Raw genomic sequence first — 121,896 nt, 5'->3', positions numbered from 1 at the left:
TCAGTGCAGGTGGGGTCTGCCCATTGGGTGGTCCCACAACTTTTAGATAAGAATGAAATCGGATTAAGTAAAGGCCAAAAGCCACCACCCTAAATCAGTTACATGAGGTTGCCAGACAGTAACCAACTTAAGTCCTTGCCTTCCCCCATTAAGAGTTTCCAGAGATAAGGCCATCCTGCCTTCCTCCTGGTGCAGAGGGGGAGGCATGGAGATTTCCTTCGCAAATGAAAATATCTCTCATCAAAGGGCAAGCAAATTCCACTCCTCGGAGCCTGCTTCTCATCTGCAGTTTTAAAATTAACCAGCCGAAAATCCTCATCAAATGACTAGTATGATGTATAATTAATAAACTAATAATGTATAATATTAACCAGTTAACGATGAACTGATTTTTAATTATTTTGAATATTCCTCTAATAAGCAAGTTTCTTAACCTCTCTGAGCCTGAGTTTCCTTATCTCTAAAAGTAAAGGTAATAATGGAACCTATCCTGGAGTTGTAGGAGGATGAAACGGGATAACGCACTATAGCCGGGATAAGAAATCACTCCTTTCGGGTAAACAATTAGTAATTGCTATTATTAACATTTTCTAATACTCATATTCTTTGGCATATACAATGCTCAAAAGAGGGAAAGGAGCAGGGAGCTAGTGTTTATTAATTACTTCTTCTGTACCAGACCCTTTAGTAATATTTAACCCTCCCACGGGGGCCTCAGAGCGCTGGACACACCTCGGACGTGGCCGTTCTGCCAGCCACAGGCCTCGGAGGGTTTCAGGCCGGGGCCTGAGATGGCTCCTGTGCTCTCCAGGCCACGTCAGCCTCGTGGTCATCCCGCCCTGCTCGTTCCTCTCCCCCTCCCTACGGACCTTGGCTCCCGATTGTAGGCAGAGAGACCAGGATCCGGCTAGCGCGTCGCTACCGGAGGCCCACGCAGCCTAACGGCACTCGCCTCCCGCTGCAAGCCCAGCTGCGACGGTGTCGCAAAAGCGTCGCAAAGGCGTCCGTCCTTGGCGGCTCCAGGCCACCTGTGTAAGCGGAGTGTGCTGGACTTTGAAAACTAGCATGCAGGCGGCCGAGGGGTTTCGATATCGTGGGGGCTCCAGGGAGAAGCGGCTCGCCGGCGCCCCGGGCTGCTGAGCTCTCGCCGCCTGCGTTCCCGCGGCGCGGTCACAGGGCCATGCTGGCTTCGCGCGTGGTGCGCGGCTCGTGGGGAGCCCTGCGCGGCGTCACCTGGGAGCCGGGGGCGCGGCCGGGCAAGGGGCGAGCTCGCGGGGCCCTGCTGCCGCCCGTGCCCAGCTGCCTGGCGGGGCGCTGGTGGCTGCGCCCGGCCGCGCTCGGCTTGCGGCTGCCTGGGGTCGGCCCGCGGGGCCACTGCTCGGGCGCGGAGAAGGCGGCCCCCAGGTCCGCGCCCGGAGAGGACGCCGCCGCCGAGGCCCGGGGCGGCCCGGCGAGCGCCGCCAGCCTGGTGGGTAACCGAGGCGGAGGAGGAGGAGGGGCAACCCTGGGCCGGGGTCGTCGGCCCTGCGGGGGCTTGGTCCTGGACGAGAGTAACGCGCTCGGGCCGCTCCGAGTCGGACGCTTCCGTTTGCGAACTTTTAAACCGTTCCCTGGAGAGAAGTTAAGGGCAGGTTATTCGGTCGGGATGAATTTGAGGGGTACTGAGCGGGTCCACCTTCCGTCTCGGCGGTCAAGTTAGAATCCCTCCCACCCGCGCTTCTATTCGCACGCTTTGCTGGACTGGCCTCTTGATATTGCATTGATAAAAATGCCTCACTTGTTTTGTTAAAAGCCTATTTTTAATTTTCTGAAGCGAGTCCCCAGTATTTAGGGCAAGTCTGTGGGTAACTTCAGAAAGGTGTACAGGCCTCTCTGTTTGCTTGTGCAGGTTTGGTTCACTATCGTTTGTCCTTTGGTAACCTTATATGTTGTAGGATGAAGGATAATCAAATAATTTAAATCGTAATTCAAAGATTCTTTAACCTCTAATTATAGAAAAAGATCAAAACTCTCTTCTTGAGGTAACGGAGGGAAGTATTTGTCCACTTACCTGTTGAAATACTGCCCCAGCAGAAGACACCAGAGCACGAGTGTGGGAGAGCTTTTGATGTCATGTTAGCAAGACTCATGCAATTATTACATCTTCAATTGTTATGTCTTCAGCGGGCCCCTGTGCTGCTTTCATCAGTTGTCCAGCATGGGTTGAGGTGGCCACATCCTGGCAGGGGTCTCAGCTCCTAATAGCTAAAGCATGTCGAGGTTTGAATGCTGGATGCTTTGAGGTTGCCGTATCCTGGCTGAAGTCCTTCCCAGAACGGCAGGAGTTGGTCGAGTATGCCACAGGTTATCTGGTTGGATAATCAGAGATTAGCTCTCTTTAATTTTAACTTAGAAACTTTTACAAATTTAATGATTAGAAATTAATGAGGTATTTTATTTTAACTGAAATGTTTAAGTGGAGCTAAAAAGAACCCCCTTTCACTGTTCCAACAACATTCATTCCTGTTTATTCACCAAATGAAATGATCTCACTGTTTGCAAATCCTATGAATATCTCAGATTAATTTTGGGACTCTTTCCTCTGACCTTTTGCTTTGTTATTCTTTTTTCTCAATCATGAGCTGTCTCTTTTTCCCCCGTCTCTGAGTTGCTGTAATGTTGGATCAGTATTTGACTTATTCTGTACCACAGTGTGGTCAACAGACTTATCTTTTTTCTCTGGAGTCTGAAATACTCTGACCTCTGAACTTGAATTTGGAATCTGTTCCAAAAATGTTCCCATTTAATTATATAATGTGGTCTACTTTCAGTGAAAGGTCCTTGAGTAGAGGTTTGTGTTGCGTCCCGTTTGATGATCGTTTCCTGGAGAATTTGAAGTTTTTCTGTAGCTTTCAATGACTGTATTCTGCCACCTGACCCTAATAACCCCATTAACCCTCACAGCTAAGGTGAACTTTTCTTGCCGGGTTCTCTTTATCAATACAGACTTAGTATCTTTAGAGAACTGCCTTTTCTTACAGGATGGCTCAATGAATTTTGAACGATGTCTTTAGAAATGGAAACTGTCACTTTTTTAAAAAATCAAAATTAAGGTTGAGGCAAATTGGTTACTGATTAAGAAAGTAGGGTTGGACTTGTGAGGAGATAGTCTGGTGGGGTAGAATTGGCAGCCTTAACTCTGGAGAAAAATCCAGGCTTTAGGGAAAGACATTTTCTTGGTATTATTTCTGTACCCTGTTGTGCAGGGTTATCTTAGCTCTGCTAGGCTGAGGCTTTTTAAAGTTGAAATAGTCGCTCATGAAACAGATTTTGTTTGGCAAAGAAGGAATATTCTTCAGAGCAGCTGCCAAGGAGTCCTTTTGTTAGTACCAACTTCAGACTGCTTGGCTCCAAATGAAGTTTCAAGGAATTATAAAGCTTCCCACATGGGAGCTGTGAAAGCCCTAAGCTTCTAGTTGGGAATTTTAACATTTCCATGGCTATTTTGAAGAGATTTATGGAATTTGTCCTTATTTCCTAAGGATCGCAATCCCTGTTCCCAGCTCCATTGTCTTCCATCTATTTTCCAATTTAGTGATGAGTTTATGTAATTAATTTTTTTTCCTCTCTTTGTATCTCTTACGCTGTGTATAGCATTTAGCATTCTTTTGATAGGTATGTGTAGAGAAGTGAGGAACATTATTTGCAATAAATGTTTTAAGCGAAAATGCCTAGGGTTGTTAATTTGACTTTTTTCTGGCACTTTCTAGACTGTTTGTCTACTTGAAGTATAAGATGTTCCTGAAGTTCCACTTTTAAAAGCAGTGTTGTAAGTTTTTACTTGTAATGGTGAAGTCATATATTAGAGGCTTCACTTATATGGTAGATAACACATGTTTGTTCCTTCTTTCTTTAGGAAGAAAACCTGCTCTGTGTATAGCAGACACTGTAGTCTGTGTTTGGGTACATGACGTATCTTCATCTTCTATATTCTTGACAGGTTTAGAGCTATATCTGTAAGAAAACACAATGGATTTAAAAACTCAATTTAAAGTACTAAATTTAAAGTTTATGTAGCTTTTGATCCTTAAGTTGATGGAAGCATAGTTTTCTAATATATATAGTTATTTAAAGTATGAATTTACAGTATTTAATTTAAATTTTGTTGTGTTTGTATTTCAGTATGAAAACCCATGGACAATCCCAAATATGTTGTCAATGACGAGAATTGGCTTGGCCCCAGTTTTGGGCTATTTGATTATTGAAGAGGATTTTAATATTGCTCTAGGAGTTTTTGCTTTAGCTGGGCTAACTGATTTGGTAAGTTGTAAATGCACTCCTCCTGTTTTACTCCCCTTCCAAATCCCAGGGTCTCTACTATACTGAAATAGCACGGCCTGAGTCTCCTTTCCCATGGAAGGAAATCCTCAAGATAAATCTGACCTAGTACTTTGTGTAAGGACTTGTCTTTAGCATCTGTGTGGGTTTCTATTATTTTTTATATGATCTAAGGAAGGAAGAGAAGGTTGTAGGGAGGCAGAGAAAAGGGAGCTTTTTACTCTTGGTTTTTAACTTCTTTGTAAAAGAAAAACCCTTAGAAATTCCCCAAGGGCCAAGTATTTGCTTTAGGGATAGAAATAAAGGAGAGAAGCTGTGAGATTATTTTTCTATTTAATGTGGTAGAAATACTCTGATCTACAACAACAGTTGGTTTTACTGGTGGAGAGGGAAACAGTGGGCCGGTGTTGTGACCAGGGAACTTGTAGAGGCTGGAGCTCTGCTCAGGTTTATGCCGGCAAGAGGCCATAGGCACCCCACAGATTTGGTTCGTGGTCCCTGCTCCACACCCCTCTGACCACCCAGCAGAAGACCTTGCCCTGGGCCAGGCATTAGGCATCTTCCTTCTACTCCCCCAGCAGATGGACAAATGAGAAAAGAGCTCCTCGATACCACTCTGTCAGTTTTGGGAGAGGGAAGGATTTGTTTGGGTTATCTCAAATTAGAACTTGGAAAATGAGTTTATAATAGAAGGCTGCATATGTGTTAAATAGGCTTTTTGTTGACTGAGCAGCCATCATCATGTATGACATTATTTGTTTTTATTACCCACCTTATCTCATAAGAGATTTGAAATGGCTTATAAAAATACATGTCCTACAAAAACACAGTTGAGGGAAGTGAGGAAAAGGTAGAGGAAAAAAATTTAAATCAGGGCAAAGTCAGCATGTAGAAATAGATACCATATATTCTTGTACTGGGCTGGTCTGAGATCCATGTGAGTACCCAGACGGGCAATAATGATTTGGTGCCTCGTCAAAATGATTTACGTTTGAAAAGCATTGCTTGATATTTATTTAGTAGGGATAAAGAGAAACTAATTTTCTATTAATAAAAGTTGTATAGCATCTTTCTTTGTAACGTCAGCTATTCCATTTGAGGTTCACAGAAAAAAAATTCCACCTGCCCAGTAGCATTGGTGAGCAATAGAGAATTACTGAAGATTCTTCAGGATAAACAAAGGACGGCATTTGCATTGCTATGTGGCATTTCCAAGTATACATCAAAAATATTCTCTCAAAATGGTTTCCATCTCCTTTTCAAGAGTTTAGCTCCTATTTGTCACCACTTCTCCCCATTCTCACAATCTCTCTCTTTGTCTTTTGTCTCTCCTTTTACCTCTGAAGGCTGAAGGCCTCCACTCATTATTAATATGGTGTCCAACTCTGTCAAAGGCCACTGTACTGATAAAGGAAAGGTTTTTTCTAACGTAACAGACAAGATCTTTCTCAGTGACTGGATTCGCTCTTTTTTGTTTTTTTAGAGTTTTTTTAGCTGCCACATGAGATTGCAGTATTCACTGAATGGGAAAGGGCGTATTTACATTTTTCTAAAACTATGTATTTATAAGACAGTGTGTGTGGACACCTGAGTTATCTGGCACCATTTTTCACGTTTACACCGTGGAGGTTTTGATGCCTCTAGATTGGATGCAGGGCAGACGACTGGACTCATGGGCGGTTTAGGCGGGGGCGTGACAAGGCCTGATTTATGTTGTCTATGGGAGAGAGGTTATAGGAAGGCAAGAATGGAAGCAGAGAGGCTGGTTAGGAGGCTTATAGATAGTTAGGGGAATGGTGATGATAGCTTAGACTGGGGTGGGAATTTGGAGTTGAGAAGTGAATGGGTTTGGGATATGTTTTGAAGATAGGGTTGTTATGTTGGTGGATTGCATGTGTGTGGTGAGAGAAAGAGGGGTTAAATATGTCTGGCAGGCTGTTACTTTTTTTTTTCTTTTCAACAACCAGGCACATGAAGGTAACACCTTCTGTGATGAGCAACACTCAGAGTAGGACAGGGTTTGTGGAAAAATACCAAGAGTTGCTATGCCTGTCCAGAGAGAGGTATCAATTGAATAGTTGAATATGGTAGTTTGGAGTTGGAGGAAGTCATGGTTAGAGATAGATTTGAGAATTGTCAGCTTGTAGATGGTCAAGTCTAGATGAAATCATCAAGGCTGTGGTAGGAGAAGGGGTCAGAGAAATGAGCAATAAGTGGAGCAATCTAGAAGGAGCCAGTGAAGGACACTGAGAAGGAATAGCTGGTGAGAAAGGAAGAAAATTAGGCAATAAGGTGTCCCTGAGGTTAAGTGAAGAAATTGCTTCAATTGTGTTGAGGTCAAGTAAGCTAAAAATAGAATTCATTGGTGACCTTTATGAGCCCCATCTCTAGAGGAGTGGGGACAGTAAGAGTGGGTTGGTAAGCAAACATGAGGCAGTCATAACAATCGACGTTGCTTTGAGTGAGTTTTGCTTTGTAGAGGAATAGGCAAATGGCGTCAAGGAAGGGTAGTTTTAGAAGCTATGTATACTGGCAAGTTTTTGTTGTTAATTAACTGATTAATTAAATGACCAGATAGAATGGGAGAGAGAGATGGGGGAGGAGAGGCAAATCACAGAAGGTGAGAGGGCCTGGGATCAGGGATCAGGGAAGGCGGAGAGGATGTGAATGGACGCAGGTAGGTGGTGCATTTGGAGGTGGGAGCATGAGGGAGTCTGACAATCTGTTTCTGTTTTTCAGCGAAAATATAGACATGATCATGAGCTAGAGTGAGAGGCTTTGGGAGGGATGGAGTAGGTTTGAGGTGAGAGAAGACAATGTGAAAAGAGAAGGTAAAACAGGCAGGCGTGGGATTGCCAGGCAGTATTTTTTTTTTTTTAAAGATTGGCACCTGGGCTAACATCTGTTGCCAATCTTCTTTTCTTTTTTTTTTTTTCTTCTCCCCAAAGCTCCCCAAGTACATAGTTGTATATTCTAGTTGTTGGTCCTTCTGGTTGTGCTGTGTGGGACACTGCCTCAGCATGGCCTGATGAGCAGTGCTATGTCCGCGCCCAGGATCCAAACCAGGGAGAACCCAGGCCGTTGAAGCTAAGCATGCAAACGTAACCCTTCAGTCACGGGGCTGGCCCCTGCCAGGCAGAATTGAGTGCCCTTGGGAGATTTGTGGTCATGCATTTGAAGTGAGACCAGGCAGCGCATTTAGGTGTTTTTCTTGAGTGATGTTCAGCTGCTTGGGTGCAGGCCTCGAGTACATGGATAGTTGTCTGTGAGCGGGTTGAGGGAGAGTGAGGTAAGAGCATTATAGGTGTTTGCAAAGGAGTAGTGGTGTTGATGTCCTTGGAATCTAACGTGCGCAGAGGGACAGTGAGGACCAGAAGGTGATGGCAGAGAAAAACTGGGAGGTTAAATTCCCTGCGATCAGATACTGAACTGAAACCTGAATCTTCCAAGGCCCCAGCTCCCAGTTCCAGGCACTTTCTGTTAGACATTGTTACCTCTAGTATACTTAGGAAGAAAATAGATTCTTTCAGTTGCAATAGTAATAGCTAGGAATTGCTTTTTTTGAGGATTTAGTGAGTGCTGAGTGCTGAACAAGTATTAATCACATTATGTGCTGCAGACAAACAACCCTTTGAGGTAGGTCATGTTATCTGTTTTACAGATGAGGAAGCTGGGGGTTAGAGAGGCCGAATATCTTGCCCAAGGTCACACAGTTACTAAGTGGCTGACACAGGACTTCACCTAGTTATGTTCCGCTGCAAAGAGCAAGTTCCCCCACATTGTCCTGTACTGTTGCTGTCTCTCTAACTCACTGGAGTACTTGAGATGTGGAGGACTTATTTTTCCTTTAAAATGTTCCATGTTAAATAGCATCTAAATGAATTTGTCTTTTTCTTTGGAAATAGGACTAGGAAATTCAAACATTTCTTGCAGCTTGAAGTTAAATAAAATGAGTAAAAGCCAGGTAAAGATTTGGAAAACCAGGTAACATCTGCTTTGTGTAATAGGGATAGACAGTACTTGGTTTTGATCCATTTTGTGGCCCCAGGGTGGTCAGATCTTTTCTTTTCTCAAGTGAGGCTAGAGATCTGGAATTTTGTGGTAAGACTTTGAATATTTAAATGTTGGCAACTAATTTATATTTTTAAAAGCTCTGGGATGGTCACACAAATCAGTGGCAGGCCTCATTTGGCGCGCTGGCAACCAGCCATGACCTCTGCTTTAAAATACAGTTGGTTTCCAAGAATAGTGAAGAAGTAATTTGCATAACAAAAATTTTAAGTTGGCCAAGTACAGAAGGTGGAATGTTTTCTTCAAATAACATGTCATGCAAATACAGTCAGACGTGGAACTAACAGTGGCACTAAACAAAACTGAACAAAAAAGAAAAATAATAACAGTTAAAATTTAGAAAGTTGGATCATATTGTAGAAAAGTAGGTAGGAGTGAAGTTAGAAGAGTTTCGCAGTTAAAGGCTGGTCCTTGCAAGTAAAGGCAGCTGTTTCAGCCATAGTGAAATAGCCCAGGGCTCAAAAGACGGGGCTCCTGGTCCATGCTCTGTCAGTCATGCTTTCCATGAGTTTTATTTGGGTTCTTTACATCTCTAAATTTGTGTCTGGGTTCATCCTCCAAAGGGCATTGTGAAAACAATGAGAAATACCAGAAGGCCTTGAGAAAGAAAAGTACCGTAGAAAAGTTATTTTCAGACCAGTTGGTAATTGAAAGCTAAACGTATACCAGTGAAAGAAAGAGAAGGTTTGGGGGTAAGAAACAGAAGAGGTTTTATTACCATTTTATGAAAGTATAGTTGTTGTTTAGTATCTCTTAACCTTCAAGATATCTACTCTGTACCTATTATGACTTTATTAAAAAAAACTTCTATTTTCAGTTGGATGGATTTATTGCTCGAAACTGGGCCAGTCAAAAATCAGCTTTGGGAAGTGCTCTTGATCCACTTGCTGATAAAATACTTATCAGTGTCTTATATGTTAGCTTGACCTATGCAGATCTTATTCCAGGTAAGAACGCCGTCATGCGTGCTTTTAAGTAGCATAGGGAAGAATGACATTAGTCAGCTTAGGATTTCTCTTGTTTGAGACACAAATAATTTTTGTTCCAAAAATATATTTTTCAACTTTAAACTGTTTCCCTAATTTTAAACTATTGAACTATTTTGCTTATCAAGCTATTTGTTTTACTTTAGAGTTTGTGTCCTTGTTATACTAGTAGAAGCTGTTGTTTTTTTAGTAAGATTATTTAAAGTTAAAATTAAACAAATATTATTTCACAGTGCCACTTCATTTTAGTCTAGACTCTTTTGAAACTGTATTATATATTCTTAGTTCCTTTAAAGCAATTTAAAGTTTTCCTAAGTGCGTTATTTTTTTAAGTACAATTTAATCATAACAAATGAGAGCTTTGAAATCCTGAAGATGTCTATAAAATTTCACATTGTTAGATGCTATTATGCAATTTCAAATCATACATGTAGTCTCTATATTATCTGAATACTCTTTCTGACAAAATTTTATGATCTCTTGCTTTGTATTTTGCATATACTTTTCTGCTTGTTCATTTTCTACTTAGCTGTATTTCTCACTTTTTCTCCCTCAGTTTAGGTTAAACTTTTTGTTTCCTAGAGTTAGAAATAGAGTCTGGGAAGAAAGAAGCTGTCACTGGTCTTTCAGTAGCATGTTATTGACATTTGATGGGAAGAAGTGTAGTGGTGTTTCAGTCTGGTATAGTGTCCTCAATCTGGAGATTCTTTTTCTCCTCTACCTTTAGGCTTTTAAATTCCCGTACCAAATTAAAAAATGAATTGGATTAATGTTTATATTTATGTGTTTGAAAGTCAGAATTGTGATATGTATTTATGGTTGAGTTGTTGAGGGGCAAGGGTATTCTCATTCTAATTAATGTAATTTGTAGGAAAAAAGAACCTACAGAGCATTCTGTTGACATTATTTAAAAATCAAATGATTGTGTGTGTGTGTGAGTGTGCATAGTTTCATGCCTCCAATTTTTCAGGGTTACTTTGTATGATGTTGGATTTTATAAGTGTTGACCAGGTATTTCCCCATTGAACATAGAAATTGTTTCCAGGTTTTGGTGTTAGGGATTATGTTGCTGTGAACTTTACCTAAATAATTGGTATAGGTTGCTTTCTGAGCCCATACTTACTTTCATTATCATTCTGGGAATTTCCATTTTCCCTCTCACGTGTTGGGTCTGTTTTCCAGGCTGCCACAGCTTCCTTGTGAAGGTCTTCCTTTTGGTGGAGAGCAGGCTCCAGTTGTTTCCTGTGTAAGGACACAGCATAACAGCCAAAATTTTAGAGGTTTACAATGTCTTTATTTTGCAGACATCTAAAATGTCTTTCTTCTGCCCTCCATACTTAACTGACGTTTGAACTGGGCGTAATTTTCAGTTGCAGGTTATTTCCACTCAGAATTTTGAACACTGTTCTCCAGACTTCCAGCTTCTGTCTTGCTGTTGAGAAGTCTCATGCCATTCTCATACCTTTGCCTTTATATGTGATTATGTTTTGTATTGAAAAGCTTTTAAGATTTTTTTTAGGTTATTCCTAGTTGATGTTTTAAAAAAATTCTCTCTCTTAAAAATTAATTTTCTAAAAGCTTCTATGGATACCCAATTATCCCAGTACTTTTTATTGGAAGATCTGAACTTTCCAGACTCACTGCAGTGTCCATGTATACATGTGTCTATTTCTGAGTTATCTGATTTTTCCCCATTGATGTGTCTATCTTTGCACCAGGACTGTTCTTTTTTTTTTTTTTTTTTTTTTTTGAGGAAGATCAGCCCTGAGCTAACATCTGCTGCCAATCTTCCTCTTTTTGCTGAAGAAGACTGGCACTGAGCTAACATCCGTGCTCATCTTCCTCTACTTTATACGTAGGATGCCTACCACAGCATGGCTTGCCAAGCGGTGCCATGTCTGCACCTGGGATCCAAACCAGCAAACCCCAACCCACTGAAGTGGAATGTTCGAACTTAACCGCTGTGCCACTGGGCGGCCCCAGGACCATTCTTAATTATTATAGCTTTGCTAAAAGTCTTGGTATCTGGTAGAGCAAGTCCTTCCACTTTGATATTCTTACACTTTTCCATTTATGTGTAAATTTTAGAATCAGCTTTTCAAGTTACCCAGAAAACCTGTTAGGATTTTAATTGGGATTGCATTCAGTTTATAGATTTATTTGAAAGAATTGATATCTTTACAATATTGAGTCTTCCACTTGACAAATATGATATATCTACTCTATTTAGGTCTTTCTAAAATGTCAGAATGTTAGTTTTTTCCAGAGGTAATAAATGACTTTTTATCAGATTTATTACCAGGTACTTGGTAGTTCTTGGTGCTTTTATAAATGGTAACTTTTTTGCATCATTTTGTAGTAAGTGTTGATAGGAGGAAAGTCAATTCTATTTCTAATGTTGATTTTTGTGTCTAGCAAACTTGGTAAAGTCTTATTCTAATAATATAAATGTAAATTCTCTGGCATTTTCTACGTCCTCAATTATGTATTATCTGTAATTAATGGCAGCGTATTTCTTCTTTTCGAGTCCTTTTACCTTTTCTTTTGCTTGTCTTACTTTGTCACAGTACAGTATTGAATAGAAGTGGTGCCTGTTGTTTTATTCCCGATCTCAAATGGAAAGCTTTCTTTCAACATTTCACATTAATTACGATATTTCCTGTACTGTTATGTAGATACCCTTTTTTCACTTTATGGAAGTTCACTTCTTTTAGGAGTTTGCTAACAGTTTTTATTACAATTGGATATTGAATTTTATCAGATTCTTTTTCTTCATATGTTATGATAGTCATATTTTTTCCCTTTAAGCTATTAATGTGTGCATTACATTATTGATTTTCTAATGTTAAACAAACCTGAAATTCCTGATATAAATTGAGCTTGTTCATGATATGAAGGTATTGCTGGATTTGGTTTGCTAATGTTTTGTTGAAGATTTCATATCTACATTCACAAGATTGGCCTGGAATTTTTTTCTCTAAATATCCTTGTTAGGTTTTAGTACCAAGTTTATGCTAATCTCATAAAAGGAGTTAGGGAGTCTACTCCCCCCGCCCCCATTTTTGGGAGACGTTTTTTTTTCCCTTGAATTGTCTTGCCAGAGGCTTGTCAGTTTTATGAATCTTTTCAAAGAGCAACTTTGGCCTTTGTCAAACTTCTCCAACTTTCTTTGGGTTTTCTTTGTTCTTTTTCTAAATTCTTTAGATCAGTTTTGTCTAGTAGAAATATAATGGGAGTCATAGATGAAATTTAAAATTTTCTAATAGCTATATTAAAGAAACAGGTAAGAATAACTTTAATAACATTTTATTTAACCCATTAGATCGAAAATGTTATCATTTCAATATGTAATCAATAAAAAATTATTGAGATTTTTTTCATACTGTGCTTTCAAAAGCCAGTGTGTAGTTTGCACTTAGTCAGCACCTCTCAATTCAGACCAGCCATATTTCAAGTGCTTTTTCTTCTCATGGCGCTAGTGGCTGTTGTATTGAACAGCACAACTATAGATGGATCCTATTTAACTCATTTCTTTTCAGTTTTTTGAAAGTTGTGTTTAAGGCTATACATTTTCCTTGAAGTATCCCTTTCACTGCATCTCATATGTTGATATTAGTATTTTTGTCATTATTGAGTTCAAAATATCCTAGTTCCATTATGATTTTTTTCTTTGACCTAGGAGGATAACAAAAACGTATTTCTTAATTTGTGGGGATTTCTAGGTATCGTTTTGTTACTGCTTTCAAGTGTTACTACTTTGTATTCAAAGAACATCCTCTGATTTTTAGCCCTTCAGCCCAGTATACAGTCAAATTTTATTAACATTTTATGCATGCTTCAAATGATTGTGTGTTCTGTAGTCATTGGGTGTGATATTCCCTACGTATCCATTTGGTCAGTTTTTAATCCTGATGTTTAAATCTATTTCTTTACTGACTTCTTTTTCCATTTGGTCTGCTTGTTCTATGTTATGGAGAGAGCGTGTTAACATTTCCCTCTCTGTCTAGGATTCCGTTACTGTTCTTTGTAGTTCTGATTTGTGCTTATGTCTTTTGAAGTCATGCTATGAAGTGTATATAAATCAGAATTATGTCTTTTTGGTGAATTGAATGTTTTATTATGAAGTGATCTCTATATCTCTAGTAATAATTTTTAAAGTCTCTTTTGTTGACTGTTACACTAGCTACACTAGCATACTTTTGGTGAGTGTTCACATGACAGAGAAATCTTTTACTTTCAACTTGTCCAAATCTTTATCTCTTGTAAATAACATATAGATGGATAGATTTTCTTTATTTTATGTAGGCTAAAAATATTTTATATTTCAATTGAAACATTTAATCCATTAGCATTTACTGTGATTACTAATATTTGTGTAGCAGTCTTCCATTTTATTTTATATGTTTTATTTGGCCCATATGTTCTATCCTACTTTTGTGTGTGTTTTTTATCATTATATTTGTTTTTCCTGTACCAGTTTGAAAGTTTTGTCCTCTGTTTCCATTTAGTTATTCTCAAAATTATAACATTCATCTTTATCTTATCAAAGTTTAATGTTAACAACTCTGTACTCATTCTGGGCACTGGAAGGCCCTTAGAATACTTTAACTCCATTAATACCTTTCTCAATTTAGGTTATTGTGATACTTTAATTTTGTGTATTTCTTAAACCTGCATGATATTATTGTTTAGAAAGTCAGTGTTCATTTAAATTTATCTTCATATTTACTTTTTTCTGGTTTATATTGTTTGATATATTTCAGACCTTCCATCTGGAATCATTTTCATTTTATCTAAAGTATATCTTCAGAAATTCTTTTAATCAGGTATACTGTGGCACATTCTTGTCTTTGTTTTTCTGAATATATTTTTATTTTGCCTTTTTTTTAAGTGAAAACATTTAAGTTCCACTCTTAGCAAATTTCAATTATGCAATACAGTGTTAGCAACTATATAGTCACTATGCTTTACATTAGATCCTCAGACCTTATTCATCTTAAAATTGAATGTTTTTACTCTTTTACCATCATCTCCCTATTTCCCCTACCCTCCAGCCTCAAGCAAACACTGTTTTTTTGTGGCTTTTTTGTGAGAAAGATTGGCCCTGAGCTAACATCTGTGGCCACTCTTCCTCTATTTTTTATGTGGGACGCCACCACAGTGTGGCTTGACGAGTGGTGCTAGGTCCATGCCTGGAATCCAAACCCACAAACCCTGGGCTGCCAAAGCGGAGTGCACGAACTTAACCACTGTACCACTGGGCCAGTCCCTAGCAAACACTTTTTTACTCTAGTTCTGTGAGTTTGACTTGTGTTTTAGATTTCACATATAAGTGATACCATGTAGTATTTGTTTTTTTCTGTCTTCTTTTGCCTTTATTCTTGAAGGATATTTCTGTTGAGTATAGAATTCTGGGTTGGTAGTTATTTTCTTTCAGCACAGTTACAGTATCATTTAATTGTTCATTTCCATTGTTGGTAATAAGAAATCAACTGTTAATCTATTTCTTTTTTGAAGGTAATCTTTTTACTTTTGCTGCTTTTAATATTTCTTCTGTCTTTGGTTTTCCGCAGCTTCACAATAATATTTCTTGGTATGACCTTCTTTTTTATTCATCCCACTTGGGATTTGTTTGGCTTTAATCTGTGGATTGATTTCTTTAATCAGTTCTGATTAAAATTCTGAGTTACAATTGTCAGATGTTGCTGTTGCCTATTTTTCTCCTCCTTTTAGGCCTGCAGCATACCTATGTTAGACTTTCTCACTGTATCCTTTGAGTACCTCAGCCTTTCTTCTGTATGTTACCTCATCTTTTCTTTCTGGGCTCCATTCTGGGTGATTACTAATGAGTTACTGTTTCATTTCAATAATTCTCTCTACAGCTGTGCCAAATTCTTATAATTCTTAACTTCTATTGTATTTTTCAGTTACAGCATTTCTATTTTATTCTTCAAACTTACTAAATCATCTTTTATAGTTTTCAATTTCCCACTGAAATTTTCAATCTTAGTTTTTATATCCCTTTGAACATAGTGAGCTTAGTTGTTTAATAGACTGATTATTCCAAAATCTTATGTGTTGTAAGGGTCTCTTTCATTTGTCTGTTGTTTCTATTCGTTCTTATTCATGGTATCCTGTGTCATGGGTTATTTTTGACTGTTTAGACACTGCATTAATATTTGAAAAATAATTTGGAGGAATATTTTGATGCCTAGGAGGATGGCTTCACTCTCCAGAGAAAATTTTTTGTTCAGTTCTACCAGGTGTCTAAGAATGCTTACAGTCTGGGACCACCTGCACTGCCAGATGGTGGGACTTTCTTGTAAGGCCTGGTTTTCTTTGGGCCATCTCCTCTCCCAACCCTATGGTTCAGATCCCAGTTCAAAGCTAGGAGGTGGTTAGGGCTCTGGGCTTTGACTACTATCCCTTCAACCCCATGAGGCTGCCAAAAACCCCATTCAGCTTTGTGGCTACTTTTTAGGATCAGGGATAGTGGCATTGAGTGTCTATGCTTGTTTTTCTGAGTTATCACTCTTTAATAGGTATTAGCCTGACAGTTTCTTAAAACCTTGTAAGCTTTTTGATTTCAAGATTTTTTTTAATGTTTCTCTTTAGTTATTTTAGTGGGAAGGTTGTTCAGAATTACTAGTCAGATATTAATGGAAGCTGAACCCCAGGATCTTTTCATTATCCTTGTAGTTCTGAAATTTTACAATGGTATATGTTCTAGATCCTTCTAGAATTTGTAGTGAGGCTTTCTTTCATTGTGCTGTGTACTAAGTAGGCCCCTTCCGTTTGAAAATTCATGCTTCAATTCTGAAAATTGTATTATGTCTTTGATAATTTTCTACCCTCTGTTTTCTTCATTCTCTTCTTTCTAAAATTCTTTAATTCTAATCTAGTTCTAAATTCTAAAATTCTGATCAGAATTGAGCTTCATGGATTGATTCTCTTCTTTTCTCTCTTATTTCATTTTGTTAACTCTGTCTTTTTGTTCTCTTCCTGGGAGATTTCCCCAACTTTGTCATTTACCCATTCCACTGACATTTTAATTGCTATCATTTTTAATTTCCAAGAGCTCTTGTACTGGTGTTCTTTTTAGAAAATGTGCCTTTTTCTTATTTCATAGGTAAGTATCATCATTCAGGATATCTTCTATCTGTGTATATATATTTTTTAAAGGGTTTTTTTTTTTTTTTTTACCTCTCTGTTACATCTTTTTCTTTTGAATTCCATTTTTTCCTATGTATTTTGCTGTCTCCTTCATGATGGAGACCTTACTAAAATCTCTGGTGATCCTTGGCTGCTCACTTCCATTTTAGTGAGGCATAAAATGTTAATTGGGTGCTCTCTGGGCGTTGGTGGAATTTGTTGGGGTTTTGTGCTTCCCTCGAGGGCGAACAGGCAGGGACTAGGCGTGGCCCTGAATTCTCAGTACCTTTAGGCTTATTCTGTAGATAAGGGCTCTCCATGTGTTCCTTACGGATTGCAGAGGCCTTGCCACCTGTGTTTTGGGAGCTAAGCTGTGGGAGAAGGCTGGGGGTTCTCGTGTTTAGTATGTCGACCTTCACTTGACCCCATTCAACCCCGGTGAGCCCTAGCTTTAGAGGTTTACATGTAGAACAAGGGTTGGCAAACTTTTCTATAAAGGGCCAGATAGTAAATATTTCAGACTTTGTGGGCCACATGGTCTTTGTTGCAGTTACTCAACTCTGCTATTGTAGTGTGAAAACAGCCATAGAAAAAACGTAAGTGAAAGTGGTTATGTTCCAATAAAACTTTGCTTTTGGGCACTAGAAATTGAATTTTATATAATTTTCATGTATCATGAAATAGTACTCTTTTGATTTCTTTTTTCCCCCCCAACCATTTAAAAACGTGAAAATAACTCTTAGCTGCAGGGAGCCACAGCATTGGTGTAGAGACCCAGCAGAATGGTGTTAGGGAGGGCTCTGGGGACACAGATCTAACTGCTGTTTCTGTGGACTTCCTGGATTTCTCTGGTGCGAGTTGGCCTGCTGCTTTTGAGCATCCCTTTCTGAAGGACTTGGGTATCGGCTTTCCCCACTGTTGAGGTAGTTATTACTAATAAACTTAGTTAAAACTTTAAAATTTGTCTCCTTTACCCATAGTCTTTTGTCTTTGTGTCTTTTCATTCCTTTACTGTCATTTTAGAAGGGTTTGGGAGAGAGATGTATATACGCAGTCTTGCATCATCTTGTTTTTATACTGCATTTTTTTAAAAGTTCCATCCACCTTGATTTGAATAGCCTGGTTTCTTCAAGAGTAGAAATTTGCTTTCTTCCTCAGCTGGAATAATAAATAATTCTGCTTTTCTTCTTGCTCTTCCTATGGGAGGGAAGAGAAGGGTGAAAACAAATTCTTTGATTTGTTAACAACAGTGGATGTGAATCTAAGTTAATTTCTACTTGCTTAGGTGCATTTGTTCTGCCACATTTACCAAATAATGATTCCTTTCCATATCATTGTGTTATTGGTTTAGTATATAGCAAATACTTACTGTTGGTTTAAATCAAGTTCTAGAATAATTATTCTGTTAAATTTATTTTCAATGCAATATAGATAATGACCACTTTTAATAAGTAAAAGTGACTTGATTTTATTATTTCCCTTTAACACTAATAAAGTTTGCCTATGATGTACCTCCTTCTTGTAGACATTAACTATATTTCAGACAGAGTTAGCAAGTAGGGAGGAATACTTTGGAGCAATCCCTGACACTTTTATACCCTCTGGCCCCCACTAACACACTATCATACTCTGATAGGCAAAATGAAAGCTGCTTTAGCCCTGGAAGAAAGGGAAGGGAAGGCCGAGAGAGAAAGCAGGAGCAGTTAGAAGATTCGAAAGCCAGGGAACTGGATAAAATTGCCCAAGAACCAAAGTAAGAGCCTGTATTTATTGCTGTCAGTTGGCAGAGGCCTTAGTGGCACATGGTGCAGCAGGGTCCCAGCCTGGTTGTGCATGTGAATCCCTGAGGGAGCTTTCATCTGTGCTTTTATCACAAGACTGGTACAGATGGTAAACTGAGTCCAGAGTTGCTGATTGCTAGTCACACTGCTGGGTTGGAGCCTAATGCACTGCCCCAAGCATAGGTTGTGAATTCCATAGACCTAGGTTCCATTCCTGGCTGTACAGTCATGTGCCACATAATGATGTTTTGGTCAGTGACAGACCGCATGTACAACAGTGGTCCCATAAGATTAGTAGCATATAGCCTAGATGTGTAGTAGTCTATACCATCTAGGTTTGTCTAAGTACACTCTGTGATGTTCACATGACGGTGAAGTTACCTAACGACACATTTCTCGGGATGTATCCCCGTTGTTAAGTGATGCATGACCGTACTACTTACTAACTGGTGACCTTGGCCTGGTTATATAATCTGCCTGAGGCTTGTTTTCCATATTTGTAAAATGGGGATAGTGATAGTCCATATTTCATGGAGCTGGTATGTAGATTAAATGACATAATATGTATGAAATGCTTAAAACAATGCCAGATGCTCGGTAATTTTGGTACTTAATTGAACTAGAACTCACGTCTTTGCTATGTATTGAATTGCCTCATCTCTTCCTCTGCAGAAAGTTCTTGTTTAGGATTAAATTGTATTCTTTTTCCCTTTGGTGATGAAATACAATAGCAGATGTTTATTTTTATCTAAAGTCGTGTTTAAGAGTTTTACTATATGTAATTTGCATGTTTGCTTCATTTTAAAATCTGATTCTTATTAGATTTTGACAGCTAATGATTATTATAGAAAAGCTTGTTTTCCAGGCCCAAAAATCCTCCTGAAAATCATGGCTGACTTGTTTTGTACTTGGCTCATGTGGCTATGCCTTCTGCGTGCTCCAAACACCATGACTTTCTTGGATAAGAATTTTCTCTTTGGAATAGTCTTGTCATCAAAATCTAGGCCAAGGATCAACACTTAGATCACAGCCTTGACCAGCAAAGATTTAAATTTTAAATATGTAATTAATTAGTGAAGTTGTTCTTAAGTTGCAGAACCAATAGCATGTCAAAATTGCAGAGGACCATAAGTGTAACCTCAAAAGTAATTCATAAAAGAGCTGTTTGAAAGTATTACGGAAAGGATGTACATGATCCTTTTATTTTAGTAGTTTAAACCAATGTGAACTGTGTGTTCAGGAGTTTTTTCTTTTTTAAAAAAGTTGGGTTTTTTTTTCTTACGAAAAATATATATTCATGGTTAAAACTTCCTACAGTACAGAAAGATGTTTAGTGAAATAAGACCTCTGCACTCCTATACTCATTCCACAAGAGAGTAGGGGTTCCTTGGGTATCCATCTGAAATATCCTTCTGCTAGCTCTGAGGCCGTGCTGTAGAATCTTAGGAGTAATGAGAAAACTATCAAAAAGTTTAATTCATGTTTAATTAGAATTCCTTGAATAAATGGGGCATGAGAAAAAATAGCAATTGCCTGGGTAAGAACTGGCCAGACTAGAGTGAAAATATTTTGTTTCTCCACAAGCGCTACATAGAGCAAATGTTACTGTTCATAAAATAGTCTAGAATCCAGAAACAACCAATCAAAGCTCCTGAGACACCAGACTGATGTCAGGACTTTGAGTCCCAGCATCCTTTCCAAGCTCTTTATCATCTCATTCCATGTCGTTATAGTGAGCATGGTGATCTTTTTTCCAAAGACACAAAGCTGAGAAGTACCAAAGGAGATAGTGGGAGCTAAGTAGAGCTGACACTGATGACTGCAGCTTAAAAACATACCCAATGAAAAGAAATAAGAAAAAGAGGCAAGAGGATCAACATTCGGAAAGGCACACATAGACTTTAAAAGCCATAGTCTGTCCTTTGCTTTGTTTTGAGGGCAGGTTAAAGAAGAATATAAAAATCAGTGGTTCACTATAAGGACCCTAAACCATTAAGTGTTTATTATAAAATTTTTACTTGTGTGAAACACCAGTTTATGGTAAGGCTGACTGAAGCTTCATTGTATGCATAATGTCTTAGTAATTTTTGAAATCCCAATCAAAATTATTTTATATTTGATTTTCAGTTCCACTTACTTATATGATAATTTCAAGAGATGTAATGTTGATTGCTGCTGTTTTTTATGTCAGATATCGAACTCTTCCAACACCGGTGAGTTTGTTTCAAAAAAATATATTTTTACTATTACTTATAACTTAAGGCAAAAAAAAAAAATCACCCTATCGTATACCGAGTTTCACTTTATGGGAATAATTTATGGCATTTTTTTTTTGATCCATTAACCAAGAGTGGAAAAAAAACACAGCAGACATAACTATCATCTTGCTGTTTGAAGTACCCATGGAGGTAGTTGTTCAGTGAACATATGAATATCAGAAATCAGTTTTAAAAAGCCATGTTTTTGTTTTAAGTCAAAATCTTTTCCGTTGATACCACATAAAATTTAGACAGCTCACCCCGTCCCTAGCAGCACTTAGGAGTGTTGTGCGTAACCTGGCCCCCTTTCCTCTCTAACTTGGTCTCTGCTGTGGCTTACATAGAATTGGGTTTGTCTGCTTGTTTGTTTATTGGTTCTGCAAATATTTGAGCACATAAGCATAGCATATACCCATCTTTTGGTTCATAATCCAGTGAAAATAGGAGTATTTTATTCATTTTGTTTTTTAATCTATAAAAGAAAACAAGGGTGATTTATTGAGTTCATTTAGTAAAAAGGAGTTGTCATGCAGACTTTATGATAGTTATTGTGTTAGAATTTTATAGGAATGGAGAAATAAATCCATTTAAGTTTTTTTTTTTTAAAGATTTTATTTTTTTCCTTTTTCTCCCCAAAGCCCTCCAGTACATAGTTGTATATTCTTCGTTGTGGGTCCTTCTAGTTGTGGCATGTGGGACGCTGTCTCAGCGTGGTTTGATGAGCAGTGCCATGTCCGCGCTCAGGATTCAAACCAACGAAACACCGGGCCGCCTGCAGCGGAGCACGTGAACTTAACCACTCGGCCACGGGGCCAGCCCCCCATTTAAGTTTTAAAGCTCTATTTTCAGTAGCCTGTGTATGATGTATAAAGAATATAGATACGCTCATTCAGGATAATGAAAGAGGATGCAGATAAAGGGTTCATCTAGCACAGAGCCAGGCGTGTGGTAAACACTCCATAACTGTTACATCGAATAACAAAATGTTTATTTTGAACTTGAAGGATAAATTGAATAAACTTTATCTTTTTTGTCCTCTGCCAGCGAACACTTTCTAAGTATTTCAATCCTTGCTATGCCACTGCTAGGTTAAAACCAACCTTCATCAGCAAGGTAAGAGACACACAACATCCTTTTAAGTTAGTCCCTTGTGGATATTTATTATAGTGAATGTAAACCTCAGTCTGGAGCAGCTGAAAATGAGATGAATTTAAATGCATTGACTACAGAGGTAGAGAGTGGGGTCCTTAAGTCTCTGAATGAGGTATATAAGGGCCACCATTTAGGGAAGGTAGAGGGAATGGAAATGTAATTGCATCTTGATTGAGACACAAAGAGATTATGAACATCCTTTCTGGGTTCACTACTCCTTTCCCTGTGGTTGGAAACACCATGTAATAAGGTCCTTTTGTTTTTAAGATCGATTGTTACATGGAAGGGGATAGGAGACAATTTTATTCACTGATAAACAACTGCTACTGTGTCATCCATCCTATTTTCCTGAGCCCTCTTCACACAGAAGATGTATGCCAATCTTTGCACACCCAGAGGACACTATTAATGCCTCTCAAGGCACGTTTGTTTTTTTAGTGGCCTTGATAGGTTTGCTCCAATCATTGTTTTGCCCCATCCCTTGTGACAGAGGTTTAAGAGGTTAGGGATACCAGTCATCTTTAGGGCAGAGGCTGATTACTTTCATACCAGAGACTTCCTGGGGTTCACTTTTACCTACATAGATGGTTTTTTTAATTCAAGTGACTTATATTTGTATCAAGTACAGTGATTTGAGTGTAGCACTACATAGAAAGTGGCTTAAAGAGGTGCAGGCACAAATGCCTCAAATCCTTGGTCTTGCAAGAAGTTCTCCAGACCATTTTTATTATGTTTTTAAAACGAGGCAGAATCCTTGTAATTTGGTTGCAGAATGGATGATGGAACATAGGTGTTTCTCTAGGCACAGCACCCACTGATTGCTCCTTCACCCAGTCTCCCCCAGAACACTCCTCACGATGAGTAGAGGGGTCTCCGGTGTCTTTCTGGTTCTGTTTTCTTCCTTTTCTCCTCCATGCTATCTTTTAGGGTAGGGAAACCTACTCATTTCCTCCAGAGAGCCTCTCTCAGGGAGATGAGTGCATTTCAGTTTTCTAACCTTACAGGTTGGACAGGTAGGCAGGTAAAGGGAACACTGAATGAAGTGTTGGGAAATCTGAGCTTTGGGTTTGGATCTGTAACCCGCTGTGACAGCAGGCAAGTCGCTTAACTCATTGCCTTTTCATCTGTGAAGACGTGGCTTAATTATTTCCATATTCACAGGGCTATTTTAATGGGCAACTGAAAAAAGGCACAGAACTTTGCAATATTATTGAATTTCTCTGGAAATTCAAGATAGTGGTATTTTCTTACAGTTGCCCTTCCCCTCACCATAAAAGGCAGCTGTGCAGACAGATGGGCCAGTTAGTGAAGTTCTGTCTTTTTTGTGTCTGTCTGCTGCTTTGGCAAGGATATTACAACATGAAGCATGCTGAGGGTATGTTGTGTTACACTGTGGGTTATGCCTTTGTCTCATAATCTTGAAACAGAATCTGGTTGGCACTGTTCATTTATGGCTTTTTTTTTTTTAGGTAAACACAGCAGTCCAGTTAATCTTGGTGGCAGCTTCTTTGGCAGCTCCGGTTTTTAATTATGCTGACAGCATTTATCTTCAGATACTGTGGTAAGCTAAATTTAGAATCACTTTCTGAGAATGTCAACAGAATGGCTTATTGTGACAATTCTAGAATTACTTTGTTCTTTCGTGTTTATTGAGCACTGGCGGTGTAAAGCTGAGGGCTATATTTTATGGTTGATACCATTCTTTTTTTTTTTTTTTTTTTTTAAAGATTTTATTTTTTCCTTTTTCTCCCCAAAGCCCCCCGGTACATAGTTGTGTATTCTTCGTTGTGGGCTCCTCTAGTTGTGGCATGTGGGACGCTGCCTCAGCGTGGTCTGACGAGCAGTGCCATGTCCGCGCCCAGGATTCGAACCGACGAAACACTGGGCCGCCTGCAGCGGAGCGCGCGAACTTAACCACTCGGCCACGGGGCCAGCCCCTGGTTGATACCATTCTTAAGAAGCTTACTATCAAGTATGGAATGTGGAAGTTATATTACAGGAGCTTTCCTGCAAGTTAAAAGAGCTGAGAGGTACAGATAATGCGTTGGGGTTTCAGAGGAGGGAAAGATAGTTCCAGGTAGGAAGAAGAGGGAAGGCTTCAGGGAGGAAGTGGCATTTGAGCCATGAGGTCTAGGTGGATTTTATACAGGGAGAGATTGACGGGAGACCGTTCAGCTGAAGGACAGACCCTGAGTGAAGTCAGAGGGGTGAGAGTGGATAAGGAAAGCTGCATCCGGCCTAGAGAAAGGGGCATAGTGGGAGAGAAACTTGGAGAAAGGAGTTTGAATTTTATCTTATTATGCTTACTTATAGCCTTGAAAATGTGTCCAGTTCAAACTTTGAGTCCAAATGTGCCACACTGATTTTGAAGCACTGTATTGTGTAGTACACTTTTCACTCTATAATTAAAACCTTCTTGTTTGATGTAGTCTGAGCTAGAAAATGGTTGATTAACCAAAGTCAGTTAAGCTAAAGAAGCTTTAAAAATGATACACATGCTAAACATTTCATTTTCTAAATTATATAAACGTAGGACCAAGGATTTTTCTTTTTTTTAAAAGACTTTTTTTTAAAATATTTTATTTTTCCTTTTTCTTCCCAAAGCTCCCCAGTACATAATTGTGTAGTTTTAGTTATGGGTCCTTCTAGTTGTGGCACATGAGACGCCGCCTCAGCATGACCTGATGAGCAGTTCCATGTCTATGCCCAGGATTCGAACTGCCAAAACCCTGGGCCGCCAAAGCAGAGCACGTGAACTTAACCACTCGGCCACAGGGCTGGTCCCCAATGATTTTTCTTTGAGTATAGTACCATCAGTGGGAGTTTTTTCTTTCTTAGATAAACTACATCCTGTCCGTAATACAACCTCTCTGATTTTCATTTTATGCTTCTTTAAAGTGATATAAGAATTTAAGAGATTTACAAAGCAATCTGAGTACAGAAACTTTATAGATTTTTACCCTTTTCTCTAGTATTTAACAATCATTTTGCCTACTTACTTTGGCACTATTTTTTAGCAACTCACTTGTTGTCAAGTCTTTCCAAAGTATCCAGCTTAGTTCTCAGAAATAGCAACTCTTTCTACACGTGTGTTTCATTGGTTTATATGTGGATTTAGAATATGAAACGGGCATACACAGGTTTGGGATCACAAAAACAGAGTCTTGGTGATCCTACACCTCACCTGGTGGAAGCAGATGGGCATGGGTGCCTAAAAAGATACCTGTTTGCTGCGAGCATTCGGCAAGCCATGAGCATCACTTGTGTAATTTGAAAGAGTTAATTCTGGTTAATCTGGCAGTTCACTTAAGGAAAAATCAGTAAAGCAAGCTGAAATTTATTTAAAATGACTCAGATATTAGAATTCTCAAAATCTGCAGGAAATCTTCTAATCCTTTAAGCAGCATGGAGCAGTGGAGAGAGCACGTGGGCTCTAGAGTTCAAACCGGGCCAGGCTCCAACACAGTTCTGTGCCCTGAGCCAGTCCTCTGGGGCTCTGGTTCCTCCTCTGCAAGATGAGGTTGTTGTGAAAATACAGGGAGAACATTAGACACCTAGAGTGATGTCTGGGTACAAATGACAGTTGCTGCTATTATTATTTTTTCAGGCTCATTAACTAGATTAATTTTGTTTGACATTACTAATTTAGATGGTCTTCAAGAAAAGCAGTGTCTTTAGATTCTTGTGGTTAAAATTTACACCTCATAGCCTTTTTTACTTTTTAAATAACTCTCCTGTTTTTTAGACTAAATTTTCTTTCTTTGCTTCCATAAAAGGTGTTTTACAGCTTTTACCACAGCTGCATCAGCTTACAGTTATTATCATTATGGTCGGAAAACTGTTCAGGTGATAAAAGGCAAATGAAAGTCATCCATCATTGTTAGCAAGGAAGCAATACACGTCATCGGCAGCAGGGCCAGTGGAAATCTACAGGAGTTTCCCCATTTTCGTGTTCAGCTTGAAAAAGGACTTGTCAGAACAAACCATGTCATCTAAATTTAAGTAATATGCATTGAAAATAAGCTTGATCATGGGCAAATGCAGACTTTCCAATGTATTTTTAAATACAAATAAAACTATAATTTAGAATTTTTTTATCTTAGGTTTCTTAATTTATAAGGTACCAATTATTCCAAGTATTGTCTGTCATTTTTTAATGTTTTTTAAAAAAATAGTCCAGCGCACGGAAACTGAAGAGTTGCTACTTCTCTTTGATAGAAATTAGATTGCTCACAAAGCACTAGGGAATTTCCTGAGTTTAAATATTTATCCTATACAACTTGGCTTCACAATTTTGTTTGATTTTAGATCTGCATACACATTAAGAGTTCATGTGGTTAATATTTGATCATTTAGGGTAATGACAATAAAGATGGCTTAGTTGTGGATGAAGTAAAAACTTGTAAAGAGATTTAAAATACAGTAAGTTTTAGAAATAATAAATAAGATCAAAATGGAAGGTACTGAAGTTCGTGTTCAGTAGGCTTCCAACCTCTCAGCTGCCTAACAGTTTACGTATCAGGATAACAAGTAGCAAAGGTAGGTGGAACATGAAAACATGTCCGTTAGCCAATGCCATCCAAGAGACAGTGAGTCATCTCATGCCTTCCCACTGTATTTCTAACATAGCAATGTTTGTATGATGTTGGATGTTATGTAAATAATATGGAACTGTATATTTTTCAAAGGTTTTTTTAAACTTTGGGACATCTTCTTTTGTTAAGGTGTTAAAGGAATAAAAGAGCTGGAAAAAAAAAACGTACCTTCAACTTGGGTTGTCTGTATAGCATACCGTGGCCTTCTGCTGTTGTGTAAATTTTCTGATTCATAAAGTCCATTCAGATACATCACTTGCACTTACATTGTAAAAATAATTGGTTTGGGACCATCTGACCTTAAAAGCCCTTATTCTCACTAAATCATCATGTTTAGGAGAGTGGAGGATGCAGGGAGAGGGAAGAGGAAGACAAGGGCCTGTGCTGGTTGCTTCCTCTTAACAGTGAAGGCCTGGTGCCGCCCACTGTCCTAGGTTTCATCCTAAGTGTAATATGGAATCACGCAGTGAGATAATCCAAACATAGCCTGTTGAGCTGTGTTAAATTAAAATGGGAAGTTATAAGCAAAATTTATGCCTCTTGGCAGTGGCATCTTTGGGTCAGTGTGCCCCTTTGTTGCCTGCTAGTCCTGGCTCCCTTGTTGCCAGACTAGCTTGAGCTGCCCTTGGCTTAGAACGTACTGAAGCCTGCAGCCGGGGACACTGCCACTGAATTGGATGGAGCGTGGTATGAGCAAAGAGGAGGGTGGCGTAGGGTAGCCATTCTCCCTTCTAGAACCTCTTGTATGATCTCAGCCTGGGAGGTGGTGAGGCTGGAGGTGGAAGTCCCACTAGACCACTCAAAAGGACCACTCAAAGGCATATTGAACATGTCTCAGCAGTAAAGTATGAGCACACAAAAATTATGTTTAAGAAAGGGAGAACTTGAAATAGTTATGGGAAAAAATAGAATTTTGCATTTCCTTGTGCTTATTTGTGGTTCAGTGTTGATGCTGTTTGGAGTGACATGAGTTGGACTCATAATCTCTTTAGTATTAAGATCTTTTTTTGAGGAAGATTAGCCCTGAGCTAACATCTGCCGCCAATCCTCCTCTTTTTTTTGCTGAGGAAGGCTGGCCCTGAGCTAACATCTGTGCCCATCTTCCTCCACTTTATACATGGGATGCTTACCACAGCATGGCTTGCCAAGCAGTGCCATGTCCACACCCAGGATCCGAAGTGGCAAACCCTGGGCTGCCAAGAAGCGGAACATGCGAACTTAACCGCTGCGCCACCTGGCCGGCCCTCGTATTAAGATCTTAATCTGGCTCTGGTTAATATATTTTTTTCCACCTCAACTCTTAGAAAAGTGGTCCGAGTCTCCTCAGGGTTTTGGGCATTGTGCTGTTGTAAAACATGTAAATTCTGCTAGTTTACAAAACATTGGAATCGTATTAGGCATGTTTGAGTGGATATTCATGCATACCGACTCAAAGCATGACAAATACATTTTGGTGCCTCCACATAACAGACTCAATCTTGATAGCAGGCTAAAAAGAGCATGGGATATTTTAATTACATGTCTGAGGACTTTATGCTTTAATTAGTTAAATTTTTGGCATTTGCTTTGCAATTTTTAATCAGGAACTGGTAGCTTTTAAATCACTTAGTCCAATTCTCTTGGTTACATATGTGATGAAACTAGGGCTCTACCTTAGGCTTTTGAGAGGCTGTTTCAAAAGTTCAAACCCCTAGAGATATATAATACGGTTCTGTTATTCAGGTCAAACTTGGATATATGCTGAGTTTCTGCAGCAGGGTTTCTGTGCTGCAGCACATTTTGAAAACAAAAGATACATGGGAATCAAACTTGATTTTTTTTTCTTACAGTAGAAATAAATGCTGTCATGGGTTGAATTGTGTCTCAAAAAGATGGGTTCAAGTTCTAACCCCCAGTAGCTGTGAACGTGACCTTATTTGGAAATAGGGTCTTTGCAGATGTAATCAAGTTAGGATGAGGTCATACTGGATTTGATGGGCCTCAATCCAATGCCTAGTGTCCTTATAAGAAGAGGAAAATTTGACTTCTGGGTATATATCTGAAGGAAATGAAATCACTCTCGAAGAAATATCTGCACTCCCATGTTCACTGCAGCATTATTTATAATAGCCAAGACATGGCAACAACCCAACTGTCGATGTATGAACGGATAAAGAAAATGTGAGATTTTATATGTGTAATGGAACATTATTCAGCCATAAAAAAAGAAAATCCTGCTATTTGTGACAACATGGATGGACCTTGAGGGCATTACACTTAGTGAAATAAGTCAGACAGAAAAAGACAAATTCTGTATGATCTCACTTATGTGGAATCTAAGAAAAACAAGTCATAAAAACAGAGTAGATTGGTTCCCGGGGGTGGGGGTGGGGGGTGATGGGTGAAGGTGGTCAAAAGTACAAACTTCCAGTTCTAATGATCCCCAGAAACCAGCATGCTGAACTATAGTTAACAATACTGTGTGGGATACTTGAAAGTGGCTAAGAGAGTAGATCTTAAAAAGTTTTCACCACACACAAAAAGTAATCATGTGAGGTGATGGATGTGTTCACTAACCTTATGGTAATCATTTCGCAATATATACATGTATCAAATCATCTCGTACAGCTTAAACTTGTACAATGTTACATGTTAATTATGTCTCAAATCTGGGGGAAAACAATTTTTAAAAATGGGAAATTTGGGCACAGAGACGCAAACAGAGAATGCCATGAGACAACAGAGGCATAGACTGGAGTGATGTATCTGCAAGTCAAGGAACCCCAAGGACTGCCAGCCTCCACCAGAAGCTCGGAGAGGGGCCTGGGAAACTCTCCCTCAGAGTCTCCAGAAGGAACCAACCCTGCTGACACTTGACTGGGGGTTTCTGGTCTGAACTGTAAGAGAATAAATTTCTGCTGTTGTAAGCCATCCAGTTTGTGGTAATTTGGTACAGTAGCCACAGGAAACTCACATAAAGGCTAATGTGGAAAATTGAAATCTAGAAATATGACTGCCATTATAATTTCATAAAATCACTTTTTCCCCTAAGTTGGTATAAACGTGAAAAAGGATGTGGTAAGACATCCCCCACACAGATACAGATCAGAAAGGCATTGTCTGATGCCATTGGGAGCAGAGGAATGCTGTGGCCTGTGACTAGAGTCTTGAGGTTCTCTTTTGCTCATTCTTTCTAAGAAAAAACTTCCTGAAGCTCATGGTTCCTTTGTCCACTTAGTGTTGGATGAAATGCAGTAAACACTGACTTTAAACAGGACAGCTTTTTCCTGTGTTTCACAAATGTTCAAAGACTGGTTTTAAGTATAAAGCTAGAAGCACATTTTATGCCATACCCTGAAATGCAACTAATAAACCCGGACGGCCTCAGGCAACATAACCAGCAGTTCTCCCTCAACCCCAGTTTGCAGACTGACACCACCAGAGTTGATTCCTTGAGTAACACGTGCCTTGGCCAGACCTTGACCATGAGGGGACTTCCTCAAATGACTTGAGGCCGTCGCTTCCAATATGGCAAAAGATTTGTTTTATCCCTTCCTACTTCCACACACAATTCTATTCTGGCCGCTGAGGGGCACTGATTGCTGAAAACCCAAATAAAACAGCACACAAGAATGCCAGGTGGCAGTGGGAGTGGTCTGGTGTGGACCAACCATCAGTTTCTGGAAACAGACTGAAGTAGAAGGAAGGCAAGGCATTGTTCCTTGGGCTGAGAAACAGCGTGGCAAGTTTCGTGTGTGCCCAACGAGTGCTGGCTTCAAGGGAACTGGAGGCGTTGAGAGCTGACGGGGCCGTTGGGACCCTCTGTATCTTCCTCTCTGCACGGAGGCCGCCGCTTCTCAGCTCAAGTTCGATTGCAGGAAGGTTTGGAGCTTCAGCGGGTAGTCAAAGGCTGGGTTTTGGTAGGCCACCAGGTGCGTGTCGTAGCGCTGCCGGCGTGGCGTCCGGCCCCGCCTGCAGAGACATGCGGCCAGCAGCAGGGTGCTGAGGAGCAGCAGGCCACCAGCGGCGCACAGCCCCGCGAAGAGCAGCACGAAGCTGGGCTTGGTGGTGAAGGCGGCGCACGGCCCCCTCCAGCCCGAGGCCCGCGGGAGGCTCAGGCCCGCCCTGTTGGCCGCCAGGACGCACACGCGGTACGTGGTGCCCGGCGAGAGTCCGTACAGAGGGTGCTGCCGGGCCGTGACATAGATGTCCCCCACCACCGACTGGTTCCCCGACGAGCCCTCGGGAGAATAGTGGATCTGGTACCAGCGCACCACCGAGTTGGGAGCGCACCAGCGGACGAGAGCGGACGTGTCGGTGGTCTCCGACACCGCCTGCAGCCTGGGAGGGTCCGGGATGGTGTCTTCCCCGCTGAGCCCGGGGCACCGGCACCGCGAGCGCCTCTGCAGCTCTGCGCACGGGGTCTGCAGGTGCTTGCAGGGCTGGTAATCACAGGGGACATCCTGGGGAGGCGCCCTGACCTCCTCCTTCTCCCTCTCCTCCTCACTGGAGTCATCCAACAGCAAGACTGGAATGCTGTCGTCGGAAGGACTGGCGTGGGGAGCCTGCAGGGTGGCCTGTGTCCTCCGGTCCGTCTGGGGTGTGCTCAATGAGTTCCCGGAGGTGGGGAAGAGACCGAAGCGTTTGCTAGCTGATGCGGTGGAGGCAGCTGAGATACTGGGCTCAGGGACAAGCCAGGCAGCATGTTCTTGGTGCTCTGTCCCAGCTGTGCTTGGGGCCCTGGGGGGAACTCTGGAGTTGCTGAAACCTACTGTAGAGAGGGCAGTGGAGGAGGTGGTCCCCTCCCTGACACTGCTGTGCAGCCATGCAGCTCCAGTGGGGGAATCCACAGGGAGAGAGGGGGGCTTGGTGACACTCTGTTGGCCTCCTGCAGGTTGAGTGGAGGGGGTTGTGCTCCTTGGGGTGGAGGGACCCTGTGTAGCTGGTGCGTGGGTGGAGAGGACAGAGGAGGGTCGGTTGGAATCAAGGAGCGTGGTGCTTTGGTCTGAATGGCACACACTGGGCAGCTGGGAGAGCAAAAGAGGGGCTGAGAAGATGCCGCCGGATCCTGCAGCTGGTGTGCACACCGTGTCTGCTGCCCTAGAGGGAGGCCAACTGGTTAGAAGGTATTTGGCTCAGAGTTGCTTCTGTGCTGGGCTTTGAGTCCTCAGTGCAGACAGCCCTTCTTGCCAAGACTTGTCGACATGTCTGCCAGGTACACATGGTACACACTCTACAAGCACTGTGAAGGGCAGTCCTGATTGTCTAAGCGTAGTCTGCCATTTTATTCTCACTTGTCTGCTTCCTGAACGTGAGTACTAGTAACAGCACTCATCCTAGCTAACATTTACTGAGTGCTTGCCACATGCTAGGGACAGTTGTTAGCACTTTACTGTATCAACTAATTTAATCTTCACTACCTTATGAGGTAGGCACTATTATCCACCCCCAATTTACAGATGAGAAGGTAGAGGCACAGAGAGGTTAAATAACACTGCCAAAATCAACAGTAGCAAGTGGTGTGAAGAGCCTGCCCTGGGGCTGGCCCCATGGCCGAGTGGTTAAGTTTGCACACTCTGCCCCAGCGGCCCAGGGTTTCGCCGGTTCGGATCCTGGGCACGGACAGGGCACTGCTCATCAAGCCACATTGAGGCGGCATCCCACATGCCACAACTAGAAGGACCCACAACTAAAAATACACAACTATGTATCGGGGGGCTTTGGGGAGAAACAGGAAAAATAAAATCTTTAAAAAAAAAAAAAAGAGGCTGCCCTCTCGACCTCTGTATTAATACCAGAGTGAGACCCTTCACTGCAGAGGGTCTGGGTGCTTGCCTTTGGAGGCATCATGAAGGGAGAAGGGGGCAGACTGAGCCCCCCTTCACAGCCAGGCTTGAGTGGGAGGTGAGAAAAGAACCCCCACAGGTTGGGGCCTGTCTCCCTAAGTGTGCTGCAAGGAGGCCAGGTTAGCTGGTGGAGCTGGTTTGAGGGTTTTCAAGACCCAAGGTGTCTCCAGGCCTCATCCTCTCCTGATGGCCAGCCTGGGCGTGGCTCCCCACTGCAAAAACAGCTCTTGCAGCCAACAGCCAATGGGAAGTCTTCATAGGACTTCTCCTGTCCCACAAGAGTTCTGCAAGCCCACTGGTCTTGGACTGAATGACCCAGGAGGCCAGGCTCCGTCATGGGGACTCCCTGGGGCCCAGTGGTTAATTAAGAGCATAGTTTCGGAGAAAGAGAGATCCTGCTTCCTCCACCCAGAGGCTCCTGATTCTAAGCAAGTACCTCTCCTCTTTGGGCCCCAATCTGCTCATCTGTCAAATGGAGCAATGATAACACCGCTTTGGCAGAGACAAGCTAGCTGTTCACTTAAATCATTTCCTTTTCCTACTGGGCACACAGCTAGACTACATTTCCCAGCTTCCCTTGCAGGTAGGCATGGCCTCCTAACTGATGTCTGGCCAATGAAATGTGAGTGGAAGTGATGAGCATTTCCTCCTGCCTGGCCCATTAAGACCACCCATGTCTGCTCCTCCATGCTCTCTGCCCCTCTGGCTGGTTGACATGGAGGCAGAGCCTCCTTCGCCGGGGTCCCCGAGTGTGACTACAAGGAGGAGGAGCCACCCGACTCAACACTGCCAACCTGCCCAGCATGGTTACATGGGCAAGAGAGAAGCTGCGAGAACTTCAGCTCACCCCTCAATCATCTGTTTTGTGAATGTGTTACCTGCTTAAGACAGTCCTCTTTGCATCCATGAGGAGCCAGGACAACTCACAGCTGCAAGTCAGGGGGTTGCCAAAGAGGCTGATGGAGAGGACCTGGGAGGAATGCAGGTTCCAAGGAGGGAAGGAACTCAAGTTGCAGCTGAAATACACAAAAATCAATTAAGTCAGGCTTTTACAATCAGGTCAAAACTCTTCCCAGAGAGTCATGGTGGTGTCATGGGAAAACCATGCCATTGGGGGTTTGATGATATTACTTTGGGCAAACCCTTCATGACCTTGGACTTCATTTTTTTCATCTGTAAAGTGGAGATACCAACCCAAGCCAGTCAATATCATCCCTTGTATCAAATGGGGACAATACTCCCCTGCCTGCTGGTTGTATCAAAAAGAGTCTGTGACGATGAGAGTGTTTATAAATGTAAATCTCTAGACAAAGTGAGATATTATTACACACCAGTCACAAGAAATGGGAGAAATTCTTAATTAATGAGAACACTCTTCAATATACACTATTGCAGTTGAAGGGTAGCTGATGGCACTCAACACCAGTCCTTTGGAAGCTGCCTCACTGAAGTGTATTAGTTAGCTCTTGCTAAGTTTCCCCAAAAGTTAATAGTTTAAAACAACGAATATTTGTTCTTTCTCATGATTCTGTGGATTGGCCCAGTGGTTGTGGGGCCAGCTCAGCTGGGGCCAGATCTAGAATGGCCTCATCTATCTGGAACCTCAACTGTGTTTCCTGGGCCCTCTCTCCATGTGTCTCTGATCACCCAGGAGGCTACCCCAGGCTTGTACACCAGCAAAGGAGGGAAAATTCCGATCCTCAACTGCTTTCAAGTCTCTGCTTATATCACATTTGCTAATGTCCTACTGGCCGAAGCAAGTCACATGGCCAAGCCCAGCTTCAAGGGGTAGAGAATAGACTCCAACTCTTGATGGGAGGAGGTGCAAAGTCACATTGCAAGGGGGTGTGTCTACAGGGATGTGAGGAATTACTGGGGCCATTTTGTGCAGACAGTCTACCACCCCTAGCGATGGCAGGTCCTCTCTTGACTCTCTGCTCTTTCTTCCCTAGAGTGTCACAGAGCATTTGGCCTCGATTCCCTGAGTCTCCCGGCCTCTTTTACACATACTCAGTTAGAATTCAACATGAGCAACAGGAGCTGCTCTTCACCTGCAGGTCTCTCCCGTCCAAAGGCTGGCTTTCCTCCACCTGCCTGGGAACCATCTGCCTTCTCCTACTGTTCTGGGGGAGATGCTCACATGATGGGTGAGGAAGGACCCACCACCCAGATCTGCTCCACCCTTCCTGGCTGGTGGAGACCTGACATTTGTCCCCTCTGGAACACCAGATATATGTGTGTGCCATCTATATTGAAATTTAAGCCATGCCCACATATATGAGTATATATGTGTGCATGTTTGTTTTTAGCAAAGTTCACAGAGCTAGAGTGGAAATCTTAGAATGGGAGTTTACTTACCACATCATGGTGCAAAGGAAATATTTTTCTCATTGCCTGAAAAGAACTCCCATATTTTTGAGCAGGTAACATTGCTGAGCACTTTACATATATTATCTCATTGATATCATTATGACAACTCATATAATATTTTGAGGTAGGTAATATTTTACTCATTCTTCCAGGTAAGGAAAATGAATCCTTTCCTTATCTGGCAACCCTTTCTGCCACCAATGCAACCTTCACGTGATAAAGACAAGCTGTGTTACCATCCACGTGCTGGGGAACAGAGAGGCTGGCTCACATCCTCCTGTGGGTCCACATTTAGGTGTTCTCTGCGTCTGAACTGACAGAGCCCTAGCATGGAAGAAGTTTCCATTTGCTCTCCTCAATACACTCTTTTCTCTTCTTTGTTGGAGTGCAGTCGGAGGGGACTGTGGAGGCGTTTGGCCATGCTGGGTTGGCAGAGCCGTCAGGAAGGCTCCCACCCCTTCTCCTGTGGGTGCTGGCTATGCCAGGGCACCCGAATGTCACCCAGTGTTTATCACAGATAGCCTCCCAGGGGAGGTTGTGGGGGAGCTAAGGAGAGCAAGGGACAGGTTAGGCTGAGGAGGGGGAAAAAGGGTCTAGCAGGGCAGGTGGCATTTAATGAGCTTTGGAGGTCTGAGAGCACCAAGAAAGCAAGTGGCTCCTACTCCGCAGCGGGAGCACGGGTGGGGCGGCGGGGGCCTGGATGAGCCAGCTAAGGAACTAACCCTTCCCCATCAGGCCATGGAAGGCACCAAAAGGTTTTCATTTCGCAGGAGACTCAGACCGCAATTTAGACAGATCTCTTGGCTGAATGTCGTGACTGGATTACCAGGATTCTTAACCTGGCATCCGTGAAGACAGGGCCCGTGAAACTGGATGGAGGGTATTACTTCTTTACTTTCACAAACTTGTAACTGAAATTTACTATTGGCTTCAATAATGAATGAAAGCAACAAACCACAGGTGAATCACCAATAGGAATCACAGATATTTCCATATCACTTTTCAGTAATTTCCTGTCATTTATAATTACTAAAATTATGGAAGTTATTGGTCCTGCTACTGGGTTTTGTTATGTAAGGTGTTAAATAAAGAAGGACAGTACACAGATATACATTCCTAAAACACATATTTAAAAATATGTTGATAACTATAATTGGATTCTTTGTAATCCTATGTACTTTATTTTATGCATATAAGAATATTCTTCTGAATGGACAGCTAATCTTCGACAAAGAAGCAGAGGGCCTACAATGGAGAAAAGAAAGTCTCTTCAACAAATGGTGCTGGGAAAACTGGACAGCCACAGGCAAAAGATTGAAAATTGACCATTCTTTTTCACCACACACCAAAATAAACTCAAAATGGATCAAAGACCTAAAGATTAGGCCTGAAACAATAAGTCTTCTGGAAGAGAATATAGGCAGTACACTCTTTGACATCAGTTTCAAAAGAATCTTTTCGGACACTATAACTCCTCAGTTGAGGGAAACAATAGAAAGAATAAACAAATGGGACTTCATCAGACTAAAGAGCTTCTTTAAGGCAAGGGAAAACAGGATTGAAACAAGAAAACAGCTCACTAATTGGGAAAAAATATTTACAAGCCACTTATCCGACAAAGGGTTAATCTCCATAATATACAAAGAACTCACACGGCTTAACAACAAAAAAACAAACAACCCAATCAAAAAATGGGCAGAGGACATGAACAGACATTTCTCAAAAGAAGATATGAATATGGCCAATAGACACATGAAAAGATGTTCATCATCGCTAATCATCAGGGAAATGCAAATCAAAACTACACTAAGATATCACCTTACACCCGTTAGACTGGCAAAAACATCCAAAACCAAGAGCAACAAATGTTGGAGAGGTTGTGGAGAAAAAGGAACCCTCATACACTGTTGATGGGAATGCAAACTGGTACAGCCACTATGGAAAACAGTATGGAGATTTCTCAAAAAGCTAAAAATAGAAATACCCTGTGACCCAGCCATCCCATTACTGGGTATCTATCCTAAGAACCTGAAATCAGAAATCCCAAGAGTCCCTTGCACCCCTATGTTCATCACAGCATTATTTACAATAGCCAAGACGTGGAACCAACCTACATGCCCAGAAACTGATGATTGGATAAAGAAGATATGGTATATATACACAATGGAATACTACTCAGCCATAAAAAAAGACAAAATTGGCCCATTCACAGCAACGTGGATGGACCTCGAGGGTATTATGTTAAGCGAAATAAGCCAGTCAGACAAAGACGATCTCTATATGACTCCACTCATAGGTGGAAGTTAATATATTGACAAGGAGATCTGATCGGTGGTTACCAGGGAAAAGGGGGGGTGGGGGGAGGGCACAAAGGGGGAAGTGGTGTACCCACAACATGACTAACAAAAATGTACAACTGAAATCTCACAAGGTTGTAATCTATCATAACATTAATAAAAAAAAAAAAAGAATATTCTTCTGAGAAACATCTGTAAGCTTCATCAGACTGCCACAGAAGTCCACGGCACAGAAGAGTTTAAGACCCCCTGTACTAAAGGGTGGGCCCCTGAAGGCAGAGTCGCTGGTTAGAAGGCCCTTGGTAAGTGGGGTAGGAGATGACGAGAACTTGACCTAAAGCTGCCCTGAAGGGTGGATAGGAAAGGGCTGGCATAGGAGCTGTTGAGGATGAAGACCAGGCAGGACCTGGTGACTGGGGAGCCAAACTTAAGAGTCATCTACACCTGCAGCGACTCTTCAATCTGCTCCCATCTGACTCCATTGAGAATGAATGTCACCGACCCCACATTATGCTAAATCTTATGGTTACTCCTCTGTCCTCAGCTGACTGGCCCTCCCAATGGCATTCAGTTCTGCCAACCACTCCCTCCTTCCTGAAACACTTTCTTCTCTTGGCCTCCAGGGCATCTCATCCTCCTGGGTTTTCTCCTATCTCACCCGTCGTACCTTGTTCCTCTCTTTTCCTGGTTCTTCCTCTTCCTGATTTTAAAGGCTGGGGTTCTTTAAGGCTCATTCCTGGGCCCTCTTTTCTCTAAATCCTTCCCTGGTGATCTCATTAACTTGTATGACTTCAAATTTCATATTTCTACTTCCAAATTTATATCTCTGGCTCAGACTCCTCATTAGAGCTTAGACTGATGCAGTATTGTTTAAGGTTATCAGATGTGGAACCAAACTACCTGGGCTCAAGTCTTGATTCCACCACTTTATATTTATGTGAGTTGGGGCAAGTTACTTAATGCCTCTGTGACTCAGTTTCCTCATCTGTGAAATGGGGGTAATGACCAAATCCTCCCCCACCAGGTTCGTATTATTGTTATTACTGGGCATTTGCACTAGATGTCTCACAGGCCTTTCAGCATCCAGCAGACAGTTAGATACATGAGCCTGGAGCTCATCGGAAGGCCTGGGCTGGAGATACCTGACTGAGCATCTTCAGTGCAGAAATGGTGGAGGAAGCGTCAGACATGGCTGTGAGGACAGTGCTGGAGTAAGCAGTTAGGGTGAGAAATGACATGCAAAAAAGTTAGAAGTGGAAATAGTCAAGGACCTTAAGAAGGCCTATCCAGGAAGGCTGGAGAAGCCCCATGGCAGCAACCTGAGGCCAGGGGACAGAGAGGGTGAATAACGAGGGAAGAATCAACAGGGGGCTCAATGGACAGAGAAGCATCCACTGGACTTAGCAGCTGAAGTGCCACTGGTTCCATTCGATCATGGAGCTGAAGCAGGTGGTCAGATTGCAGTGAACAAGAAGTGCAGGGGTGAGAGGAAGTGGTCACCACTATGAGCCAGGGATGTCTGCTTTTCTCAGGGTCTGGGTTGCCTTTCTCTGCTGGCATTCACCTGGTGAGTCTGAAGATATGGATCAACTATATTCTTCTTCCAGTCTGATCATTAACCCCACGTGTCTTATAACACAGTACGTGGTGTGTGCCTCTGTCACTGATCACAATGTATTGTGATGACTGGTGGATGTCTGCTGCCTACACTGAACTGTGAGCTCCCTGAAAGCAGGGGCCATGCTGTTATCACCACCACTGCCATCATCACCATCAACATCATTGTTGTTACTAGTATCTCTACCACTATCCCCATCAGCATCATCACTGTCATCACCTGATGCTTCCTCCACCATCTCTGTGCTGAGGATGCTAAGTTAGGTATCCCCAGCCCAGGCCTTCCGATGAGCTCCAGGCTCAGGTATCTATCTGTCTGCTGGATGCTGAGAGACCTATGATACATCTAGTGCAAATGCCCAGTAATAACAATAATACGAACCTCTTGTTTTGTGCCAGGCATTGTTCTAGGCACATATCCAAGCATTTCCTCTCACAACAATCCAGTGGGGGATGATTTGGTCATTATCTCCATTTCACAGATGAGGAGACTGAGTCACAGAGGTGTCAAGTAACTTACCCCAACTCACACAGCTAGTAAGTGGTGGAGTCAGGACTTGAGCCCAGGCAGTTTGGCTCCACATCGGATAGCTTATACACAACGCTGCATCAGTCTGAAGCTCCAAGGAGGAGTCTGAGCCGGAGATGATATCACTCTCATCAACATCATCACCATCACCATCATCATCACCATCACCTCATCACAACCACCATTATCTTCACTAATGTTACAGAACACACATCACGTGCCAGGCACCACGTGCCACAGCTATGTGCTCTGCATGTTCTGTCTTCTTTTTCTTCATGACAAGTCCCAAAGTGAAGTCCTCTGGTTGTGTGGAGCCAGCAGATCAAAGAGAGAAGTGGCTACGTTGACAGTGATGGTGGGGCAAAGGTGCCTGCTTCCCAGGGCCCAGAGGTGGGCCCCCAGGAAAGGAGGTGTCCTGGGATCATCTTCAAAGGGACATTGCCTTTCCAGTTGAAGTCAGGATAGTGGTCGCTCTTGGGAAGGAGAGGGGGTGTAGTGACACTCTGGACATTCACTGGGCCAGAAGGCACCAACCCCGGATCCCAACTGCAAGCAGGACCCTTATACCCATCCACCTTTCCTCCTAGAGCCGCTCAAACCCTGGAAGGGACCGACTCGCATAAACACCTGGGGAAGCAGGTGAATCCAGAAATCGAGAAGAACCTGATGCCTCATCCCCTCTTTCCACTGCAGGTTTCCCAGCTTGGACTTAAAGGAAACTTCACATGCATGAGAGTTTGGAATTTTAATATTACTCCAGACTGGACTGAACTGCATGGTTTTAGGCTTGGTGGACTATCTGGGACCTGCCTAAGATATTACCCAAAGGATGAAGAAGCATAAAACCCCAGAAAGGATTTGAAGGAGCAGTAGGAGGAGAATTAAGGTCTGGTTTGTTCTACAAAATGGTTATACCCACTCAACAAACAGTGTAACGGGCGAAAGTCAGCCATGTGATTCAGAAACACTTACTTCTGGAGTAGAAGGACCTGTAGGTGAGGAGTATCTTGAAAGATGTGTGTATGGACAGAGGTAAGAGCTGGGGAATCTTGACAATCCAGCTGCTGCAGGTCCGGGGTCATCTTGAAAATGTCTCCCTCCAGGCTCGTCAGCTGGGGCATCTTCCTCAGGTAAAGTGACGTGAGCTTCGGCAGGTCTCGGATCCACCCTGAGTGCACTGAAACACAGAGGGGAAACTGCCCACTACCCAGGAAGGCACAAACCCAGCAGGCTGGCACGGCATTGAGGAAACAAAGAGAGTGACCAGGTGAGTCGTGAAGGTCATTGCTGAGCTTGGGCACAGTTGGCAGCTTTGGGAATCTCAGAAGCATGGGCCATTTCCGCCAGAAGGGCCCTCGGGGATGACCAGTCCTTCCTTCCTTCCTTCTAGCTGGAGATGGCTGAGGCCAGAGAGGAGAATGATTGGCCATTGGCCTAAGGCCACACAGCTGGGAAAGGTCAGAGACAGGACTTGAACGCAGGACTGTCTCCAGGTCTCCTGCTGCCCCAATCTCTTGTTTAGCTTCACACAGAAATGCCCTAGACTTCAGTCAGAGGGCTACCGGGAGTGGGGAAATTTTTGAGAAAGGTCAGTAAGGAGAAGAGGAGCAGGGCTGGAGAAGGCCCAGAAACTTAGTTCTGTGGCTCTCCTGATAAATGGAGGACATGCCCCTTGCCCTCTGTTTCCTCTTCTGGCTCTACATTCTCTTTGTGGTGGAACAGGTGATTCCAGACACGCGAAGTGTTTTTGAAAAATAATAAAACCAGCCTTGTGAATCAGAGTCAGAACACGCCAAGCACAGGAAGACTGGTATTCTCACCTCCCTCCTGTGTCTTGAACGATTCAACATTCACAGAAACAATTTTAGCCAACCGAGTAGAAAAATCACTGAATTCCTCCTCAGATGAGGCCCTCGCATCAATTGCTTCATGTTAACTGCATGTTTACTGCTAAATTCATCCATTAACTAGCCCCAGAGCGATTCTTCCCCATTCTACAAGCCTTTCCCAGCTCTGCTGGGTAGCCGTCGAACAGAGGAGCTGAAGATTTGGGCTCTGGACCCAGAAAGCCTGGCTTTGGATTTGGAGGCACCACTTCATGAGCTCTGAGACCTAGGCCAGACATTCACCTTTCCGGGCCTTGGTTCCCTTATACGCAAAACGGAGATGATCATTCCTACCCCTTAGGACGCAAGGAGTTAATCCCTGCCTGGCGCTTCCAACAGGGTCGGCTTGGCTCAGGAAATCCAGGTGGGGTTACCTTGGAGCGGTACAGTCCCTCGAGGAAGTTCACAGCCCTGCCCCGGGAGCGCATGCCCACCCGGCTCTGAAGCCCCGGGACGCCCGGACTCACCCCGCGGCAGGAACGTGCCGCTGAGGTCCAGGACCTCGAGCGCGGCCAGGGGCGCGCCGCCCGCTCCGGCGAAGGCGGCGTCGGTGATGCCCGCCTGGGGGCCGCGGCCCAGCGCGGTGCAGGAGAGGTTGAGGAGGCGCAGCGCGGGGAAGCAGGAGAAGGCCCCGGGCTGCAGCGCCTGCAGGGGGTTGCCGGCGAGCGCCAGCGCGCGGAGGCTGGGCAGCGCGGGCCCGCCGCACGGCGGCAGAGCGGCCAGCCGGTTGTAGCTGAGGTCCAGTGTGCGCAACCCCGCCGGCCAGCCGGGGCCCCAGCGCAGCGCGGCGATGCGGTTGTGGCGCAGCGTCAGCTCCTCCAGCTGCGGCAGGTGGCCGAGCTCCGGAGCGCTCAGGGCGCCCAGCAGGTTGTGGCTGCCATCGAGGCGGCGCAGCGCGCGCGGCAGGCAGCCGGGGAGGCGCTCCAGGCTGCGGTTCACGAGGGTCAAAGTTGTGGCCCCTGCGAGGGGGAGCCCCTCGCAGGGCGAGGCCGTGCCGTTGCTGGCCCCGCTCTCCCAGGGACCCTGCTGTGTGAGTCGGAAAAGAGGGGTCCTTTCTTGGGGAGGCCCTGCTGGGCTCAGGCACAGCACCGTGGGCAGCAGCAGCAGCAGGGCCCACATGGCGCGTGGCTGGGGAGAGAACAGCGGGACAGCCCATTAAATCCAGCGGAAACCCCAAGGAAGGAGCCGATGGACCCCCCTACTCCCGGGCTCTGAGGAGGCGCACAGGCCCTGAACGTTTCCTGAATGGCGGGGGACATTCCCCAGTGTCATTGGGTGTGCAGTGACTTTGCCTCTGCCTGCTTTCCCCTACGTACATCATCTCCCCCACGTACACTGTGGCTCACCTTGCCTTTCCTTCTCCCAGCGATGCCCTTCTCTCTAATTCTGTGGATGCTAACCCACAGGTGACCTCTTGCGGAAGACCTCCCTCGTCTGTTCCGTGGGGGCCTGAGCCGTCCAGTAACTCCCTCTGTCTACTTGTCCCCATCCCATGAGCGTCTGGAGGTAAGGGAATGTACCCTTCATCGCTGTGAACTCTCCCCAGGCGCGCAGACGCTGCTGCATAGACGTCTGTTAATAATGAGCCGCTGAGGGACCTCAGTCTGGAAGAGGCTCTGCTGGGATATAAACATGGGACCTCAGGAAGATTTTGTCCATCCCAATAAAACTCAGTTTCCCCGGTTTTTCCCCTTAGAACTGCCCAGCCGCAGTTGAGTCGGGTTGGCATGTGACCTGGTTTGCAGGTCACATTTGAAAATAAGTTCTGGAGTCTCTTTCTTGGGAGGACACTCAGGGTTGCCTTCTGGAAGAAAGGAGTCCCCAGACAGCTGTGAGGCTTGGGAACTTGGAGTCAAGCATTTCCTGGTCCCAAGAAAAGCTAGGGCTCCTGAGGTCAGCCCTGCCCAGAAGGGATGGCTGAGGGCTTCTGGGTGTGGAGATTCTGGAGTACCCAGGATTGCACAGGGCAACTGGGAGATCAGGTTGGGGTAGATCAAGCAGCTCTGGGCTGGTTTGGGACCAACAAAACTATTTTTGACCAGGTCTGGCCTTGAGGTCACTGCTTGACATCCCCCCCATTTCTGCAGCTGTGTATTCTTGCCCTGGCTGTCTCTGCTGACCATTAGGTCTCTGAACAATCACCCAGCTTCCCTGGGAAGGACCTCCCTCTTGATGGTTGGGGGTCAAAGCAGTGAGAGAGATTCTGGAAACTAAGGCCCGGAGTCCGTTTGTCCTGCAGTATCTCATACTCACCCGGAAGATGTCCTTTTGGAGCGTGGCACCCCTGGATGACCCTTTGCAGTCTCCAATCTTGTCTTATAGATTCCAGGAGCCAGTGACTTAGACAGCAACTCAACTCTGAATTCCAGAGGGAATTCTGTTTCCCAGATGCCGCTGCCCTGGCCTGGCCGAGCCCCCACCCACTGAGAGAGCCTGAGATCCCCCAGCCTCTGGGGCCCCTCCTTGCCTACTGAGCCGTGTGGTCTTTAACGGGCACCCTCACTGCCTGGCTTCTCCTCCCACTCTGGGCCTGCGCCTGCCCCTTTCTGGGCCTGGCCCCTCCTCCCAGCCCTCCCGCAGCTTCACTGGCCTTTCACCACCTTTCCAGGCCTGAGGAATGGAGGGAGTCAGCTCTCCAGGGCCCAGGTGAGTGCTGAGGGCGAGTGGGCAATGTGAAGCAGAGGTGGCACCAGCCCTTCCCAGGAATCTGATCCTCCTGCCGGTGGCTCCCATTTCCTGGGACAGTTAGAGGCTGACTGGTGAACGAGCATGAGGAGGAAGGTGCCCCAGTTCGTAGGAAGGCATACATCAAAAAGTGGCAGGAGAGAGGATCCTCAGAGGAGTCTAGGGTTGGGGGCAGGCTCAAACCGGATCCAGGAGTCCCCAGGAAGAGTTGGTTTGGTTTCTCTTGGACCCAGTTTGGTGACAGCGTGGATGTTTGTCTCTCATAAGGAGTGGGAATAAATAAAGAGGGCAAATATACAGAAAGAACATTCCTGCCCCATGGCTGGGGTGATTGATCCCCATTACTGAGAGCCCCAGGTCTGCCTGAAGCCAAGGGGATGCTGACTGTGCTTTGTTTAGAGCACACATCACCTTTCTCCCCCAGAGTTCCAAGACTGGTCATGGCAGTCTGAGGGCCTTTGATCTCTACACAAACACCCCCCCCCCCCCCCACTCCACCCAGGCCAGGGGTTAACCATTCCTAGTGTTGTGTACACAGACCCTGAGACCAGAACCTCATGGATCCTTCCTCCTGTCAGTCCTTATCTGAGCAGCCCTGAGGAACTCCAGGACCCCTCAGAACTAACATGTTGGGTTAATTAGATAATTGCAAGTCCCTGGGGATCTCATTTGAGGCCTCCTCTGCTCAAAGCCTCAAAAATATCCTTCCAGCCTAAGTGCCAGCCCAGGGCCTTGCTGCACAAAAGCGTCCCTTCATGGGCTCCAGGTAGGGGCAGAGGTCTCATCTGGGCAGCCCTGTCTGGGGCAGTGCAGTCACTACCCAGGGATCCTGAGGCCCAGGCCCCAGAGGTAGAAACACTGTACTGTGGACAACACGGGAAGCTAAGGGGGAGGGAGAAGTCGGGGGAAAGGTAAGGAGGTGAGAGGACCAGCATGAGGGCCAGTGGGTGGCCTCAGGTTAGGCCCTTACCTCTGCCTTGGCTTGGTTCACCGGGCACAGATTGTGTATCAGCTCCTCTCAGAGTAAACCAGCCGGTACACCCTAGAGGCGATGGACCACCCGAGGCCAGCAGGGCTTTGGGGAGTTCAGGCAGGGCTGCCCAGATGAGAGGGAACCACATCCACTTTTGAACAGAGGCCCTGGGGAGGAAGGAAGTTGGCCCCCATGGAAGTCTATAGAAGAGGACCCTAGGGAGCCATATTGGGGTGCTCATCTGTACACCAGTGGGGCAAGAAGTCTGGAGAGGCCCTGGCTGAGGAGCCCCCCTGAGGCCATCTCCCTGCACTTTCCCAGAGCCTCAGGCCCTCTGAGTCAACTGCTTGTCCCTGCTGCTTGCTGCCTAGCTCATCAGTGGAGGCCAGAGCCTGGCCTGGGCAGGCTGCCCCGAGGTCTGAGCTCCGCCCTCTGCTCTGTTGCTCTGGTCATACTGAACCCAAGCAGACACACCCTTGGCGGGCTGCCCAGTGGGGCTTTTGAGCTGGGGAGTCTGGTGGCAGCCCCTACATGGCAGAGTTTGCTGACTGGTCTCCCCTAGATGGCAGGTTTGCGTTGCCCCAGTGGGTGCAAACTGCTTGTCCCCTGCTTTTTTTTTTTTTTTTAAGGGAGTTTAATCTTTTTTATTTGTCTGAATTGATTTTTTTTATTGAGTTATTGATAGGTTACAATCTTGTGAAATTTCAATTTTACATTAATGTTTGTCAGTCATGTTGTAGGTGCACCACTTCACCCTTTGTGCCCACCCCCTACCCCACCTTTCCCCTGGTATCCACTAAACTGTTCTTAGTCCCCTGCTTTTTTAAGGTGAGCAATTATAATCAGCGTCTAATGCCGTATTCATTATCACATTGAATGCTCACCAGGTACTATTATTCCCATGCTGTAGATAAGGAAACTGTGGCTCACAGAGGCTGACTAGGGCCTGGAGCACACAGCTAGTTTTAGTCTATCTGGCTTAACCACTGCATCAAATTGCCTTCCATGAGCCTCAGCATTTGACACTGTAATATTCCCTGTAAGCCAAGAGAACCTTTTCTAAATGTTTAGACAGACCCAAATCGTGTGAGAAGCCTGGGAAATTTCCTTTCGTAGTTGAGCAGCTCATTCTCCAAAGAAACAGAGCCGACTTCTTAGGCCCCTGTGGGCCCAGGACTGAGGCAGACACCTGGGCAGGGCCACCAGGCACCTCTCAAATGGCCCTGGCCATCTTCTCCAGCCCCTTCTCCTCTTCCAGCACCTCTGGGAGATCAAGAAAAGATGACTAAAGTATTTGTTCCCTCCAGACAAGGATGCTAAGGTCCCACAGCAAAGTCCTGGAGCCAACAAGTATGTGTCCTTCAAATGGCACAGCATGCCAAATGCCGTGCCGTGTCCTGCCCTCCATCACTTTATCCAGCAGGCTCCCCCTGCCTGGGTGCTCTCCCCTTGACTACTTTCTCTTTTTTTCAGCTCACTCTTCCCTACCTACTGTAGGTTCCCTCAAAAATGTCCCCTGAAATAAGGACTTGGACACAGGTAGTTTATTTGGGAGGTGATCTCAAGCAACACAGAGAGGGAGTAAGGAAGTGAGGCAGAAAAGGGAAGGCTCTGCAGGGATGTTCATGAGCAGGTCACTCAATCCTGCTGAGACCCTCTGAGAGACCGTGCAGAGCGTGCCTCAGGATCGCTTCATCAGGTGGCGAGGAAGTGGGGGTATTGACCCACCACCTACTGCTTCTTGTTGGCTCAAGGGTTTTCCCTGTGGCTTTAACTCCCTGGAATGTCTGGCTTGCCCTGAGCACAGATTGAGCAACTCCAGGGAGAGCTAAGGGGATGTGGGTGGGCACTGACAGCATCTGCTATAGCACCCTTCAAGATTTCACCCAAGTGGGTCCTCCCTTGGTGTTCTCTTTCAGAATTGATGTGACTTCTCCCTACCTCATGACTAGGCTTCCTGAGAACTGGGCCACGTAGTTCTTCTTGGTAGCCCAGGTGCCCAGCATGGAGTCTGAGACTCAGGAGAAATGTTCACCAAATGAATGGGAAGAGTATGTGGTGAGTCACGATGTCCTTCATAGTGCCTGGGAGTGGATGGGGCAGGACTCACTCAAAACAGTAAACGTTAAATTCAAGTGCCTGAGATTTGCAGTCTAGGTCTGCCAACATGCCAGCCTTGAGAAGAGCTCAGGTGAGGGTTGAGATAGGGCATGGTGGGTGGAGGTGAGGGTGGAAGGAAAGAATTGAGTCACAAAGAAGTTTCCAATCCAGATTCCCAACACAGTCCTGGATCCTTGGGGGAAAGGTCTCTTGGAGAAGATCACATTGTCGAGTGTTACTAAACTCATAGCCTATGGGAGGAAAAAAAGTCAGTAGTTATACACTTGGCCACACTTCCTTTTTGGATTTAGGTCAAAATCGGTGTCATGGATCCTTGGCCTTAGAAATAACTTTAGAACTTGTCTGGTTCCACACCTCCCTTTCCATTTTAGAGGGAGAAAACTGAGCCCCAGGGAGGGAAATTGGCTTGTCTGAGGTCACATAGGTGAGTCGCAACATTCCAGGGAGAAGGAAGGGCGATGTAATTCTTACTATTCTATTCTGGGCTCTGGGCTCATTTGCACAGTCGACCAGATTCCACTTGCCGTGACATTAGCAATGTGAGCCTTTTCCCACAGGTATGGCTAAGGAAACACACTTGGTGAGTGTCAACTCACTGAGAAGTTTCTAGGGGTTCTGACCACCTGCTCTCTCCATCCCATCCTCAGAACTCTTACAGGTTGCCCCAGAGACCCAGAGTTGTTGTTTTCCAAGAGGGTCATCCTGTCCAGCTCTGTTCACAGCTCCGGAAGCCTGGGGTGGGGTGAGGTGTGGGGGCGGGAGTGGGCATAGAGGACAGGTGACTGCTCAGCCCTGCCCTCCAGACACCAGCTGGCTCTGCTGCGTGTTCTTCCCCCGAATGCTGGAGTCGGAATGTACAAGCTTAAAGGCTGCATTCTTCTCTGACACCAGAGATAAGCTGGAGGGATGGGAGGGTGATTGCGGGGGAGACGGTACCAGCTTGTCAAGTCTCCGGGCAGCCAGCTCTCACAGAATGGTATGCAGAAAAGAGGCTTTCCAGTGCTGAGGACCAAGATATCTTAGTGGGCTCCACTGACGTGGTCGACCTGCCTATGAGGAAATGGTCTTGAGGAGGGAATAAAATAGCAATGGGTTGAGACTTGTGTTTATTTCCTATTGAGGCATCACTCAATAGCAGTAAGATTTCAGCATGAGGATTTGTAGAATGCTTAGAATTTTAAAAAATACTGTTTGAGGTCCTATTAAAATCTGTAATGGAAGAGAAAAAGATTCAAACTGCAATGAGAGGTCAGACTCTAATCTGTCGCTTTATTTTGCACGTAGGTATAGGAAGTGGGACAAGATAGTATATAGGCTGTTTTTATAAACTACATGCTGGAATTTACCACAGCCAGAGGCAGCACATGAAATAAAAAGGCCCGAAACCGGGACACAGGATACTGGGTTCCTGTCCTAACACTGCTGCTATTTTGTTGGGTACAATGTCTATGTTCTTAAGCTTCTGTATGTTTCATATTTTCCGTCTGTAAAGTCAATGAATTGGTTCAGGCTTAGCAATTCAGCACACATATCCTGAGAACATGCCAGCACGTGCCCCAGGTGCTCAGCATATAAAATGGGGACCTGGAGATGAACAAGGCCTGGACGCTGCCCTCAAGTAGTTCCCAGTCTGGAAAAGGGGAAAGGCAGACAACGATCACGAACAGTGTGAAGGCACTATCACGTCACCAAGGCCTGACCTGTGAGCTCTGGGAGCCCAGGGAATGTATCCAGCTTGTTCACCGCCCTGTATCCCAGTGTCGGGCAGTACCGGCATACGGTATGTGCTTACGAAATATTTGCTGAATGAATGAGTGCTCATTAACTGTAGCCTCCTTTTTTGTTTCTGATTAGTTGTATTTCCTTATTTGGGATCTTCCACAGAAAAGCAGTCAGGGTTTGCCTGTATATTTATTTAGGTTTTTAATATGTTAAAGAAACTCTTCCAAAAGCAAAAGTGTTGGAGTTGCATAAACAAGGCAATGCTTTGGAATCTCATAGAGCTTGAATGTTATTTAGTCCCCATTGCTACAGCAACTTGCGCACACAATGTGGATATTCAAAAAAATTTTGTTAGGTAAAGAAATGCATACTATCCAACAAGCATATGAGCATATGCTTAACATCATTGCTCACATGAAAATGCAGATTTAAACCACAAGGACATGCTACTAACCATCCACCAGAATGGCCAAAATTAGAAAGACTGACAGTACCAACTTTGGGAAGGATGTTGAGCATCTAGAACTCTCATACACTGTTGCCTGGGAATGTCCAGTGGTACAACTACCTTGGAAAACAGACAATATTGATGAATGCTAAGCATACATCTACCTAATGACTTAGCAATTGCACTCCTGGGTTTATACTCAAGAGAAATGAGTACATGTATCCACCAAAAGAATGTTTAATAGCAACTTTATTTATAAAAGCGCCAAACTGGAAACAACCCATAAATTATAAATAGGAAAATGGATACATAAGTCATGGTATAATTATACAATAGGCTACTACACAGCCACGGAAAAGAATGAACTATGACCCACTCAATAACACAGATGAATCTCACAGGTGTTATGTTGAACAACAGAAACTAAGCACAAGTGTACATACTGTATGGTTCCATTTCTATGAAGTTCAAGCACAGGCAAAACTAATCAGTGGTCAGAATACTGGTTACCTCTGAAGAGCATCCCAGGTAGAGGGCCCAGTATGTGCAAAGGAATGGAGGTATAACAAGGCATGGTGTGTTGAGGGAATGGGCAGCTCAGAACGGCAGGATAACAGGGGCCATAGAGGAAGAGTGTAAGGAGAAGAGATTGGAAATGTTATGTGGGTCATTTTGTGAAAGGCCCTGTGGTAGTCATTAGTGATATCTGCCACATATTTCAGGTTCTCTCCTTTCTGGCCACTTGGCAAGATTGTTCTTCCTGGTCCTTTGCAGTTGAGTAGGGCCATGTTTCTATGTTTTGTTCTGGCTGATGAGTTGTAACAGGAAGTGATGTGTGTCACTTCCAGACAATGCATTTAATTGCTAGTGTGAGACCCTCCACTGCTCTTTCTTCTCCTCTGGCAATTGACACTGTTTGGGATGGTGGCTACTCCATCATCCTGGGTCCCTAGGAAGACCAGAGCTCCCCTGAGGCTGAACACATGGATATACAGTGTGAGAAATAAATCTTGTGGTTTTAGGTTGCTTGTTACTGCAGCATAGCCTTATCTATTTGTATTGATACAGGTCTTGATTATGGTGTGAAGTTCATTTGTTCATTCACTCATTCACACATTCATTTATTCATTCAACACATTGAAAGTCTGCTTTGTATTGCTTCTGTGCTAAATGTTGGAGCAGATACAGTCCCTCCTCTCAAAGAGCTTTCATTCTGTTGAGGAATACAGACAATAAGCAGATAAATGAATATAATTAGAGATTGCATTAAGAGTTTTAAAGGAAATAAACAGGTTGATGTAACAGAAAGGAATTGGAGAGGAGAGTGGACGTGGTCATGGAGAAGGGTTGCTTTATTCGAACTGAGACCTGAGGATGAGATGGCGCTGTCATGCAAAGGGCCAAGGGAATCATGTTCCAGAGAACAGCATGTGCAATGATTTGGAGGAAGGCAAGAGCCTGCTGTGTTTGAGTCACAGAAAGCAGATCTTTGTGGCTGGAGGATACTGGATGAGGAGAGAGGTAGGCAGCGACGCTATCATGTGAGTAAGTTGTACATGCCCTGCTTTACGTGTTAAAAGGTCACTTTTGTTGCTATGTCAATTGTTGCTATGTCAAGCAAAGCTAGAGGGTTACATCAGGAGGGTGTTGAAAGTGTCCAAGGGGAAGATGATGATGTTGGCTTCAGAGTGATGACAATGTAAGTGGAGACAAGTATACACATTCGAAATATGTTTTGAAAATAGAATCCACAGGATTTGTTAATGGGTTGGAGGTATGGTAGGCTGAATAATGGCCCCCAAAGATATCCATGGCTTAATCCCTGAAACCTGTAAATGTTACTTTACATAGCAAAAGAAATTTTGCATATGTGATTAAGGTAAAGATCTTGAGATGGGGAGATTATCCTGGATTATCCTGACGGGCCCTGAATGTAATCACAAGTATCTTGTAAAATGGAGGCAGAGGGAGATTTCACTAGAGAGAAGAAGGCAGTGTGGAGACTCCTGGGTTAAAGACAGAGGAAGGGGCCACGGAATGCAAGGAATGCAGTTTTAGGAGCTGGAAAAGGCAAGGAAGTGGACTGTCCCCTAAACCCTCTGGAGGGAGTGTGGCCCTGCTGACACTTTGACTTTGGCTCAGTGAGACTGGTCTCAGAATCCTCACCTCAGGAACTCTAAGAGAATAAATGTGTATGTTATTGTTGTATTTTTATTGTGGTAAAACATCCATAACATAATATTTATCATTTTAACCATTTGTTAAGTGTACTATTCAGTGGCATTAAATACATTCACAATGTTGTGTAACAGTCACCACTATCTATGCCTAAAACATTGTCATCATCTGCAACACAAGCTCTGTACCCATTCAGTAATCACCCCCTCCTTACTCCCCCGACTCCTGGTAACTTCTCTTCTCCTTTCTGTCTCTGAATTTGTCTCTTCTAGGTGCTTCCTATCAGTGGAATCACACAAGATTTATCCTTCTGTGTCTGGCTTATTTCACGAAGCATAATGCTTTCAAGGTCCATCATGTTGTAGTACATTTCAAAATTTCCTTCTTGGGGCCGGCCTGGTGGCACAGCGGTTAAGTGCACACGTTCTACTTCGGCGGCCCAGGGTTCGCCAGCTGGGATCCTGGGTGCAGACATGGCACCACTTGGCACGCCATGCTGTGGTAGGCATCCCACATACAAAGTAGAGGAAGATGGGCATGGATGTTAGCTCAAGGCCAGTCTTCCTCAGTGAAAAGAGGAGGATTGGCAGCAGTTAGCTCAGGGCTAATCTTCCTCAAAAAGAAAAAAAAAGGAAAAGAAAATTTCATTCCTTTTTAGGGCTGAATAATAGTGTGTGTTGTCTTAAGCCACCAGTGTGTGGTAATTTGCTACAGTAGCGCGGGAAATAATGCATAAGAGATGAGGAAGAAAAAAGTATCAGGCATGATCCCTAGGCTTTTGGGCCAGAGGACTGGATGGATTGAGATGCCATTGACTAAGGTAGAGAAGTCAAGAGAACAACAGATTTGGGGCAGGAAAAATCACAGGCTCTCTTTTGGCCATATTAAGTTTGAGATGTCTGTTAGACCTCCAAAGGAGATGTTGAGGAGATAATTGGACATCCCTTTGGAATTCTGGGAAGAGGTCAGAGCTGAAGAGTTACATTTGGGGGGCATCACCATACAGATGATGCTTAAAGCCAATAGACTGGTTGAGGCCACCTAGGGAAAGTGTGTAGAGAGAGAAGAGAAGGAGACTGAGCCAAAATTAGAAGGTGGAGCAGAGGAGGAGGAATCAGCCTGGCCAGCTGAGAAGGAGTAGCCAGGAGATGGGAGAAAACTTGGGAAAGTTTGGCAGCTTGAAAGTTTAGACCTGTTTTTTATTGAGGAGGCCAAGCAAGTTTCGAGAGACTGAGTAAGGGAGGACATTTATGACCTGGACAAGAGCAGAGTTTAGTGGTGGGTAGGGACAGAAACCAGAGAGGAGCGAGTTAAGGACATGAAAAAGTATTCACCTTCTTAATTCTTTGGAGAAGTTTTGCTGTGAGAAGGAGCAGAAAAATGGGTACTGTAGAGTTTAAAACCTTTTTTTTTAAGGAAGATTAGCCCTAAGCTAACATCTGCCACCAGTTCTCCTCTTTTTGCTGAGGCAGATTGACCATGAGCTAACGTCCATGCCCATCTTTCTCTGCTTTATATCTGGGACGCCTGCCACAGCGTGGGTTGGCAAGCGGTACCTAGGTCAGCACCTGGGACCCGAACCAGGAAACCTGGGGCTACCAAAGCAGAATGCGTGAACTTAACCACTACGCCACTGGGCTGGGCCCTCAAAACATTTTTAAGGTGGGAGTGTTGTTGTAGTTATCTATGGCTGTCTAATAAGAACCCAAAAACTTAGTGGCTTAAAGCAACAGTCATTATATTCTATTCCATGACTTTGTGGGTCAGAATTTTGTCAGAGCTCGGCTAGATGATTATTTTGCTCCACACAGCATTGACTGGGGTCATTGGTAGTATTCAGCTGTTGAATGGGCGGGTTTTGAGGGTTCAAGCTGGCTTCACTCATAGGTCTGGCATCTTGGTGGGGATGACTAGAAGTCTGGGCACTGCTGGGACTGTCAACTGGAGTGCCTAGTTGGGACCTCTCTAACATGGTGGCCTCAGGGTAATTGAAGTTCTAGTATGATAGCCTCAGGGCTCCAAGAAAGGGTGTCCCATGAACAGGACAGAAGCTGCTTGGCCTTTCATCACCTGCGTTTAAGAAGTCACATAGTCTCTGTTCTGCTATACTCCATTGGTCAATCCAGCCACAAGCCCACCCAGGTTTAAGGGTATGGGACAGAGACCCCACCTCTTGATGGGAACAGTCAAAGAATTTGCAGCCGTGTTTTAAAACCCCTATAGATAGAGAACATGTTTGCAAACTGGACGGGAATGCACCAGGAGATGTGAAAGATGCAGAAGAGAGAAGAGGAAACTGCAGGAATAAAGTCTTTCGGAGGTCACAAGGGGGACAATACTCAGAAGGCTGGAGATTGGGCACTTTTCTCACTGGGGCAGAAAGGAAGAAAGACAACGTGAGGACAGATGCAGAGAGAAAAGAGGAGGCTGTTCCCATCTGATGAGGTCACTCTGCTCCACAGCGTACAGGTGAGCTCATCAGCTGAGGGCGGGTGTCGGGGAGGGTGGAGAGGAAACGAAGGTCCAAAATAGTAATTTCAGAGAGTTCAAACAGTAGGTAGTTTTTTAGAAGCAGATTTTAACAGTGATGGCTTTCTGTCATTACTGAAAATAATATAGGTTGTAAGTACATGACTGTTTATCCTCAATAATATGTTAACAAAATCACTTGATTACTGATTATTAATTATGCCAAGTATTTATGGAACCTATGAGAGATATTCCAAATTCTAGGAAGTTGCCAGCCAATTCTTGTTCATGATGCTCCTTTTAGACGGGAGGCATGGACTATTATTTCCATTTATTGCTGGAAGAACTAGGATTAATTTCGTAAGTCAGTCTGAGAAAGAACCTAAGATTAGAACTCTGAGATCATTCCTCTTTTTGGGAGTACTGAGAACATGGAAAATATCTGCTTGATTTACTTGACAGGGTATTTGGGTACCAACTCCTGAGAGTGATCAAAAAACATTATCTGGCAAGAGTTGGTCTTGAGCAATGTTTCTTATAGGTGATGTCCTTTTGCAAATGATGCTTCCTGTGTTGAAATATATCTGTAATTCTTGTTCTGGAATTGCTTTCAGAAGGAGTTTATGATTCATACACACATCCCCCCAATCACCAGGGTTACTTTTACGTATTAAATCATTCACCAAAATATTTCACAATGTCAATCTTATCACGATCTCAAAACTCACCTTATTTAGTCTCGGGTATTTCAAAAACTTGAATCCCCATGAAAGTAATGAAGATTCATCAACAGTAAGGATATCCCAAATAAGTGAATCAGGCTTTGCTGAGAATTTCCAAAGGGGAGTTCTCAGGATGCCTTGAGCAGCACCATTGCAAAGGTCCACACATACTTCACAGAATGACCTCATGTCAGGAGTGACTGAGATCTTAGAGTTACCCAAATCAAACTTATTGTCTATGCCCACTGACCTCCCCTCCGGCTGGTATCTTTTATATTTATTTACCAATTGGGTTTCTACTCACATAACTAGCCAAACTAGAAATTGTAAGTCAAGCTTGACCCTCTGCTCCATTACTGTACAAATTCACTTGTTTACTGTTCATAGTCAGTTAGGAATATATTTAGCTGCAAGTTACAGAAAACCCACCTAATAGTGGCTTAAACACATTTATTGATTTTTGAACATAACAAAAAGTCCAGAATTAGGCAGCTATTTGTGTCCCTTCAGCTGCTCCATAATAACACAGACTTCTTCTGTTTTTAGGCTCTACCATCTGTAGTGTATTCCCTTTATTCTCATGCTTATTACCTTTTGATTGCAAGATGGTTGCTGTACCTCCAGTCATCACATCCACATTCAAGGCAGGAAGAATAGGGAAGAGTGAAGCTGAAGCCAACTGCATCATCTTTTTATCAGGATAGAAAAAGCTTTCCCAGAAATCTCCCAGCATACTTTTCCTTAGGCCTCATTGGTCACAATGGGCCACATGACCATGCCTACCTGCAAAGAAAACTAGGAAGCTGGGGAAAGGATAATCATGATTGGTATAAACCAATAAATATCATCACTGGGGTTGGACACATTGACTCAGCCCAAAGCAAGTTCTGTTAGCAAGGAAGAAGGGAAAATGGTTTTGGCAGGTAAATAATAGTGTTGGCCACAATCTCAAAGTCTGCTGATTTTAGTTCTGAGACAGCTCTCAACTCTCCCTACCTCTCTTTCCACTGGCTCAGCTCCAGTCCTCGGTGTCTTTTAACTCAACTGTCACAGCAGCCTCTGATCTGACCCTCCAACTTCCCGTGTGGCCCCCCTCCATCCATCTTCCATCAGCTGCCAGACTTATGTTTCTAAAATGCAAGTCTGATCATGGCACCTCATGGATAAGAACATTCACTGGCTGTCTCCCTACTAATGGCCCCTCTGCCAAGCTTGACCTAATTCCTGTCCTTCTCCCCACTTGGCAAACTCTTACTCATCCTTCAAGGCCAAGTCTAAATGTCCTCTCCTCTGGGAAATCCTTCCTACTTTGCTCCTGATTTTAACAAAACTAATTACTCCTTGCTTTTTGTTCTCATTTGTCTCTTTAACATGTCAGGAATAATACCTGTTATACAGCGTTACAGAGTTATTTGCCCAGATGTCTGTCTCTTGCTAGATTATGAACTCTGTTCATTGTATTATCCTTAGAAGCTAGCATTAGTGCCTAGCACATAGCAGGTGCTTATGGCAGAGGAAGCTACTTGTTTCCTACTATCTATTCTCACCTTTATCAAAAAAAGAACCCTGCTTTTTGAGTTCATATTTACTCTGAATAAAGACCAAATATTTCAACCTCCCTTGTAGCTAATTGAAGCCATGTGACATAATACCTGGAGCCAAAGCAGGTATTAGACCATGACATGACTATGTGAGTAGAAGCTGTGTGTGGCAGAGTGAAAGATGAAAGGATGTGAGTCCCTGACCTGCCATATAAGGCTTTATCGGCCTAGGCGTGCCTTGGGAGTTGTAGGCGAAAGAGAGAAAAACATCTCTCTTGTTTGAGGCACTGCTATTTTGGATTTTCTGTCACTAGTAGCTAAACAATTCTAACTGATAGAAATATATACAAATTGTGTGTGTGTGTGTGTGCGCGTGTGTGTATGCATATATATAAGTGAATTGGTTGAATTACAATTGGCTGGACCCAAGCATAGCTTGACAACTGTTGGCCCATAGGCTGCATTAAGTTCTCAGATATATTGCTATACATTCACATATTTTTCAGCCATGTGAATGCTAGGCAGGGCATGCCTCACAAATCTATGTGGTCTCATATCTGCCCGACTGTGCCCATGCACGTTACATACCCCTGAATGCATTTGCACTGGTGGCCCCTTATCCTGGAGTGAACTGTACTTAGGTCATAAGCAATGGATTATTCAGCAGCGTCTTGCCAAGTGTTTGCGCATTTACTCTCCTGATGTCTACCTGATTCACAGAACCATTTATAAAGGGAGGAAAAGGTCAGAATAAGAACATTTCACTCAGCCTCTAAAACCAGAGCTCAGTCCCTGAGGAAAAGTCACCTCTCTCTGGTGGAATCGGCATTAATCATTTATATGAAATGGCAGGAGCTGGGCCAACCAGTCGTGGGGATGGGGGTGGACGGGGTTGTCTCAGGTCATAGTTTGGTGTTTGCTCTGTTGGGAAGAAGACAGAACCCTTCCCTCCCGTCCTAAACCCCACCTCTGACCGAGATTTGCAATAAAATGTATCGGACAAGTGGCCCAGCAAGTCCACAAGACCAGTTGAGATCTGAAGATTTTTTAGTAGAAATTTTCACTATTTTGCTATTTGAAATCTACTATAAAGTAATTGGAGGAAAAGAGTGTCTATGGTGTTTTGGTAGTCCTTACCCAAATATGTTCTGGGAAAAATCATCCCAGGGGTATTATCACAAATAACGACAATCTAGGGCTCTTTGCTCAAGAAGTCTTGCCATTCACCGGGGAATATCAAGCGTACTGCTAAAGAACACAGCTCAAGTCAGAAGGCCTGAGTTCAAATCCTCGCTTCCCATCTTCTAGCTAAATGACCTTGACAAGTTGCTTGACCTCTCTGTACATAGTTCCAGTGTGTGCTTGAGCTGGCTTGTCCCTTCCCAATTCTGTGTTCAGTGATGTCATGTTGGCTGCAGTTGGAGCCTTTATACCAGGGAAATTGGTAAATCATGGCTCCTTCCCACCTACAGGTTTATTAAGCATTCATCAGCACACAATAGCACATTTCCTAATGTGTACAATGGGCTGATAATACTTGCCTCACCCAGAGGATGAACTGAGAGAATCCATGGGAAGCACAAGTGATAGCCCTTAGTACATGTTAGCATTCTAATTCTTTTAGCCACACACTATTAGCTGTGTTATTGTTGAGACTACTCTTTGGGGAGGTGGAAGCCTGATTTCACTGGCTCCAACATCAGTTGGCATAGCCTTTTACCCTCTTAGTATCCCTTTTGCCCCTGGGGCTATGTGACTGCCATGGCAGTCTGTCAACCCACCCTGAAATTCGAGTTATGTGACTATATGGCCTGACATTGATAATGGGGTCGTATTGGCAGAATGATGCCAGAATTTCAGAAGAAAAGCACAGGCTTGGTACCAAGGCCCCGGATTACTACATCAGAGTCGGGCAGGTACCTTGACCTGATTGTGGGGGAAATGGACCATAATCAGAGAATGCTCGAGTACAAAGGGCTACAGGAAATCACCCACTTCAAAACCCTCCTTTTACAGATGAGGGGACAGACACTGTCAGCCTGAGGCTTGATTTCCCTCTACTATTGTTTTCCAGTTTCCTTTTTCACCAGGCCAAGGCTTTTAGGTTTTGGTTATGATGAAAACATGATCAAATTCAGAAACTGTAAGAGAATTTATTGGATGGGATCAGAAAAGCAAGCAAGAAAATATCTTAAAATGGGAATGTAAATTGGTGCAGCCAGTAGAGAAAATAGTATGGAGGTTCCTCAAAAATGAAAATTAGGGGCCGGCCTGCTGGTGCAGCAGGTAAGTGCGCACGTTCCGCTTTGGCGGCCCGGGGTTTGCCAGTTCGGATCCTGGGTGCAGACATGGCACTGGTTAGCACACCATGCTGTGGTAGGCGTCCCACATATAAAGTAGAGGAAGATGGGCACAGATGTTGGCTCAGGGCCAGTCTTCCTCAGCGAAAAGAGGAGGATTGGCAGCAGTTAGCTCAGGGCTAATCTTCCTCAAAAAGAAAAAAAATTTAAATTAGAGCTACCATATGATCCAGTGATTCCACTTCTGGGTATATATCTGAAAGAATTGGAATCACTAACTTGAAAAGATATATGCACCCCCATGTTCATTGCAGCGTTATTTACAATAGCCAAGACCTGGAAACAACCTAAGTGTCCATTAATGGATGAATGGCTAAAGAAAATGTAGTATTTGTATACACACACACACACACACACAATGGAATATTATTCAGCCATAAAAAAGAAGAAAATGCTGCCATTTGCGACAACATGTATGGGCCTTGAGGGCATTATGTTAAGTGAAATAAGTCAGACAAAGACAAATACTGTAAGATGTCACCTACATGTGGAACCTTAAAAAACCAAACTCGTAGAAACCGAGAATAGATTGATGGTTGCCAGAGGTGGTGGGTAGTGGGGAAAAAAAAGGAAAGAAAATGTCTTAAAAGATGAAGCATCACATTTCACATTAGAAGTTTTCAGCTGCTTTAGGGCGGAACCACGCTTTGAACAGCAAGGCCTCGAGTTGCAGTCTATGTGGGCTTAATACTCAATATCCGACCCTCAATAGCAATGAGCGTGCTTTCCATTTTGAAGCTGGGTGTGTGGGCTTTGTAACTTCTAGAAAAGAAACACTGGTTCTGCTATAATTTTTTAGATAACAGTGGGTCATGTGGGCTGGCCTGGCTGCCAATATTGGTTCTTTGGGAACAGTTTAAGAAGTAAATTGGTAGCTCAGAGATCCAGGGTGTCTTTGTAAGCACCATATCAGACCTCCGTCCCAAACCCTCCTCGGTTCCTGGAAGCCCCCACTATTACAGCACTGGCTCCCCAACCTTCCATAATTTGCCTGCAAGAGTGTCCTTGCTCTCTAATAGACATAGTGGGCACAAGTGGGGATTTCCTTTATCAGCCGGGTACTGGGCAAACCAGCCACTGTGTCACCAACACTTGTGCCTTTGTGTTGAGCCCTGGCCCGGGGCCCTGTCACAATCCCCTCGTCTTGTCTCAAAGCTATATATATGTAAATTTTTTCCTTCTGGAACCTCATTTGCCTTCCATCATGGGCCCTGTTTGGGGCTGCCAAGGCCTCTGACAACACATCTCTTGAATCAGAGGGGACAGGCTTGGGGCTTGGGACCCTCCTCTCCCCCAAGGCTCTGGGCTCCTCTTACAAAAGGCTCTGCCTTCTCCCCAGGGCACATTCTTGCATCCCAGGGATCTCAGAGAGCAGCCAAAGGCTTCCCCTCCCAACCTCCACTGGCCCAAGAAGACAAACAGCATCCAAAGTTCCCAGGGAGCATTTGCCAGTTGGGGCTCTCCTGAGGAGCAGTGACTGCAGGATTTTCCCTCGTAAAAGTTAGGAAACTGAAGCACGCAGGGGAATTACAGTTCTTCAAGGTCACACAGTGAGGCAGAGAAAGGAAGCAAATCCATTTAGTTGAAAGAATCTTTTCCAGTTGTTAGTGATTCTAAAGAGAAATCTCTTCTCACTTTATGTGTTTTTTACATGGGCTCTTCTCAGGTAACCGAGTCTTGACACAACATGGGATGTGTGGGCAAATGTGGGCAGACTCCCAGAGGCTTTTTCTAAATCATCTAACCTGTTGTTTTTCAGTGTCTTTCATGACACTCTGGGCTCAAGGGTGGCTTAAGTTACTAGAATCTCACCTTTCATTTAGCAAGCGTTCTGCTTTAAAGAAGTCGAGAACTTGGCATCCCAAGGACAGCGGGAGTTCAGGGCCAGCACAGGCATTTGTGAGGACAGAGAACCAGAACAGGCTGACTTTTTTCTCTTTTGCTAGCACTCGGTATTTCCACACCGCTTCAGTGACGTACAAGGTGTTGAGAAAGGGGATGGGGAAACTTGAACACAAGAAACGGCTAAGTGCTGACCTTCAGCTTTTCTATCCACCATTTCTAGGACTCAATGGCTCTTTGGAGGAAGGGGGCATGAAAGGGAAAAAGGGGTGAAATACAAGAAAAAGACGCTCCCTCCACCCCTCAGCCTCGAAAGATTCTAGGGTGACAGCCAGGGGGACGGGGAGGAGGCAGGAGAATCACGTGTCTGTGGGAAAATAATGAAAACAAATAGAGATGCTGGATGTACTGAAGCAAAAAAGAAATCTTTACTTGTAAGTGAATTTTTTAAACATTTTTTTTTTTTAGCGATTTCAGAAACTATTGCAAGATGTCTTGGCTTCTAGTGCCTACAACTCAAAGATAAGTTTTCAAATGAAAGCCTCATTTGGCTACTTTTTTGACCTTGAGACTGAAAATGAAACTTTTCCAGAATTAAAAATAAAACACTCACTAGACAACTCGTTTCTCGGGCTCTCAGACGTTTTTGACCCACCCCACCTCCCCCAGCTAATTCTGGGGCCGCCAATCCCCTACCTCACCTCACCTTCTCCTACAAGTGTGAGTGACATGGGGACACTGAGCTCAGGGGACGTCTGCACTGGGGTCAGGGGTGAGGGCAGGCCTTTCAAGGCTGAGCAGGGCTGGAAAAGAAAAGGTTTGCTGGGTTTAGTTTAGTGATCTCCGGAGGTAAGACTAACTTGGCTTTGAATCCGGGTTCCACGGCTTACTGGTGGTGTGACCTTGGGCAAATTACTTCACCTTCTGAGCCTGTTTTCGCCTTTGTGAGATGAGAAAGCAAGCCATTCCTGCCCCCTATAGGTTGCTGTGAGAATTGCATGAAGGGATACCTGTAAACTGGAGGCGTTACGGACCTTTTGGGAAAAGAACCAGAGTAAAGAAATATCCAGACGTGCCCTTGACATTCAGCCATCAAACTGGAGGCCCTCTGCTGCTCCTCTGCCTCTGGATAGTTCTTTACTCTGGTGCTTTTCCCAAAAGGTAGAAACCAACAGTGAAGTGAGGTTTCTAAGCTGATTTCTGATGTTTCTGAGGCCCGACGTGATCAGCCACTTTGCGCACCAGTGGGGAGAATGAGCTGGAATCTGGGAATCTTGAGAAGCACATGTTAACCCTGAAAGTTGCACTTCTTTTTCACAATGAAAAAAATCTTTGGGGCTGGCCTGGCGGCATAGCAGTTAAGTTTGCACCCTCCACTTTGGCGGCCCAGGGTTCATGGGTTCAGATCCTGGGCACGGACCTACGCACCACTGATCAAGCCATGCTGTGGCGGGTGTCCCACATATAGAGGAAGATGGGCACGGATGTTAGCTCAGGGCCAGTCTTCCTCAGCAAAAAGAGGAGGACTGGCGGCGGATGTCAGCTCAGGTCTAATCTTCCTCAAAAAAAGAAAAGAAAGAAAATATGCACCTTCTTAGACTTCTTAGACACAGCAACTGGAGAAGACACAAGTAGACAGTACTTAAATGCATATAAACCTTTTAATTAAAAAAGTCATATAAAATTACAAACACAGATTTACAATCTAGTGTAATAAGAAAGCAAACGAGGCTGAAAGGCACATATTAATTTAAAATTCCATCACAGGAAGTAGAAGACTTTTTGTATGCAATGTAAAAAAAAAAGTCCTTAAGTTGCTCTTTGGAATAGCAGCATTTCAGGTCTTCTTGTCCCACTTTACTCCTTTGGGATGCAGCTGTGTAGTCATGGGAGAAATGTTCCCCTGAAAGTTTGGTTAAAACGAGTTGACTCCTTTGAGTGTTTTCACGGAAATGTCAGACAGCCCTGAAAAGCTGAGGCAGAGGGTGAACTGAAGGTCTAGCTTTGGTCAACCATGCAGAGCTGCACGGGGCAGCAGGCAGGGAAAATGTGACATCAAGGAGCGTTATTTTAATGTAGGACCTAAGGTAATCTTAAAGACCTGACTAGGTTCTAAAATAACAGAGCCCAGGACTATGGCAGAATGACCAACACCAAGTTTAACATGGTACGCTCTGCCCTAGTTTCTATACAACACATTTCAAATTAAGCTCTTTATGACATAGACTAGATTTTCTGAGTGCCTAAGCGACCTCCGAGCTTTAAGCTAGGCCTCGGAAGTTCAGCTAGTGCCTGGGGAGTCTTCATCAACATTCACCTCTAAGGAGAGGCTGAAAGAGGAATTTCCAGCGACAACTTCTGGCTCAGGGTCCGGGGCTCCCTAGCCAAGGCTGTCTCCATGTGGCTCCCGGAATTGTGGAGATCTCTCTTCTCAGATGGCTTTGTTGGAAAATAAAGCAACAGCTAATGTTTTTGGGCATCTGGCCTCTGGCCAGGCCCCCTGAGGTTTTCATCCTTAAAGAACTTCAAAATGGAAATGGAGCCCCTTGTGTGACAGAAGAGCATTTATAAAACATAATAAAATGCTTTGAGATTTCCCTCTACCCCTGCTATTGCTTTTTACCTTTTCAAAACTGCTCCTCTGATGCTGATAAACCAAAACAGAAAACAATGGAGGCAGCTGCCAATTGGCCCACACTCATGTCTCAAAGCAGAGGGGAAAAAAAGTCTATTATGGGCTTTTGATTTACAAAATCGAAAGGCTTTTGCCCTAAAGGAGTTATATAAACAGACACCAAATCCAAAACACTGACGAATGATAAGGGCAAGGCTTCCCCAGCCCCTGACCGGCCAAAGGCCCCATAGACAGGAGCCAGTGGGGAAGCCATAGGACTTTGAACATGGTGGTTTTTGAGAATGGGTCTGCCCTCCTCTCCCTGACCAGCTGGGATGGAGACCTCACTGGAAGCCTCAATACTGGCTTCCTGAGCCCAAAGCCAGAGTAGAAGCAGTGGAGACATGGAAGTGAGTTGAGGAATGGGTTTCCCTGTACCCCTGTGTCACCCATGTCATCAAGAAGGACTTAAATGTGGCTGAGAGATCCCCAGGAATGGAATAAGACTTGGAGGTGGCAGCAGTAACCTGAGGGGACCAATGTCTAAGATCACATTGGTCAATGGTCACCTCAGTAGATGTCATTGTGGACTAATGACATTAAGGGCCAATGCTCTGACCCCTTGCCACCAACTGGTACCACCCCTAGACCGTGACCTCCAGGGAAAAAAGTGTATGTGTGGACTCCCTCTGCCATTTTCACAAGATAAGAACTAAAAGCAGTTCTGTTAAGGAAAGACACATTTCTTTTCATACCTGAGTTTGTGGCCTAAGATGTGTCCTTGCTACATGTGCCTTTAATCTTTCAGTCTTCCCCGCTGACTTAGCTACAAAGCAGAAAAGCACATGGACAACTTCTAGCCATACCCTGCGCAGGTTCTATAAGAACTGGAGCTACGTGCTGGGCCTGAGAGCAATCTGAGAGCCCTGTGCTCTCTCCCACCCAGCCACTTTACAGAGAAGGCAATGGAGGCCCCTTCCACGGCTGATCGCACAGAGCAAAGTAAGGAAAGGGATGTGTTAGGCAGTGTTTGAAATGAGGCGAGGATCGGGGTGACCGGTGGTGAATACACATTGTGTGTCAGTCTGGAATCTACACACTGTGCAAGCCGTGGACCCCGTGGACCAAGCAGGGAGGACCACCTCTGCCTCGCCCTTCGTGTGCAGGCCCAGCAGGCCTGCTTTGCTTCATTCCTGACCGCCAGTCAACTTGTGGAACAGGTCCTCATCGAGCGTTTCATTCTGGTCCTTGGAACGGGTGGACAAGAAAATGTAGCCACCGATGTACTCGTGCACGATCTTGCAATCCGCACTCAGGCAGGTGAACGCAATGGAGACGTTCTGGTCAAACTCGATGGCTACCTGGGAGAGGAAGGCACAAGTAAGCTTAAACTCTGACAAGGAAAGATGAGAAAGAAGTTGCTTTGCTGGCGATGGCCCCAGAGCTGAGGACTGTTGAGGTGGCTTACAGATGGATTTCCCAAAAAAATCCACAAAAAACCACCACTTCCATGAAACACTTACAGAAAACATCTTTGCTCTCTTTGCGCCCTCTTGTGGTGTCAATACATCCTAACTCCAAACACACAGCTATTTTCTGTCTCTTATTTAACTGTCAGAACTTTCTAAGCACTCTCTGTGTCACGGGGCAGGGTGCTTTGCAGATTTTTTAAATGCAGAATAAAAGGCCCACCTGAATTTTCCTTCACCCACTGCCTCGCACCCCTTCCCAGATGAAAGTCATCAACGCTAAGCACTAGGAGAAACTGAGACTTCACTGGTTCTCAACCTTGGCTGCCCACTGGAATCACCAGCGGACCTTTAAAAATTACTGATGACCAGCTCCCACTCTGAGATTTGGATTTAACTGGTGTTGGGTGTGGCCTGGGCAGTGGCATTTTAAAGCTCCCCAGGTGGTCCTAATATGCAACAAGAGTTTAGAGCCACTGTCTTAGAAGTCATCTAATCTCAGACGTTCACTCTAGAAATGAGTGCCCAGATGGTTAACAGGCCAATGAGAGGAATCTCTGGTTCTTAAAAAAAAAAAGTGTGAGTCTTACCATCCCTCTGTGTTGAGGGCCTTCTACTGGAAAAACGAGAATGCCAAAGGAAGGAGGGAAGAGAGATTCTATATCAGCAACAGCAGAATGTTTTAAATCATCCGGATGCTAAGCTGCCTCTAACTTCATCTAGAATTTTCCATGATGTAGGCTCGGCCTGAACCTAGTTCCTAGGGTAGAGACAATGGGAGGCCGAGGGCTCGAGGGCTCCTAAACTCAAGCAGCTAAGCTTTTCTCATCTTCCCTGTGCACCTCACTTGCTTCTCTAGAAGTTTCCTCCTTTTGGGACTGGAATGCTCTCTAGGTGGGCAACCGAGCCTCCGAGTCCGCAACCAGTTAGCTCTTTTGGCAGCCATTCAGTTGAGGCCTCTTTTGTATTTACTTTGTATGACAGCTACATCTCAGGTAGTTTCTGCTAAGTAATTATCAGCCTACAGCTTATATAATGCTGTGCTGACTCGGAGGAAATTAATCGAACGGCTCAGCAATTTTAGAGTCTGTCTGTGCGGAAAGTCTGCCCGGAGACCCAGCCCTGCAGACTAAGCACTTGGCCTGCACTGGTTAGGAAACCGCCCGGAACTGCGTGTGATTATTTTAGCAGACAATTACCATGAGCTTGTGGTTTCTGAGTTCTAAATGTAAGAACACCTTTTTAAAATCAGAACCACCTGCAATTCTAAGGGAACACATGTTTACGGGCTCAACCCTGAATATATCGAAAACTTGCACTTTACCTGCCGGATTTCCCAGTTTACGTTCCACTGTTTCATATTTGTGAATCTCCATGTTGTAATTGGAATCCCAGTGGCTGCATCGATTTTAATCAACCTATTGTATGAAACTCCCAGAATGTCATCTTTCTTGCTTCCTTTAAATCTGAAATAAAAAAAAAAATAGTTAAAAGCAACTGCTTCACATACAGCCTCTTCAAGATAATACCAACATTTCTAAATCACTTCTGAAGAATGGACAATGAGGGTGTAGCTTTCTACAGAAGAGCATTTTTATTGTGTTATACAGAATAGGAAGAATGGGGAGAATTAAGGCTGTCAGGCAGACATTCTTTTTTTTTTATGGTGAGGAAGATCTACCCTGGGCTAACATCTGTTGCCAATCTTCCTCTTTTTTCGCTTGAGGAAGATTAGCCCTGAGCTAACACCTGTGCCAGTCTTCCTCCAATTTTTGTATGTGGGATGCCTCCAGAGCATGTCTGATGAGTGGAGTAGGTCTGCGCCAGGATCCGAACCTGCAAAGCCAGGCCGCTGAGGCACCATGGGGCCAGCCCCTAGACATTAAGTGAAACTGACATCAGAGAAAAGCAAAGTAAGAGAAGCTTATGTCAGTTCAAAATTAGCACCGACAGCGTATGCCAGGCACCCTTTTAGGTGCTGGGAACACAGTAGAGACCTAAATAGATAGAAAATTCCTGACTGCATGGAGCCTGTGTTCTAGTGAGGGGAGAGGGTCACAAATAAGTGAAATATATATGCCAGATAAGATCAAGAAGGAAAATAAAACACAAAAGTCAGACAGGGAATACTGGCAACGAGGTGGTTAGGATTTTAAACAGGGAGTCAAGGAAGTTCTCAGCGAGAAGAGACATTTGATCAAAGAACTGACGTGCAGGAGGGAGCAAGCCATGTGGGTATCCAGGCAAAGAGGACTGCAGGCAGAGGGCACAGCCAGTGCAAAGGCCGGGGCATTTTTGTTTTTGGTTTCTGCATGCTCAAGGACCTGCCAGGAGGCCAGTGTGGCTGGGCACTGTGAAGGAGGCAAGAGGATGTCAAATTGCAGAGGTGAGGTCTTGTAGGGCCATTGTAAGAATCTAGCTTTTACTCTGAGCCAGACAGAATGCCTTCTGATGGTTTTGAGCAGAGTCCTGACACGGTTTGATGTAGATCTTAAAAGGATTCCTCTGCCTGCTAAGCTGAAAACTCAGGGGGATGAAGGGAGAGGCAGCCATACCTGGCACTCTGAACAGAAGGGACGGAAGATGGTTATGAGAGCAGCCAGAAGGGCTTGGGCCATTTGTGAAAGGACAGCATTCTAAAATAAAGAGTTCTACGTTCTAGACGAAGTGAGAATAAACTGGCCTCCAGGAAAGGCCCTTATAATCGAACAGAAAGTGAGAGAAGCAAGTGAACACTGTGATCACCTGACAAGGTAGTAGGTGAGGCCGAATTCAGGGAGAGACTGCCACGCCTGGATGAATCGCAGCTTGGCTTCGACCAGGGGCATCTGGGCCACGTTCTGGTGGGCTTCCAGAATCCGGGCTGCCAGCTAAGCAGAAGCGGGAGACATCAAACTCTCCTTAGCATGTGCTTACTACTGTATAACCGTCCCACTAGCTCAGATTCCCAAGGAGAAAAATAAATGCAAGGCCCAACTGCAGCTCTACAAAGACCATTCATTCACTCCTTCATTCGCTGCCCCTCTCTTTTTCTACAAGACACGTAAATCCCTGGGGAGAAGAAGGAACAAGACCAGCGAACACACCAGCTTCTAAGGTTCATGCAGATGGAGAGTTCTGGGTCCCTCTTCCTGGGGTCTGTGGAGTGTCCACAGACAATGGTTGTACTTGAATCAGTTCATCTGTGTAACTTAATCCACACTTATGGGAGCATAATTAAAAATCTCAATTTGTGGGAATGAAAACTTTTTGTTTGTTTTTAAAAATTGGCACCTGAGCTAACATCGGTTGCCAATCATCATCTTCTTTTTTTTTCCCTTCTTCTCCCCAAAGCCCCCCAGTACATAGTTGCATATTCTAGCTGTAGGTTCTTCTGGTTATGCTATAAGGGACGCCACCTCAGCATGGTCTGATGAGCGATGCCGTGTCCACGCCCAGGATCTGAACCAGCAAAACCCCGGGCATGAACTTAACCACTCGGCCATGGGGCGGCCCCTAAAATATTTTATTTTTAATTAAATTAAATATGGGAAATTGTCACGTTCAGTCAGCAGGACAGTCACCCCTAACAAAATTAACAATAATCTCTTAATATCATCTAATACCCTGTCCACAGTCAAATTTCCCCGTCAGCTGACTTTTCATGATGATGGCCTTGATCATTTTAACTCCTCATTTTATTTCAGAAAATAAAGAATTCACTGTGAACAATCTTGCCCCAACAAGATCAGCAGTACCTGTTTCGACTTGTGTTTTTTTGCACACCGAGGTGACACAAAACATTCCGGGTTCACGTCCATGTTTTCCAGGTTGGAAGCCACAGGAGATGCCAAGTTCCGGTTCTTCATCCTCAGAAATGAAAGGATATTGAGGACCTCCGGCTGGTAAGAGCTGTCTGCCATGGTTTTGCCCTTTGACGCCAAGATGCAAGCAGCCATCCATTGGGCGTACTGATTCTCCTGCAGCAAATGTCAGAGGGCTGAGAAACAGTTCAAGTGCAAAGACACCCGAGGGAACACAGCTGGCCTCGGGCTTTCATCTCCATAACACAAAACCGTCACCTCCCAAGCAAAGAAGGATGTGAAGTGGCACACATTCTGATGGCTGTCAATCACCTAATTTAACACCCAACAAAAGATTCTGAGTCCTGTGTTGAGTTTCTAGATGCCAAGGGGCCAGAGAATAGGAATGTCAGCTTTGATAAATTCCATGGAGGGAACTTTGCGTTTAAAGATCAACCAGGGACACAAAGGAGCGCCATGGAGCACAGACAGGTGAAAACCCAACCACTCAACAGCTTTCCTTGATATATATTTCCATTTTCATATCATGTCTTATCTCTCTGACAGAAGAAAATGAGAGAAAATCATTAACTGATTTCTCACATTATTTCCACCGTGGCCTATCCTTAGGAAAGATTCTAATCCCACAGTAGGACTCAGGTCCACTGATGGGATCTGAATCAGTAAATGGTGGCTTCCATTGTGCTTTAATGTCTGTGCTCATTTTCTACCTCAGGGAGCAAAGAGTGGCCCCAGAAGCGGAGGGGATGCAGTTAAAGGATGGCATTCTTCACAGCAGGAGTAGGTGAGGTACACTGAATTACCGGCCTTGATCTTTACCCTCCTGCTATCCATACCTTTTGCTATGTAATTTTATAGTTCCTCCCACCAGAGCCAGAGTGTAATTTCCCACCTCTTGACTTTGGGCGCAGCCTTGGACTTGCTTTGGCCAACAGAATGTGGGTGGAAATGACAGCGTACCAACCGTGAGCCTAAGCTTTAGGAGGTCTCACGTGTTTCCAGTTCCCCTCCTCCTGCCATCACTAGGAAAAGAGTCTCTCCAGGCAGCCTGGGACTCAGAATACACAGAATGAGCTCAGCCTGCAGCACGGAGCCAAGCCTGGCCAGACCTCTGGCTTGAAGCGGATCTGCCCAGCTGACACTGGGCTGGATCATCCAACCCCCAGCCTACCTGCAGATGTTTCAGAAACAAATGCTTATTGGCATATGTCACTGTGATTTTGTGTTTGTTTGTTACCAAGCCATAGCTGACTGATGAGTGCTCTGATTTGAGAAAACACCTCAGATGGTTTGTCCTTAGGCTTAACAGAGATGAAGTGACTTAACATTTTCTTGGTTTTACTTACATGGTCACATCTCAGATACACTTCATTCATACCATCAGCAACAGGGATTAGTAACTTGATTCCAAATTTTCTCCCTGCTACATTTACATCTGGCACCACTTCACAGCCTGAATGAGAAAAGGCAGGGACAAAACTGAGTTCTGAGAAATCTCTTTTATAAATATCAGTTGTGTATCTAAAATGCGTATCTAAAAGACTTTGAACATAAGCCCCTCAGATTGGGTTCTCTTCTGGAAAATTGAGGAGCAAGCTGATAACATCAATTAAAGGATAACTAAGTGAGACTTACCAGCGATTACCCTGGATAAATAAAAATATTTTCTTTTATGATTTTCTTAAATATATCATCAATTGAATTTATTTTTCAGATTGGCTTGGCTAGTGTGACTCATAGGAATGATTATGAATATGAAGTTTTAAATAAATCAGAGCAGAGGGAATTCTCTGATTGTCACAATGATAAGGGAATTAAGTGCACTGGTTAATTAAATATTTGTTAATGGAGTCACCAGTATACTCACAGCCACTTTCAGAAATTAGAATAGGCACTAAAGTGATACTGAATTAAGCACAACTGTTCTGGAATTCAGAAAGCTTTTCAGGATCCTACAATGTGTCATGTACTATGCTTATGACACCAATTACCATCACTTCATAGACTTAGAGACACTAAGAAGGGACAGTAGAATGCAAATAACCACATTTACTAGATCACATTTCAGGTCCATGCTCCACGGGGAAGAGGAGCTGCAGGCAGGCTGCCATTTTGAAACCAGCGACATACGGGTTCCTCTGGAAGTAAACCTTGCTGCCTTGGGTAGGAGTCTTGACTGCCATCTGCTTGCTGGGTGACGACAAGCCATACCAAGGTGTAGGACCCTCTTACCTCTAAGATTTAGTTTTTCCACTGGTTCTCCTTGTTCAAGTTCCTTATTTTTAAAGTAGGCTATAGACGTGTCTTTAAAGACGAACCAATATTGTTTGAAAGCTTTCAATACTAGCTTCTTGGGCCTGCAAATTAAAGTACAGTAAGTGTTTATACAATCATCCAGAAATGTAGGACACCAAAAATTTCAAGTGGATCAAGAAGCTCTAGAGACCCTTTCAAACAACATATTCTTTATTTTTAAAAATAATTTTCAAATTGCTACCTCATTTCTAAAAACTAAAAATGGGGTTTTGATATGAGATGTTGAAGTTAATGCGAAATCTCAGGAGTCAGACCCACCCAGGGCCACGCTGTGCCTCTGCTACTGCCTACGTGTGTGACCCTGGGAAAAACATTTCATCTGCCTGGGCCACGTGTGCTGTCTCTGTATGATGGGGAGAGTATCAGCCTCCAATTCACAGGGCTTTATGAGGAAGAGGCAATCTCCATAAAAGTGTCATCACTCTGCCTGGCAGAACTGAAGTATTCCAACAACTTATATTATGTATGTGAGAGACATCCACAAATCTGGTGACATCTGAAATTTCCATATACTTCTTGGATTTGAAAAAGCTGTCCTCCATATGGACAGCACAACCGTCAAGTTATCTGACAAAAAATCAGACATAAAAATAAGCAACCTTTTCTTGATCCTTAAGAGAAACCACTAGAGAATTCCCAGTGAGCCAAGGAAATCATCAAAATCTACAAAATCTATGTAGATTCTACTGTCATTCAAAAATATTTGGGGGGGAAGATCTCCAACAGTGATATCTGTTGGGGCCAGAAAACTTTGTACTCTGGGCTAGACAAGGTTGTTGGTGCCAAAGGCGGGATTCAGTTGGGTCACTGAAAATAGAAAATGTGAGAGAGAGCTGGAGGGTAGGAAGGGGGTACAGATGGGCAGAGAGAAGATAATAGGAGTGGTATGTGGTTCAGTGGAACAATCCTGGCCTTGGGGGTGGATCAGGGTATTTCACGCCAGGTGAGTGGATTTCTGCATTCAAGTTGGGGAGAAGAGAAGAAGCTTGGTGTTAACACCACTCATGTGTAATTTTGAACAAGTTTTTTAACATGTTAGTACTAGTCTTTCCTTAGCTAAAAACGCGTTATCCTTAACATACGGATAAGGGAGAAGATGTTCACTAAAACAGCAGTGTATTACAGGAGCATATTACTAAAAAATTATAAAATAAAATTGAAAAACATTATATGGAGTTCACATTTCCAGGATTTAGAAAACCACTGCATTAAAATAGTATTTATCATGGTGATAGTTGTAGTTAATATAATTCTAAGAAACATATTTAAAAGATTATTTCTCTAAGAATCATATTATCCAAAATGAACAGTATTTTCAAAACAGAATCTAAAGACAGCCTGTAACTAAAAGACAGCAAGGTCTCAGTTTAGTCCTAGGCATCTAAATTTCTATTCAGAATTAAGAATGAAATCCTGCTTCTCCATTTTAACTGGACTTTAAGATCTCATATTCCCTCTACTATCTTTTTCCAGTTTGGTTCATCTTCCAGGTTGCTTCCATACATTCCCAAAGCTAAGGATTACTGCTCCTATTCTATGTTCCAGAGGCTGGGGGGCAAGGTAGGAGGAGAGAGGAGTGGAGACGGTGGCTGGGTGGGGAGTGACGTACAGAAGAATGAGACAGTCTCTCTAGTCCTCAAGGAGCCACAGTTTAAAGAGAGGAATGCACACAATAAATAAATACAATAAAATGGCATGTCATACAACAAGGATGTGGTGAGTGCTGAGTTACAGAGGAAACAGCATTTAAACAGAATGAAGGATGAATAAGAATTTGATTGGAGGAACAGGAAAAAGAAATTTAGAAGGTGGCAACTGCACATGCAACATGCAGAGGTGAGTCAGAGCTGGGCACCATGTTGACAAGAGTTGGGTCAAACAGTTCCTGAACACCTACCTCACGCTGGCACTGTGCTGAGCAATGCAAATGGGGGAGGGGGTAGTTTCCGTGGCTTCAGCATTTCCATGTGTGGGGGGTGACGGAGACAAGAAAAGTTAGGCAGGTTGGGGCCAGGGTGGGACTTTGAATGTCCTGCTAACGAACTGATTTTATTTTCTAGAAGAATAGTTCTCAAACTCTAGTATGCATCAGAATTAGAAAGGAGCTTGTTAGAGATACCCAGGCATTGCCCCAGTCCCAAAGATTCAGATTCAGCAGGTGCAAATTAGGGCCCAGGCATAAGCATTTGAAATAAGCTTCCTGAGGTGGTTCCCAGAGTCTGAGAAACACTAGTCTAGACCAGTAATCTCCAAACTAAAACTAGGCATAGTCATCTTTAAAATATTTTAAGCACGTAGTCCCTAACATATTTACAATTGTTTATTTGTAATATTTGTCTATTTGTAATATGTTGTAATATATACACTATAAACTTACACAAACATATAAATTAGAAGTGAATGAATATGAAAGGTTCAGCTTGTTTTAAGGGAAGTTAGCACTCAGTTCCATAAACCCTAGTTGAGCAAGTACACTGTTGGCTGTGCTTACTAAATCACAAGGTTCATAGTTTAATGCCATCTACCTATCTGTGAAGGTTTTTGTTGAAACAAAGGTACTAGTTTCCATCTTCCCTGATGTCACTCTCTTATGCAAAGTAATCAGAATATGTTGCATTTTTATATTTTTAATACATGGGTTTAAAACACACTATAACTCTTAATCTTGATGATGTTTAACACAGAAAAATTCTGTTTGCAAGTGTGAAAGGTGTAAAACAATATTGTTTTAATAGGCAGTATCATTATTATTATATGATTATTATATCATTATTATTGTGACAATGGAAACATTTCCAAATAACTGTTTTTTCCAAATGCTCTCTTTAAGATTATGTGCACTTATTATCTTGAAAGCATCTGGAGGCCTATTATTGAAGGTCATAAATTTGGAACACTTTTTGAAAAAACAAAAATGTATAACTCTATGTTAGGTACTTTTCCACATGATAATCAGTGAGACCAAAGACTTTCATGGCCACTCTCCATCTCTTTATATTGTAAAGATTCCACTATATTTTAAGAATCTTGTATTTACGAAATGAATCTCACTGATAATTTCCTGTGGCACATTGTGTACGTCTGAACGAAACTTCTTTACTATAGTAACTTGCCTACCGGCCTAATGATGCAATAAATGAATTTTATGTGTGGCCTCTCTCTAAAACACCCTGTTGTGGAGCCACTTTATTTATTCCAAAGCAGTTTTTCCAACAGTGGTTACACCTTATAGTTTGGGCATAAATCATTGCTTTTATTAAATTTGTAATTTACTAGTAGGATTGTATCTTGTCTGGTTTATATTCAGGGGTGTGCAATAAGTAGAATCTTGAAAGATTGGTTGGGCATAAAATTGTAGGTTATTGTCTTCTCTTAGCACTTTCAAGATATTTTCCAGCCAACGAGAAGTCTTCTGCCCACCTAATTATTTTCCTTTGTAGGAAATCTGTCTTTTCCCTCTGATTTTAAAGACTCTTTTATCAATGGCTGGTTGTATCAAGATGTACATTTATACTGATTTATTTTGTTGGGATTTGTGAGTCCTGAATTTAAGGATTTTTGTCTTCAACAATTATGGAAAATTCCCAAGCCTTCTCTTTTGTTTTTTTTTTTCCTTCTTCTCCCCAAAACCTCCCAGTACATAATTGTATATTCAAGTTGTGAGTGCCTCTGGTTGTGCTACGTGGGATGCTGCCTCAGCGGGGCTTGATGGGCAGTGCTATGTCCACGTCCAGGATCCAAACTGGCGAAACCCTGGGCCACCAAAGTAGAGCGCCCCAACTTAACCACTCGGCCACGGGGCCGGCCCCATCAAGCCTTCTCTTTTGAATGCCTGCTTCTCCCCCATACTTTCTTTTGCAACTCCTAGTAGACGTATGCTGAACTTTCTCATTGTATCTATATCATATTTTCCATTTCTACCTGTCTGAGTTGTCCCAACTATTTTTAAACAATGTTTAATGCACCTATTCAATTTTAAATTTCTATGACTATATTTTTCATTTCTAAAATTTCTATTTGGTTCCTTTTCAATATAGCCTGTTTTCTTTCATTATAATATTTACCTTTTAATTTACTTAATGATTCTAAACATACTCATTTTATGGTTTCTTCAGATTGTTCTATTACCTAAAATTACTGAAACTGCTAATCCTTGTTTGTTGGGTCTGCTGTTTTTCCTTTATGATGGTTCACTAATTCACAGGGTTAGTAATTTTTATTGGGAAGTTTTTTTTCAAGGGGGTTGTTGTTTTCTGTAGAAGGGCCACGCATGCTAAATGGTGGCTATTTCCCTCCCAGTGTTTTTGTAGTTACATTTGCTGGGCCTTCACAGATTTTGTGGTCCTGCACCAGTTTCTATCTTATTTCTTCAGGATTCTCTTATCATATAAGACATGTAAATTTAGATCTACGTCTGCGTGTGGCACAGACCTTGGCTCTGACTTCTTGAGAGAGTTCTCCTTTCCTCACATAGAACCCCATGCAAGGATGAACTTCCTTACTGCTTGCTTTGGTTGACTGGTAGTTTTCCAACTCCCTGTTGAACAGAGAATGGAGCCCTTGCAAGTTTCCACCTTCAGGCAGGGGCTTTGGTCCTGGTTCACTGCCTTCCATGAAGCACACCCCAGCTTAAAGCTTCGCCTCCCATCCCTGCACAGGGATTAAAATTCCAGCTCCAAGCCATGAGAATCCACGTCCATGGCCCAAATCCCTCGGTGCAGCTGAGGCTTCATTTGTAGAACTAGTTTCCCTCTTTATTTCCTGCAACTTGGGATTTTCTAGTCTCACTTCAAGATCAACCTTGTATTTACAACCCCTTTATTTTCATTTTATCCGGCACTCATATGTATTTATAGCAAGATTGGAATTTGCATTAGATCAGACACAATGTTGCTGGAAATGGAAGTCCACTATTTATATAGCGGGTTCAATAGATTTTGTTTAGGCAAAAAAAAGAGCTTCACTGTTAAAGAAAAAAAACATAAAAAATCAAAGGGCTAGTTCAATGCTCTTCTACTCATTAAAAAAAAGGAGGCCCAGGGAAGTGAAGGGCCTTTAGGGTTACACACCCACTAAGAACAGAGCTCTATTCTCCAATCTCCTTCCTCCCTTCCCTTCTCCTTTTTTCTTTGCTTTTTCCTTCCTCTCCTCCTTCCTGTATTTCTTTCTTCAATGAACTATATTATATATTAAGTTCAATGTCTTGAGAACTTTGGTAGATAAAGTGGCCACTGGCCAAATATGACGACAATTTTGTGAGTTTTAGCATAACAGTCACACCAAAGTGATGTGGACGTGGGGCTTAACTCTAGAATATCATTTCCTTCATCAAAAACATCTATTGGAAGGGAAGTGTCATCATTTGGTTTGTGAAGAGCTCAATTTGCTCTATACAGAGAATACGGCAACCTAATTTCTTTTAGGACAATTATTAATAATTTAGAAAATGTTTTGTGGATTCAAATTATTACTTTTTTCTGTAGCTCTGACTATAACAACGTGTGCTTGCAAGTATTTATGCCACAGAAGTTAAATTAATGACTCAATTGTTTGAGACCACATCCTATGATCACATTAGAAAAAGAAAAACCAGTAGAAACTCAGTGACAAATATTGTTACCTTTGGATGCTGGTTTCTCATTTATACCTGATTCATTGTTCATTCTTTCTAAGTCTTTCTTTGCGTATTAACAAAGCAACTAATGTTTCTTTTCAAGGCAACTGACCCTTTGAAGTGCTTGTTAAGAAAAGTCAACAAACCATAAAGTGACATAAGTGATAGAACTTCAAAGGGACCTTATTGCTTTCATCCTAACACACCTTGGCACCATCACAAACGTAGCAGTCCTTTCTTTCCATGAAATAAAAAAACTCTGCCTTTTTAACAGTTTCAGATTGACCTGAGGTGACTGGGGAGTTTATCAGAAATACTCGAACAGGCAAAGGAAGATAACTAAGGTGACTACACTACATAAGCCCAGAATCAAAGTTCTAGAGACAATTAATGTTTCAGCTGTGAAAGTGATGTTAGAGTCCTCAGCCTCCCAGATGGACCCGAACAGAAACTCCAGTCTGGCATGTATGTTCATTCCTGTTGACATCAGCCATGCTGACCCCACCACTTATTGAGGATATACTATGAGTCAGGCACCATGCTCAATGCTCCATAGGCATTATTTAATCCTCCCAACAAACCCAAGAGGAGATATATCCCCATTTTACAGATCAGGAAACTGAGGCTCAGAGACATAAGGAAAATGCCCGAGGTCACCTGGCCAGTACGTGCTATGGAGCTAGGATTCAACGCACTGTCTGTCTGATGCCAAAGCTCATGTTCTTACCTTTGAACCATGAACTTGCCCAATGGATGTACAATTTAAACTCCCAGACTCTTTACCTGCAAGGCTTTGTTATGAGTAATTCCCTTTCTTTTTAAGGGTGACTTACCTAAATAATTTAAGATTATCTGCAAGTTTGGGAATATCAGTAATGTCCTCCTAAGGAAAAACAGATAACATTTCATGAGCAATAATTAGGCAGGAGGCACAGCACTGTCCAATACTGTGGCCACTTCCCACATGTAGCTATTTAAATTGAAATTAATTAAAATTAAATAAAATGAAAAACTCAGTTCCTCAGTCACACTAGCCATATGTCCAGTAGTTGCCTTGTGGGGAGGGTTGGGTGTGGGATGGGGCACATTCAGGAGCTTCTGGGGGGGCTGGCAAAGTTCTGTTTCTTGATTTCAGTCATGACTTGGGTGATAATTTATTACTAATTTGTTAAGCTGTACATTTTCATGTTTTTCACTTTTCTTTATGTGTCATATATCACACGAATGAAAAAAGAGATTAAAAAATTGACCAAGCATGACCATTCAAGTTCAAAATTTGAGTTAGAGACTACTACTTTTAAGTACAAACAAAATATTTTGCAGTTTTTATATCACAGTAACTCTAGCTACATCTAGTTCACTGATTAAACTCTCAAAAGGAATATGGTTCAAGGTTCATTCTGCAGTGTAGGTTGGTGCCTATTTTCAAACTGAAAAGCCTATTGCTTGGCACCACATAATACTGAGGGAGGAAGGAGGAAATTTTTCATTTAGTCTAAGAAGGATAACTTTTCTACTTGGTGGAAGAAGTAGACAAAAGGGCACATCAATTTCATGGGGCTTGTATCTCCTATAAATGTGAGACAGGCCCCTGAATTGCTACAGAGTCTTGGCGTTTAGTTTGTATGATATATTTACTTTTGTGTGATATCAATTTCCTACTTTAAGGAATTTAATCATAAGAGAACATACATTAAATACATAAGAATGTAGTGACTCATTTTTATCTATTACTATTTATATCCAGTTACAATAGATCTACCGCTCTGATTCACTGTGATTAAATTAATAACTGCTCCCGTGATTGAAGAGTTAAACAAAAAGAAGGCACCCAACGAATGAATTCAACAGGAAGGGCATTCCAATGATAAAGCTGACAGTCAGCCGCCTTTCATGGATAAGGAGCAAGATATGATACAACAGTTTTCTTTCTTTATGTTTTACTGGAGGGTTTTTGCTGATTAATTTCCTAAAGTCAAAAGGGTTCAGGAAGGGGCTGGCCCCGTGGCCGAGTGGTTAAGTTTGTGCGCTCCGCTGCAGGCGGCCCAGTGTTTCGTTGGTTCGAATCCTGGGCGCAGACATGGCACTGCTCATCAAACCACGCTGAGGCAGCGTCCCACATGCCACAACTAGAAGAATCCACAACAAAGAATATACAACTATGTACCGGGGGGCTTTGGGGAGAAAAAGGAAAAAATAAAATCTTAAAAAAAAAAAAAGGGTTCAGGAACTTTCTACAATGTTCCAGCAAAAGGCCCTCACTTCTGTCAACCTTGCCCAGTTAAATGTATGACTAGGTAAATAGATAATAAGGCTTTGGATCTGTAAAGCATTTTCTCTGTTCTCAGAGCTCCCCCATGCAGTAGACTGGAGGGTTCTTTCCAGACTTAAGGGACCAATTCCACGCTCTACGCTAGTGAAATGGAGCCCTCAGCAGTCTTTCTCTCATAGAATGCCAACTTATCCCTAAGAAGAAATATGTTACAAAGTATTGTCCTTAGTAGTAACAAAAATATCCTATAGTCCCTTACAGAGCTGACCTGAGAAAAGCTAGTCAGTTCTTATAGGTTTAAGCTTCTCAGATGGCAACACATTTTCTTTTTTCAAAATCAGACAGAATATCCTCTTATTTCTAATTTTAAAAGTTCATTTACATTTGTCCATCAGTCAGAACAAAACCACAATTCTGAGTTATCAGAAAAGTTCATACCAAAGCACTGTCCACTTTTCCACCTTCTAGGGTCACTTCCAGATTAGAAAGTGCTGCTTCCACTTCATCGACCTCAGACTCATTTGTAAAATCCTGTATTTCAGCTGATAATGACAGTTTGCTAATGTGATACTACAAGGAAACAGAGGTTTTAGAGACGTTATAAACACAAACGAATCCATTAGCCATTTCTTCATCTTTGAAGACAATCCCCTGTAACACCAAACTCGTCCTGGAAGGAGGACTCTGTCCTAAGAAGGGAAGACAAGAGATGGCTCTGAATCATTCTGAGATTTATGGTTAGTTGTGTTCAAACTCAGGTCTTCTCCATCACTGGTTGAGCGTGCGGTGGGGAAGAGAGAAGGCCTGCAAGGCTAAGGCCTCCCCTAAGATTTGCACATGTGTGGGTTAGGAGGAGCATTTTACATTTAAATTTACTCCTCTCATTTTCAGCTCTTTTTTCCCATGAAAAAAAACAGTAGAAAGAAAAATGAACCTTTAACAAAACAAACTTGCTTTGTTTCCTTCCAGAGAGTAGGTCGTGAAGTTCCCATACCTGCAGTGCTGCAAAGATCAGCATTTCTTCCTCTGTGCAGTCAATTTCTTCCAAGAGGATGGCCCACCTGGCTTGTTCGTAGAGTTGGTTTATCCGAACAGCATCATACTAGAGAAAGAAATAGGTGTGTGTGTGTGTGACGGGGCATAGGTACATTCCACAATACAGGGGTTCTGGGACAACTGAGGCCATTCCTTGTTAATCAGGTGCAATAAACTTTAGCTCAGCTAACTGAAAGACACAGCTGTCTTCCCACTGCCCCAGCTCATTTTACTTCTGAATTTAGAAATTTCTTTCTCAAAATATTCTCCAGAGCAGCTTCAATGGGCCAAACTCGCCCATTTTAGATTCTATTAGTTTCCTTTTCTTTTATCACACTTCTATTAGCAGGAAAAACAGGTCATGGAAAATGGGTTATGTGACAAGAAGTATAAAGGAGAGGGGACCCCCAACCTGCTCTGCAAACTCCGTGCAATCCTAACCAGAATTTGAGAGGGATTTTTTTCACGGGACTTTATACAAGCTGATTCTCAAGCTGAGCTGGAAGAGAAGATGTTCAAATTGAAAAAGAACAATGGGGGCCGGCCCCATGGCTGAGTGGTTAAGTTCTTGCACTCCACTTCAGCCACCCTGGGTTTCGCTGGTTTGGATCCTGGGCGCGGACATGACACCACTCATCAGGCCACGTTGAGGCGGCGTCCCACATGCCACAACTAGAAGAACCCACAACTAAAATATACAACTATGTACTGGGGGGATTCGGGGAGAAACAAAAGCAGAAAAAAAAAAAAGATTGGCAATGGTTGTTAGCTTAGGCGCCAATCTTTAAAAAAAAAGAACAACAATGTTGGGGAGACACTTGTTCTTTCAGACGTTAAAATATATTATAAAGCTGTGTAATTAAAATAGTGTGGTGGTGTTATAGTGGTAAACAAATGTCAGTAAAGCAATATCTAGAAATAAGTGTGTGTATGCATATAAACTTAATATAAAATAAAAATGGCATTTTATATCAGTAGAGGAAGAAAGAACTCAGCACTATAAAGACTGTTAAAAATGCCTAGCCATTTGGAAAACAAAAATCTAAAATCAAAAAACAATCTTATACCATCCAAAAAATATAAATTACTGATAGATTAGAGAATCTAAACATACACAATAAAGTGCCATCAAGGAGATACCACTTCATACCCAGGAGGATGGCTCTGATCTAAAAGGCAGGTGATAACAAAGGTTGACAAGGATGTGGGGAAATTGGAACCCTTGCTGGTGGGAATGTAAAATGGTACAGCTACTGTGGGAGACAGTTTGGCAGTTCTTCAAAAAGCTAAACATAGACTATGATCCAGCAATCCCACTTGTAAGTCTGCACTACACTCAACTGAAAAGAGGGGCTCAAACAGATATCTGTACACCGATGCTCACGGCAGCATTCTTCACAATAGCTAAAAGGTAGAAACCACCCAAATGTCCATCAACAGATGAATGAACAAAATAAATGTGGTAGATACATACAATGGTATATTATTCAGCCTTAAAAAGGAATGAAATTCTGATACATGCTACAATATATATGAGCCTTGAAGACATTATGCTAAGTGAAATAGGTCAGACACAAAAGGACAAATATTGTATGATTCCCCTTATATGAAGCACCTAGAATAGACAAATTTACCACAGAGACAGGAAGTAGAATGGTGGCTATTAGGGGTTAGGACTGGGGGAGTGGGCTGAGGGTTTTTGTTTAATGGGTACAGAGTTACTATATGGGATGCTGAAAAAGTTCTCAAAATGGACAGTGGTGACAGTTGCACAACACTGTGAATGTACTTAATGCCACTGAATTGTAGACCTACAAATGGTTAAAGTGGTAAATGTTATGTATATTTTACTACACACAAAAAAGTTAAAGGAAAAAACCCCCCAAATTTGTACATGAATGTTCGCAGCAGCATTAGTCACAACAGCCAAAAAGTGGAAACAACCCAAATGGCCATCAACTGACGAACAGGTTAAAAAAAAGAGGTATATACATATAATGGAATATTATTTGGCAATAAAAAGAGACGAAGTACTGATACACGCTACAGTATGGATGAACCCTGAAAACATTATGCTAAGTGAAAGAAACTAGTTACAAAGTACCACATGTTATATAACTCCATTTATATGAAATGTCCAAAATAGGCTAATCCATAAACAGAAAGCAGACTGATGGCTGCCTAAGGCTGGGAGTTTTGGAGGAAATGGGTACTGGGTTTCTTGTTGGGGTGATGAAAATGTGAAATTAGATAGTGGTGATGGTTGTACAATTCTGTGAATCTACTAAAAGCCATTGAGATGTACATATTAAATGGGCGAAATGTACAGTATGTGAATTATATCTCAAAAAGCTGTTATAAAAAGTCTAAACAACCAAAACGATTAGAAGGAAATGAGAGAAAACTTTTTGTAATCTTTGAATGAGGAAGGCTTTTCTAAGCAAGACAGGAAGGCTAAAAGTTACGACGCACGAGACTGACTTGATAATCTAAAATTAAACATGCTTAATGGTGAAAAATACCCTGAAGATTATACATTTATAAGACAATATACAGACTGAAAGAAAATACGTGCAATAAATATAAAAGATAATATCTATTATGTTTTATAAAAGCACTCATAAATCAATATGAAAAATGTAAGTAATTCAATAGAAAATGGGACAAATATATAAACAGGCAATTCACAGAGGAAACCAAAATGGGCATACAAATATTGGAAAAGAGGCTCAATCTCACTAATAATCAGAGTTCAAATTTAAACAAGATGGCAATTTCTATTTCCCTACCAGACTTGCCCAGATTATAAGTATTACTAATGTCTGGTGTTGGAGAGGACGTGGTGAAACTGGCAGTTTTCTTGTATGAAGTTTGCAGGAAGGCAATTTGCTGGTATGGTTTAGTATCTTTTTGCCTCTTTATAAGCACGTCTATGGTTACTATTCTAAAAAAAACACAAGCACTCATCAAAGATACTTGTACAAGAATGCTCACCACGTTTTTTGAAAGAGCAAAAATTGCAAGCAACTCATGGGTCCCGATAAACTATGGTTTAACCTTTCCTTTGATAATTTTGTAGTGGCTAAAAAAAGTGAATCAGACATATATATACTGATGTGAAAAGATGGCCATGATTTATAATGAAGTAAAAAGAAGCAAGCTACAGAGCAAATAAATGATTCCATTTATGCTGGGGAAAAAGATCTGAAAGTTTGTTCAAAAATATGTTTAGGGGCCTGCCTGGTGGTGCAGTGGTTAAGTTCGCATGTTCTCCTTCTCGGTGGCCTGGGGTTCGCCAGTTCGGATCCCAGGTGCGGACATGGCACTGCTTGGCAAAAGCCATGCTGTGGTAGGTGTCCCACATAATGTAGAGGAGGATGGGCATGGACGCTAGCTCAGGGCCAGTCTTCCTCAGCAAAAAGAGGAGGATTGGCAGTAGTTAGCTCAAGGCTAATCTTCCTCAAAAAAAAAAACCAAACAAAAAAACCAAACCAAGACAAAACAAAATGTATGCGAAAAAATTCACAAGAATGGTTAGTCATCAAAGTGTTAACTATGGCTGCCTCTTGGGAGAAAGGCATGACAAAGGACTATTTTCCATCTTTACTCTTAATTCTTTTTTATGTTTGATTTTTTTTTTCAAGATTTTTAAATTTTTCCTTTTTTTCCCCAAAGCCCCCCAGTACACAGTTGTGTATTTTTACTTGAGGGTCCTTCCAGCTGTGGCATGTGGGACACCGCCCCAGCATGGCCTGATGAGTGGTGCCACGTCTGCGCCCAGGACCCGAACCGGCGAAACTCTGGGCCACTGAAGTGGAGTGCACCAACCCAACCACTCAGCCACAGGGCCCCTGATTTTTAAAAATTATTTTTAATTGTGGTAAAACACACATAACATAAAATTTACCACTTTTTTTTGTGAGGAAGATTGTTGCTGACCTAATGTCTGTGCCAATCTTCCTCTATTTTTTCATGTGGGATGCCGCCACAGTGTGGCTTGACAAGTGGTGCTAGATCCACACCAGGGATCCAAACCTGTTAACCCCTGGCTGCTGAAGCAGAGCACACAAACTTAACGACTATGCCACTGGGATGGCCCCCCAAAATTTACCATCTTAACCATTTTTAAGTGTATAGTTCAGTGGCATTAAGAACATTTACACTGCTGTGCAACCATCACCACCACGCATCTCCAGAACTCTTCATCTTGCAAAACTGAAACTCTGTACCCATTAAACAATACCCCCTTTTGTGATTTGTTTTTACAGTACGTATGCATTTTACACTATTCTTAAAAAAATAAAAATATTAAAGAAAACACGGAGGAGGAATAGAAAGATAGGGTACCTAAGCAAACTTATCAATGGCTGATTAGTGTTAGTTTATTTTTCCTTTTGCATTAACCTTATGCATACAAAGAAAAAAAGTGATAGGGAATGTAAAAATCTGAGGGAAGCCAAACCCAGCAAATGGCATGGCTATCAGCTAAGTGGGAAATGTGCCCCACTGCCCAGGCATGCTCCTCGGCATCTCTAAAGCTGCTGGGAAGGGGAGACAAGTGCAAATCCAAGTGCCTGGTATTCAGGAGGCTGCAATAATAAGAATCTTCAGAAAGTCTGTCTGTTTTGCAGCCTTTGCCAGGTATCATGGAACTCCAGGAGTGAGCCCCAGAATCCTCCAAAAGCAAATCAAAACGCAACGCACACGAGAATATTCCCAGCAACATTATTCACAAGAGCCCCAAACTGGAAACAACCACATGTCCCTCAAGTGATGGGTGGATAAAATGTGTCCATCTACGCAATGGGACACTACTCAGCAGTAAAAATGAACACACGACTGGGGCTGGCCCCGTGGTCGAGTGGTTAAGTTCGCGCGCTCCGCTGCAGGCGGCCCAATGTTTCGTTGGTTCGAGTCCTGGGCGCGGACATGGCACTGCTCGTCAGACCACGCTGAGGCAGCGTCCCACATGCCACAACTAGAAGAACCCACAACGAAGAATACACAACTATGTACCGGGGGGCTTTGGGGAGAAAAATGAAAAAATAAAATCTTAAAAAAAAAAAAAAAATGAACACATGACTGACACGTGCAACACCACAGATAAACCCCAAATACATCATGCCCAGGGAGAGAGTCCAGGCACACAAGAGGACATACTATAGGACTCCATCTATATGAAATTTCCAGGAAAGGCAAAACTCCAGACAGAAAGCACATTAGTGGTGGAGCTGAGGGCAGGGACTGACCACAAATGAGGAAACTTTTTTGGGTGATGCAAATGTTTTAAAACTGGATCATGGCGATGGTTACACAACTATATAAATTTACTAAAAATCACATTGTACACTTGCAGTGGGTGAATTTCACGGCATGTAGATTACACAGCATTCAAAAGACAAGACAACTGAAAAAACCACCACATGCGCATCAGAAAAACAAGAAACCCGCCCCCCTCCAAAGACCCTGCTTGAATTCATGGTTGAAAGGCAAAATCTAAATAGTATGTGCAGCCACTGAAGTTTGAATTAGACTAACAAACTCTCACATCTATCTAGCGACTGATCTGTCAATCTATCTGTTTGGCTGTCTGTCTACATGTCTGCCAGTCACTCAGTGTCTACAATCCTAATGCTGTAGGAGTTTCAGTGAGAGTAAGTTGTCACCCAGCAAGGCTTTTCTCTCCAATGCAGTCAGTAAAGATTTTAAAAATGTAATAAAAGCTTCCACACCTCAACACACTTAACTCCGCCCAAGCCAAATAAAACAATTCTTTGAAAGAATATTGGGTAAACAAAAGTGACCTACATTTACACACGGACATTAGAAGAACAGGACCTGGAATAAGATGGCATGAGGACAGGATGAGGAACACAGGCTTTCTCTGTTGTCCCCGGAGAGCTCTGGCTATTCCTCTTGGAGGCTTTTCACACTCCCATTGACGATCTGGGACATCACAAGGTCCCAGGTCTTTCATCAACAGGCATCCAGTAGGTCTTCTCTCTGAGAACTCTTTCAGTGGCGTCAGCAACTTAGAAACAAACTTTTCCCTTGGCCCTTGAGTTCCTTGGTCTCATAGTTTATTGAAAATAGAACCCCTAGGCTGGAAGCACACGGGGCCACCTCCACTGCTTGAATCCGTCTCTCCCCATCCAGACAATTCCGTAAACGCCTCTCTCCTCCCACCAACCAACAATACAAACAAATAACAAAACCCACCTCCTGGAGTTTTCACGCTCTCAAGAAGGGGTTACAATTTGGACATAATCACTGAAGACTCCTTACTAGCTGGGAAGCAGCTTTCAGTATCCTCCCGGCCTCTTATTAAAGCTGATGTGCCTTTTTCTACTGAACAGTTACAAAAGTGCTATGAACTGTTGGAGTTAGAAAAGCTTTTGTTAGGGGGCCGGCCCCGTGGCCGAGTTTAAGTTCCCACGCTCTGCTTTGGCAGCCCAGGGTTTCATTGGTTCGGATCCTGGGTGCGGACATGGCACCGAGCATCAGGCCACGCTGAGGCAGCGTCCCACACAGCACAACCAGAGGCACTCACAACTAGAATCTACAACTATGTACTGGGGGGCTTTGGGGAAAAGAAGAGGAGGAAGAAGAAAAACAGAAAATTTTTTTTAAATTTACACATTTTGAATGCATTTAAATGGGGCAAAAGAATATATAATGAAGGAATTCATTTTGAATAAACTCTAAAGGGACAAAAGGCTATACAATAAAAACTTAGTCTCCCTCCCTTCCTCGTTCCCTACTCAGGGAGTTTTCCTATGAACTGTTTTGTACCTTGCTCTTTTCATTCAACAATAGACCCTGAATATGTTCCACATCACAAGAAAGCTGACTCATCCTTCTTAACAACATGTTATATGGATGTACCATAATGTATTTAACTAGTTCTCTGTGGATGGATGTTTAGGTGGTTCCCCAACTTTTCCTAAAACAAACAATGTATAATAGCTGTTCTTGTGTACAGACATATCAATTCACACATGTGAGTATAACTATGGTATAAACACCAAGGGGTGGATTTGCTGGGTCAAAGTTATGTAAAATTGTAATTCTGACAGATATTGCCAAATTGCCTTCCACAGAGGCTAGATTAATTTGTACTTTGACCTATAAGCAGTGCATGAGAAAGCCTGTTTCCCCGCATTCTTGCTAAGATAGCATATGAAACTTTTTGATCTTTGCCACTACAAGGCTAAGAGCCACTGTAGTTTCTTTTCTTTTCTTTTTTTTTGAGGAAGATTAGCCCTGAGCTAACATCTGCTGCCAATCCTCCTCTTTTTGCTGAGGAAGACTGGCCCTGAGCTAACATCTGTGCCCATCTTCCTCTGCTTTATATGTGGGACGCCTACCACAGCATGGCTTGCCAAGTGGTGCCATGTCTGCACCTGGGATCTGAACCGGTGAACCCCGGGCTGCCAAAGCGGAACGTGCGCACTTAACCGCTGCGCCATGAGGCCGGCCCTATCTGAGGTTTTGATCAGCTTCTTTACCTTGGTCCTACAGCCTGCCTGCATCTCGCTCTGAAAGCCAGAGAAGAGAAGCTCTCTTGTCTGACTACACAACTTAGCTCCATTTTTTTTGGAATTGAGATATAATTGACAGATAACATCATACTTTAGCTCCCAGTTGTAGGGTGCCTTGTATGTTTGCAATGGTTTCACGGGTGCTATCTTTGCTCTTCTTCATTTAATTGTAGATTCTGTGAAAACATCAGCTACCTCTTGAGCTTCTGTATCCCTCTGTCTACTCAGCACATCATAGGAGACTTAAAACATGGTTTTATTTATAGCACTCCATACTTTAGGAGGGGAGAGAGGGGCCAATGCCACAATCCTAACGTGACTGGGGATCACTGTGCCTGTACCCCAAAGTCATGTCCTGCTAGCCTGAGTCTTCCTGTCCCCTTTGGGTTGACAGCTCTTTGGCTGTTAGATTTGAGTTGGTTTTGTTCCTGGGCTATGTAGAGAGAACTCCTTACCAACTAAGCAAGCAGAAGCTGGAGGCCAAAGAGCCTGACGACAGCCCTAGTGACCCCCACCTTCAGTGTCCTTGCCCCCTTCTGGGAGGATGATTCCTTCTGTTTCTTCCACTTTTTAGGCAAACGTATATTTAACACTGCCCTTCTATGTTTGACATTTATGCCAATGATCTGCCATATGTGAATTCTTTGCGAAGTCGCTGACATGTTCCTGACAATTTTTTCAGGGGTAGACTGAGTTTCTTTATTCTTAGCATTAGGCTCAACTGCCAAAGCAAGGGATTTAATGGGGAATCTCTTGGGCAGGAAAGTGACAGGAGGGTCCCCAAGGGCCAGCTGATCCCATCATGGAGCAGGTGACTAGGCAAGTTTAGCTCTCTCAGCATCCTTGCAGCATATGGGGGTGGGTGGCAAAGGAAATATCAGAGGTGGTCCCTATCTCCAAGGAATTTGCAGTTTATCCGTAGAGAAAAATCCGTGAATGTGGTACAATTAGAGGTGTGGGTCCTGAAACTATTCTCAATTGTGGTTCAGAGAAGGGAAAGACCCATGTGACCAAGAGTAGAGAAAAACTCTTTTCTGGAAGGGATAAGACTTGGATGCGGTCTCAGGGCAGGGGTTCTTAGATTTTGGGGTCTGAATCAGGTGGTCCATGAGGTTGAATGAGGAAAAACTACATCTCCATTTATACCAACTTCTAATGGAAATTTAGCATTTCCTTCCATGACGAATGCAGGCAACAAAACCAGTATATTTCAGTGTACTTGTGACTTTGTAACCACCAGAAACACAGATTTTTCCTATTGTATCACAGTTGCTGTTTTCCAATAATGCTCACACACATCATCACCACTTTGAAATTATGCTGGTTATGAGACCTGCCACTAGATCCTATTATTTACTCAATTAATTAAACTTAGCATATATTAACATACCCATTTTGAAAAGCATTTTGGTTACTACTCAATATAATTGTTTCATTTTGTAATCTTATGTATTTTGTTTCAGTAATTTGAAAACCTTATTCTCAGGTCCAGCAGTTTCGGGTTCTTAGCTGCTAGCTTAGTTCTTGGCACACAGTTGCTGCCCAACAAATAAACGTATAAGTAAACAAAAGAGGCACAAGTTTGAATAGATAAGATGGGGCCAAATTACTGACTTAGCAACTAGAAAATGCATGAATACGTTTTATTTATGAATTATCTAGGTTCGGAAAAATGTAACGCAGTTTATTAGGATAGATAGCATAAAACAAGATGGCTTACATTAACTAGGAATTAAGCAAGGCAAGAGTAAAGTCGAGTCAAGAGTGAAGCTTAAAAATAAAACAGCAAGAAATGTACAGATTTGATTCTAACAGACAATGCAAAAAAGAAAACCTGGACAGTTGTATAATTCAGTGTCCTTAAAAAAAAGGCCAAAACGATTGTTTAGAAGGAGCAATTTCTCCTGAAGATTTTATCAAAGAAGAGCTGAAATTTGCTGTTCTGCCACGATTCACTGGAAGCTACGCCCTCCAGACATAACCTAGGTCCATGGACATTAAGTTGGATCTAAACCAAGGACTGAATAGGAACTCCACAGAAATGACCAGGAATGGGCTTCTTCTGAAGAAGATGCCAGTTAGGGAAGCAAGAGGAGCTGAGATGGGCCTTTGAAGACCACACTTAAAACCAGGACCAAGGAGAAGACAGTGCCACGAGAGGCAGACACAGCTGTGGATGACAAAAGGGTCTACACGGAAAGGTGGCCTGAGGCAGGCTCCTCAAACAACTGCCCAGCAGGAAATGGAGAAGAGCAACAAGCACAAAACTGGATGGAAACGATGTGATGAAATCACCCTGTGCACTCAGAGGACCAGTGACCCAGTTCACATTTTCTATATCTGGCCAATGAAGTGCTGACTCACAACACTAAAGGGCGAATTAGGCACAAGGAAGGGGCAGGATTTCAGGGGACTTTATGTCACCAGTTATCCTAGGAACCTTCAGGTTGGAGATGCGCACTTAAGATGAGAGTTGGTGAAGCAAGAGAAAGATAATCTGTGTATGACTCCACTCATATGAGGAATTTAAAACTATGGACCAAGAACAGTTTAGTGGATACCAGGGGAAAGGTGGGGTGGGGGGTGGGCACAAAGGGTGAAGTGGTGCACCTACAACATGACTGACAAACATTAATGTACAATTGAAATTTCACAAGATTGTAACCTATCAATAACTCAATAAAAAAAAAAAAAGAAAAAAAGATGAGAGTTGGTGACCAGCTGGTGTCTTTATTTATATAGACGAGCCCTCTTTCTCATCACCAAAGGCTCATTTGGCACTGCAGTGGGGAGTCTGGTGTGCGCCATCGTGGGGTCCTGGCTGCTCACCAGCACCTGCTCTTAACCTGGGCCATGACAAATCCTTCTGTCCTAAGCATTGAGGACTCCAGCTCTGTGAGCCGCTCTCTTCTTGCTCCTTCATTCCTGTGAATGGAGAGGGGCAGTGCACACCATGCTGGGTGCGAAGACCCCTAGGGACTCCAGCTAACTCACGGGCAGCTGACCACGCTCGCCAGAAACTAAAAGATGAAAATTCAGAGACCAGTGTACATTTATTGGTCTCACCCTGCAGTGCTAAACAGAAGATTACACAAATTAATTCTAATTTTGATAACTAAATGATTCAATTTTACACTTCCACGCATTCACATTAAAAAAAAGAGAATAGAGAAAAAGTATCTTACTTTGGGATTCAAGTCAAAGAAAGTGTAGTATTTAAACCGTAACAGCAGCTGCTCATCCTCCTGGATGCCTTGTTCCATTAGAGAACGCGAGGAGTCTAGCCAACTAGAAAACAATAGGATGAGTTTTAAAAGTCAATCAATTTTACACATATATATTATAGTATTATACAATATGTCTATATATACATATACACGTAAATGTATACATGTGTATATATATAGACATATGTATGTCTATATACAGACATACATATATATCACACAGACACATATACCCCCTTGAACAAAGTCCAAGTAAGTAATATAACCAAAAACCAGTAAGCAAGAGGACTTGACAAAAGCTTATAGCTGCATTTTTCCTCACAGCTTTTACAGCTTTCCAAGTGCGTTTTGTATATGTATTTTTTCTCAGCGACACTTTAAAGTAACTCAGTGAAGGAGCCAGGGCACTTCTTATTTTTCTTATTTTTCTTGATTTTATGGATGAGGAAACTGAGTCTCAGTGACATTAAGTGATATGTTCAAGGTCACATGTCTTGCGGTGGAACCAGAATGAGAACCTGTACTTGCTGACTACCCACACGGCCTCTCCTCTACACCAGCTGATCCAACCTAAAGCTAGCTCTATCCTTTTGTCTAGAACTTGCTGTAACGATGGAAATATTCTATATTGGCCTGTCCAACAGAGTAGCATCTAGCCACATGTGGCTACCGAAGATTTAAATGTGGCTAGGGTCATGTTTTAATTTTAATTAAATTCAAATTTAAATGTAAATATCCTTATGTGGCTAGTGGCTCCTGTACTGGAAAGTACATTTCTAGAGTGGAAACATAAATACTGGGTAATAGGGAGGGGTGGAGATTACAAGTAACAACAAAACGAGGCGGGGATGAGCGTCATCCAACACCACTGATTGAAAATGGCTTCAACATCTATTACATTAGGCCCTGTGGAGAACAAGGATAAGGGAGATGCAATCCCCATCCTAAAGGAATTGACAGTCCAGTGGGGGAGACCAAGCCTCATAACAAAGGAACACAGTGACAGTGGAGGCAGCAAGGTGTTTGTTAGAACAGAACTCAGAGAAGTGACTGATCTTGAGTTGTGACATCTGGGAAGGAGACACTATGTGGCTGGGCCTTAAAGAGGCAAGGACTGGCCAGCAGAGCAGGAGAAAAGGAGAAGAATCCTGGAGCAGAGCAAAACGTAGTGGCGAGGTAGCAACAGAAAGCGAGTGTGCCCCATGGTGGCACGGGGTACAGGAGAGCACAGTAGGATAGGGAGCTATCAGCTGGGCCAGACCTCAGAGGGAGGAGAATGTTGTTAACAAATTTGACTTTATTTGGTGAACAAGAGGGAGTGAACAGTTCGAGTGTATTTTCTGAGACCACTTCAGACAAAGCTGAAGGACTCACTCCTTAGAATGCCTAAAGACAGATGTGGTGTTCTATAAGACAGAGTGGGCCAGGTGGGCCACCTGGGGTCTCCCCCACTGACCCATGGGGGCCAACTCACTTATAAACTGCTCTACATCCCATAAAACACACTTTGCACACCTGTAGGGGCAAAGAATTAGCAGTTACACATGGTAAACCACTGAGTTACCTGAACACATAAATGCTATCACCCTTTAAAAGTGCTGAAATGACCACAGGCCACATTTTTCCCTTTTGTTGTTAAAATCAGTACTGAGTTTTGCTCACAGTATATAACTCCCAGGCGTGCTAACTTCAAAACTAAACAAACCCTCTCCCCTATCTCTATAGCATCTTACTATATCAACATCGGTTCACAGAGAAGCAAAATGGAGCCACATCCTTACCCGGCGTTAAGCTTGGCTTTATCAACCAGAGACCGAGGCTGGTACATATCAGCAAGCGCTTCTGGTGACTGGGGGGGTTGGCTGAAGGCGAGGATGCTACAGTTTTGTTCGGTCAAAGGGCTGTCACTGAACCAAGTCATGGTGGACGAAGCGGGCGTTCCGTTGACGGGGTCATACGTGGGAGTCATGGTTTTACTGTACAAGCCAGGACTTACTGCAGGGCAGAGGGGAGCACGCACTATGATATGAGATTCTTTGGAAAAATAAGTACTAATATTGCCTATACTGAAATGGATTTTGAATTTAAATGTCTGTACCATTTAAAATAATTAGATGAGACATGATTGATGGGGAGAGAAGTTATACACAGGTAAAGCTCTTGCCTGAATATTTAGCTCATGAAAGCTTGGGCATTTATAGGCTGTCAAAGTTTCCAAAATCAACCCAGACAAATGTTGGGGACTATTTCTTTCTCAATAATTCAAAATTCTCCTACTTCAGCAGTGAGCTTTGGCACGAATAGAGAACCAGAGATCTCACAGAATGCATGTACATACTATATTTTGGGGCAGATCCCTTAAAAAATAGCAGTACTTGTCAATTTTAAGAACCCTGCTAATTGATGGTTTATAAATCATCTGACTCTAATTTGCATAAGGAAAGCGTAAATAATCCCTCTTATCCTTTGCATTGGGATATACTATGCAAGAAAATACTCAATGTTGCAAGCAAGTTAGAGCTTTTATTTATTCATTTTTTATTTATTTTATTTTATTTTTTTTGAGCAAGATCCGCCCTGAGCTAACATCTGCTGCCAATCCTCCTTTTTTGCTGAGGAAGACTGGCCCTGAGCTAACATCCATGCCCATCTTCCTCTACTTTATATGTGGGACTCTTGCCACAGCATGGCGCACCAAGCGGTGCCATGTCCACACCCGGGATCTGAACCGGTGAACCCCAGGCCGCCAAAGCGGAACGTTCGAACTTAACTGCTGCGCCATTGGGCCGGCCATTAGAGATTTATTTTTATGTAAAAAGAAAAGGATGATGCTTTTCCAGAATTTTACCTGCCCTCCTGTTACATGACCAATGCAAAATTTAAAGTGAATTCAGGAAAGAGTCACATGAAGACAGCATCAGGAAAAGACAAGTATATTTGAGTGACCCAAACAATCTCCTTTCCCCCTAAAGGCAAGGCCAGTTCTACTAAAGTTTTGAATTCATCAGCAACATAATACATACAATTAAAATAATGAGCTGTAACACATACCTTGTTAAAAAAAATGGTCAGTTCTAAAATTAATTAGACATCCTTTCTCATCACAGGAATCCTGCAATTTTGTTTGAGGGAGAGGGGGCGGGGGGAAGAGGAAAGGCAGAGCAGAGGGGAGGAGAGTTCTTGGGATCTAAGAATTTAAGAAATTCTTGGATTTAAGAATGAACTAGGGCCAGCCCCGGTGGCCTTAGTGGTTAAGTTCCATGTGCTCCGCTTCAGCAGCCCAGGTTTGGTTCCCGGGCATGGACCTACAACACTCATCTGTTAGCGGCCATGCTGTGGTGGCAGCTCACATGAAGAAAAAAAGGAAAAAAAGAGGAAGATTGGCAATGGATGTTAGCTCAGAGCGAAGCTTCCTGCGCAAACAAAAAAAAGAGTGAACATTTTACACTTGTCACAAATCTTACCTGGTGAACCTGAAATGGTTGGTGAACACTCCAGGTTTAAAATATCTTCAATGATGGGCTCCTTATTATTTTTATCTTTTTTTTTCTTCTTTTTAAAATAGTCACTAGAAGGCTTTAACAAGGAAAGTTCTTCTGATCTTCTAATATCTAATAAATAAATATATATAAAAAAGAAAGAAGAAAATCAAAAAGTAAAGAGAAAACTCCTTCTAAGACTCAGTCATGGTGGGCATCCGAAACCATTTCTCAGGAAATTCCTGAGAAGTAAATGGACCCAAACTGAATTCCTTTTGATGAAATGGAAGGGGAACAGAGACGCTCCAAAATGGGTGTGTGTGTGGGAGTCAAACAGTGGAGGGAGATTCAGTCTAGTAAAATTTCTAGTTTATTTTTTCATTTACTGTGAAAATATTTTAAACACACTCAACACAAAGGGACTAGTATAATTGTCCCCTTCACGTGCTCATCACCCAGCTCAGTCACCACCAGCATTTTGCTATTCTTGTGTCATCTGTTTACTACCAATTCTTCTCTCACTCTCTCCCTCCAACCTTCTTTCCTCCTCCCTCCCTCCCTTTCTTTTGTTTTTTAAACAACAACCAAGGACTCTGGCTTTTTTCTTTATGGACCAACATCCTGAGAACCTTTCTCTTACACAACACCCAAGAGCTAATTACATCTATGTGGTGGGCATCATTGGTGCCCTACCCATCTCTTCTTGGCCCTCACCATTTCAGTGCACTCTGACTTGACTTCCAGTGGTGGCTAGGACACGTATCTCTCTGCCCAAGGGCTTGCTCTGGATGCCAGTGTCTGCACTGCTCAGATACAGATGCCAAGAGTCCATACAAGTTTGGAGCATTAACGCACCCAAGAGCAGCCCTCAATGACTGGCGAGAATGGTGTATTAACACTCCAGCTCCCTCACCCCTTGGATGGGATAGCTCTGAGGCATGTCTACACTGTCTCCCAGAGGTCCCCAGTTGCCCACAGTGACATGATTGGTGACGCTCACCTATTGGTGGCCTTCTCTTCCCACTCCCACTTCCCCATCCCCAACCCGTGTTTCCTTGCATCACCTCCCAAATAAATATTTGTACTTGAATCCTAATCTCAGGGTCTGCTTCTGAATAACTCAAACTAAGAAGATCATGCCCATTTTCCTCCATTAATCAAACACATCTCTAATTGTCATTGCCATTCAGAAGTGATAACTATGCATCACACGGAGCTGCTATGATCCCAGGTAAAAGTCAAGGAATGCGGATGTCAGTCCGAGTCTCTGGGTAGCTCTCCTGGAGGCAAATGCACTGAGTCTGCAGGTCCTCCCACTTTTGGGTTCACACACTGCTTAGTGCTGAGACTGAGGTGAGCAGTTCAGCTTGATTCTCTCCCTAGTAACCAAGGGTGCCTGATTGTCAGGTTGCAACATGCACCTGTGACCATTCTGAATGCATAATTTACACACAAAACCTGGAGACGAAGCAAAATTTCCAGTGGAAGCATTAGAAACAAATCAAAACAAAAAGCCCCTATAGCTTCTACGTCCAAGATCTGTGTCTTTTCTTCGAGGGAAAAACCATCATACTGCTAAATTTGCTTTAGGTTCAATGGATCAGATATAAAACATGATTATTAGGAATGCCAAGCTATGCTCTAAAACTACCATGAAGATACAATCTGGGAAAGAGAAGAACATATGACTGCTTTATTTCAAAACCTCAAGTTCTTGGCTCCAGCGACAACGTGTGCTTCCAGTCCACTGTGATGGGTGGAATGTACGACTTTATTTAATCATTTACTTTGTTTTCTAATCTTCATCAGAATCTTACTGAAAACAAGGTGCCCTGGTGCTTGCCATTTGCTCACCACACCTCAGGGACACTACCAGAGCTTATGTTCTAAATGGAAGGCTTCACTCATTTGTTCACTCAACAGTTACTGAGCAGCTAGTGTGATGGGCATCATGCTATGTGTTAGGAACACAGATGTGTCAAGAAACAGTTTCTGTCTTCACCCTATTTAAGACCATCCCAGCCTCCAGTGCCCCACACTGGCACCCCCAATCCTATATGTATTACCGTACCTTTTCCTTTTTTTCTCTACCTATCTCCTTTTAATCTTATTTTTCACATTTATTATTTATTTTGTCTCTGTATGCTAGAATTAAGCTCAAAGAGGGAAGAGATCTTTGGCTATTTTTTTGCTAACATATCCCTACCGTTCACCACAATACCTGCCTAATCCATTCATATTTGTTGAAGGAGGAATGAGCCGTTTATAGTTTCATGGGGAAGATACAGCACTCACTCATATATTGTATACACTGTATTCAAATCCCGGACCTTAGCCTTGGAACCGAAGAATCTATCTACCCACTTTCAAAAATATAAAATAACAATAGCTTCATGATGCAGGGTTTGCTCTCATTATGAAAGTCCCACAAAGAAATGGTTTGGGCAGTACTGTCCCTAATGACTGTTAAACTCATGGGACACTAACCCCTAAAAATTAGATTTCAATCCATAAATAAGTATACCTTTCTGCTTAAAATCAACTCCACAAATGATTTTTGTGGACAGAGCTATTTACTGGAGCCAACTGTCAGTGAAGCAATTAAGATAATGCAACACCATTATCTCAAAAACAATAAAGACACCTTGGCTCTATGGTGATAATGATTTAATGGAACTCTTTTTGTTTGTCTTAGATACAACGATGAGTTTCATCCGGCTTGGAGAAATGAATTTTGCAGGGGGAAATCTTAATGGGTTTGTCTCTTCTGCTTACAAATCTCTTTTGAAACAGTTTTAAGCATTGAGGAAATGAGTCTGAGTTATTTCAATAATGTTCCATTTGGTTTAACTCCATTTAAATGGCTAAAGTCCCCAGAACTGGGCTTGAAAAGTGTGTTTCCTAATAAGGAAGGCAACTTCTTGTAGACAGAAAGCACACACAATTCTCCTGCCCTCTTTTGCTAAGGGTCCAAAGGGCATGGGGGCCCCCGGGGTACTCACTCAGGGCTCTGCAGATGTCACTCACAGCCTTAAAAACCACAGCCGAGAAGCTGACTCGCAATCTCACCGTCTTCACATTCGGCAGGCGGAGGCGAAGCATTTTATGCTGAGGGGTGAAGAGAAGCTTTGCATCTGCCTGGACTCCGTATTTGTCCAGAGTCCAGTGCGTTTTCAGAAGCCAGCAACGTTTCTGTTCCCACCAAAGGGCAAAGTCTGACCAGTCTTGGGATATGTCTGCAAAATGGAAAATACAATGAAATAAAATGAGTGCGTGCTCTAGAGTCAATTTCATTATGCATAAAAACTGAAACAAACAAGTGATGTTCAGCTTCCCGTGTCCTTTTACCACTCAAGGCCCAACAATTCTTGGCTTCTCTTCAAAGTCCATAAGGTGGGGCAGGTAGAAAACAGACACTGAACCTTACCACTGTTACATTTAAACACTGTGGAAGGAACAGAAACGTACAAATTTTGTTGATGATGAAATGCTGAAGTTCTTTCCTAAAATTCTTTAGTGCCGTGGCCGTGCCTGGGAAGGCCAGAGCTGTTGGTTTTGTTTAATCAAGATTCTCTCTCTAATAGAAATGCATCCTTACACCACTGGATTCCATGGGAATATAAACAGCTCCCAATCTAAGCCCACACTGAAGCTCTGTAAAGCTGGTATTTCCCTCTTGGTAATGTCCACCTCCTTTATCAGTACCACCATAATCCCAGTTTCCAAAGTGTCTACATTGAAATCAGAGGTGAAGATTTTCTCTCTCTCAATGTCAGTGTCAACACTGAATCTTTCCCCTCCTTCAGCGTGGGCATCAGAGTTGGATCTTGTCCCTTCGTCAATGTGGGAGTCAATATTCAATCTTTTATTTTGCTAATTAAGAGCCACCACTATTTTTTTTTTTTTGGTGAGGAAGATTGGCACTGAACTAACATCTGTTGCCAATCTTCCTCCATTTTAAAAAAATGGTTTCTTGGGGCTGGCCTGGTGGCGTAGTGGTTAAGTTCACACACTCTGCTTGGGGGGGCCCAGGGTTCGTGGGTTCAGATCCTGGGCGCGGACCTACACACTGCTCACCAAGCCATGCTGTGGTGGCATCCCACAAACAAAGTGGTGGAAGATTGGCACAGGTGGTAGCTCAGCAACAATCTTCTTCAAGTAAAAAGAGGAAAACTGCCAACAGATTTTAGCTCAAGGCCAATCTCCACCCACCCCCCACAAAGAAAGGTTTCTCTCTTTCTCTTTTTAAATTAGCAAACCTTTCTCTCAATGTTGTTACTAGAAGTATAAACTGCTATAATTATTTTAGAAAATCCTAGTATTCAGCAATTCCTCTCTGAACTATATACCCAACAAAAACGCCTATATATCGTCACCAAAAGACATGTACCAAAGTAGCCTTGTCCATTAGAACCTGAAAATGGAAACAACCCAAATGCATATCAAAAGGTAAATGGATAAATGTGGCATCATCATACAGTGGAATATTATACAGCAATGAGAATAAATGGACCCAAACTATATGCAAGAATATGGATAAATTACACAGACATAAAGTTGAGTGAAAGAAAGCAGATGTGTAAGCATATATCCTGTATAATTCCACTTTCATATTGTTCAAAAACAAGTAAAATTATTCCTATGGTGTTAGAATTCAGGATAATGGTCACCCTTGTCGGGGCAGTGACTGGGAGGGGGCAGGTGCAGGACTTGGGCAGGGGAACAGGAAATGTTCTATTTCTTGATCTGGGTGGCGTATTTCTACATGACTGTGAAAATTCATTGAACTGTATACTTATGATAAGTGCACTTTTCTGTATGTACATTATACTTCAACAAAGACTTATTTTAAAAAGAAACTGTATCTCACTTGGTAAATGAAAAGCCAACATCCATGGCCTTAGATAGGAGATAAAAATAACTAGAAAGAAAACAGAACCTTCTTAAATTCTAGGTCAATCTGTTGACTTTTGTCGTGAAGACTCTGACCCTGGACACTTTGTTTGTGTAAATAGGGAGAGGAGCAAACGATGGATGAGTGTTAAAGACACACTAGCACCAGGCTGCCGCTACCACTGAGCAATCCAGCACTAACAGAGCATTGAGGCAGCAGTTCATTGCCATGCTACCTAAAGTCACCCTAGACGTCACAGTGGAATGAGCCCTGTCCTTGTGGAAATAGGGCTTTAAACCTACGGGGAGCTTTTGTTTGTCACCAAAGACTCAAGTTCTTACAAGGGTGGTCAGGGGTTCAGTTTGTGGCTCTTGCAGGTTCCCTATTTATTTTCTTCCTTGGGGGAAAAGGCCTGTTCTTTGTGCCATCGCAAGATGGATCATCAGAAAAATAGACCATCAGACAACCTAGATCAGCCATTTAGTGGTGATGCAACAGACAAGGTTATCAACATAGAGAAACCATAAAGAGATAGTAACTTACTGATCTGTTCTACCAACTTGAGCATCACTCCCCCGACATGCAGATCTCCGGACACTCTCAATGTGATGTCTTTCTGCTCCTCTTCATTAGGATGGTCAACTCGGACCACGAGCTCCCAAGAAGCAGACGCAAAGTCACTGGACGAGAGCATCGTGGCAAATGCGGGTGTCTGAAGCATAAAAGGGCAGACATAGATCAGAACATGAGAAGGAAAATGGAGCCTGCCAGGAGATCCTGCAGAGCAAAACGGGGTTTTTTTTTTTCATTTTAGTGTTCTCTTAAAAAAACTGTGCAGGGTTCCCAGGGTCCGAGATTAAATTCAGCATTTTAATTTTAAAGACAAAAAGTCTTATAGAAATGGTCTCAAGCCTTCTAAATTTATGTTCTTTATCTTTCCATGCCCCCCAGACCACATGGTTATTTATTTTCTGTGCCTGCCCAACGCACCCATCTTCATTTTCCCGCTCTACTGACTTTTCTTGATCTTCTCTGAACTATTCCAGCAATAGGAAACAAATCATGGCAAACCTCGATGATAGCTTTTTTAAAAATCAACTTTATTGAAGTATAATTTGCATACAATAAAACAGATTTTAAATGCACAGTTCCACGTGTTTTGTTGTATGTAAATTATATCTCAATAAAGCTGATTTTAAAAAGGATGCCATTAAAATCTTTCTCTGCCTCCAATGTACATTCATATGTATTATGACACTCCTTCTAAAATATTGATGACCTCTTCTGGTCAGAAAAGTCAAAAAATAAAAATATAGCAAAATAGTTTCTATTTCAGTCACATAATATGTAGTTTTACCTTAAATGCAGATAAAGATATAGGTCACTAATAATTACTGTCACGTATTTGATTTACTTGAGTTACTGTTTTATATCACATAAAAGGTGATAATTAAGTGCATCAATTAAGTTTTGGGACAAACCTTGGGCAAAATATTTAAAACAGGAGTGACAGACATACAAAGCCCACTTTTCAAAGTACAGACAGGGGTGAGAACTTCAACCCACAGTGTTCCTCTCATTGGAGGGACCAGAATGAAAGAAGCTAAGAAGGATCAAAACTGAAATGTTTCAGGGGGTAATAGGAACACTGGAATCCCAAACTGGCAGAACCTAAAATGCCATCTCTCTTAAACAGAAAGCAAAGGCTATTACCTCTCCTGGCTATTTTAAGATTTAAAAGAAAAATCAGTCATTCAAGTGATAACAAATCTTTTTCACCTTAGTAGGTAAAGACAGCTTATGAGAAGTCCATGTTTTCATTAGGCCTATTTTTGAGAAACATCAGAGCACCCAAACACCTAAGAAAGGTTTTCTCTAGCTGAAAGTGCACATGAATGCCCAGAGGATCTTCCCAACACGCAGATTCCATTCGGCAGGCAGGTCTCTGGGGCGGATGAGAGACTGCATTCACAACAAGCTCCATGCGATGCTGGTCTGGGGCTCACAGTTTTGAGGGTAAAACGACCAAGTGAAAAATCGGCTCCAGGGCTCAGTTCCTCCCTTCAACCTACTCAAATCAACATTAAGGGAAAGACTATGGTGATATCTGAGAAACACTATTTTTAATAATAAGCAATAATTAAACCACCAGTGTCATACTAGTTTTGTGTTCTTTTGAAACTGTTTACATTTGTAAATGTATGAGAACCTCAAAATACACAAAATAGGTAAACACTGCAAATCTGAACAGGCTTGGGACAGATTTTACTTGTTCAAATCAAATTCAAGAGTTCAGAAATAGCTCCTTATGTCTTTATGACCAGAAGGATCCCAGTGATGTAAGGCTTGTCCCTCCCAAGGCAGAGGCATACATGGAGATGTCATGCATAGGCGGTGTCACACATGATCATATTGGGCTAACCACCCATCTCCCCGTCATGTTCAGCCTCAGGGCCTTTTATTATGTAGTACGTGCTGGGTGATGTACTCTGTATTTAATTACTGTTCTTGTGTTATCTCCTTCATTCTCTCAGCAACCCCATTTAGAAATGAGGACAAAAGGCTCAGAGACCTTAGGCAACTTGTTGGAAGTCACAGAGCAAGTTAGATAGTTGAGACTAGATGGAAATCCAAGTGTTTCTAACTTCTAAATCTTAAACACCACGCTGGGACACCTCCTTGACAATGTTGCAATGCCAATATGAAACAAAACTCTTAAAACCACAGGGTGAAACCCTCAGCTGCCTTCACTAAGCATTTCTACTAACATAATCTTTCCCAGTGAGGGGATAATAAAGACGTCTCCTTCATAGTCAAATTCATAACCTGGCATTGAACTGTCTGACTTTAAGATCCGTACAATTTCTAAAATACTGATTTGAGGCTTATTTAAAAATGTTTTGTACATAAAGGAAATACCTTTGTTTTAAGGTGACTTTTTACTGCTTGTTTCATGAGCAATCAGACATAAAGTCTTTTCCTAACAGGGGCCATCGAAACACTTCTCATTTAGGGAATAGATGCAGATCCCCTTACAACGAAATTCAGGCTAAAGTATGACACACTGGTTTGCCCACATTCCTCTCTTATCTTTCTGCGCCTTCATTTTGGAGTGAATTTCTCCGCAGCAAGCTGTTACTTGTTGAGAGAGCAGCAAACTTTAACCAGGAAAGCACATCTTAGAAACGAGAACAAGAAGCAAAACGCTCCGACAGACCTGCCTGCCCTGGGTGAAGCCCAGCTGCTACCGCCTCCTGTTCTTTATAGAAAATGCAAGAAAGAAAGAAAGAGGGAGAGAGACAGACAGAAAGATGGGGGAAATAGCCCCCGACGCTTCCCCCTGGAAGATGAGAATGTGTCCAAAGGCCTGCAAGGTCCTGGAGCCCGCAGGGGGTGAAGGGGTTGGATAGATGGTGGGTGGATACCCCCATCAAGGCAGCACCCTCGGCTGGGCGGAGAATTTATTTTCCGCGGCCAGATGCGCAAGGCTAGAGAAGGTGGTCACACGCCGAGAGCATTATTTTCAATTCAACAGCCATTTAAACGCAAGGGGCTGAAGAAAGAAGGCGGCAGGGGTCTCTGAAGTCAGCGGTGCCCCTCCCAGCCCCCTGCCCCCTAGTCCCTTAGCACCCACCTCCGTTCCCTGAGCCCGTGGCGTGCGGCCTCGCAGACAGGCACGTGGGGGGCTGCGCCCCTACCCTCGGGCAGGGACCACCCAGACCGAGCTGGTGGCGCGCGCTGGCGGCGGGGGCGCCCGGTGGCGGTGGCGGTCGGCTAGGCTGCGGCGGGCGAGGGCTGCGCGCGGGGCGCCGGTGCACGGTCCCCGCAGGCCGGGCCCAGGCCAGCGCGGCGGGGCAAGCGAGGGCACGTCCAGCCCGGGCCTGCTGGGTCTCGCTCCCCCGAGAGGAGGCGCGTTCCGCAGCCTTTTTTAAGGGCCAAGGGGGGTCAAAGGCTGCCACACAGCGGGAGGGCTGGGAGAGCCTGGGACGCACGCTCGCCCCGTCTGCCCCTCCTGCGATCTCTCATCCTGCCCCCGCCAAGGCCGCCTCCGGTTTTCCCGGCTCCCCGAGGCCCGCCCGGGGCTGGCCCAGGTGATTAAAGTCCTCCTCCTACCCCTGCCTTCCAGGTTCACACACAGCCCAGGGTGCGTCCCGGCCCGAGACTCTAAGCTCCAGGCTAGAACAACCTCTCTCCTTTAAAGAGCCCCGAGGACCTGTGAGCGCCTGCTGGAAAAAACAAAAGCGGTGCATCTCTGAGTAAGAGGGTGAGGTAAACCCCTGAGAAGGGAGAGGCGCCCGAAACGCGAACAATGGAAGACCCTGGGGCAACCCCAGGCCACGCCCCATGCGGAAGTCTGGGGTGGCTCACCGCAGACTCACCACCCAGCCGCGCTGCTCACCTTCCTGTCGGATCTACTTCCAAAGAGCGCCGGAAGGGTGGGTGACCTGGGGCAATTTCCACCTCTCCAAGCTTGCTTTGTTCGTTTGACACACATTGGTTGAGCGTTTATTCTCCAGGCTTGGGGCTGAGTTCTGAGGATACAGTGGTTACAAAACAGACATGGAAATTAGAGTTTCCTCATCCGTAAAATGGGTAGAGGGATGCAACATCTGCCACCGTTACACCGCACCATTACAACGCAGTACAATACAGGCTTCTGAGTTACATCAAGTACATAAAGCTTGCCATAACTTAAATATTAATTTAAAATGTTATAAAATTTAGAAGTGGAATCCTTGTTTTTCCTTGAATATTGCCAATCAGCCATTATTATGGTTTTGAAAGCATTTTAAGTATAGTTTTAAAAGGTCAGTTGGACAACGGTCAGCAAATATGGGATTTTATAGTTAAAACAATGAAAACTTGAAACTGAATTTCCTGATTTGGTAGTTTGTCAGCTGTGGGAATGGAGCCAACTGTCATCTGGGCCCGTTTGCCTACATGCCCAACACCAGCCCAGCAAATATGCTCTTATCTTGGGCAGAAGATGTCTAAAGCCCACCTTCTGAGACCTTGCTCATGGCTGAGGAGAACAGAGACTGTCAAGATCCTGTGTGTCATCTTGAAGTAGTAATGGCTTTATTTACACCCAATTGGTTTCTCATTTTAGTTGAAAATATCTGGATTGTGCTAAAGAATTTAACTAATTTCACGCCTTCTGCTTGGCCCAGGTTATTTTTTAAGCTTTTAATTGAAATGTTATATCTTTATATTTATAGGCAAGAGCACACATCGTGAATACACAGCTGATGAATGTTTCACACACTGAACACACCTGTGTAATGAGCATCCAGATCAAGAAACAGGACATATCAGTCCACAGAAGTCCGCAGTGCCCCCTTCCAATGACTACCATGCCCACCAAGAGTCACCACTCTCCTGACCTAACTCTTGAGGTGGGCTTTGCTGATCTTTGTATCACGTGTAAATGCAATCGGACAATATATACTATTTTGTGTCTGGTTTCTTTTGTTCAATGTTATGTTTTTGAGTTTCATCCATGTTGTGTCCTTTTTTCTTTTTTTTTCCTACCTGGTTATTATTCTCATGACACAGGTCTCACCAATCCCCTAAGGCCCTGGGTTAGAAGTGGATTAAAAAGTGTATTCTGGTAGCTGGCCCAATGGTCTAGTGATTAAGTTTGGTGTGCTCTGTTTTGGTGGCCCAGGTTTGGTTCCTGGGTGCAGACCTATGCCACTTGTCCGTGGCCATGCTGTGGCAGTGACCCACATACAAAATAGAGGAAGATTGGCACAGATATTAGCTCAGGGTGAATCTTTCTCAGAAAAAAAAAAAAGTGTATTCTGGACTTCAAAATTTCATACATATATAAACAAGCAATACTCATTCTATCTCCCTCTTAAAAGACAAGCAGGATCAACACTATGAGTCAATTATTTAATTAATCCACGTATATTAATGAAGCTTAGTTGTTCATTCAGCCACTATTGCTATGAGCTAGACACTGTAATACATACTGAAAACATGCAGATTAACTAGGCACAGACTTTATCTTCAGATCCTCACAATGATGCTAGGGGATAAAGAAGAGGGGTGTCTAGTTCTTCCAGGTGAGCAGAGTGGAGGGGAGTATGAGAAAAGGTTTCAGAAAGGAGGTGATTTTTGAGATGGAATTTTTTTTTTAAAGATTGGCACCTGAGCTAACATCTGTTGCCAATCTTTTTTTCTTCTCCCCAAAGCCCCCCAGTACATACTTGTATATTCTAGCTGTAGGTCCTTCTGGTTGTGCTATGTGGGATGTGCCTCAGCATGGCCTGATGAGCAGTGCCATGTCTGCACCCAGGGTCCGAACTGGTGAAACCCTGGACCGCTGAAGCAGAGCCCGCGAACTTAGCTGCTCAGCCATGGGGCTGGCCCCTGAGACGGAATTTGAAGCACTGGGTAAGAGCTTGATAGTTGTCTATAATAACCTATAGTCTCCAGGAAACTGTCTTAAGGCATCTTTTAGTCAGCAGATAGCTACTGTGCTTGAGTTAGAGGGTGGTGGATAAAGAGGCGCTATGTCTCCCGACCTCAAAATCTTCCATGTTTACAGTGCAAATATGGAAACAATAACCATTATCAGGTACCCATATACCAAAAAACTCACCTGAGAATTAGTGCCCTCAAAAGGAGAGTTAGTCACATCTGCCTTATCATATGGGATGTGAGTAGACTGGGGTGGATGAGAGGCGTGGCCGTGTTCCGTGTTCCCTGAACGGAAATAAAGGAGGAGAGGCCCTTTGAGAGTTCCAGCCACTTCAACTTGTTAAACTCAAGGGACTTTCTTCCTCTAGCACATTCCCACTTCCTCTAAATGAGCCCTCAAGGTTTTAAAAATGCTATATACTTAATTTAGAGAGAATGGAAAAGCTCCTGGAAGGAGAAAAGAGGAGGAGTTTTGTCTTGATTGATGGTTTTATTTGACAAAACAAATGGGGTGCTATCCAATGAAAATTTCTTTCTTAAATATTCAGCTTATAAACATGCTAAAAGTCTGGCAACTAAGAAGCGACAACAGACACCTAAAATGTATTTTCATTTTCACACACTCTCTGGGACTCAGGAGCTGTGTTCATGTTTGTGGAGACCGTGTTCTGCTTAGTGCAAAGAAGCAGAATGTGCCTATTACTGCTACACCGTCCTCTCCAGCTGGATGGATAACCAGCACTTTCTATGCCCAGGCAAGTTCTGTAATTTTTCTCCTTGTGAGGGTGGAGAGGGTGTGTCCTGATGTATCTGCAGGCACCAGATGAAGGGTGAGGAAGAGCAAAGAAAAGTAAGAAGGCCTTGCTGGAGGCTGCACTGGGGCCCCCCACTGAGAATGAGAGGAGCAAGAAAGGTGAGGCTGCCCTCCCTCCCCTCCCCTTCCTTCTCTCTTTCTCTTTCCTTCCTTTGCATCCATCTCAATCAAAGGGTACACTGATAATTAATTCTTCCTCTTCTCCTGATTATGAAGTTACTTTCCCTGGAGAAAACTAACAATTTCCTCTAGAATCTTCCAGAGATAGTTTATGCAAGTACACTAACTATTTTTGCCTTTTATGCAGGTGATAGTATTCTACACATATTCTACTGCATTTTGCTTTTCTCACCTTAAAATATCTTGGTGATTGTAGGGGCCATTAGTCACAGTCATGGCTGCCTACTATCCTTGGAAAGTCCTCTTTATATTTGTAGAAATCCTCATGTTATTATCCCAGTCTAGAAATCAGAAATGCAAATTCCCAGCCTCCCTTGCAGCTAGGACACAGGCCTACAGCCTAGACTCTGTCACTTGGATACACTCAGGCACTGATATCAGCTTAACACAAGGTTGACGTAAGGGAAGCCATATTGTAGAAAAGAAACCACATTGTAACTTTGAATGACCTCTGATTAACTAACGCAGACATGCTCTGTAGATTTTGTGGCCCCTCCCAGCTGCTTTAAGATGGTAACTTTGTTCTTTTGAGTTCCTTAGGAATGTGATGACCCCCAGCCTATGCTGACAGCCATCATCAATGACAACTGAAAGATCATGGTATAGGGCATTGCTCCATTCTCTGAAGCATATCCAGTAAAACAAAGGACTATCAGGAACTGGGACCAGATGTCTGCCCCGACCCAGAGACTAGCCTCCTCCCCCACCTGGAGACCACCCCCACATATAACTGTCCTGTAGTCTTTGTTCTGTAAGATAGTTCTTTTGGACATTATTTGGACATCTTCCTTCCTGCTAGCAAGCTGTAATAAAGTCCTTTCTCTTCTACCACCTTGCCTCCTGATTATTGGTATGTCTTGTGGCAAGGAGATGACCCCACTTGGTCAATAAGAGCATGACTTTAATTTGGAAGTGAGTGGGTTTTGGAGACAGGATGCACTTGGAGTTTCCATTTAAGCCAAGAATCATTGATGGATTTTAAAATGAGGGCGTAAAAGTGTGATAAGAAACAGGATATTTGTTGTCTCAGAGTATCTCCCTGCAAAATACTTGTCAATTGCATGGGGAAAGATAATTACATTAGAGTGGAAAAAATTGGCAGATGTCACTTTAACCAAGTGATCAGAATGAACATTCTCTGTAGCAATGCATACTGACCCCACTCACCTCCTGATATGATACACTGAGAAGGGCACTGCATCGCTTCCATGGTATTCTTGCCCATAATGTCTAACCTCAATTTAATCATGAGAGGATGTCAGACAATCCAAAACTGGAGAACAGTGTACAAAACAAATCACTAATACTCCTCAAAAGTGTCAAAATCATGAGAGACACAAAAATTGTGGAACTGTCTCAGATGAGAGGAGACTAAAGAGGCATGACAACTAAATGCCAGATCGAATCCTGGAACAGAGAAAGGACATCCGTGGGAAAGGCTGTGAAATTTGAGTAGGGCAGAAGATTAGTTAATAGCATTGTATCAAGACTAATTTCCCGGTTTCCATAATTGTACTGTGGTTATGTACGATGTTAACAAGAGGAAGCTGGGTGAAGTTTCTCTGTGTACTATTTTTGTGACTTTTCTGTAAGTCTAGAATTATTTAAAACGAGGAGGAGGAGGAAAAGGAGGAGGAAGACAGGAGCACGCCCTGACCCTGAAGCAACTTACCTAGAGGGTAAGGACTTGGGGGTTCTGGAGGCAGCCATGACCTTCCAGTGAGCAGAGAAAGGGAAGACCATGTACAGATGATTGTTTGTTCTTGTAACTCAGAGTTTTCAAACTGCATTAGGGTTTTGAGGACCGTGTCCAGTGTTCTTATCACTGGCAGTGACTTTGTAACGTGGTGGTTCAAGTTTTGGAGACTGACAAATCTGGGTTCCTCCAATGGTACTGGTGACACTTAATAGATCAGAGGGCTTGGGCATTTTTTAGTTTGGTTCTGTGAGCTTCAGTTTCTGCTCCTGTAAAATGGAAGTAATAATACCAACCTCATAAGGTGCTGTGAAATGAGAGCATGTTCATAAAGCACTGAGCACAGAGCCTGAAACATGGTAAATGTTCAATAAATGCTAGAGTAATAAGAAAGCAGGAAAGATTGGTGGTGTTCTCTGGGAAAGAGGAGGAATCGGAGACTCCTAGGGTGTTGCATCTCATCCCAGGGAGGTAGGACTGTGCTCACCTCTCCTCCTTTCTTGCTCACAGGTAAGGGATCAAAGAAGTGGAGGAATCGTCACTTAGGTGAACCCATAGGAATTTATTAACTTTCTCAGACTGCATCACAGGGAAAATGTGACGGTCTATACCCAGGTTAATAGGAAAAAGGAACTTGTCACAGTGAGTTCCTTCTAAACCCAAATGCAGGTGTAGGGTGCTTGAGAAATATTGAATGATTTCTGTGATGCTTTCTAGTAACAGATGTTCAGTAAACATTAGCTATTCTTATAGTAGCAGATAGGATTTTGAAAAACCCAGAATGCTGAATGTGAGAATGGTCATATTCCTTTTTTTCTAAATCTTACTTAATTTATTGATTTTTGGTTAAAGATAGTTGACTGGCTACTCATATTCATCTCTTCTCCCTATTGAGTCTCTGCTAAAATAATAGTGTAAGAATAAAAAGGTATAAACCTACAGTGACAAAGGTAACAGGAGAAAAGCCATCAGCCAATACGAAATTTCAAGAAATTTCTAGACAATAGAAAATTGAAGAAGGAGTGGTTAGTAATGAAACAGGGCAGTGAAATCCATAGTCTAGGAGTGTATGGAAATGGGGTTGTAACTGAGACTTTCCAGAATATTCTCAGAGAAACTCAGGACTTGGAAATGCCAGGTAAGATAGACAGTGTAAGTGAGATGTGTTGCCAAAAACAAGGGAATGACTAGAAAGTCTTTACACAGAATAGTCAAACCCCCACTATCACAATTAGGGTGAGTGTGTGGCTGCCAGATCTCCACTCTGCTGGCCCAAATCCAGAGGGTTCTCCTCTGTAGAAGTTAAATGTCTTCTTTGAAAGGTTATTTGGTATAAAGGCCAACTCCCCCCCAGTTACCCTAAAGCAAAGCTTATCAGTTGAACTTTGGACACTGAGCTCCCAAATAGATTTAAAAAAAAAAAACTCCTCAAAAAAAACCCTCCTAATTCTCAGACATTATCAAACACTTGAAGAAGTCCTCCACTATGAGAGAGACAGATTTTTTTTAATCTTAATCTTAATTTAATTTAATTTATTTTTTCCAGTTTTATTGAGATATAATTCACATGACAAAATTTAACATAAGAAAAAATGAGTAAAAAGATAAGAAACCTAGAAGATCAATACAAGGGAAGAGCAAAAATAGAGTGGAAGAAATTATCACAGAAATAATATGAGAAACCACCCAGAGATGAGGAACGTGAATCTCCTATTTAAAGGTCTATTGGGTATCTGTAAAATGAATAAGAAATAGCACACCAAAGTGCAGCAGTGTGAAATGTAAGATCACTGTGGAAACATAACTAACCCAAAAGCTTTTAGTAAGAAAAAACAGGTTAGTTACAAAGGAACAAAATCGACATTCTATACCCATCTAGACTATCAATCAAGATATTTTTCAGACATGCTAGAACTCAGAAATTTAATTCTCACATAACCTGTCTTAGAAATGTTCTTGAGGGGCCGGCCCCATGGCCGAATGGTTAAGTCATGCGCTCCGCTTTGGCGGCCCAGGGTTTCACCAGTTCGGATCCTGGGCGTGGACATGGCACTGCTCATCAGGCCATGCTGAGGCAGCATCCCACACAGCACAACCAGAAGGACCTACAACTAGAATATACAACTATGTACTGGGCAGCTTAGGGGAGAAGAAGGAAAAAAAGAAGATTGGCACAGATGTTATCTCAGGTGCCAATCTTAAAAAAAAAAAAGAAACGTTCTTGAAGATGAGCTCTAGAAAGCAAGAGAGTGAATCAAGAAAGAAGAAGACCTAGGGTGCAGGAAACAGTAGATCCAATCCAAAAAGTCGAGAAGAAGAATTGAGGGCCCTCGGGAGGAGGCTCCGGGACAGAAGGAAACCTCACAGAACATCTGATGTCATGAGAAGTATCAAAAAAGATTTGGGACGTGGTAAAGGAAAACGGTGCAAGAAAAAATAAAGTCAATTAGAAAATTCGGGAAAGCAAATGACTATAAAAAAGGAAATATGACTTTTTCAGTTTCAAAAATTAATCTGTAAACAAAGCAAATAAGACTTAATTATGGTTATGAAACAGAATGTAAACTTTGTGAATGTGGTGTAATAAAAAAGATGTTTGGTCTTCATCCAGTTCCTGACACAGAGCTCCTAAAACCCTTGAAATTTTCTGAGTGATAAGGGTGACAAGAGTGTCTTTTTTTCTTATGTGGCCTCTTGGCAGGCCTCTAGATAGCTTCAGGATGACGGCTGGCTGCCAGAAAGACCAGGCCTGGATTAAAATCTTGAAACTTTTGACACCACCCCCTGTTCTCCAGGGAGGGGAGAGAGGCTGGAGACTGAGTTAATCACTAGTGGTGACAGTCATGCCTATGTAATGAAAACTCCATAAAAACCCTTAAACGATGGGTTTTGGAGAACGTCTGAATTGGTGAACATATCCACATGCCAGGAGGGTGGTGCACCCCATCTCCACGGGGACAGAGGCTCCTGCATTCAGGACCCCTCTGGACCTCACCTTGAGGACCTCTTCATCTGCCTGCTCATTCGTATCCTTTATAACTAACTGATAGACGCTGTAGTAAGTGTAGCATTTTCCTGAGTTCTGTGAGTTGTTCTAGCAAATTATCGAGACTTGAGAAAGGGGAGGTTGTGGGAACCCCTGACTTTGTAGCCAAGTTGGATGGAAGTGGGGGTAACCTGGGGACCCAAGTCTTAGAACTAGCGTCAGAAGTGAGGGCAGTCTTGTGGGACTGAGCCCTTAAACCTGTGAGGTCGGTACTAACTCAGGATAGTTACTGCCAGAATTGAATTGAATTGAAGGACACAGAATTGGTGTCAAAGAATCAGAGAACTAGTTGGAGGAAAAAACTCTTCAGTCAACCTCAACAATGCAAAATCAAAGTTTGGGGTGGAAGAAAGGGAGAAAGATGAAGGTCGATGTTAGAGGTGCTAGGAGCTTCATACTACAATATGGGAGGCCAAAAGATAAGGCTGATAAACAAGGAATGAGAGTGTTAGTATATTACTTGAAGTAACAAAGGTAACCAAGAGAAGGACTAAAATAAAAATAAATATAGATATACCTATATCGGGAGGTGAGAGTCGTGTAAGAGAACTGAATACTCATCTGTAATAGGTAGGAGTCCATAAATGATGTCTAAAATTGGTAAATTAAGAATTACCAGTAGGAACATATTATATACAGTCGATTCTCATTATTCATGAGAGTTATGTTCTATAAAGTTGCCATGAACACTGAATTAGCCAATACTGAGCCATTTCTGGTAGGGAAAATATGTACACACACACATACACCTCTCACTTAGATTGTATCCTTAAAGCTTAAAAACAACTCATCCTAGTGGATCCTATTTTTAAAAATTTTCAGGGTTCAGAGTGTTAAGTGACTAACCTGAGGCCTCCCCACTAATTGGTGCCAGAGTTGGGGTTCAAACCCCTCCCAATGGCCCTAGACCCAGAGCTTGTTGCACCACACTGCACACTGCCACTCCATCCTCTGGTTGTCTTTGTGTGAAAGCCGACACGAGAAGGCAGAGTGTTGCCTTGTTGTACCTTGATTGGGCACGAGCATGTTGGAGGTGACTCAAATTTTTTTGCTGTGGATGCAAAAGTTCCATGAGTATTGATTTTGGAGTTACAAATAAATTTTAGCTAGCAGGTAAATTTGCAAATATAGAAGTCGTGAGTAATGAGGCTTTTCTGTATAGAGATATGGGTTTAACACCTGGAAGAAAGAGCCAAAAGAATTAGAAATGGATACCTCTGGGGAATAAGTGGATGGGAAGGAGAGGGGCATGGAACTGTTGCTTTTAATCAAGTACAAGTTTTAATCTGTCAACAAATTTAAAAGGAATAACTTTTCAAAAATATTTTAAATCACTTCCTCTTCCACACCTCCTCCTCCACTCCTGTTGGGCTGGTGGGAAATGTAATCTGTCATTATTGAGTCTCACTTCCCCGATCTCTAGCATCTCATGAAGATCCTGAGATTATTTTAGAAAAGGCAGAGCTTTCTGGAAGGGCTCTCCGGACTCCAGTCCCACTGGTGTCTGAAAGCCTGTCTTCTCCAAGCACTTACTTGAAGAAAGTGTCTTCCTTCTTCTGAGGCCAGTTTGGGCCTGGGTCTTGCCCTGTGGCTCCCAAGGCCACAATGAGCACCTCTTTTGTATTTTTCTTGGAAGAGGATGGTTTCTGGGAAGGGGGTGGAGGTGGGTGGCAGCCCCAACTGCTTAGCAGGAATTGAGCATGGCACACTTACTTCCAATCCTTGACTACTGGGGGATGTGAGCTCAAGGCTGCAGTTTCCTGGGTCACGCAGGCAGCCTTTAGAGCCGACACCTTTCGGTGAGCACTGTCTGTATTCCAGGCACAGTGCCTAGTTCTTTGTATGCGTTACCTCATTTAATCCTCACAACCTAAGGGGACGTGAGTTTACGGGTCAGGAAAGTGAAGCTTAGGGAGTTTCAGCAATTTGCCCAAGGTCATAGCTACTAAATGGCAAACTCTGGATTTGAACTTGTACCTGTTTAACTCTCAAATCAATGCTTTCAACAGCTCATAATATTGTTGGCAAGCACATGCATTTTTTTTTTTTTTTTGCAAATTTCCAATTCTATCTAGTTTTGATAGGTGAATTTCTGGCAGTTTCTGAAAGTTTATTGCCATTTATGAGGGCTCTCCTCCAGGCAGGATGGTTTACTCAGCATCCACTGTAAGAGGTATTCTCCTTGTTACCTCCCACCTTTGTTCAGATTGATCCTTTCTTCTCTACTGCCCTCCGCCCATCCTTTCTTCTGTAAATTCCTACCCATTCTTTAAGAACTAGCGTTGCAGATGACAAGGCTGTGGCAAGCACAGCTGGAGGAAGAAGAAATTGTAACTTTGAACGAAGATTGATATTTAAATTGTTACGTCAAACTGGACTATCTGTTACCAAACTGGGATTTTTCTTTTTTCTTTTTTTAATGACCAGCAGTGTCTGGAGCACTTTTCGTGATTTAAAAGGGCCCAGATGTCTCATGAAAGCTGCCCTGATTTTCATCCACGGGGGGCGGGGGGGGGGGGGGTCGGGGGGGGGGGGGAAATAAGTACCCCTCCTCCTGTGTCAACAGGCAGAAGAGGAAACAAAATAGGTTTTTTTGTTGTTTTTTAAAAAATTACACTGCATGAGTCTTTCTTGGTCAGTGTACTGGTGATACTTAGACTTCCGTAATACTCAACATGGTTGCAAGCTTTCTATTGTCTGAATATACAGAATTTATTTTAACCCATTAAATCTATTGCTTTGAATTGTCTCCATTTTTCCTCAACTTAAGGCTGTGCTGGACATCTTTTTAAATTTTTGTGTACGTGTACAAAAATTTAAAGGGTTTTGGTATGATCATAAAATTTCTTGCTAGAAAGATCGTACCCATTAATATTCTCTCCAGTAACATATCAAAGCTCCTCTAAGATTATTATTCATCATTATTAGGCACTCTTTTGTTTGAAATGTTTGGACTGTGCTAAGTGCTCTACCAGGCCCTAGGGATACCTGCCTTTGTCACGTAAGTGAAATAGTGAGGGGACATGTGGCAAACAACTGAAAATATAATAATGATACTGTATGTGTTTATTGCTTGACAGTTTCTTTTACCTTAGTAAACGAACATTATCATGTTCCTTAGTTCAAGACTTCTCAAACTATACTGTGCATATGAGTCATCTGGGTATCTTGTTAAAATGCAGATTCTCATTTGGTGGGTCTGGGTTGGGGCCAAAGGATGTGGATTCTAGCAAACTCCCAGATGATGCTGATGTTTCTAGACTTCACCACATTCTGAATAGCTAGGCTTTAGTTCATCTTAATTCTTGTAGTAACCTAACACAGCAGGTTTTATCATCCCCATTTTAGTGATGAGGAAATTAAAACTCAGGTGAAGTAACTTGTTTGCAGTACTAACAATGCAGCTGATCTGGAGCTCATTTCTTCCATTCATTTGTGCATTCTCTCATTTATTTCTTCAGGAGCATGGATACAGCAGTGAGTGAAACCAAGTCCCTACTTTTGTGGACCTTGTCTTTTAGCCGAGAAGACTGACAGTAGAAGAGTAAATAAATAAATACAAATAAAACATAACTTAAGGCAACAAAAATGTTTATAAAGAAAAATAAACCAGGATGAGGGATTGATGATAAACTGAAGGGGTTTTCTGAGTCTAAAGTTTACTGCTTGATCTTCCTCAATTAAAGAGATGGCCTTCACCATTGCATAACATTTCACAGCTCATGTTTTGCTTTAAAATCCTTTTTCTCCTATTTAATTCTTATAATATCCCTGTGATAAGTTTAGGCAAGAATTTAGCACCGTCCAATGTGTGAACCATCAAAGCTTCTTTAGCTATAATGCAGAGGGAAAGAGGTGCCCTTGTTAAATAAAAGGTAACTGGAAAAGGCCTTTTGTTTTCATTTAAAGGGAAGGAACTCCTTAGCCTTTTCTTGCCAAGCTCACTCTTCAAGGTCAAAGGGGAAGGGAGATGGGAGAGATGACTCTGTGTGTGTGTGTGTGTGTGTGTGTCTATACACCACACTCAACCCCTTTGTCTTGGAGGACAGGGTCCAGCTGTTAGGATCCATGTAGGAAACATAAACCAACTCTATCTTAAAAGGATAAAAAACAAAATCAAAAGCAGTTTATGGTAAGCATATGAGAGTATAGTTGGTAGCATCAAGGAAAACCTCCCTATTAGACTTTGAGAGTACAGGAACCAAGGCAGATCAGGGATCTAGGGAGTCGCTTCAGGCTCCTCTCTTCAGATGAATGGGCTCCATGTGGTTTCAGGCTTCATGTCTGTTATGGGTGGAATTGTATCCCCCACCCTCCAAAGGGTATGTTGAAGTCCTAGCCCCCACTACTTGTGAATGTGACCTTATTTGAAAGTAGGGTCTTTGCAGATGCACTCAAGTTAAAATGAAGTCATACTGGCTTAGGGTGGACCAATCCAATATGACTGGTGTCTTTATAGGAGGAGAAGAAGCAGAGACGTGCAGGGAGAAGATGGTCATGTGGCGATGGAGGCAGAGATTGGGGTGATACACCTGAAACCCAAGGAATGCCAAGGATTGCCTGCAAACACCAGAAGCTAGAAGAAGCAAGGGAGGGTTCTTCTGTACAGGCTTCAGAGAGAGGATGGCCCTGCTGACACCTTGATTTTGGAATTCTAGCCTCCATAACTATGAGACTATAGTTTCTGTTGTTTTAAACCACCCAGTTTGTGGCACTTTGTTATGGCAGCTCTAGGAAACTAATATAGTGTCCCTCTGTCCCAGGTTCAAATTCCAAGGAACAAACATCTGAGTAGCCCAGCTTATGTCATGTGCCCACCCATGAGATCATATTTGGAGAGGTGGGTGGTTCTTCAAAGGGTAAAGAGATGCTATTGGCAGGAGTGGGGAGAATGAGTGAGGGCAGCAGAAACTGGAGATGCCCCTGGCACCGACCCATGTGTGCTGCTGGAGCCTCATGACCTAGGATGATGATTTGGGAATGTGCAGGCCATTTCCTGGCCATGGACTGCTCAAAACCCTGGTGATGTTTCTTTCTAACTGGAGCAAATTCAAACTTCTTTACAAACTGAACATTATCATAAGGATCCCGGTCACTATACTGAAACTTTCCATTTTTTAATCACCCACCCACATATGAACCAACCCAACCATCCATCCACTCACTCACTCACTCGCTCAATTATCCATCCTCCATTCACCTACTCATTCATCCACCCACTGACCTATCCACTTTTCTACCCCTCCATCCACCATTAACTCATCTATACACTTATCCACTCATCTACTCTACCACCTGTTCATCCATCTAACTAGCCACAAATGAGAACCTATTATCTGCGAGGCAACATTTCTAGGTTCATTCACCCATTAATTCATTCAACTAATCAGTCAATGTTTGTTGAGTGCTTCCTAAGTGCCAGACACTGTTCTAGGCACTGCAGATAAAGCAATGAATAAAAGATCTGGTCCCTGCCTTCATGGAGTTTGCAATACATTTATAAAGGCAGATTTTAAACCAATGTTTAGGAAGACAAAATGTGAGGCAACTTCTCCTGTCCTAAGGCCCTTCCCTCCGATACCTCTTTCTCTTGAATGTGCACGGAAAGCTTTGATTTGGGAAAATTTAAAGAGCATTTAGCATAAAAGGTGACTGGATTGGGCAAAAGGAACATCACTTCGAGAGGTGAGTGGGATTTAAGTCCACTGGACTCTAAGTTCTTGGAGGGCAGGAAGAGTGTATTTTTTTGGGGGGGTGGGGTGGGGGAAGATTAGCCCTAAGCTAACATCTACCACCAATTCTCCTCTTTTTGCTGAGGAAGACTGGCCCTGAGCTAACGTCTGTGCCCATCTTCCTCTACTTTATACGTGGGACACCTGCCACAGCATGGCGTGCCAAGAGGTGCCATGTCTGCACCTGGGATCCGAACCGGCGAACCCCGGGCCACCGAAATGCAATGTGTGCACTTAACCACTGCGCCACCGGGCCGGCCCAAGAGTGCATGTTTTAATTCATTAGTTTATCCCCAGGGCCTGTCAGATAGTGGCATGAAACAAATATGTGCTAAATGATAAAGAGAAGTCAGACTTACTCTGTAGTTTCCTGAGTGTTCACTTATTAAAATGTTTAAAGAAAAAAAATAAATATATTTTTGGAATTAGGGAAGACCTTAAGAAATATTTTTACAGGTTTCTGTAGGTGTTCTATTCCAGCCATAGCAGAGGTAGAAAATCAGCCTAGGAAACTGAGAGGAAGTGTAGACTAAAGAATCCAGAATAGATGTTTCAGAGTTGATTGAATTCTAAGGACTTCAAAGAGAAAAAACAAATGCTAGGGAAAGAATATTCTCAACACCATGAAGCTTGGCACGGCTCAGACAGTCAAAACACTTCCCGCAGTATGTGTTCAACATATGTTTTAATGCTTGTAATTTGCTTTTAAAAATGTTTTCCTCTATTCTAAGATGCTTGTTGGTGGTAGAAAATATAGAATGGCCAGCTGGAGAGCCCTGTGTGGACCCTCATTCTTTTCTCCTTGAAGCCACCTGAGTTCTTCCACCCGCTTTTTGGGAGAGCTCTCATGTGAATACCAACCTGTTTCCATGCGCCTCTGACAATCCTCTATTGAGAAGACACCAAGCAGAAACCAGAGGGAATTTTATGGCACCACTGGAAGCTAGTGCCTTCAGTCTAGGGCCTTCAGTGGGAGGCACTGGGATGGGTGGCCACACCAGGGGGTGTTAACAAATATAGATTCTGGATTTGGGAAGATGCCGTCATTCCATTTCCAGTTGAGGTGATTACCGGCACCCTGACAGCTCTCAGGCATCGCTGGGGAGGATGGCGGTGAGGGAACCTCAGCACCTTGCATCTGCCCACTACTGAGTCTCTGGAAATCTCTCTCTTTTTTTTTTTTTTTTTTGAGGAAGATTAGCCCTGAGCTAACTGCTGCCAAACCTCCTCTTTTTGCTGAGGAGGACTGGCCCTGAGCTAGCATCCATGCCCATCTTCCTCTACTTTATTTGTGGGACGCCTACCACAGCATGGCGTGCCAAGTGGTGCCGTGTCTGCACCCAGGATCTGAACTGGCGAACCCTGGGACGCCAAAGCAGAACGTGTGAACTTAACCGCTGTGCTACCAGGCCAGCCCCTGGAAATCTCTTAATTAAAATCCCACACACAGAAAGTTACCCATAGCCCATTATCCAGAAATGATAATCTTGTTAATATTTGGATATAAATTCCTTCAGTCATTTTGATCCTGTCTATATATAGAGAAATGTTTTCTAACAAGAATAGGGCTTCATGTATATACTGTATTCTATAAACTGCCCCTACCATTTAAAGGATGAGTGTAAATACATTTCCATTTCATTAAATAGTATTAGTCAATGGGTATTTGTTTACTACCTGCAGCTACCATGCTACTTGCTGAGGGATTTTAAAGATGTATTAATCAGAGTTGCTAACGTCAAGTAGATTACAGTTTAGCTAATGAAGGGACATACACATTAAAATTGGCCTAGCAATAAAATAGCTAAATAAGACAGCATTAGAAGAGTCCACATGTTACAGTTTGGGGAAGATTGTTGATGGGGATATGGGATCAGAAGCCCACATTTCATCTCAGCAATGTTGTTCACTAAATGAGTTTGCTGCACAATCATTTTCAGTTTCCTTATCTGCAAGATGGGAATAAGGATAAAGATAATATCTACTCTGAGAGGTTGATTAGGGGATAAAATATTAACAATAATGATAGTAATAGTAATAATAAGCACTTATGTGGATCTTACCACGTGCTGGGCACTGTTCTAAGAATTTGACATACATTAACCAAGAGAACATCATAGCAGCCCCCTGAGTAAGGAACTGTGATTATCCCCATTTTACAGATGAGGAAATGGGAGCACAGAGAAGCTAAGTAACTGGCCCAACAGCATACAGCTAAGAAGTGGCAAAGGTAGGATTTGAACCCAGGTGGTTTACCTCTTGTCTTGACTATGTATCTGAAAGAGGCTTTGCAAATGGAAATGCTTTGTAAATGGGGTAATAATTTGTTACTGCTATAAATGAAAAGTTCCAAATGAGAGACCCCGGGTGGGGAAAGCTGTGGGTTTCAATGCCTAGGCTTCCTGCTGATTGGAGGGGTTGGGAGAGCTCCTGGGGAGGTGGACTTCAAATGAAAGCAATACCGCCTCCATTTGGAAATCAGCTGCTGTCTGTATCTTTCATTAACATCAAGAGCGAAATCAGGGAGAATGTTCATTGCAAGAGGATGAAACTGGCAAAGAGTTAGCCATTGATGATTAAGTATCTAGGTACTAAAGTTTTTTCCTTTTTGTAATTACTGATTATAGCTTTTAGCTGTTTAACCCACCCATTGTTAACTGTGCTGCTTAGGCAACATGCTATCTGACTCCCACTAGGCTCCTTTAGATAACACCTCCCTGGAGCCGGGTCACCATGGTAATGGGTGAGAGAGCTGTATTTCAGGAACTAGAACTCCTTGTCCGCTTCAGGCCAGTTGAGACCACCAACTCATCGGCTGGGCCCATGGAGATGTCCGATAGGCAACCTCTTGACGTCAAAAGGCTAAAAACTCCAGCCTCAGATCATGCTAACTCCACCATTTTGTGAACGTGGGTCCTATGAAGAGGCATGGAGTCTGACTACGCTTGCGCAGATCATCGATCACCTCACCTCTCCTCGCCTCCAATCACCTCTCTCTACGTCAGACCGCCTTGCCCGCATCCCATAAATATCCCTGAATCCCTATTTTCGGGGAAGTGAATTTGAGACTCATGCTCTCCCTTCCTCGCATGGCTGCCTTGTGATTAAAACCTCTCTCTGCTGCAATCTTGTCTCTGTGTTTGGCTTTCTGGGTGGCGCGCAAAAATGAACCTGGTTCGGTAACAAGGAGACTAGCTCAGAGAGAAAAGGAGTTTCTAGTTGTAACTGAGGAGTCTAGAGGCATGGCTGGACCCAGGGTTTCCCCGGAGCCCTGCATCTCTCCTACCGTCTCTTGGCTCTGTTTTCCTCTGCGTTGGCATCATTCTCAGGCTGACTCAACATGGTGAGAAGGGTGACCTTCACCATGCCCACTATGACCGCAAGATTGGACATGCTGAGTAGTTCTGACAAGGCTTCCCACCAGCCTAGCCTGGGGCACGTGCTCACTCTTGGGAGGGCGGAACTGGCCTCAAATGAGTCACATGGACTGAGGAGGATTCCTACAGAATGGAAGTGAAAAGGTTCTCCAAAAAAAAGGGAGTGCTGGGCAGACAAAAATTATGTCCGCTGAGATATTAATCTATAATAGGTGCTCAATAAATGTTCAATGAATGTGACCCTCTCCCCGCGGGCTTCTATCTCCCGCATTTCTTGGTAGGTACGTGAGGTGCTTTACCACATGATGACCACTAGATGTCACTGTTGTCACGTTTGCAAATCTTCTATCCCTCATTTCCTCCGGCCCCTCCCCCATCTTCGTTTGCGTTCTTTCGATTTAGAGCACAAGTTTGTTCATTTTAAAATTAGGGGACAGACTTCCCTTTATAAATTCTCAGCATCCTTGCTTTATTTCCACGTTATCACTGACTTCCCATTACTTTTGTTGTTTTCCTTGCTCACATTGGGCATATGAAGTTCTTGCACAGTAGATGCTTAATAAAATTTGAATTGAATTGAAAAGGGGGAGTTCCTAGGGATTTGAGGAGATAGAGTCCTTCTGCTTTAATTTACTGCAGTACTATTTATTTTTTAAAATTAAGTAAATTCCTTGATTCTACCAGGATTCTTAACCAGATCTTAAGCCAAATTTGGTGTGAATTTGAATAGGAAAAAACCCCCACTAACTTCCAACAGAAAAGCAGCATTTCCTTTGATTATAAATGTAGGCAATAAGCCACAGTAGTAGTGGTACCTGGGACTATGCTACCAGTAGAAATCGCAATTTTTTACCTTACATTGTTGTAGGTAATTTTGAAATATCATTTATATCATCTCCACTTTGAAATTAAGGTAGTTACTAGATTCAGTGCTAGGTTTTATAATGTGTTAAAAGAGAAGCACAGATATTACTATATCACAAGTTTGTTTTTAAAGTATTTTGATAACTGTACTCAGTAGAATTCGTGTTCTTTGTAGTCATCTGTACATTATTTGATGCGTTTTAATGCATTAGCCTGACAAGAGGTCCACAGGCCTCAGCAGACTGACTGGTGGGCAGAATAACAGCTCCCCAAAGATGTCTGTGTCCTAATTCCCAGAAGCTGTGAAATGTTATGGTCTTGGTGAAAGGTTAACTAAGGTTGCAGATAGAATTAAGGTAGCTGACTCAGCTGGCCTTAAAGTGGGGCCATCCTCCTGGAGAATCCACGTGGGCCTAATGTAATCACGAGGGTCTTTATAAGTGAAAGAGGGAGGTGGGAAAGTTGGAGTCAGAGTCAGAGAAGGAGATGTGATGACGGAAACAGAGATTGGAGTGATGTGATTGCTGCTTTAGAGATGGAAGGGGGCCACAAGCCAAGGAATGCAGGCAGCCTCTTGTAACTGGAGAAGTCAGGGACATGGATTCTCTCCTGGAGTTTCTGGAAGAAAACAGCCCTGCTGACACCTTGGTTTTAGCCCTGTGAGACCCATTTGGAACTTCTGACCTCCAAAACTGTAAGATAATAAATTTGTGTTGTTTTAAGCCACTAGGTTTGGGCAATTTGTTGCAGTAGCAATAGGAAACCAAAACACTGACAGAGATCCAGGGCACAAAAAATGTTAGCAGCTCCTATAGCTGGACTAAGGATCAGATAAGGACAGTTGTAGCTGTGGTGCAGGTAGGGGTGGTGGTAAATTAAGGAGTTGTCTATTGCTACATAACAAATTACCCAAACTGTAGCAGCTGAAACTATAAACATTTATTATCTCACAGTGTCTGTGGGTAGGAACTGGGAGTGACTCAGCTGGGTGGCTCTGGTTCTGGGTCTCTCCTGAGGCTGTGGTCAAGAGCTCAGCAGGAGCTGCAGTCAGCTGACGGATGGACTGGGGGACTGGCTTCTAAGATGGTGCACGTACATTGCTGTAGACAGGACACCGCAGTTTCTTGACGCCTGGACCTCTTCACGGGGCTGCTTGAGCATCCTCACAACATGGTGGCTGGCTTCCTCGAGAGTGGGTAATCTAAGACAGGCAGCAAGGCAGAAGCCACGCGCCTTTTACAATCTAGTCTCTGAAGTCACATCGTCACATCTGTCACATTCTATTCCTCAGAAGTGAAGAGAAGGGAATTAGGGTCCAACACAGTATCAAGGAATCTGTGGACATATTTTAAACTGCCATACGATTCCTCTGTCTCATTCTTCCTTTAAAAAATTCCCGTGAACGAATCTGTACTAAGAGCCGAAACCAAGAAAATTTGGACAAAGAATGTAAATGACTGACAAGACTATAGAAAATTTCATTTTAATTTAATTTATTTAATTCATGAAAGCCTCAATCTAATCAAGTTAGTAGTTGAAGTCTTAAGCCAAAGAAATGAAGCCCTTCCTTGTAGAAATTCTGTCATTACCAACTTGG

The 121,896-nt window shown here is 43.1% G+C and overlaps 3 protein-coding genes and 2 long non-coding RNA genes across 14 annotated transcripts; 3 read left to right on the top strand and 2 right to left on the bottom strand.

The window, feature by feature from the left end:
• Positions 1-883: 883 nt before the first annotated feature.
• On the top strand, positions 884-25,806 carry CRLS1 (cardiolipin synthase 1). 9 transcript variants are annotated; one of them, XM_070247428.1, is made up of 7 exons: positions 884-1,032; positions 4,162-4,299; positions 9,206-9,335; positions 20,435-20,520; positions 21,610-21,678; positions 23,187-23,278; positions 23,474-23,867. In XM_070247428.1, exons 2-7 carry the CDS (start codon positions 4,189-4,191, stop codon positions 23,733-23,735), a joined length of 750 nt encoding a protein of 249 aa, XP_070103529.1. In that variant the 5' UTR covers positions 884-1,032; positions 4,162-4,188; the 3' UTR covers positions 23,736-23,867. The 9 variants fall into 9 exon arrangements, with proteins under 9 accessions (XP_070103529.1, XP_023481907.1, XP_070103523.1 ...); XM_023626139.2 differs by lacking the exon at positions 23,474-23,867 and adding an exon at positions 25,494-25,806 and having other exon boundaries at positions 995-1,468; XM_070247422.1 differs by lacking the exon at positions 884-1,032 and adding an exon at positions 1,047-1,468 and having other exon boundaries at positions 23,474-23,860.
• Positions 25,807-28,399: 2,593 nt separating this feature from the next.
• On the bottom strand, positions 28,400-43,305 carry LRRN4 (leucine rich repeat neuronal 4). The gene is made up of 5 exons (XM_001915932.6): positions 43,090-43,305; positions 41,304-41,964; positions 39,923-40,127; positions 33,016-33,153; positions 28,400-31,391 (listed from the first exon to the last, which is right to left on the bottom strand). Exons 2-5 carry the CDS (start codon positions 41,953-41,955, stop codon positions 30,149-30,151), a joined length of 2,238 nt encoding a protein of 745 aa, XP_001915967.3. The 5' UTR covers positions 41,956-41,964; positions 43,090-43,305; the 3' UTR covers positions 28,400-30,148.
• Positions 40,085-70,142, top strand: LOC138920158 (uncharacterized). Of its 2 annotated transcripts, none has more exons than XR_011430879.1 (6): positions 40,085-40,217; positions 42,243-42,342; positions 43,159-43,482; positions 46,414-46,552; positions 53,187-53,432; positions 67,790-70,142. It is a non-coding gene; the product is annotated as an uncharacterized lncRNA (long non-coding RNA). The 2 variants fall into 2 exon arrangements; XR_011430878.1 differs by having other exon boundaries at positions 51,236-53,432.
• FERMT1 (FERM domain containing kindlin 1) lies at positions 61,540-102,517 on the bottom strand. Its single transcript, XM_001493949.6, has 15 exons — positions 101,796-102,517; positions 98,705-98,873; positions 96,270-96,503; positions 93,253-93,399; positions 91,570-91,783; positions 89,747-89,849; positions 78,980-79,087; positions 78,424-78,555; positions 76,547-76,596; positions 70,016-70,140; positions 69,130-69,236; positions 67,718-67,939; positions 66,726-66,850; positions 65,305-65,446; positions 61,540-63,872 (listed from the first exon to the last, which is right to left on the bottom strand). The coding sequence occupies exons 2-15, from the start codon at positions 98,853-98,855 to the stop codon at positions 63,699-63,701; spliced, it is 2,034 nt and encodes a 677-aa protein (XP_001493999.1). The 5' UTR covers positions 98,856-98,873; positions 101,796-102,517; the 3' UTR covers positions 61,540-63,698.
• LOC111769960 (uncharacterized) lies at positions 101,260-106,412 on the top strand. Its single transcript, XR_002802801.2, has 5 exons — positions 101,260-101,535; positions 102,288-102,597; positions 103,381-103,557; positions 105,228-105,503; positions 106,125-106,412. It is a non-coding gene; the product is annotated as an uncharacterized lncRNA (long non-coding RNA).
• The last annotated feature ends 15,484 nt before the right edge of the window (positions 106,413-121,896 follow it).

Source organism: Equus caballus, chromosome 22 (assembly GCF_041296265.1).
Source record: "Equus caballus isolate H_3958 breed thoroughbred chromosome 22, TB-T2T, whole genome shotgun sequence".
NCBI lineage: Eukaryota > Metazoa > Chordata > Mammalia > Perissodactyla > Equidae > Equus > Equus caballus.
The sequence above is the reverse complement of the archived record's forward strand: the minus strand, read 5'-3'. Positions and strand labels throughout refer to the sequence as shown.

Bases quoted from the DNA above. Each gene is read 5' to 3' on its own strand.
- CRLS1 (XM_070247422.1), top strand. From the start codon at position 1,181: ATGCTGGCTTCGCGCGTGGTGCGCGGCTCGTGGGGAGCCCTGCGCGGC. The intron at 20,521-21,609 runs GTGAGTTTGTTT...GTCCTCTGCCAG, and splicing joins ATCGAACTCTTCCAACACCG to CGAACACTTTCTAAGTATTT. The intron at 23,279-23,473 runs GTAAGCTAAATT...TTCTCCCCAAAG, and splicing joins ATTTATCTTCAGATACTGTG to CCCCCCGGTACATAGTTGTG.
- LRRN4 (XM_001915932.6), bottom strand. From the start codon at position 41,955: ATGTGGGCCCTGCTGCTGCTGCTGCCCACGGTGCTGTGCCTGAGCCCA. The intron at 40,128-41,303 runs GTGAGTCCGGGC...TCTGTGTTTCAG, and splicing joins CGGCACGTTCCTGCCGCGGG to TGCACTCAGGGTGGATCCGA. The intron at 33,154-39,922 runs GTAAGTGTTTCT...TGTGTATTTCAG, and splicing joins CAGGTCCTTCTACTCCAGAA to CTGCAACTTGAGTTCCTTCC.
- FERMT1 (XM_001493949.6), bottom strand. From the start codon at position 98,855: ATGCTCTCGTCCAGTGACTTTGCGTCTGCTTCTTGGGAGCTCGTGGTC. The intron at 89,850-91,569 runs GTAAGGATGTGG...ATTGTTTTCTAG, and splicing joins AAAGCCAAGCTTAACGCCGG to TTGGCTAGACTCCTCGCGTT. The intron at 63,873-65,304 runs GTAAAGTGCAAG...TTCCTCTCCCAG, and splicing joins TAAACTGGGAAATCCGGCAG to GTAGCCATCGAGTTTGACCA.